The 144,179-nt window shown below is 43.9% G+C and overlaps 3 protein-coding genes and 1 long non-coding RNA gene across 6 annotated transcripts; 1 reads left to right on the forward strand and 3 right to left on the reverse strand.

The window, feature by feature from the left end:
- The first annotated feature begins 3,459 nt into the window (after positions 1-3,459).
- Positions 3,460-90,609, forward strand: LOC118402794 (mitogen-activated protein kinase kinase kinase 4-like). Its single transcript, XM_052477920.1, is given in 29 exon segments — positions 3,460-3,739; positions 44,214-44,422; positions 49,600-50,189; positions 50,302-50,961; positions 51,480-52,001; positions 55,286-55,549; positions 55,828-55,980; positions 59,308-59,465; positions 59,621-59,737; positions 61,322-61,421; positions 61,693-61,776; positions 62,005-62,289; positions 62,560-62,709; positions 63,366-63,527; positions 64,309-64,521; positions 64,617-64,695; positions 64,938-65,031; positions 69,874-69,913; positions 69,916-70,016; positions 71,840-71,940; positions 72,251-72,334; positions 72,581-72,772; positions 73,016-73,086; positions 73,296-73,412; positions 80,690-80,849; positions 82,246-82,365; positions 83,905-84,011; positions 87,336-87,515; positions 90,091-90,609. Coding segments are annotated over 29 exon segments (5,409 nt in total). The 5' UTR covers positions 3,460-3,464; the 3' UTR covers positions 90,112-90,609.
- LOC127911479 (dentin sialophosphoprotein-like) lies at positions 84,079-87,231 on the reverse strand (the record flags this gene model as incomplete). Its single annotated transcript, XM_052478443.1, has 2 exons — positions 87,219-87,231; positions 84,079-86,885 (listed from the first exon to the last, which is right to left on the reverse strand). Coding segments are annotated over exons 1-2 (2,820 nt in total), but the record flags the coding sequence as incomplete, so codon positions are not given.
- On the reverse strand, positions 87,587-90,084 carry LOC127911410 (uncharacterized). The gene is made up of 2 exons (XR_008078335.1): positions 89,413-90,084; positions 87,587-87,672 (listed from the first exon to the last, which is right to left on the reverse strand). It is a non-coding gene; the product is annotated as an uncharacterized LOC127911410 (long non-coding RNA).
- Positions 90,610-91,197: 588 nt separating the features above from the next.
- agpat4 (1-acylglycerol-3-phosphate O-acyltransferase 4 (lysophosphatidic acid acyltransferase, delta)) lies at positions 91,198-114,476 on the reverse strand. 3 transcript variants are annotated; one of them, XM_035801055.2, is made up of 9 exons: positions 114,352-114,476; positions 107,660-107,837; positions 97,712-97,881; positions 97,356-97,517; positions 96,861-97,014; positions 93,988-94,090; positions 93,695-93,770; positions 92,264-92,462; positions 91,198-91,745 (listed from the first exon to the last, which is right to left on the reverse strand). In XM_035801055.2, exons 1-9 carry the CDS (start codon positions 114,457-114,459, stop codon positions 91,663-91,665), a joined length of 1,233 nt encoding a protein of 410 aa, XP_035656948.1. In that variant the 5' UTR covers positions 114,460-114,476; the 3' UTR covers positions 91,198-91,662. The 3 variants fall into 3 exon arrangements, with proteins under 3 accessions (XP_035656948.1, XP_035656949.1, XP_035656950.1); XM_035801056.2 differs by having other exon boundaries at positions 114,357-114,437; XM_035801057.1 differs by having other exon boundaries at positions 107,660-107,892; positions 114,352-114,424.
- Positions 114,477-144,179: the final 29,703 nt, after the last annotated feature.

The raw sequence follows: 144,179 nt of genomic DNA on the forward strand, positions 1-144,179 counted from the left end.
AGCCTGCCTGCCATCTGGTGCCTTTGCCCCTACTCTGGATTACCGAACCCTGCCTGCCTTGGCCTATCGTTTGCCTGTCCCTGTTGTTGTAATTAACATTGTTACTTAAACAAAGTCTGCACTTGGGTCTTACCTGAAACATGATAGTCCTCTGCAGTCCTCAAAAGGAATTTTTAGCTCCTCTAATCTGAGAATCAGGGATGCCAAATATTGGCCCGTGGACTCCTCTGCTACCAAAACCCCCATAAAATGTTCCTTTATGTGGGGCTCCTCCTTCAGTAACACAATTCTAATCACAACTGACAACTGTACAGTGTGGCTGACATCTGAGGTGCAATCTAGAATGATTTTGCCAGCTTGATGTCACTCACCATTATTGAATTGACCTTGCTGCTCAACAAATCAATAAGTTCATTCTGTATTTGGTGGCCAAGGTAGCTGGTGGTATGACTCACGGTCCCTTTTGGACAAGGTTATGGTGCTCTTTCATGACTACATCAAATTGGGCCATCAGTTCAACCTCTTTTGAGGAAATTAAAATTTGATGGAGAGTACAGTGTTTCTGTGTGTCCCCTAACACGGAACCCAAACCGGCCATGCGCTATCGTGCATAAATATATTTCGTCCCCCTACACCAAACACGATCACGACACGCAGCTTAAAATATCAAAACAAACTCTGAACCAATGTCATTAATTTGGGAACAGGTTGAAAAGCATTAAACATGTATGGCAATTTAGCTAGTTAGCTTGCACTTGCTATCTAATTTGTCATATTTAGCTAGCTTGCTGATGCTAGCTAATTTGTCCTGGGATATAAACATTGAGTTGTTCTTCTACCTGATATCCTGACGCTCTGAGATAATTTCTGAAGAGGCCTGTGTGGCTGAGGAGGTGGATGGCTCCTCATCCTGGCCAGTGCCAGACGGTGCTCCAAAATATTTCAGAAGTGCCCCTGAATTTGCATTGAAATACAGTATGTTAGTCTGACACCCTAAATACATTTGTTGCACAATTAAATATACATGTCATTTTGTACAATTTATCAAACTTTCAGAATAGGAACCACATGAACCATACAACCTCCTTGGCTAATTCTAGGCATAAGACACCCCAAAATACTCGTTATATCACAAACGATACAAAATATTAGCATAATATAGACATCTTTTAAGTTAGCATACAGCATTGGAAATTCCCCTTACTGAGCTCAGGACCTAGTCAATACAATCACAGAAAACCTTTATGATGTCACCTCAATGAAAGTCAACCAAATCAAGAATGTGCTAGTTAGGTTGTAATCATTTTACTGCAGGCTACACACATTATCATGTTGAAACTGTGTGAAATTATATCCAATGTTATGTAAGCTCGTTGGACAGAAAACAGAATATTGTCGCCCTATGTGTAATAGCATAGCAAGCAACATAGCAACATAGACTAGCAAACATAAGTGTTATACTAGCCTATTTCATTACATGCATAATATTATACTCATAAAGAGATGACATAGCTGCATACCTTTATCTTTTGTGCATTTCTCCTCTTCTTCTCTCCTCTTTTTCCTAGACTGGACACCTGATGGCTTTGACCTCTTCTTATCACTAGCTTTAAGCACCAGCTGTCAGAGCAGCTAACAGATTACTGAACCTGTACATAGCCCATCTATAATTTAGCCCAAACAACTACCTCTCCCCCTACTGTATTTATTTATTTATTTTGCTCCTTTGCACCCCATTATTTCTACTTTGCACATTCTTCCACTGCAAATCAACCATTCCAGTGTTTTACTTGCTATATTGTATTTACTTCACCACCATGGCCTTTTTTTTGCCTTTCCCTCCCTTATTTCACCTCACTTGCTCACATTGTATATAGACTTTTTCCCCTACTGTATAATTGACTGTATGTTTGTTTTACTCCATGTGTAACTCTGTGTTGTTGTATGTGTCGAACTGCTTTGCTTTATCTTAGCCAGGTCGCAATTGTAAATGAGAACTTGTTCTCAACTTGCCTACCTGGTTAAATAAAGGTGAAATAAAATAAATAAAATGATCCATGTGTGTTGATTTGGCACTCGAGCATCAAGTGGTGTGCAGACTGCTTTTATATTATTCTTAACAATTTTGCACAAACCAGAAAAAATGCAACAATACGTCTGTGAAACTATATATTCACAGTATTATGAATGGATTGTGGTTTATTTGAAAGCATTTCGTAGTGTGGCTGATTTGACTAACTGCATTAGTACTGTACAAAGTTAGAGGTGCTCTATTTGAAAGATTTCACCGCTCCCCCTACCTCGGACTTCCAGTGGGGAGACCTGAGGTCAACCTACCCCCGCCATCTCGTACTCCTGAGAGGGAGACCTTCCTAGACAGTAGCCTGACAAGCTCACGAACTAGAATCGTGGCGCCCACTCCGACAAGGTTAATTGACCCACAGTCCCACACGGTGACATGATATCATTGACGTGACGTGCAAATGAGCGATAGCAAACCGATCGCGCAAATATCACTATTACAATTTTTTTTGTGCCGCCCCGGGCAAGATGCCACCCTGTGCCCATGTCGCCCATACCTAAATCTGCCACTGGACACCAGAGATTTTTATTCCCTCAACAGAGGGATCCTGACATGTTGCATGTTAAGAAGGTTATTGCTTTGGTTATCAACTGCACGGCGCAAACAGAGTGCGACTGAACGTTTTTTGGGACTCGGAGGCACTACAAGGAAACCCTGTCAATGAATGCTCTGCCCTCAAAGGCACCTGAGCTTGTGTTGTTGGGAAGGGCCTATAAGTAAGTATTTCAGTCAACACCTGTTGTTTCCTAAGCATGTGACAAATACAATTTGATTTGAACTATGAATACATTTTTTTTACTTTCCAGAAATTGAATTTTTGTTTTACTTCACTGTACAGTAGGTGGCGACAATGCACCAGTAGGGTGTATGTAGTCTGCCATTAAACCTCGAAGAAGAAGCATCGTCACCACTTTGTCAAAGATTTTTTATAAATAACCCAAGATAGACCAGAGCCTATCGTTTCCAATGGGAGCACATTAAGGATAGTGGGTAGAACAAGCAAGGAGATCACGAGCTATTGAGATCCTATTAGCGTGTTCTGGCATTTATTTGCATAATTCCGTTAGGGAACGACTGTTTTGTGATGTGCGCTTATGCGATAACAAATGTTTTTGTAAACTTTGGCAAAGGGTAAAGTCTACACAACACAGTTCACTCTGGTTGTTGCAGATTCTAGTTTTGTAAACAGAAAACTCTATGGAGATCAAATGTTTCATCAATCAGGACATTTGCAGAATATCGGTCAAAATCCATTTCCCTTGATAATCTTCTACCACTGCCTGCCACTGGGCTTCCTCTCATCACCATATTTGGTAGTAAGTGGAAACGCCAAACGATGCTTCCATTTACACATCCGGTGAAATATCTGTCTCGCTGTTCAATGTATGACTTGACTGCTGAACGGATGAACTGTACGAGTTGCCGTAGCACTCCTCCTGACTGCTGGAAAGATGGCGGCAGCGCACACCCGGGCGAGCCCCAATTCTGCAGGCGAAAAAAAATCTTAACAGAAAGACACCTTTCGCCCAGCTTTTGCAAAAGGAAAACGTGCAAACAACTATTAAACTTGCATGGTCATGGGTGGTCCCATGCACCACTAGAACCGAGCATTCCCCGACCTGCTATGGAGCCTCCGGATAATAGCGAACCTAGCAGGTAGGCGAATAATCAGTGCTTCTTCGTGAAAAGAAACTACACAGCCGGGGCTTCGTCTGCTGCCACTTTGTGAGCTGAATGTGACAACCCACGCGGGTCAATTGGCGCGCTTGTGCGTCTAAAGGCAACCTACTGTCACATAGTGGTTTGCGTGCAGTCGCAATGTATTTGCAGTGTTAAAAGTTGCAAAGTTTTTGGGAGATACATCTGTTCTCTGAAATATAACTTTGCACTGTGTTTCTATTTGTTGTGGAATTATTGGAGGGATGGGGGAAACGCTTACCTTTTGAAAGAGGTAACTAACTATCTTTGACTTGGCATTCGATTTGCAACATCGAAAGGCAGCTACCTAGCAACTTGCTAGGCTAGCTATGTGGCGAACGTTACTTTAACGGGTCGTTGAGTTAATTCGGTTTTGTCAGTTGCAAATTAACATTGCTCTTCTTTCTTGCAAAGTCTGGTAGCTATTAGCTTTCGTCAGGATTGTGGAAACATTTTCTATATGTACGGTATGCACGAACTTCAATGGAACTCTATTTGAAACATTAATTGAAATGTTTTAATAATTTTCATGAATTGTTAGCCAACGTTAGCTAGCTAGTTATAGTAGCTATCTTTAACCAGTTAACATTAGCTAGGCAGTTCGCTAATTTACTACGCTAGGCTCCACGTCATAACTAGTTATATTTGTTGGGGCATGTATTTTATGATAAAGTGTTGTACTTGCAGCCAAAAAAGTAAGAAATCAGTGGCTAGGCTGATATGCTGTTTTTTTTTGCTATGACTTGAACAGAGAAGATGGGGAAACTACTCATGTTTTGGAATGTATTATTTAGCTTTCCTAGAATTCAAGACTGTTCTCAGCACAGTAGGACAAGCACATAGCTATGGGCTGCCAACACTGGCACATTAACATGATCTCGTTCTAGCAACGCTTATGAAGGTTCAAAACCTTTTTGTGGAACATAGTCAGCTTACTAGCTACAATAGACCACCAATTGCTTAGATTGATTGAACATTTATATTATATGCTAAATTACACACCCATTAATTTCGTGCTTGCTGTTGTATGTGTGATCATTATGTAAACATTGCAAATCACCAGGGGGAAAAATATTAATTCCAAGCTTGAGCTAGTAGGTATTAGTATTGCAGGATATACAATGATGCCTGCTCTTTGTTCGGGAGATAGAATGTTGTTGTTAACTTGTTTCCTGCCTTAAGCTTTTCAGATGCCATTTGTTGTTAACCAGGGATTGATTGCATGTACAGTCAATGTGTATGCTCTGTATTCCACTAGAAAACGGCTTCTGAGTTATTGCTTCCAGCTGATTTTAGTGGAATGTTTTTGTTCTATGTGCTTCTCTTTTGACCCCACACGACGTCATCGGGTTTGTTTGCCCCTGACTCCCGGCGACAGATTCTCTGGAATCCAATGTTATGTCTCTCTCCCTTGAGGCATGCAAGAGTGCCTGGCCTACACTGCACGGGGGACTGAATTTAAATGGATAGAATGATGTTCAGAGTGCTAAAATGTGTTCAATGCTATAGTGTGGTTCTTGATTGGCTGTGTCATCACTTTGATCATACTGGTTGGCTGTGTTTTCAATCCAAGTCTCATGCAAGCACAAGCAGACTTAAATATCTAGTTACTGTACTGCTGCTGTCAGACGAGCCAGGTCCCACATCTCTTTGTGCTCTTTCCAACTCCATTGCACTCCTTGTCAAGCTCAACATGGCAATTAGGTTGTTTTCACACTTGGTCCCTTTCAGGCAAGTTTTGTGAACTCAGTGTGTTTTGTGAATGTTTTTTTTGTGTGAGGTGTGAACACTCAAATAATTCAGACCCTTCAAAAGAGCCCCAACATGAACCAAACTATCTCGAGAGGTGGTCTTTCTGTTCGCTTGAATTCCGTAGTCCTGTTCCCTTTTTTAGGACAACGTGAACACAAAGCTCCCCAGGTTCGCTTGTTGTTCCCCCACACTAGACTACTGCAACACTGTTCCCCCTACCATAAACCCCCACACTAGACTACTGCAACACTGTTCCCCCTACCATAAACCCCCACACTAGACTACTGCAACACCTTCCCCCCACCATAAACCCCCACACTAGACTACTGCAACACCTTTCCCCCACCATAAACCCTCACACTAGACTACTGCAACACCTTTCCCCTACCATAAACCCCCAAACTAGACTACTGCAACAACCACCATAAACTGCCCCACTGGACCATAAACCCCCACACTAGACTACTGCAACACCTTTCCCCTACCATAAACCCCACACTAGACTACTGCAACACTGTTCCCCTACCATAAACCCCCACACTAGACTACTGCAACACTGTTCCCCCTACCATAAACCCCCACACTAGACTACTGCAACACCGTTCCCCTACCATAAACCCCTACACTAGACTACTGCAACACCGTTCCCCTACCATAAACCCCTACACTAGACTACTGCAACACCGTTCCCCCTACCATAAACCCCTACACAAGACTACTGCAACACCTTTCCCCTACCATAAACCCCACACTAGACTACTGCAACACCGTTCCCCCTACCATAAACCCCTAAACTAGACTACTGCAACACCTTTCCCCTACCATAAACCCCTACACTAGACTACTGCAACACCTTTCCCCTACCATAAACCCCTACACAAGACTACTGCAACACCTTTCCCCTACCATAAACCCCTACACTAGACTACTGCAACACCTTTCCCCCACCATAAACCCCTACACTAGACTACTGCAACACCTTTCCCCCTACCATAAACCCCCACACTAGACTACTGCAACACCTTTCCCCCTACCATAAACCCCCACACTAGACTACTGCAACACCTTTCCCCCTACCATAAACCCCCACACTAGACTACTGCAACACCGTTAAACCCCCCTACCATAAACCCCCACACAAGACTACTGCAACATCTTCCCCCTACCATAAACCCCCACACTAGACTACTGCAACACTGTTACCCCTACCATAAACCCCCACACTAGACTACTGCAACACTGTTCCCCTACCATAAACCCCCACACTAGACTACTGCAACACTGTTCCCCCTACCATAAACCCCCACACTAGACTACTGCAACACCGTTCCCCCTACCATAAACCCCCACACTAGACTACTGCAACACCTTTCCCCTACCATAAACCCCCACACTAGACTACTGCAACACTGTTCCCCCTACACCTTTCCCCCTACCATAAACCCCCAAACTAGACTACTGCAACACTGTTCCCCTACCAACCCCCACACTAGACTACTGCAACACCTTTCCCCTACCATAAACCCACACTAGACTACTGCAACACCTTTTCCCCTACCATTACTAGACTACTGCAACACCTTTCCCCCTACCATAAACTGTTCCCCCATCACACTAGACTACTGCAACACTGTTCCCCTACCATAAACCCCCACACTAGACTACTGCAACACTGTTCCCCTACCATAAACCCTCACACTAGACTACTGCAACACTGTTCCCCCTACCATAAACCCCTACACTAGACTACTGCAACACTGTTCCCCCTACCATAAACCCCTACACTAGACTACTGCAACACCTTTCCCCCTACCATAAACCCCTACACTAGACTACTGCAACACCTTTCCCCCTACCATAAACCCCCACACTAGACTACTGCAACACTGTTCCCCCTACCATAAACCCCTACACTAGACTACTGCAACACTGTTCCCCTACCATAAACCCCTACACTAGACTACTGCAACACCTTTCCCCCTACCATAAACCCCCACACTAGACTACTGCAACACCTTTCCCCTACCATAAACCCCCACACAAGACTACTGCAACACCTTTCCCCTACCATAAACCCCCACACTAGACTACTGCAACACCTTTCCCCCACCATAAACCCCTAGACACTGCAGACTACCTGCAACACCTTTCCCCCTACCATAAACCCCCACACTAGACTACTGCAACACCTTTCCCCCTACCATAAACCCCCACACTAGACTACTGCAACACCTTTCCCCCTACCATAAACCCCCACACTAGACTACTGCAACACCGTTCCCCCTACCATAAACCCCCACACTAGACTACTGCAACACCGTTCCCCCTACCATAAACCCCCACACTAGACTACTGCAACACCTTTCCCCCTACCATAAACCCCCACACTAGACTACTGCAACACCGTTCCCCCTACCATAAACCCCCACACTAGACTACTGCAACACCGTTCCCCCTACCATAAACCCCCACACTAGACTACTGCAACACCTTTCCCCTACCATAAACCCCCACACTAGACTACTGCAACACCTTTAAACCCCCCCTACCATAAACCCCCACACTAGACTACTGCAACACCGTTCCCCCTACCATAAACCCCCACACTAGACTACTGCAACACCTTTCCCCCTACTATAAACCCCCACACTAGACTACTGCAACACTGTTCCCCCTACCATAACACCCCACACTAGACTACTGCAACACCTTTCCCCTACCATAAACCCTCACACTAGACTACTGCAACACCGTTCCCCTACCATAAACCCCCACACTAGACTACTGCAACACCTTTCCCCCTACCATAAACCCCACACTAGACTACTGCAACACCTTTCCCCCTACCATAAACCCCCACACTAGACTACTGCAACACCTTTCCCCTACCATAAACCCCTACACTAGACTACTGCAACACCTTTCCCCCTACCATAAACCCCCACACTAGACTACTGCAACACCTTTCCCCCTACCATAAACCCCCACACTAGACTACTGCAACACTGTTCCCCCTACCATAAACCCCCACACTAGACTACTGCAACACCTTTCCCCCTACCATAAACCCCTACACTAGACTACTGCAACACTGTTCCCCCTACCATAAACCCCCACACTAGACTACTGCAACACTGTTCCCCCTACCATAAACCCCTACACTAGACTACTGCAACACCTTTCCCCCTACCATAAACCCCCACACTAGACTACTGCAACACCGTTCCCCCTACCATAAACCCCCACACTAGACTACTGCAACACCTTTCCCCCTACCATAAACCCCCACACTAGACTACTGCAACACCTTTCCCCCTACCATAAACCCCCACACTAGACTACTGCAACACCTTTCCCCCTACCATAAACCCCCACACTAGACTACTGCAACACCGTTCCCCCTACTATAAACCCCCACACTAGACTACTGCAACACCGTTCCCCCTACCATAAACCCCCACACTAGACTACTGCAACACCGTTCCCCCTACCATAAACCCCCACACTAGACTACTGCAACACCGTTCCCCCTACCATAAACCCCCACACTAGACTACTGCAACACCTTTCCCCTACCATAAACCCCCACACTAGACTACTGCAACACCTTTCCCCCTACCATAAACCCTCACACTAGACTACTGCAACACCTTTCCCCCTACCATAAACCCCCACACTAGACTACTGCAACACCTTTCCCCCTACCATAAACCCTCACACTAGACTACTGCAACACCTTTCCCCCTACCATAAACCCCCACACTAGACTACTGCAACACCTTTCCCCCTACCATAAACCCTCATATTGGTGTCCCAAAAGGGAGAAGATAATGATGTGCAGATTAGCAGGGGGAAAAAAAGTGCTGTTTTTAGATATTGATTAGCAATTGTCAAGGATGCACAGAAATTCCCAAGTAAACTCAGCAAAAAAAGAAACATCCTCTCACTGTCAACTGTTCATTTTCAGCAAACTTAACATGTGTAAATATTTGTATGAACATAACAAGATTCAACATCTGAGACATAAACTGAAGAAGTTCTACAGACATGTGACTAACAGAAATTTAATGTGTCCCTGAACTTGTGGGGGGGGGGTCAAAATCAAAAGTAAGTCAGTATCTGATGTGGCCACCAGCTGCATTAAGTACTGCAGTGCATCCTCCTCATGGACTGCACCAGATTTGCCCGTTCTTGCAGTAAGATGTTACCCCACTCTTCCACCAAGGCAAGTTCCCGGACATTTCTGGGGAGAATGGCCCTCACCCTCCGATCCAACAGGTCCAAACTGTTGCATATACCTGGACTCTGCTTGCACTGAATGCAAGAGAAGTGACACAGTTTCACTAGTTAATATTGCCTGCTAACATGCATTTATTTTAACTAAAATATGCAGGTTTAACAAAATATACTACTGTGTATTGATTTAAGACATTGATGTTTATGGTTAGGTACATTTGTGCAGCCAATGTTCTTTTTTTGCGAATGCACTTTTGTTAATAAATCACCCTTTTGGGAAAGATGAAGTAGGCTGTGATTTGATGATAAATTAACAGGCACCGCATTGATTATATGCAACGCAGGACAAGCTAATTAACCTAGCCCTCAGTCCAGCCTATTGTGGACATTCTGAGCAGTGATGGAGGGATTGTGCGTTCCTGGTGTAACTCAGGCAGTTGTAGTTGCCATCCTGTACCTGTCCCACAGGTGTGATGTTCGGATGTACTGATCCTGTGCAGGTGTTACACGTGGTCTTCCACTGCGAGGATGATCAGCTGTCCGTCCTGTCTCCCTGTAGCGCTGTCTTATGCATCTCACATTACAGACAGTGCAATTTATTTCCCTGGCCACATCTGCAGTCCTCATGCCTCCTTGCAGCATGCCTAAGGCACATTCACGCAGATGAGCAGGGACCCTGGGCATCTTTCTTTTGGTGTTTTTCAGAGTCTGTAGAAAGGCCTCTTTAGTGTCCAAAGTTGTCATAACTGTGATCTTAATTGCCTCCTGTCTGTAAGCTGTTAGCGTCTTAACGACCGTTCCACAGGTGCATGTTCATTAATTGTTTATGGTTCATTGAACAAGCATGGGAAACGGTGTTTAAACCCCTTACAATGAGGATCTGTGAAGTTATTGGGATTTTTACAAATTATCTTTGAAAGACACGGTCCTGAAAAAGGCAGTAGTTAGTGTAGTTTCTGGTTCAGATTATTTGTTTGCAATATGTGACCCCACTTTATATACTCTTGTTATTTTACTGCTGCTCTTTAATTACTTGTTACTTTTTAAAAATCTGTATTTTATTGTTTAACTGCATTGTTGGTTAGGGGCTCGTAAGTAAGCATTTCACTAAGGTGTACCTGTTGTATTCGGCGCATGTGATGAACAGAAATTTGATTTGATCTTTCAGACTTTTGTTCGATTGTGGTTTTTGAATAGTGTGAGAAGACTATGTATTTGGTGAGAATCACAACATACTGTATGGTACAAAATCTGTTATAGCTCTTAAAGGGCAGTAACCGATATTGGGTTTACATTTGTCAATTATAACATTATTTAATCAGCAGTTATTCTTATGCTATTTATTATTTTACAATATTTACATGTTAATAGTATCTTCTGATTTACAATTGTCTCATATTTGAACTAAATGCAATCTATTAGCTTCCAAAATGTAAGTTGGCATATCTAGCTGTCCGATAATACGTTCTGATGAAATGGCTTGTCCTGCACTTTGACAAATCCCGGAGTGTGTTGATTGAATGTTGTAAAAATGTATTTTTTTCCTTTCTAAACATAGCAATGTGAATGCAAAGATGATTCGGACCACAAAACGGGTGAAGTGAACTGTCAAAAGAGCTGAGTCCTCATTCAAACCAATGGCAGTGTGAATACAAAGAAAATTGAGTTCTTTAGCTCTTTATTTAATTTTTTATTTTTTTTACCAGAGTTCACTTTAAAGAGGACTCCAATCGGTTCTTTTAAAGAGGACCATGTGTACTGCATTTGCGTAACAGGCAGTCTCCTTATGGAGTGCAACGAGAGAGAGGCAGGTCGTTATTGAGTTGGACTAGTTAACTTAAGGTTGCAAGATTTGATCCCCCGAGCTGACAAGTTGAAAATCTGTCTTTCTGCCCCTGAACAAGGCAGTTAAACCCACCGTTCCTAGGCTGTCATTGAAAATAAGAATGTGTTCTTAACTGACTTGCCTAGTTAAATAAAGATTAAATAAAGGTGTGGGGGGAAAAAATCGGCAAATCGCCGCCCAAAAATACAGATTTCCGATTGTTATGAAAACTTGAAATCGACCCTAATTAATCGGCCATTCAGATTAATCGGTCGACCTCTAATCTTTATACCCCAAACCATTGGTTTCAAATATTTTATGAGTAGACTTTGCTATTCTCTTCTTCAACAAATCACTGTTGCTCCAATTAAGGCCAGTATGCATTGAAACACAAGGATAGTTTGATATCCCTAATATTCAATCAACATGAGCATAAATTATTTTTGTTCAGATTTTAAGTTGATTTAAAACACACAAACTACCATTATGCATATGGGGCATCTACCCATGGTGCCTTTACCAAGATTCGAAACAATTAGCAATCATTGTGCTCAGAATGTTGATGCAGAATTATAGGTTTGAGAGATATCAGAGAAACAAAAACCAGGGGTGGTGGATAAAAATGCAAACAAATGAGAGCGAAGAAGACTATTGGGAGACTACTCCTGTCTTTCTTTCATTCATCCAGGTGAATCTGTTTTGTCCACCTGTACTTTATTTAATACACAGAGTGGGAGATTGAAACTGTCTTCAGATATGCCTTAGGAAGATGAGTTGTACTAATTAACAAGAATAGCAGTACTGCAAATGTGAATTAGCTTTCAGATAATTCCTAAAAAGTTGTGTCCTGGTCTTTGTTGCATGGCTTCTTATCCACAGAGGGCCAGTGTGGGTGCAGGTTTGTGTTCTAAGCAGTAACACACCTGATTCGACTAATGTCTTGATTGAAGTCTGATTATTTGAATCAGGCGTGTACTGGTCAGCAAGAACAAAAGCCCAAGTCCACTTTGTTCTATGTGGATACAATTGGACACCCCCCTGTTTTAAGTGCTACTTTCATGATGAATAGCAATGATCATTTTATTATAGGGGTGATTCATATAATGTAATTTTATATAAGAAGTGTCAGTTTGTAAGTTTTCAACATTGATTGTTTAAGAGGTGGGCTTATTTGGAACACCCATGGGTTTAAGGCGTACAGTCGGAACCCATTAAGCCCAGTCCGGACTTCTCACACATTTATTAAAACACGTAAGTAAAGTCATAACTTCAAGAGATTTAAATGTTTGTCTCATTAAAACATGAGATGAATCTTTATATTTTATATCCACTTTTCTAACATACTGCTCTCATTTTTGTAAGAAATGTCAACTCAGATTTTGGTGGGCTTAATAGGTATACTTACCCTGCTCATGGTTATGCAGCTGCAGCGTATGGGTGGGGACTGGGGAACTTGAAGTTCCTCTCTTCCAGGAATCAGTTTGTGCACTGCAGGCTCATTGTATTTTTGTCCTAACTCATTTGCTGCATCCTACATTGCTCCCTATTACCCTTATAGTGCACTACTCTGGTCAAAAGCAGTGCACTATATAGGGAATAGGGTGACATTTTGGACTAGGACATAAACATGCCCTGCATGCAAGGCACTTACTGGAGGGCCCTCTGGTTTTGACCAATGTTTTTCCGGAAAAGCGGGGAAAACCTCAAAGGCTGGAACTGGGATTGCTTTCGGCTTGAATATTATAGCAATGATGTCATATTGTCAATAGTAGAGTTCCAAGTTCCAACAAAGCTGCCCTCTCCTCCCCCCTCTAGAGTCCCTGGCTGCATCCCAAATGGGGAAATGTCACCCGATTCCCTTTAGGTCCTGTTCAAAAGTAGTGCACTATGTAGGGAATAGGGTGCCCTTTGGGACGCAACCCCTCTCTGTCCGGCATGTGCAGAACATAGAGGGAGAGCGACAAACAAACAACAAGGAACATGATTGTGCAACACTATCTGCCTGCTCGAGTTAAGGTCACCCCTGTCCCTGACTGTGTAAGACAAGATGATTTGCAAACATGTTTAAAAATGCATGCACAGCACTCACTAACTTCTCATGCCAACCATTGCAAGGAGGAACAGGACAGATCTTTTGTCAGAGCTTTCTTGCTATTTGGTCCTCTGGCTGGGCAAGTAACATTCAGGCACTCTCGCATGCATTCCAGGGATTTCAGGATGTGGTGTAGTCCTGCGTAGAGGAGAGGATAGTAGCCTCATGGCCCGACGCATGAGGAACCTGTGGCTAGAACTCATTAATGCAACACACTGGAACCCCCCCAGGCTAGCACTCATAAACTTTGGCTGACACTTGGTATTTTTTAAATTCTCTCACAGTCTCACTTTCGCTATTTCTTTTTTTCTTGTCTCTCTCTCTTTACCCCTATCTGTCTCTCTCTCTCATAAACAGTTGCTGCACCTGTTTGTGCATGCGTGAAAAAGACTGGTTGCGTGTCATGCCACCATGTGATTCAGGAAGGAAGGTTATTCAGGCCATCATCATTACATGATTGTCTGTTTACATTGTGCCTTGGCTAGCACAGGTCGGTGTTAGCGGGTAGGGCAAGCTTTTCATAGTTTTACTTTAATTATCGTATTGTCTGCCAAGGCTGTGGTTGTTGACTAGGCCTAGCTCTGGATGGACTTGGGTTGTAAGTGTACTACTGTTTTTGTGTTGTGAGTCCAGAGGATGCACCGTTTAGACCCTATGTTCTCCCATGGATCTAAAGCAGCGGCAAGGCATTCCACTCCAGGCCGTGCTGTTCTAGATTAAGCTGGTCTCTCAGGGGTTGCAGTGTTCTGTTTCAGTGTTGTCATAAGTATTGCGCAGCATGTAGCACACAAATGATGACTGTTCCTTTTTGCAAAATGATTTTGCCCAGGGTTCAAGCCCATTCTTCATGTTATCCAAACATGATGTAGTGTGTGTGTGTGTGTGTGTACTGCATGCATGCACAGGTGTGGGGCTGTGCTGTGCACTGTGTGTTTGGGGTCCAATGTGTCTGTCCGGGTGGCGTCAGTCACACTGTTTCCTGAGCAGGGTGGGGTCAGGTTTGTCCTGTTCTGTTTTCTTTTTGTATTATTCAGATTCTGCGGTCATTCTGCTGGTTTTATAGAGAATGATGTTGAGGAGCTACAGATGCATGCAGCAAAGGAATAGTAACATCATTGGTTAACTTGCATAGAGTAAAAAAATAAAAGCTCAATTGCACCCTTCAGTCTAGAGGTCGACCGATTTTAATCGGAATGGCCGATTTTTTTTTTTTAAATTAGGGCCAATTTTCAAGTTTTCATAAACGGTCATGTTGGATGCAGATTTTGCCTTTTTTAAAAACATATTTTAGAACGTCTTTATTTAACTAGACAAGTCAGTTAAGAACACATTCTTATTTTCAATGACTGCCTAGGAACGGTGGGTTAACTGCCTTGTTCAGGGGCAGAACGACAGATCTTTACCATGTCAGCTCAGAGATTCAATCTTGCAACCTTACGGTTAACTAGTCCAATGCTCTAACCACCTGCCTCACGAGGAGCCCGCCTGTTACGAGATTGCAGTAAGAGGTAAGGTAAGTTGTCAGCTAGCATTAAACATCTTATAGATTGTTTTTATCATAATCACTAGTTATAACTACACATGGTTGATATTACTAGTTTATCTAGCGTGTCCTGCGTCGCATATAATCCCTGTGGTGCGCATTCGCTGAAAAAGGACTGTCGTTGCTCCAACATGTACCTAACCATAAACACCAATGCCTTTCTTAAAATCAGTACACAGAAGTGTATATATATTTTTAAACCTGCATATTTAGCTAAAAGAAATCCAGGTTAGCAGGCAATATTAACCAGGTGAAATTGTCACTTCTCTGGCGTTCATTGCACGCAGAGTCAGGGTATATGCAACAGTTTGGGCAGCCGGGCTCATTGCGAACTAATTTGCCAGAATTTTACGTAATTATGACATAACATTTAAGGTTGTGCAATGCAACAGGAATATTTAGACTGATGGATGCCACCCGTTATATAAAATACGGAACAGTTCCGTATTTCACTGAAAGAATAAACGTCTTGTTTTCTAAATGATAGTTTCCGGATTTGACCACCTAAGGCTCGTATTTCTGTGTTATTATAATTCATTTGATAGCGCAGTCTGACTGAGCGGTGGCAGGCAGCAGCGGGCTCATAAGCATTCATTCTAACAGCACTTTCCTGTGTTTGCCAGCAGCTCTTCAATGCTCTAAGCATTTTTTGTTGCGTTGCCTACAGTCGGAAAGGAAAGGCAGCATGCACACCACATAGATGCATGAGTTGTGACTGTCTGAAAAGTAGAGGCCTTGCCAGGCATATCACAATATTTCAAAATTCAATCACGGGAATACATAGTTTGGAAAGCAAATGGCTATTGCTGTAAAGGGAAGACATTTACATTACATTTAAGTCATTTAGCAGACGCTCTTATCCAGAGCGACTTACAAATTGGTGACAATGAAAATACTCATCTGTCTTTTAATTATCAAAATTGTCATTTGAATTGAGCGAACAACACTAGGTCTATAGCCTACAGTATCTTACTGGCACCAGTGGAGAGCATCAGCTATGTCCCCGGTCAGTGCTATTAAGTTTGTTTTTTGACAATTTCCTCCTCCAGCTTTAGATGAATGTCATATTGTATTTGTCTCCCCTTTTTGTAGGCCAATTTTATATGGACATTTTTATTGATCTGTTTGTCAGTGTCTGCAGAGTAGGCAAAATCAACTAAAAATAGCTTGGTTAATAACTCTTGAATTAAATGTCAGATTAAATTATTAATGATTATTTCTATACATCTTCTACCTGGTTTAAGTTCAGACTGCGCTTTTTCTTTCATAAATATATTGTTTTACACCTGCAACCCATTCTAAACCTCCGGTCGTGACCTACAAGTTGAGACTGCTCTACGCTTTTTAAAATGTGCTCAGCCATATAAGTCTTTTTTTTATTTTTTTGTGAACAGTGATTGTTATATTATTTAGGCTAAACTATCACTATCCACTCTACTCGGCCTACTATTTGTAATGTGATATCTTACATACTCTTTAAGTCTGCAAATGTGGTGATAGTGCATTTTTATGGTGAAAATGTGATTTTCCCCAACTGGAAACTCATGCGCTGCCCTATGCATAAGCTAGTGATTTTGCTGTTTGTTAGTTGGCTGAGGAAAAGTAAATGTGAACAGTAAATCTTCAAAGTGCGCAGTAAGGGCGTACGTCATTTCATCTTCGACGCATGTTCTGTTAACATCTTACTCCTACCCGACACGCAGGCGTCCCATCTAGACATCTGGAAATGCAAATGCGTTACGCTAAATGCTAATAGCACTCGTTAAACCTCAAACGTTCATTAAAATACACATGCAGGGTACTGAATTAAAGCTACACTCGTTGTGAATCCAGCCAACAAGTCAGAATTTTAAAATGCTTTTTGGCGAAAGCATGAGAAGCTATTATCTGATAGCATGTAACACCCCAAAAGACCCTCAGGGGACATAAACAAAATAATTAGCATAGTCGAGGGCTACACAACGCACAAATAGAATGTCAAAGGTAATGAATGTTTTATAATCTTTGTTGGCACTCCTAGATGTCCCATAAACATCACTATTGGGTCTTTTTTTTGTTTAAATCGGTAAATATATAGCCTAGATATCGATCTATGTGATCAAGGGGGAAAAAAACGTTTTTTAACGCAACGTAATTTTTTTAAATTAAAAAAGTCGATGATAAACTTTCACAAAACACTTCGAAATACTTTTGTAACGCAACTTTAGGTATTAGTAAACATTAATAATCTATCAAATTGATCACGAGGCGATGTATATTCTATAGCTGTACGTCTGGAAATAATGTCCGGGTAAATCTCAACCAAAATATCCAGTCGGAGACCGGAAGAAATGCGCTTCCTTGTGTCCGTTTGACCAAGAAACAAATCATAGGCAAATGACAAGACTGTTGACATTGTGTGGAAGCTGTAGGTATTGCAACCTCGGCCCCATTTAATGTGGTTCCCATTCAACAACACGGTCAAGCGGCGCATGGATATATTTCCCCCATTTTCAGTGATCAGATTTTCCTGCGCTTTTCGATGAAACTCACGTTCTGTTATAGTCACAGCCGTGATTTAACCAGTTTTATAAACGTCTGAGTGTTTTCTATCCACACATACTAATCATATGCATATACTATATTCCTGGCCTGAGTAACAGGGCGCTGAAATGTTGCACGATTTTTAACAGAATGTTCGAAAAATTAGGGGGTAGGAGTAACAGGTTAATGAGTTACCGTAATCTAAATGTGATTTCTGTCCTTCTGAGCACTGTGGGTAGATGCCCTGTCTCAACGCAGCTTTGAAATGTGAGGAGAGGGTCCTGGCACCAAAATCATTTGGATGGACTCCATCATTCCTGTAGAGCAGTGGTTCCCAAATGTCTTATAGTCCCGTACCCCTTCAAACATTCAACTGCCAGCTACGTACCCCCTCTAGCACGAGGGTCAGCCACACACACACTATACGACACATTTTTTAAACATAAGAATGGGTGTGAATTTGTCACAACCCAGCTTGTGAGAAGTGACAAAGAGCTCTTATAGGACCAGGGCACAAATAAACATATAATTAATCATTTAGCTCTATTTAGTCATCTTGCATATAAAAGCTCATTTGTTCATCAAATTGTGAATAATGCACCACAGGTTAATGAGAAGGGTGTGCTTGAAAGGAGGCACATAACTCTGCAATGTTGGGTTGTATTGGAGAGAGTCTCAGTCATAAATCATTTTCCACACACAGTCTGTGCCTGTATTTAGTTTTCATGCTAGTGAGGGGGAAGAATACACTCTCACATTGGTACGTGGTTGCAAAGGGCGTCTGTCTTAACTTATTGATATACCCACCCTGTTAGCGGGATCTTTTTCGTCAACCACCGCTTAATTGCAGAGCGCCAAATTCTAATTAACCTCTAGCGTCGAGCAATCCCGTATCCGGGAGCGTAATCATAGCCTCAAGCTCATTACCATAACGCAACGTTTCCTATTCATGAAAATCGCAAATGATATAAATATATTGAAACAAGCTTAGCCTTTTGTTAACAACACTGTCATCTCAGATTTTCAAAATATGTTTTAACCAAAGCTACACAAGCATTTGTGTAAGAGTATTGATAGCCTAGCATAGCATTAAGCCTAGCATTCAGCAGGCAACATTTTCACAAAAACAAGAAAAGCATTCAAATAAAATCATTTACCTTTGAAGAACTTTGGATGTTTTCAATGACGAGACTCAGATGGCAAATGTTCATTTTTTCCCCAAAATATTATGTGTAAGAGAAATAGCTCAGTTGTTCATCACGTTTGGCTAAGAAAATAAGAAAAAAAAAAACGAAAATGCAGTCAACACAACGCCAAACTTTTTTCCAATTTAGCTCCATAATATCGACAAACATGGCAAACATTGTTTAGAATCAATCCTCAAAGGTGTTTTTCACAATTCTATTAGATGAAAAATCATTCCTGGCAGTCGGTTTCTCATCCGAGGCAAACGGAAAAATACTGCAGCTGGAGATTACGCAATAATTGCAACGGAGGACACCAAGCGACCACCTGGTAGATGTAGTCTCTTATGGTCAATCTTCCAATGATATGCCTACAAATAAGTCACAATTCTGCAGACACATTGGCGAACACGTGGAAAAGGTAAGCTGACTCCTAGCTCCTCCACAGCCATATAAGGAAGGAGTCATTGCCATGAGGCGGTTTCAAAAAATGCGGCACATCCTGATTGTAATTTATCTGGGTTTTTTTCATCAGTTCTGTGGCACTCGCAGACAATATCTTTGCAGTTTTGGAAACATCAGTGTTTTCTTTCCAAAGCTGTCAATTATATGCATAGTCAAGCATCTTTTCTTGACAAAATATCTGGTTTAAAACGGGAACGTTTGTCATCCAAAAATTAAAATCGCGCCCCCTATATCCAAGAAGTTAAATGACTAAATATTTAATTTTCATGAAATCACAAGTGCAATATAGCAAAACACAGCTTAGCTTGTTAATCCACCTGGTGTGTCAGGTTTCAATAAAGCTTTTTGGCGAAAGCATACCAACCGTTTATGTAAGCACATCTCTATCAGTAGACACAATATTGCAAACAGCTAGCAGCCAAGTAGATTGGTCAAGAATGTCAGAAAAGCAATAAATTAAATCGCTTACCTTTGATCTTCGGATGTTTGCACTCACGAGACTCCCAGTTACACAATACATGTTCCTTTTGTTCCATAAATATGTATTTTTATATCCAAAATAACACGTCAACCAAATGGAGGTATGTTCGTAGAAACACTTCAAACGTTTTTTCTAATCAATCCTCAGGTTGTTTTTACAATATAATGAATAATATATCAACTGGGAAAATAGCTTTTTCAATAGTAGAGAGAGAATGGTTGCACCAAGCTGTTGCACATTCAAAACGCTGCTGACACCCAGCCATACAATGACGCAATGTAATCTTTCTCGCTCATTTTTCAAAATAAAAGCCTGAAACTGTCTAAAGACTGTTCACGCCATGGGAAAAGGAATCTGGTTGATATCCCTTTTAAATGGAGCGAAGGCAGGCATGGAACATGGAGCTTTCAAAATAGAAGCCACGTCCTGGTTTGCTTTTTTCCCTCAGGTTTTCACCTGCAATATCAGTTCTGTTATACTCAGACAATATTTTGACAGCTTTGGAAACTTTTGTGTTTTCTATCCTAATCTGACAATTATATTCATATTCTAGATTCTGAGCCGGAGAAATAGGCAGTTTAATTTGGGTACGTTTTTCATCCAAACATCAAAATACTGCCCCCTACACTCAAGAGGTTTTAACAGCGTGATTTGCCACGGCAGGACACTGAGCACAGCCTTACCCAGATATCTGTCAGTGGCTTCTGATTAAATTACATTCTCACAGAACCGCTTGTTGCAATTTTGATGAGGCTCTCTTCAGATATCGGTAAGTGGACTGGAGGCAGGGCGTGACAGGGATAATGAATACAGTGTGTGTGTGTGTGTGTGTGTGTGTGTGTCGTCTGTTTCGGGAAAGTACAGTGGGGCAAAAAGGTATTTAGTCAGCCACCAATTGTGCAAGTTCTCCCACTTTTAAAAAGATGAGGCCTGTAATTTATCATAGGTACACTTCAACTATGACAGACAAAATGAGAGAGAAAAATCCAGATTCACATTGTAGGATTTTTAATGAATTTATTTGAAAATTATGGTAGAAAATAAGTATTTGGTCACCTACAAACAAGCAAGATTTCTGGCTCTCACAGACCTGTAACTTCTTCTTTAACCTCTAGTGACACCCCATCCCGTGAACAGGACTAATTAGCATAACGCAAGGACATAAATCTTCCTATTCATGAAAATCACAAGTGAAATATATTGGAACACAGCTTAGCCTTTTGTTAATCACCCTGTCATCTCAGATTTTCAAAATATGCTTTACAGCCAAAGCTAGATGAGCAATTGTGAGTATCGATAGCCTAGCATAGCATTATGCCTTGCTAGCGGCAGGCAACCTTGTCACAAATCAGAAAAGCAATCAAATTAAATCGTTTACCTTTGATGAACTTCGGATGTTTTCACTCACGAGACTCCCAGGTAGATAGCCAAAGTTCATTTTTTCCCCCCCAAATATTATTTTTGTAGGTGAAATAGCTCAGTTTGTTCTTCACGTTTGGCTGAGAAATCGACCGGAAATTGCGGTCACGACAACCCCGAAAAATATTCCAATTTAGCTCCATACAATCGACAGAAACATGGCAAACGTTGTTTAGAATATCTATACGATAATATATCCACCGGGACAATTGATTTCTCAGAAGCGATTGGAACAATGGCTACCTCTGTACTTTTCGCCAGATTTTCTCCGGGAGCATCATGTGACTACTTGCGCAATGTAGCCCCTACGGGTATTCTTCAACATAAATGCGTAAAACTACGTCACAATGCTCTAGATAACTTGGAATACGTAGAAAGCGTAAGCTGGTTCATAGCCCATTCACAGCTCAATGGGGACTCATTGGCACGCAGCGCTTTCAAAATATGGAGCACTTCCGGATTGGATTTTTCTCAGGCTTTCGCCTGCAAAATCAGTTCTGTTATACTCAGACAATATCTTTACAGTTTTGGAAACGATAGTGTGTTCTATCCAAAGCTGTCAATTATATGCATATTCTAGCATCTTGTCCTGACAAAATATCCCATTTTAAACGGGAACATTTTTTTCCCAAAAATGAAAATACTGCCCCTAGAGTCGCAACAGGTTAAGAGGCTCCTCTCCTCAGGTAACGACCTGTATTAGTGGCACCTGTTTGAACTTATCAGTATAAAAGACACCTGACCACAACCTCAAACAGTCACACTCCAAACTCCACTATGGCCAAGACCAAAGAGCTGTCAAAGGACACCAGAAACAAAATTGTAGACCTGCACCAGGCTGGGAAGACTGAATCTGCAATAGGTAAGCAGCTTGGTTTAAAGAAATCAACTGTGGGAGCAATTATTAGGAAATGGAAGACATACAAGACCACTGATCTCCCTCGATCTGGGGCTCCACGCAAGATCTCACCCCGTGGGGTCAAAATAATCACAAGAACGTTGAGCAAAAATCCCAGAACCACACGGGGGGACCTAGTGAATGACCTGCAGAGAGCTGGGACCAAAGTAACAAAGCCTACCATCAGTAACACACTATGCCGCCAGGGACTCAAATCCTGCAGTGCCAGACGTGTCCCCCTGCTTAAGCCAGTACATATCCAGGCCCGTCTGAAGTTTGCTAGAGAGCATTTGGATGATCCAGAAGAAGATTGTGAGAATGTCATATGGTCAGATGAAACCAAAATAAAACTTTATGGTAAAAACTCAACTCGTTGTGTTTGGAGGACAAAGAATGCTGAGTTGCATCCAAAGAACACCATACCTACTGTGAAGCATGGGGGTGGAAACATCATGCTTTGGGGCTGTTTTTCTGCAAAGGGACCAGGACGACTGATCCGTGTAAAGGAAAGAATGAATGGGGCCATGTATCGTGAGATTGAGTGAAAACCTCCTTCCATCAGCAAGGGCATTGAAGATGAAACGTGGCTGGGTCTTTCAGCATGACAATGATCCCAAACACACAGCCCGGGCAACGAAGGAGTGCCTTCGTAAGAAGCATTTCAAGGTCCTGGAGTGGCCTAGCCAGTCTCCAGATCTCAACCCCATAGAAAATCTTTGGAGGGAGTTGAAAGTCTGTGTTGCCCAGCAACAGCCCCAAAACATCACTGCTCTAGAGGAGATCTGCATGGAGGAATGGGCCAAAATACCAGCAACAGTGTGTGAAAACCTTGTGAAGACTTACAGAAAACGTTTGACCTCTGTCATTGCCAACAAAGGGTATATAAACAAAGTATTGAGAAACTTTTGTTATTGACCAAATACTTATTTTCCACCATAATTTGCAAATAAATTCATTAAAAATCCTACAATTTTTTTTTTCTCATTTTGTCTGTCATAGTTTAAGTGTACTACCTTTGATGAAAATTACAGGCCTGTTACGCACGCCTCTATGAAGAGGGAACGCAACACCCTGCTACAACTAAACTCTCCGTGAAGAGAAAAAGGTATGGACTGTAGGTGAGAGTAAGAATAACAACATGCAGAATGTGGTACCGTTTACAAGGACTTTATTCCTTTACACGGTAATATGGGGAAAAGGGGCTGGACGGAACCAAAGCAAAGAAAGTAAATCTCAAAGCCCCCCCTCTCCTATCTTACCTGCCTACCCACTACTTACCTAATTTAGCACCACCTGGTGCCCTAACCAAAATACAGGGGGTGGTCCGCCCAGGTCTTACCTAGTGTGCCTAGACAGCGAATATGCTACGGGTATATGTATGCCCGCGGGCCTCTTGCCTAAAAGCACTCCCTAGGTGCCTTCCTTCCCCTTCTCCTCTGGGAACAAATGAAACAGAATATTAAACAATTTCACAAACAAACTAAGAAACAAAGGACATCAAATAAGCTCTATCTGAGCAACAAACTCACAAAACATACCAACTTCCCAGCAATGAACTCCCATCAAAATCAACCCCTAGCAAAATCTCTCCAGCAAAATCTCTCTCTGCTGAACAGAACACTGGCTTTTATATAGCTTCTGAAGGAATGGGTAATTGGAGACAGCTGTGTCTTGACGAGGGGGCGGGGTCAGCTCTCCAATTGGTCGACTCCATGGCTAATCAGCTGCTTGAGGGATTTCAGGAAGCCATTTCCTGAAATAAACACATGCAAACATACAAACTACAACACATAAACTGGGGAACGTAACAAGGCCTCTCATATTTTTAAGTGGGAGAACTTGCACAATTGGTGGCTGACTAAATACTTTTTTGCCCCACTGTACCTGTGTAATTGCGCACCCAGCTCAGTCAGGTGCTTCGATGTATGAGATTTGACATTGTCCGTATGGCTCAAGTTCATTTGCACACAAATCATACAATGATGGAAAGACCTATGTGTTGTCCTGGTGAATGCAGACAGAAAAGAGTTTCTTTGCCTCAATTTTGTACCGCATATTGAATATAGTTGCAGAGTCCCTGTAATTCTAGATTCCGATCATTCGGGCGAGGATAAAACAGTTGTGTGAGAAATGCGTCATTATGCAAGCGGTCAGGAAAAAAATTGAGCTCATCTCTCAATTAAAAAAATCATAATACTTGATAACCAGCGCACTTCTGAATGTTAAAGCTTTACATGGTCGCTGCCCATATCATTGGAGCAGCGAGAGCATGCTGCAGAGAGAAGAGATGGAAGAGAAGAGTGGTGACTGCTCGGGAGCGGAATTTATGCGCTCTTGACAGTTGGGGCAGTTGAGTCTCATAGCAACCAAATAAACAAGTGACGTCACCGGTTCCTCGGTCTGTCATTCCTGAAGGTTTGAGTCATCAGTCTGGACTGCCTAGCACTGCTGCACCTTATTTAAACACACACGCCACATGTATGACATACACTGAGAAAAGTGTACACACCCTTGCAAGCTTAATTTGGCTACAACTGCTAGCATTAACTCCCAGACACATACTACACCTAGGTAGAGGGAGAATTTGCATGTAGTGGCGAATGTATCAGCAATCCAAGAATCAGTTTATGCCTAGTTGCACAGATATTTGGCAGTTGTCATAATTCACAATAATGAACTGTGATTTATTGCAATATTTCATATGGGGGTAGATTTCTATTCCAGAGAACAGTTTCTTCTAATGGTCTTTTGTAATAGAAAGTAATAAATGGAATCTAGTTAATGTCTACTGTTTCAAAAAGGCTTACGTGGGCCTACTCATGTCTACGTGGACTTGTTTAACATTCAATGAAAATAACACGAAGGTGTCCAGTCAAACGTGTATATATGAACCAATTGGTAAAATAATGGTTATTGTGTAGATACTATTAAGAAAGCAGATGTTCCAAACCTCATGTCTCAATAATAATCCATTAAGTCATTTCAGATTTGAGCCTTTTAGGATGGCTAAAATTATGGTGACTAAATCAGGGGGGGAAAAAGACCAGAAAGTGGTCATATCTAGAAAATACCCTTGCTTATCTTGGTTGGATGCTGTGCAAGAATTAACTGATAGGCTCACTGTTGAACTCATCATTTTTTTTCTTCTCTAATCCAATGGACATAAAACAATAGAGGTAAGATGGATATCGATTGAGACAGATATAGTATTTTCATAGTTTAGTATATGCGTTTCATATTAATGCAAAATTCCTGTTAAGATTTTTTCACAAAAACAAATCTGTGAAATGTCCACGGAGCACTGAGCGTACTTCAAGCTTTTTATTTTCTAAGCCTTTTACATTTAATTCAGCTCGTGCGACCCATGGTTTTGCAGACTACCACCACAACATGTAAAATCCTCAAGTTGTAGCCAGAAAGCGGCACCGCTCTGTCAATAGGGCTTGGAATTGCCGGGACCTTACGATACGATAACGGTACTTAGGTGCCAACACTATTGTTTTTGTTTTTTTAAGTATTGCCACTCGAGACGGTGACTTTTTCATTGCGTTTTGATGTTCCAAACATATTGCTCCCCTTCTGTCTGCAGGGGGACAAGAAAGCCATGAAAGAGTTCTGATCAGCCATTAAAAGTGATGAACCAATTGGCTCCCTAATTTTGAAAGATGGGGAGAATAACCTAATGAAGAAAAGATACTGACATTTTGGTGCAGTTACAGCCATCTAGCGCAAAAATAATATTGCTATTGTCAAAACTATGCGTCACGATATTGTATAAAAAATGTATATGCTCTACACTCTCCACAGATATCCTATGATATTACGTTCTGAGTTATAATGTGAAAATCTGACTGTCCTGTTTTAAATTACTGTTTAATACCATGAATATGCATCAAAGGTGTGATACAGATGAGAGCTGCATGATTTGGACAATATCTAATTGCTAATTATTAGTGATGCACCGATATGACATTTTGTCCGATATCCAATATTTTCCTTGACAAAAAAACGATGCCGATAACCGATATTTAAAAATGTTTTGCACCCTTTTAAGCATTCTAGTACAGTTAAATAGTTAACACACACATGGACAAAGCGGTCTAATGCACTGCATCTCACTGCAAGAGGTGTCACTACAGTCCCTGGTTCGAATCCAAGCTGTATCACATCCGTCCGTGAGTGGGAGTCCCATAGGGCGGCACACAATTGGCCCAGCGTCGTCCGGGCCGTTGATTGTAATAAGAATTTGGCTTGCCTAGTTAAATAAAGGTTACACACACACCACACTGACCAAAAAGTTATTTTGTTAGCATTTACGTATGTCCCCCTTACCAGTAAAACATAATCAAAACCTATTTCTTTCACTTACTTGCTGTGCTGTTTCGTTGTTCAGTCGTTTTGTTCTCAACCAGGATTTCTATGGAACGCCGTTTGGCTCTTTGTGTGTCAAAAGAGATGCACGTCAAATAACACTTTGACCAATCAGGACCTGAATATGATAATTTAACACGTTTATACATTAATGTAATTATTACACTGATTACACTCACTCGTATTTCATGTCACAATGATTAATCGATACATATGCTGGTCATGAAGAAAGAAAGCTAGCTAGCTCATGGATGCAAACAATGTTCTTCCCCAAAAACATAGCAAAATGACATCTGTTTCAGTATCTAGGTGTCATCTAAAATAACCCTAATTTATAAGACACTATTTACTTGATTGATGGTGGTTGGACCCATCTATGTGAAGCTAGCCACAATAAGGATTAGCCACAATAATGGGCTTTGCGGTTAGCCTTCAAAATAAAAGTATGGCATAATTCTATTTGTTTTCATTTGCATCACTGTCAATGTCATACTTTTATTTTGAAGGCAAACTGCAAAATCCACTATTGTGCCTAATCTTTATTGTGGCTAGCTTCACAACACATTACCCAGTCCGTTCGAGCCTCACTAGCCAGATGAAGCTAGCTTGCTGCTTATAACGTTAGCTTTGGGCAATAGGGTTAAGTAACTGGCTTGCTATTTATTTTCATGAATTTCAATTTCAGTAGGCGAACAACAAGTGGCAACCTAGCTAATACTTACTCACAAGGATTCCTAAATAATGAATAATAATGAAAATGATTGCAGTTTCTACTGGTCATTGTTTTCAGGTTGGTTGTATTGGTGCTAAGCCAAAGCTAGCTACCCCAGAAGTTGCGGTCGAACAAATTATGCATTAATTCCAACGCGGTATTGTAAACACATCGTTTGTGGCCGTTTTTTTTTATTTATTATTATTATTTTTTTAAACTTTGTACAGCTTTGACAGTACTATTGTGTCTTTTTTAGACAAACCCAAACGGTGTTCCATAGCATGTATGTCGTGACGCTAATAGCAGTGATGTTATTACTGTGTAACTCCGGGAGGGCGACATCTGAAAAATAGCACACTTGGTAGTGTGTACTGGTGCTTGACCAGTCAGCGAAAGCCAACATCATCCACGACAGATAACGGTTGATTCTCAAGGGCAATGAATTCCATTATCTTGGCTTTAAAGGATTTCAAAAGTTCCCGCTGAAATGTTCTTACTCTTTCAAATGACTGCTCGACTTGACTGCTTGATCCACACAGCAAACATTGTGGGCTAGGTTAGGAATGCTGTGTTGCACGTGTCGCACAATTTTCCGTGGCATCGTCATGTACCTACATATAGGTATGCATGGTAGTTTTGAAATCTGTTTTTAACATTGCCGTTAAACTAGACATCGGGCCGATACTGATGTTGGCATTTTCAGCTAATGTCGGGCAATTCCGATATGTTCACACACGGATATATCGTTCATCCCCACTCCTTTTTTTTGGGGGGGGGGGGGATATTGCAAATGTGATTATGAATTTCGATTCTCAAACACGTCAGTGAGAACTTGGTTATTTCATCAGACATGGTTAAAACACCTGTTATGGTAGAGAACACCACTTCTAAAAGAAGATCATATTAATGAACACATACAAAACCAAATGCAACATTATTTTCCAACATTGCTATACATATGATGCTAGGATTATTACACCTACATATGAACAAACATTATTTTTCCATTGAGTTATTAAATTACCCAAGTTAAATATTTATTCAGGCAGCCATAGGCTGCAGATGGAATCGGAAGATTATAATAGTGTAATTATAAGTGGAAGTGCCTTAACATGTAACACACAGCCTACTGATTTTTAAATCTAGTCCAGACATTCAATGCGATGACCTTTAACACATTTTGCACTTATCTTTACGTACAGTTTCTGCTCCCTATTCAGGTCCCAGGTTCGTTTAATTTATGAAAATAAATGCTAATTAATATTGTTCCATCGCATCTCCTAAAAACGTTTTCAATATAAGTCTAAGATGATAGTCTAGAAACTAAAGCTTTGGTTGTCTTCCTCTCAGGCTTCCATGTCTTCTCCCTGGACCTCCTCAATGTCCACCTCTTGACTGTCAGTCAGACTCTGAGGCCTCATCTTCACTGTCACAACCCAACCTGGTTGAGGATGGCCCGTTGTCATGCTCAAAAAGCCAAAAATTTGTCTGGACGGCCACCAATTTTTCAACCCTTGTTTTGGTCAGCCTGTTGCGTGCTTTGGTGTAAGTGTGTGTTCCCAAACAAGGACCAGTTGCGCTCTGAGGTGGCTGATGTTGGTTGGATTTGGAGGATGATTGTGGGGAAAGAGCCTCAGATCCACAAAGTCCCTTCCACCAGGTGGCTGATGAGAGGTTGGCACGACTGCCATATTGCATCTCCATCCCAAAGCCCTTGCTTGGAAGTGTACTTCGCTAGATTGCCAAGAACCTTGCCCTCATCCAGACCAAGGTGGCGAGACACAGTAGTGATGACAGCATATTCCTTGTTGATCTCTGCACCAGACAGGATGCTCTTGCCAGCATACTTGGGGTCCAACATGTACACTGCGGTGTGTATAGGCTTCAGGCAGAAGAATTCACGCTTTTTGATGCATTTCAGAACTGAAGTTTCCTCTGCTTGGAGAAACATTGAAGTGGGCAGGGTAGTATGGATTTCTTCTCTTACATCTGCAAGCAGTCTGAACATCAGACAGTATGGCATTGTCTCCCTCAATCCGTGCAATGGCTACTGCTGTAAGTTTCAGGCTGCTTACCACTCTCATCCAGGAGGATCCTCTTGATGGGGCTGTCCATATCGGCAGACTGTGATATGGCCATTTCTTGGAGAGACTCCTTCCCCCCCCAGCAGACAGTCAAAGATGATGACATAACCACCCTAAGAGTTGTTGCTGGGTGGTGCTCTTATTCTTCTCACTTTGCTTGGTCAGGTAGATTGCTGCTATAACTTGATGACCCTTCACATACTTAACCATTTCCTTGGCTCTCTTGTAGAGTGTCCATTGTTTTCAGTGCCATGATGTCTGTGAGGAGCAGATTCAATGCATGAGCAGCACAGCCAATGGGTGTGATGTGAGGGTAGGACTCCTCCACTTTAGACCAAGCAGCATCCATGTTTGCAGTATGGTTTGTTACCAGTGCAAATACCTTCTGTGGTCCAAGGTAATTGATAACTGCCTTCAGCTCATCTGCAATGTAGAGACCAGTGTGTCTGTTGTCCCTTGTGTCTGCGCTCTTGTAAAATGCTGGTTGAGGGGTGTTAATTATTCTTTGTCCAAGAACATTCGACCATCCATCAGATGATTGCAATAGTCTGCTTTCTCTATGATTTGCTTGACCTTCACTTGAACTCTGCATCCATAAATTATTAGATAAAGCATGTCTGGTTGGAGGGGTGTATGCTGGGTGAAGAACATTCAGAAATTTCTCCCAATACACATTGCCTGTGAGCATATATATATGCCATTTAGCAGACACTTTTATCCAAAGCGACTTACAGTCATGTGTGCATACATTCTACGTATGGGTGGTCCCGGGAATCGAACCCACTACCCTGGCGTTACAAGCGCCATGCTCTACCAACTGAGCTACAGAAGGACCAGCATCAGAGGCAAATCGGTTGCATACACAGCTCGAGCAAGACATTCATCAGCATTTCTCTGACTACGTTCCTCCATTGAGTCAAAGAAACTTCTGATTCCGGTAGGATCATGAGCTGTTGCTAACAATAAGGTGTCTGATTCATCATTTTCACCTCGAATAGAAGTAGAGGGAATTTTGTCAGGTTGCTTGTTGTGTGCGCTGAGGGAACTTTATGCACGTGGCCAGAGGATTCTGCATCTTTGTTGCATTCTTCACATATGATTTGGCACAGTACTTGCAAATGTACATAGCTTTTCCTTTCTCCACACATCAGATAGTGCCTGTGGCATTTTCCTGTAAAGACTACAAATAAATGAGAAAAAAACAACAAATACAATTCCATGTACAGATAAATAGTGTACAGTTGAAGTTGTAAGTTTACATACACCTTAGCCAAATACATTTAAACTCAGTTTTTCACAATTCCTGACATTTAATCCTAGTAAAAATTCCCTGTTTTAGGTCAGCTAGGATCACCACTATATTTTAAGTTTGGGAAATGTCAGAATAATAGTAGATAGAATGATTTCAGCTTCAATTTTTTTCATCACATTCACAGTGGGTCAGAAGTTTACGTACACGCAATTAGTATTTGGTATCATTGCCGTTAAATTGTTTAACCTGGGTCAAACGTTTCGGGTAGCTTCCCACAAGTTGGGTGAATTTTGTCCCATTCCTCCTGACAGAGCTGGTGTAACTGAGTCAGGTTTGTAGGCCTCCTTGCTCAAACACGCCTTTTCAGTGCTGCCCACACATTTTCAATGGGATTGAAGTCAGGGCTTTGTGATGGCCATTCCAATACCGTGGCTTTGTTGTCCGTAAGCCATTTTGCCACATCTTCAAAGCATTTTCCATTTGGAAGACCCATTTGCGACCAAGCTTTGTCTTCCTGAGTGGTGTCTTGATGTTGTTTCAATATATCCACGTAATTTTCCTTGTCATTATGCCATCTATTTTGTGAAGTGCACCAGTCCCTCCTGCAGCAAAGCACCCCCACAACATGATGCTGTCACCCCCGTGCTTCACGGTTGGTATGGTGTTCGACACGCAAGCATCCCCCTTTTTCCTCCAAACATAACGATGGTCATTATGGCCCAACAGTTCTATTTTTGTTTCATCAGACCAGAGGACATTTCTCCAGAAAGTATGGTATTTTTCCCCCATGTGCAGTTGCAATCCGTTGTGTGGCTTTTTATGGCGGTTTTGGAGCAATGGCTTCTTACTTGCTGATATAGGACTCGTTTCACTGTGGGTATTGATACTTTTGTACCCATTTCCTCCAGCATCTTCACAAGGTCCTTTGCTGTTCTGGGATTGATTTGCACTTTTCACACAAGTACGTTAATCTCTAGGAGACAGAACGCGTCTCCTTCCTGAGCGGTATGAAGGTTGCACGTCCCATGGTGTTTATACTTGTGTACTATTGTTTGTACAGATGAACGTGGTACCTTCAGACGCTTGGGAATTGCTCCCAAGGATGAACCAGACTTCTGGAGATCTTGGAGAAAAGAAAAAAAAATCTGAGGTCTTTGCTGAATTCTTTTGATTTTCCCATGATGTCAAGCAAAGAGGCACTGAGTTTAAAGGTAGGCCTTGAAATACGCCCACAGGTACACCTCCAATTGACTCAAATGGTGTCAATTAGCCTATCGGAAGCTTCTAAAGCATTACATATTTTTCTGGAATTTTCCTTTCTGTTTAAAGGCAGTCAAATTAGTGTATGTAAACTTCTGACCCACAGGAATTGTGATTAAATTGCAATAATCTGTCTGTGAAAAATTACTTGTCATTTACAAAGTAGATGTGCTGACTGACTTGCCAAAACTATAGTTTGTGGAGTGGTTGAAAAATAAGTTTGAATGACTCCAACCTAAGTGTATGTAAACTTCCAACTTCAACTGTACATGTTTTTAAAATGAAACATGTATGGTAACAGGTGATTTAACACTCCTCAGTTAGCATGCTCAAGCAAGCTAAAACCCACATGTTAGCAAAAACTAACTCGCAGAAATTGTTAACAAGTTAGAAATGATTTAATCACTTTGCTGTAGGCTACTATTTACTAGTTAACAAAAAATGTGTATCATATAAGATATATTCACCCCACCCAGTATTGTAATCAAAACTTACCAGAAAGCATGTAGTCCTTGGCTCAGACAGTGTAGTGGTGTGGGCTCAATAGCATCTCATTAGTGTGCAAGATCTTGAGAATCAGCTGTCCATATGATGGAAGAATGCACTGTGCATGCAGAGGGTTGCAATAAAATTGAATTGGGGAAAGTTTGACCAAAATATGCCACAAGACCTAGAATTGCCTTATGTATCCTGCAAAGGTTCACTGTTATAAGTTAACGTTTTTGGTGATTTTAGGCAAAATTCCCAGGCTTAACTTCCATTGAAAATTTCCAAAGATTTCCTGGAAAATTTCCAACCCTTTGCAACCCTTTTTCTGACACTCTGACGCTCTTTCTCTCCTCACCAGCATCTAACAGCTCACTCTAAGTGGGGATGCTTGTGATTGACCAGCATGTACATGCCATGCAGAGTGAGATCTCGCTTGTGATTTGTCAGCGTCCTTTGTATATTTAGAGTGAACGAGTGCAGTCTAGTGCATCTCATTGGAGTAGGTACCGTACTCAATTTTTTGTTGTGTTAACCTCGTCAAAAAAAGTTAATAGCAGTCTTGCGATATGCATGTTGAACGTCATTATCACAATTTTGTTTGGAATTAGATTAAGACTGATCTACTCTCCCACCACTTCTATTTTTAAACCCATATGCTAAGAGCATGCATCTGGACACATCTGACACACACACACACACTGTTCTGGCATATAGGAAGCCCAATGGCATGCAGCAGGTGTCGGTCTGGATGTCCTTGGTTTCTCCCTGGGAACAGAACGAAGTGTGTGTGTGTGTGTGTGTGTGTGTGTGTGTGTGTGTGTGTGTGTGTAGATGTATAGAAGGGTCAGTGTGTGTGGAGGGGGTGTCTCTTGGTGAGGAAAAGAGAGGCAGATGGGCAGTGGGTCCCTGTGGCTCTTTGTGTGTGCTTGCACACTCCCCCTCTCTCCATGCGTCTCTTTATCTCGCATTGAAAGGCTTTGCCCACTAATTGTCGGATTAGTGAAAGCGATCCACCAATGCCCCACTGCACCCATGCCCCACTGCACCCAATCAACACACACACACACACACACACACACACACACACACACACACACACACACACACACACACACACACATGTGGGGGAATGTCTTTTAATCAGTTGATCAATGGAGAGGCACATGGCGTTGCGGTCGACCAGACAGATGGACTGCAGTGCGGATGTTTAGGACCCATTTCCCCTCTATTGTTTTTACCTCCTCTTTCCCGTCCTATTAAAATCCCTTCCTAAAAGGTTTAGAGGGACAAAGCTGTGCTGGCAGGGTCATATTTGAAGACATGTGCACCCTCCTGCGTTGTTCATTTAGGTTTTTTTCTTTTAGTTTCTTTAACCAAAGAAGTGTGGAAGTGTTTAGAGAGCTTGGTTGGTTACACACACACACACACACACACACACACACACACACACACACACACCTACTGCAGTCAGTCAGTATGACCTCAATCAGCCTATCTCTGGCACAGACAAAACAGGCTACTGAGTGTTAGATTATATATGGCCTAGTAGTCTGTTCAGTTGCTTGATGTGTCCAGCATTTCAACCTTTTGACATCACTACATTGAATGAATTTGAATAACTTTTTGAGTTTACCTAATGGCAGAATTTGGTGATGTTTTTGAGGTGCAGAATTTTAGTCTGGAGACTGTTTCTGCTGTCACCCCATAACATTGTCAGCATCATTGCTTTTTACACACCAGAGGGCAAGTGAGCCAGCTGGTGGCTTTACGTGATCTTTAGGTTAACCTTTTTCAACTTTGACCTGGTGCCGTATGGCTGCACCCCCTCCCAATCCAGCAGATGGACTTTTACTAGCCTTTCTTCTGAAATGTGCACTTGTTCACGCCTCGTCATTGATTTAGGAGAGCAATCTGCAGTTAGTTGTGGCCAGTTTAACGGTAACGGAATTCCACTGAGACCCTTTCACTTTAACATGTATATCAAACAACATTGTTTTCAAAGTTTAACAAACCATAGAACTCTATGCACAATGACTACTTTTAATTTTCACTGAAAATATTACAAAAAAAAACGTTCACAGGAAGTACTCTGCAAATACAAAGTTTGGTAACGGAGTAAAGTTTTACGTTAATTCTGTTTCCATACTTTTCAGTAAATGTTTAAGCGCAGCTGAACACTGGTCGGAGTAAGCAAGTCTCGGTTTCAACTGTGACTTCATGCTGCAGGTAAGACAGGTCAAGTGGCATTAAAAACCTCTAGATATACTACCCATCCCGGGTCCGGGAGCGTTGTCATGAAATGACACAAATTAGCATAACGCAACGGACATAAATATTCCTATTCATGAAATCACAAGTGAAATATATTGAAACACAGCCTTTTGTTAATCACCCTGTCATCTCAGATTTTGAAAATATGCTTTACAGCCAAAGCAAGACAAGCATTTGTAAGTTTATTGATAGCCTAGCATAGCATTATGCCTAGCTAGCAGCAGGCAACCTGGTCACAAATCAGAAAAGCAATCAAATGAAATCGTTTACCTTTGAGCTTCGGATATTTTCACTCACGAGACTCCCAGTTAGATAGCAAATTATTATTTTTGTAGGCGAAATAGCTCCGTTTGTTCTTCACGTTTGGCTGAGAAATCGACCAGAAATTGCAGTTACAACAACCCCGAAAAATATTGCAAATTAGCTCCATAATATCGACAAACATGGCAAACGTTGTTTATAATCAATCCTCAATGTGTTTTTCAAATATCTATTTATCAACCGGGACTGGTGGCTTCTTAGTAGGAGAGAGGGAAACAATGGCCGTATTTGTCCTCTACGCACAAAACAGACTTCTCACGCAATGTTGACGTTCAGGCTAATTTTTCAAAATAAAAGCAGACATGCATACTCACCAGACATGCCACGCATTGAGCAAGTTTGGGATGCTCTGGATTGACGTGTACAACAGCATCTTCCAGCTTCTGCCAATATCCAGCAACTTCGCACGGCCATTGAAATGGAATTTTGTCCCACTACTCTCCACAATTAACAGCCTGATCAACTCTATGAGAATGAGATGTCACGCTGTGTAAGGCTAGTGGTGGTCACCAGATACTGTGTTCTGATGCACGCCCCTAGTTTAAAATTAAAATAAAGTTCTGTGACCTACCGATGCATATCTGTGTTCCCAAATCCATAGTTTATGGCCTAATGAAATGTATTTCAATTGACTAACTCAGTAAAATCTTATTGTGTGTTATTTTTTTGTGTAGTTTGACTCCTTTTTTAAAATGTATTTCTTTTTTATATATATATACTTTTGAGGAATTTATTTAGAACTTTTTTTTTGTTCTGGCAATGACAACAAAGGGCAGACAGTCATCTGAGGGATAATGTGAAGACTTGTGGTCATCCAGCAGAGACTTAGACCAGACAAGCGACTGGTCCAACAGAAGTCTTGTCTCTTGGTGCAGCTGGCTTTCCTGTCAGAAAGATGCTTGAGGTCACCAGACCAGGGTATGTGGCACGGGGCTAGTGCAGGCTGTGAGGCAGTTCTGGAAGAGGGGAGCCAAGAGGATAAGATGGTGGCGCTCCCCCTGCCCAGGAGCACCTCAGCAATGAGGGCCTGTAAGGTCCCTAGAGGAGCAGAAGGAGTCCTCTTGACCCCGGTACGGTGTCAACTGAGGACACCAGGACTGGAGACCTCAGCGCCGACACGGCAGAGCTCAACAAGGACCCTGGGACTGGCTACTTAGGTGGCTGGACCCACTGAGCAGCAATGGGTGGCCACTGGAAGGGATGGACCCAGGCAAAGGGACCAGGATCAGGAGGTTGGGCAGCCGAGCTTGACAAAGGTCTCAGCACGACAGACAGATGTTTGACTGCAGGTCTCGACCAAGGTCTCAGGGCTATTGACCGCAGGTCCCCAGAGCTCGAGGAGGGCCTCCGCAATGCAGATTGTGAGGCCGCCCCATCAGCAACAGGAGTTGAGGTTGGCTATATCTCCACAGCAGTGACGGACAGAGATAAATGCACACATGAGCGGTAGAAAAAAACAGAGCTAGTGACTTGGGGCCTTACTGGGCTGTAGATTGTGAGCTAGGGGAAGTTAGACCTATCTGGAAAAAGAGCTCTGATACTCATACAGGAAACTGTGGGCCTAGCATAGCAGGAAACTGTGAAACCACTAGGTGATAATGGAACTGAAGGCTAATATGATCTGGACCTACTGGGGCTAGTAGAGCAGAGGCTTTAGCGTCTCCTACGACAGGACACTGAACACCTTGGACAGGCGGGTCCCCCACTGGGATGTCAGGAGGACCCCCCCCCCCATGGGGGCGTCAGGACGGTCTGGACAGCGGACATGGACCGAGCCACTGCAGCAAAGGGGGCTCCCAGGGCAGTGGCTCCCAGGGAGGAGCTTGGAGACAACAGCAGGCTGGATGTCGAAGGTAGGGTTAGGCAGGTCCCACCAGACCGGGACCGAAGAGGTCTGAGTGGACTTGGCATGCACAGCAGCCGCAGGCAGGGCTCCCACATTATGGACCAACTGACATTTGGCGGTGTCTGCTGGAGTAGGAATAGGGTGCTCTCTCAGGGTGTCAGCTCCGCCGTTCCTGGAGAAGGCTCAGTAGGACCACAGTGGTATGACGCTCATCCAGGATGAGCTCGGAGCTCGTTTGTCCCTGAGGAAGGCTGTAGGTTTTACTGATCGCAACCGGGCAGGGAGGTGAGTATTGGTCTTGGGTCCAGAATGGGTCAGCAGAACCTCATGTCATTGGAGACAGTGATGGCATCACTATGGGAACCAGTTGAGAATGTGAGGCAGGAGCTTTTTGGAACACAGTGGGGTGCTCCCCCAGGTTGAGCTCAAGTCGCTCCTCTGTATCTGGAGTAGACCGTAGGACTGCTGTGGAGACCAGTTAAGACTCTGCAGCAGGAGCTGGTTTAAGCACAGTGGTGGGAGTGTATAGCTGAGGCTTCATGGTAGGAGCGGGTGTATTAGGCCCCACTACTAACTCAGCTGGAAGACGATGGGGTGCTCCCTCTGGGTGAGCTCTGGTAGCTCCTCTGGCCCTGGAGAAAGCTGCTAAGGTGCTAACTGACAGTGTCCATCAGGTAAGTACTAGCTAAAGTGGACTGTAGGAGCCATCAATCTTTCTGACTACTTTAGCTCATCAATCTCGTCACATTGGCTGTGTAGACGCAGTGTGTCCGCTCTGGTTGTCACCATAGTTCCATGCTCCCGGTGATCTCTGGGGCAGGTTCGACGCTGATCCTGATGATATCCGATAAGTTTGATGCTAATCTTGGCGATCTCTGGTTGAGGTTAGCCTGTGGTGGGAACTCTGGATTAGCAACCAATGAAAAGGCTGAGGCTCTGTTCTCTTCTGCTGGTCAGCCTGGTGGCGAGTTGGACTGGTGATGAGTCATTTGAAGGGGTAGGCGGCCACTTTGACTGGAGTATGTCACATCTCGATTTCTCAATAGAACCCTCTAGCAGCTCTCCCTCGTAGGAGTGGATGTGTGTGGTAGTCTGTGCCTCGACTCTATGCCGTAGTAGTTGTAATCAGTGAGATATTGTGGCGGGTGATCCAGTCGGCGCAAACTTACCACATCTTGTGGAGGCTCTTCTCTGTTAACTGGCATCCTTGGGCTCTAGTACTCACTGTTGTATCCAGCTCGTAAGGACCATGAACAATAAGGGTAGGGTTGTAGAGAATCAAAGGACCATGAATGTAATAAGAAACCTTTACGTGTTGGCTTAATACTGGTAGCAACCACTACAGCATTTCTGGTCAGAACAAGGATGAGGCGGCTGTCCAGCTTGAGGCGGGTTTAATGGAAGATGTCCACATTCACACACATCTGACCACTCATGGTTCAGATAACTGAGAATCCTATCCAGTGATAACTGACATTAATTATGGGTCTAAAAGGAAAGAGGAGAAAGAACTTAGGCAAGAGCACTGTCATAATAGGAATAAAGACTGTACAAGCTAGCGCAGCCAAAGTCCAACAGCGCATGCTATACACTACAGCATAAGGCCTAGTCACATGGCAATAACCTACAAAGGCTTGGGAACTTGTAAACATGCTGAACGTAGGTAAATGAACAGTACAAGAGTGTAGGTACATCTACATAACAAAGAGCATGAGGAATTTACTAGAATAGAAATAGCCTAGCACCACAAATAACTAATGCTAAAACCGCTAACATCGCTAATAAGCATGCTAAATACCAATTCATTCTGAATGAGAACCGCTAGCGGGAGTCCGAGCTAGCTAACAAGCTCAACATAAATGGTCATTATAAACAGCCATAGGCAATAGCTCTTTTTGCCTTGTTGTTTACAGAGCTACGGCAGTTGTAGATACACGCGCAATCAAATTAACGGCAAAGGAAATGTCCACGAAATAAAAGGTAGCAGGAGAGCAAAGGGGGTTTATCCGACTTCTGCCCTACCTTGCTAGGAGTCCTTCTGAACATCCCGTAATAGAGGCTGCTGACTGCCTAACATATATTGACTGGTGTGACCTTTACTTATAATAAACTAAATTAGTTAGAACCTTCTGAATGGTGGGGGCAAAGCTGCATGGCAAAAAACACCAGTAGAGCGTGCTAGAACAGCTGACTGAAGCTGTCCGTTCTAACACCCACAGTAACATAAATGAATGAAAATGCTATTGTTACAAAAAAATGTTTTGTGTTCTACTGTTACCTAAGACCTTCATAAATGCAACCAAATTATACATTTTGCAATGGCATACAGTGCTTTCGGAATTCGGACACCCTTTTTCCAAATGTTGTTATGTTACTGCCTTAATCTACAATGGATACAATATGTGTATGTTTGGAACCACCAAGGCTCCTAGAGCTGGCCACCCGGCCAAACTGAACAATCTGGGAGAAGGTCCTTGGTCAGGGAGGTGACCAAGAACACAATGATTGCTCTGACAGAGCTTGAGAGGATCTGCGGAGAAGAATGGGACAAACTACCCAAATACATGTGCCAAGCTTGTAGCGTTATACCCAAGAAGACTTGAAGCTGTAATTGCTGCTAAAGGTGATACTACAACAGTACTGTGTAATGGGTCTGAATACTTATGTAAAAGTAATATTTGAGTTTTATTTGAAATACATTTGCAAACATTTCTAAACCTGTTTTTACTTTGTCATTATGGGGGTATGGTGTAAATTGATGAGGGGAGAAAAAGCTATTTAATATATTTTTAGAATGAGCCTCTAACGTAACAAAATGTGGAAAAAGTGAAGGGTCTGAATTTCTGAATGCACTGTAAATGAAATGTATTAATTACACTGTTATAATTTTGGAGGCCGAATTACTGCTCATTAGCTTCAAGGGGGGTCCCTCGAGGTTCAGCGGTGCTAGTGTTAGTGAAAAATCAGTCTCAGCGTAATACCTTTCCGGGGGAATGCCCTACAGTAAATGTAAACAAACACTTTATAGCCTCAAAACATTGTGAAAACTTTCATATCATGGATGGTCAGTCCTTTCATCCATAGTTCTATGAAGTTGACTGGTTCCATTTCTCCAGCGCCATCCCACAGCCTTTTACTGAAACAGTGGTAGGGACTTTGCTTTGTTGTTTTAACTGTGGAGTGCCCTTTAACAGCATAGACTTATAAGTATTGGCTGGAGAGTTTATTTTCCCAGCATTGTTACATTTCACCATTGTTAAATCCATTTAGGAAAGTATCGAAGCAAAAGTGTGGAGAATTGGTATACATCCCTACTGGTGTATACAGGGCTACTATTTCCTCTGCTCGTGCTCAGCCAGAACAGTGATGTTCCTAGTAGTGAAATGTGAACCCCCATAAACAATTGTCCTGGGTCTGTCTGCCTGGCGGCCCTCTTGGGGAGGGTTACAAAGCCCCCAGAAATCTGGTTTTGTGCCCTATTACCTAATGTAGCAAATGTGGTGTCATTCCATTACCTATGTAGTGCAATAATCATGTTTACCTTATATTAGTGAGAGACTGGCTGGGGAGTGGGGATGTGAACACTGAAAGCTCACCACAGCCCATTCTCCTGTGTATGTCTGGCCCTCTGGTCATACACAGCACTGCTATTGATACAGCAGAACTTCTACTGTTGGAGCCAGTGGCTGCTGCCACCCGGAAGGCTCCAGACCAGATAGGCGTCCTAGTCAAACCACTCATCAGTAAGATGTGCTTTGAACAGACAGTCAGTCACCTCTGCAGTTAAAGGGATAGTTAGACATTATGGCAGTAAAAAATCTACTTACCCAGAGTAAGATGAACTCATGGATACCATTTGTAGGTCTCTGTGCAGTTTTTTCCCCCACCTTTTATTTAACCAGGTAAGCAAGTTGAGAACAAGTTTTCAACTGTGACCTGTCCAAGATAAAGCAAAACAGTTACACATGGAATAAACACGAGTACAGTCAACACAATTGAGGAAAAAAATAGTATATATAGTGTGTGCAAATGGCGTGAGAAGGTAAGGCGGGCTATTTACAGATGGACTATGTACAGCTGCAGCGATCGGTTAGTTGCTCAGATAGCTGATGTTTAAAGTTAGCGAGGGAAATCTAAGTCTCCAGCTTCAGCTATTTTGTTTTTTGCAATTTGTTCAAGTCACTGGAAGGAAAGGCGGCCAAAGGAGGTGTTGGCTTTGGGGATGACCAGTGAGATATACCTGCTGGAGCGCGTGCTACGGGTGGGTGTTACCGTGATCAGTGAGCTGAGATAAGGCGGCGGTTTACCTAGCATAGACCTATAGATGACCTGGATCCAGTGGGTCTGGCGATTTATATTATGTAGCGAGGGCCAGCCGACTAGAGCATACAGGTCGCAGTGGTGGTTGGTATAAGGCGCTTTGGGAACAAAACGGATGGCACTGTGATAGACAACATCCAATTTGCTGAGTAGAGTATTGGAAGCTATTTTGTAGATGACATCGCCGAAGTCGAGGATCGGTAGGATTGTCAGTTTTACTAGGGTAAGTTTGGCGCGGCGTGAGTGGAGGAGGCTTTGTTGAGAAATAGAAAGCCGATTTGTTTTTGGATTGGAGATGTTTAATATGAGTCTGGAAGGAGAGATTAGTCTAGCCAGACAACTATGTGTTTGTAGTTTCCACATATTCAAAGTCAGAACCGTCCAGAATAGTGATGCTAGTCGGGCGGGCGGGTGCAGGCAGCAAACGTTTGAAAAGCATGCATTTGGTTTTACTTGCATTTAAGAGCAATTAGAGGCCACGGAAGTAGAGTTGTATGAATTTGAAGCTTATCTGGAGGGTAGTTAAGGGCCAGAAGTATACAGAATGGTGTCGTCTGCGTAGAGGTGAATCAGAGAATCCCCAGCAGCAAGAGCGCCATTGATGTATACAGAGAAAAGAGTCGGCCCAAGAATTGAACCCTGTGGCACCCCCATAGACTACCAAAGGTCTGGACAACAGGCCCTCTGATTTGACACAGCTGGAAGGAAGTTGATGGTAGTTAAGTGAACCATTGCTAACTCTTAAAGCGTTAGCATGTTTCAGTTCGGCCAGCGCCTAGCCGAACCAAACAATTGTGTCGCATACTCCCTTGAATGACCTTTGCTTGAGAAATGAGGGGGAAAAAGCTGCACCTGTACTGTTTGTCCATTTTTGAGATGCCGTAGCCAGAATACAATGCCTCAATAGTCAGAATGTATCCACTATAACTCAAGAAATCTGTCACAATATATGCACACACTCTACCCAACTGTTTTGGCATGGAAGCATGCAGATGCCTTTAGGGGATGTGCTTGTCTCCTTTCATGAACGATTCGATACTTCTAGATTAGGGAGGCACCGAAATTTTTGGCTGATACCGATATCTGATATTTTGCTTGCCAAATCTTTTTTTTAAATGTAGCTGCCTTTTTAAACATTCTAGTAAAGTTAAATAGCGCACGCACACAAATTAACCACAAGGTTATTTTGTTGGCATTTACGTATGTCCCCATTACCAGTAAAACATAATCAAAACCTTTTTATTTCACTCACTTGCTGTTCTGTTTTGTTGTTAATTTGTTCAGTCTCATCCAGGATTTCATCATACATGTCAAGCAGCGAAGTTTCAGCTCGGTCTGTCCGTGGGCCTCTTCAACTCAGTGCCCACTGTCACTGTGTCAGTGTCCAGCTGTATCTGTAACATTTCACATAAGCACTGTTTCTTGTCTGCATCCAAGTCCTTTGTACCTAGCATCGAGCGTGGTGGCGACAGAGGCTCAGAATGCCACCAAATCACTTGTTTCACAGCCTGCAGTAGATTACTTTACCAAGTTAACCTGACGGTCTGTGTTGTTGAGCAGGTGTGCCATGAAAGTGTATCACGTCTGCTACAGACGCAGTTGAGCTTTTTTCTCGAGTCAGTTGTTTTGAATGGAGCGAGGAGTGTTCATATTTCAAACATGTTCTGAAATGGCAGCAGCAGTATGAGAACCAGCACATTCTTGAGCATGCAATACGGCTTTCCTCAGTACGAAATCCTCGTCAACCCACTGTGCTGTCAGATTCAATGCTCATGGGGCTGACGTCGCTGGTCTAAATGTCAGTCGTGAAGCTAATAGCAGTGACACCCATAGCAAAGTAGCTCATGGATGTGAGTTTCAAAATGACTGTGTTATTCAGGAAGGACAACATCTGAAAAATGGCGCCTACTTGGTAGTGTGTACTGGTACTCAACCAGTCCGCGAAAGCCAACATCATCCAAGACAGATAACGGTTGATTTGTCAAGGGCAATCAATTCCATTATCTTGGTGTTTTTAATGGATTTCACCTTTTTGAGTTGTCTTGAAATGTTCTTACTCGTTCAAATGGCTGCTCGATCCACACAGCAGACATTGTGGGCTGGGTTTGGAATGCTGTGTTGCAAGTGTAGCGCTGTATTTGTTTTTTGACATTACATCATGTACCTACGTTTTATATGTATGCACGTCAGCTTTGACATCAGTTTTGCACATCGGCATTAAACTAGACATTGGGCCAATGTTGGCATTTTTAGATCATTTCAGTCGATTCCGGTATGTTCACCGATATATCGTGCACCCCTAGTCTAGATGCATGGCATATGATACATTTTAGTTTTAAATGTTTTGCTGCGATTTGGTTTAACTAGGAGAACAAATTGATGCAATACAATATTGTTTTTTGCATGAACACATTTTAAATATCTGCTGCTGATTGGCGCTCATGAGCTGGACATCTGAGCTGGAGCTGTCTGAGATTACTTCTCTAAGTTGAGCCAGTTAATATATTGCAGTTTTGGATTTTACCCCTGTCTCGAAAGCAAATGGTTTAGACTGTTTGGAATTTTATGGAGAGATTCTCCCACGCCTACCAATGAATGCGAAATTAATGCTGTCCTTTATGAAATTACCCTGTTCATGTAAAAATGACCAAATACACTGACTGTTTAAAGCAGAACTAACAAAACTATTTCTTACGTTGACCCTGAACCCTTATCACTGGTTGGATCTGAGTTGTGTCTACTCTGGTAGGCCACTCTGTTTTTAAACCATTTTATAGAGCACATTTGGTAACAATGACCCAGGAAAATACATTCGTCACTCAACCAATAAAGCCTATTATTTGACATTGCAAAAGCCATTTTACAAGCATCTGAAGGCTGATGGTGCCAGATGTACGAATAGCCTATTAGAATAACAGGGAAAGGCCTACCGCTCGTTGGCGTGACCACCTTTTATCTCCCGCACTTTTTTTTCAGATTTTCTTTTCACTCACCACACCCCTCATCTCCACAGGAGGTTTTTCATTGCAGATACTAGATTAGTTTCCATAGAATCCACACTAAACATAACCCTACTCTTTTCCCACAGGCAGGTCAATCCCTCAAAAGATGGTTCGGCGCATCAGAGCTGCGAGGTGGAAGACTTTTGGTACGAGCCCAGCGAGGAAGAGGAAGCTCTGTACGGCACATCACCCCCCTACACCTCCCGGCAGATGAAACGCATGTCGGGAAAACACCAGAAGAACAGCCAGGCCAGGTCGGCTGGACGCTCCCCCGTTGGACACTCTCCTAACAAGAGTAAGTTGGGGGGATAAGATGGAGGCAGTTGTCAGAGTCCGATGTAGAGGGGACAGGGGTATCGTAGAGGGGACAGGGGTATCGTAGAGGGGACAGGGGTATCGTAGAGGGGACAGGGGTATCGTAGAGGGGACAGGGGTATCGTGTGATAAACATGTTAGGCAAACGCCTTGTTTGCAGATAAACGTGACAGATAAACATTAACCCAATCTACCTGTTTAGGACAATTTATACCCTACGTAGACGGACCCTGCAGAGTGCAGTGTTTTTGTTACAAAAGAAGTGGGTCCTTGTAGTGCGTTCCAACATTCGACATACTCCTGTGCCACATGAAAATTGTAATGCGCTGTATTATTCATTGAGTAGCTGTGGGGGCATTGTTTAGGCAATGAAGCTTGCTTGGTTCCTTGATCTATAGGCTATGCATCAAAGTAGCCTCTTGCATTGATAAGCAAATATAATCTCAGCTACTATTCAAATAACAATGTAACTTCATTAGAATAACTAGTGATTCTAGGCTATTTGTAAAAACCACTGCGAGATGTGCTTCTCCGCGACCAAAACATTACATTCTACTTTTAGCTGATATGGTAACTAATACATTAAAGCAGCATATTAAACTGGGATATAATGTTGTAGATTACACTGGCAAGTAAAGACTATATTTGCCAAGGCATATTATTTACAGTTGAAGTCGGAAGTTTACATACACCTTAACCAAATACATTTACCTCAGGTTTTCACAATTCCTGACATTTAATCCTAGTAAAAATGCCCCGTTTTAGGTCAGTTAGGATCACCACTTTTATTTTAAGAATTTGAAATTTCAGAATAATAGTAGTGATTGATTTCAGCAATGATTTCTTTCATCACATTCCCAGTGGGTCAGAAGTTTACATACACTCAATTAGTATTTGGTAACGTTGCCTTTAAATTGTTTAACTTGCGTCAAATGTTTCGGGTTACTTTCCACAAGCTTCCCACATTAAGTTTTGGCCCATTCCTCCTGACCGAGCTGGTGTAACTGAGTCAGGTTGATAGGCCTCCTTGCTCTCACATGCTTTTTCAGTTCTGCCTACACATTTTCTATAGGATTGAGGACTTTGTTGTTCTTAATTGATTTGGCCACAACTTTGGCAGTATGCTTGGGGTCATTGTCCATTTGGAAGACCCATTTGCGACTAAACTTTAACTTCCTGACTGATGTCTTGAGATGTTGCTTCAATATATCCACATAATTTTCCTGCCTCGTGATGCCATCTATTTTGTGAAGTGCACCAGTCCCTCCTGCAGCAAAGCACCCCCACAACATGATGCTGTCACCCCCGTGCTTCACAGTTGGGATGGTGTTCTTCGGGTTGCAAGCCTCCCCTTTCTCCTCCAAACATAACAATGGTCATTATGGCCAAACAGTTTGATTTTTGTTTCATCAGACCAGAGGACATTTTTCCAAAAAGTACCATCTTTGTCCCCATGTGCAGTTGCAACCCGAAGTCTGGATTATTTTTTTTTATGGTGGTTTTGGAGCAGTGTCTTCTTCCTTGCTTCGCAGATTTTCAGGTTATGTTGATATAGGACTCGTTTTTACTGTAGATAGAGATACTGTTCTGGGATAGATTTGCACTTTTCACACCAAAGTACGTTCATCTCTAGGAGACAGAACTCGTCTCCTTCCTGGGCGGTATGACGGCTGTGGTCCCATGGTGATTATACTTGTGTACTATTGTTTGTACAGCTGAACGTGGTACCTTCAGGCGTTTGGAAATTGCTCCCAAGGATGAACCACGCTTCTGGAGGTCTACAATTGTTTTTCTGAGGTCTTGGCTGATTTCTTTTGATTTTCCCATGTAAAGCAAAGAGTCACTGAGTTTGAAGGTAGGCCTTGAAATACATCCACAGGTATACCTCCAATTGACTCAAATTATGACAATTAGCAATCAGACAATCAGAAGCTTCTAAAGCCATGACATCATCTGACATTTTACAAGCTGTTTAAAGGCAGTCAATTTAGTGTATGTAAACTTCTGACCCACTGGAATTGTGATACTGTGAAATAATCTGTCTGTAAACATTTGTTGGAAAAATGTGTCATCCACTAAGTAATGTCCTAACCGACTTGCCAAAACTATAGTTTGTTAACAAGAAATTTGTGGAGTGGTTGAAACAAGTTTTAATGATTCCAACCTAAGTATATGTGAACTTCCGACTTCAACTGTGATTATATATCTGCTTATTTCACATGGAGAGATGTGGGAAGCTATTTTTAGTCCGACAGCTAGCTAGCAAGCCAACTGGCAGGCACAGAACCTGTAGCTATTATTCAAATATGCAATTGGTTTTCATTGAAATTAGCTAACAGTGGTGATGTTTTAAATGTGATTCTTCTTTGCTTTACCAAATGGAAAACAACAATAAGGAAATCACTGCATCGGCCCCTTGTGTATGTTGCTATTTGAGGGTCTAGAAACACATGGACCGGTGAGGGTATCATGTTACAAAATGTGCGCGTTGCTCAAAAAAATCTCACTCAACCCTAAAGCATGCACAAAGATCTAAATATGTTAATGTAACTGTAAATAATATTTTGTGTGTAATGAGGAGCAACCAGATGCTGCACTTGATACATTTATGAAATTGCTTATTCCACTTACTAATAAGAAAATGACCGTATAAACGGTTATATGAACATTATATAAAGAATGCTAGTAAAAAGCTTAAACGAAAATTTGAGCAAAAAGGCAAACTCAGTTCCATCATTCATTGAATCAGATGGCTCATTCATCACAAAACCCACTGATATTGCCAACTACTTTTAAAAAAATTAAATGACAGTACACATTGAAGTATATCTGACCAAATTATGAAAGACATCCACTGTAATTTTGTAGAGGTGTTTTTTAAAATATTTTTTGTTATCTACAATGACGACAAGTCACCGGTGTCTGACCACTTGGATGGAAAATTACAGAGGATAATAGCGGACAATATTGCCACTCCTATTTGCCTTACCTTCAGTCTAAGCCTACTAGAAGGTGTGTGTGCCCTCAGGCCTGGAAGGAAGCAAAAGTCATTCCCCTACCTAAGAATAGTCAAGCCCCCTTTACTGGTTCAAATAGCCAACCAATCAGCCTGCTACCAAGCCTTTTAGTAAATGTTTGAGGAAAATGTGTGGGTTGACCAGATACATTTGCTATTTTACTGTATACAAATTGACAAGACTTTCAGCATGCTTCTAGGGAAGGACATTCATCAAGCACAGCACTTACACAAATGACTGACTGAGAAATTGATGATAAAAAGATTGTAAGAGCTGTTTTGTTAGACTTCAGTGTGGCTTTTGACATCAATCATAGTCTGCTGCTGGAAGAATAAATATGGACAAATAAATAATGGAAGCATCCAATTAGAATCAGGATTTCCCCAGGGTAGCTGTCTAGGCCCTTTTTTAAAAACATATATTTTTTTAAATAATAATTACTAATGACACACCAATGGCCTTGAATAAAGCCAGTGTGTATGCTTAGGACTCAACACTATACACGTCAGCTAGTAAAATCACCAGAAAGTTAACAAAGAGCTGCTTTTTCAGAATGGGTGGCAAGATAGAAATATTTAGGACTAACCTCTAACTAAAAGCATTGGGCGGAAGTTAGCTTAGTGGTTAGTGCTGGGCCAGTAACCGGACGGTTACTCGATTGAATCCCCGAGCTGACAATCTGTTGTTCTGCCCCTCAGCAAGGCAGTTAACCCACTGTTCCCTGAGTGCAGAGGACGTGAATGTCGATTATGGCAGCTCCCCGCACCTCTGATTCAGAGGGGTTGGGTTAAATGCGGAAGACATTTCAGTTGAGGTATCGCCCTTTCCCTATTTGTATTTGGGACAAATCATTCACCAACTCTTGTAATAAATAATACTGAAATTGAGCAAGTTGTTGACCAAACTACTTGGAGCAACTCTGGATTGTAAACTGTCATGGTCAAAACACGTTGATATAACAGTAGCTAAGATGAGAAGTCTGTCAATAATAAAGCGCTGCCCTGACTTTTTAACAACTACCAACAAGCAGGGATGTGAACGAGTCACCTTTCGCCGTTTTGAATCCAAAATAGGTGACCTATGTGATTCGTGTAGATCCAATGAAGTTTGAGGGGGCGGGTGCGCTTTGATCACTACTGGCTGTAAGCAAACGAGTGACGCGTGTTTGGAGCAATACTGGCTGTATCCAAGGCTCAGCCAATCGTTCACATAACAGAATGCAGCACGCGTCTGAAGAGGGAAGAGACAACCAATTTGCTAGTTACATCATCAGGGGGCACTCTGGAAAGACAGTGGGAGAGTGGAAAGGCAGTTTGCCAGTTACAGCAGCGCATCTCCTGAACGATAACGAAGAGGTAGGTGAGAAGTCTGAGCATGGAGACAGGGTGAGAAGGTTATGAAGCGTACTTCATGAGCTGTAACCGAAAAACAAAGTGTGGTGGAACAAGTGTTGTTATCATTAAGTATCTTGCTAACTGGATCGAATTCTCAGTTAGCAAGCCAGAGAAATGTTGAGCAACATTAGCCAACTTAATTGATCAAATAATTGAGTTTATGGTTTGACAATTAGCTGGCTGATTAAATCAGACAGCTAACGTTACAACATCAGATGAGCTAACATTAGTAGCCAAACCAATTCTCTATAGTATTAACTGATATACAACTCCTTGCCATTCCTCAAGTTATGTGTTAAATGTACACTGAGAGCTAATGTAAATCTCATGGCTCAAAGTGGAGGAGAGTGACTTCATCACTACTTGTTTTTGTGAAAAGTGTTGACATGTTGAATGCGCAGAGGTGTCGGTTTTTTAAACAAGTAGCACACAGCTCGGACACCCATGCATACCCCATAAGACATGCCACCAGAGGTCTCTTCACAATCCCCAAGTCAAGAACGGACTTTGGGAAGCGCACAGTAATATGTAGAACCATGGCTACATGGAACTAACTCTATTCCTTGGCAGCAGCTAATGGGGATCCTTAATACATACAAATACAAACCAACACAGTGGCTGGTGTTTGGAATGAGCAAGTAGCAGTGAGTAAAGTAACCACAGCATGTATATTTTCTTGGGGGGTAAAGGTTCTGTTATTGTATTGGTTAGAATAAGTATAGCTTTTTCCTCTTTCTGTATCTCAGTAGACAATCAGCCAACCCCCTCCAGTCCATCCCAGCCCCAGAGAGAGAGTGAGCCTAACCCCTACAGGCCGATAGAGGGGGCTGAGCGAGACCGAGAGAAGGACCCCCCAGAGGCTGAGCAACATAACTACAAGTTGGGTAAGAAACAGACCGACCCTTCTGAGGGAATCCAAATAAACGTAAACAAAGCAACCGAGGAGCACCAACACAACTATAAGCAGGGTAAAAGACAACGCGCAACCCTGCGTTCCAGCGAGGGAGACCACAAGAAGACCTTTGAAGGTTCCTTCATGCTGGACCCGCTCTCCAAGACCTCCAGCCCCTTCGGTGGAGGCTCAGCCCTGAACATGGACCCCAGGAAACCCTACCTATCGCTGGGGTGCGGCAGCGGCAAGCTCCCTGTCACTATACCCCACCCCATGGCCCACCGCACCCACCGCCAGACCTCAAGGACAGACTGCCCTGCAGATAGACTCAAGTTCTTTGAGACGCTGAGGTTGTTATTGAAGCTGACTTCCATGTCGTCCAAGAAGAAGGAGAAGGAGCAGCGAGGTCTGGAGAACTCAGCCTTCATGGGCCAGAACAACGAGGTAGCTATGGATTGACTTATGAATTTATTATTAATGCTATCTTCTGGTGACGTATATCGTGTATTGCACTTTTGTTTCCTGACTCTCGCTCTCATCCCTTCCATCTCTTCAGGTGGTGTGGCTGGAGCTCCAGGCGTGGCACGCGAGACGCTCTGTCAACGACCAGGATCTGTTCCTGTTCACGGCTCGACAAGCAATCCCAGACATCATCAACAAGGTGCTCCACTTTAAGGTGAATTACCACAGCCTGAGCCCCAGCACCGTGGGCCTGGGACAACTGACCCTGGGGGTGTGTGTAGGACAACCAGGTATGGTTGGATCAGGGGCATCTCCTGGCCAGGGAGCCCAGAGGACACTAGTGTTAACAGAGCCTTGCTGTGGAGGCCCAGACCAGGGTCCCAAACAGAGGTCTCCAACCCAGGCCTCAGAGACTGTTTCTGGGGAGGGGAGGGATTTTAACCAGCCTGCTGCTGTTGGAGCCCCAGAGACGAACCAAAATCACTTTGCTTCAGTTGACCCATGGGGCTTCAGCGCCTGCCCTTCCTCGGCAGTAGACGCAGCAGCGCCCCTGGGCTTCGGGGCGGGGTGCAGGGAGCACCTCCAGCGCCAGCGGCTGGCCTTCGAACAGGTTAAGCGGGTGATGGAGCTGCTGGAGTCGGTGGAGGCTTTGTACCCGTCCCTGCAGACCCTCCAGAAGGACTATGAGAAGTACGCAGCCAGGGACTTCCAGGGCAGGGTGCAGGCACTCTGTCTCTGGCTCAACATCACACAGGTAGGGACCGGATTGATTGACTGAGGTTTTACACGCGTTCACAATAACAGGAGAGGGGCGGTAAAGTGATAGAATGCATAGAAAAGGGCAGTAAGCACTCACAGTAAACTTTATAAATATAGCACTTTGGGGTCAGCAAAGCCAACATTACCTTTTTTTTGTGACCAACTGCTGATGTAAAAAGAGCTTAAGAAGTACATTCAAAGAAATAACTAAAAATGTAATAACTTAAATAAATAATGTTGCACATTTTGGGAAATATTCAGAGGTGGAAACTTTTTCAATTTCCTGGAAAGTTTCCAGCCCTTTGCAACCCTAGTAGAGAGCCAATACATGGAGAAATTATGTCCTCTCACTAGAAAAACAATGAACTATTTTCTGTGTTCCTGGCTTGCTTAGTTGGTAGTACACTGCGTTTGCAACACTAGGATCCTGCTGGGCCAACCAATACAAAAATGTAAGTCGCTTTGTATGAAAGCATCTACAAAATGGCATATATTTATTATATTTTCACTTAGGATCTGAACCAGAAACTTTGTGTTATGGCGACTGTCCTCGGCCTCAGGGACCTTTCCCGTATCGGCTGGCCCGTCTTCGAGATCCCCTCGCCACGCTGTTCCCGTGGCAACGACGAGGAAGACGAGGATGAAGAAGACGAGGAGAATGACTCCACGGCAACCTTCACTGCCGGTGACAGCGACGGAGAGGACAGGGACTTAGTGGGGGAGGAGGGGGAAACTGGTGAGCCCAGAGGGGGTGAAACGACAACTGAGCCGGGAGAAGATGAACTCTCCCCCTGTTTGACTCCTAAATTTGCCCAGTTACTACTATCTGAGGATGGGACAGGGACTATGGAGGTGGTATCGGGGGGCACAGGGACAGGAGGGATGAACTGCCCTACAGCCATCTTCAGACCCTTTGTAGATAAGGCCTTGAAACAGATGGGGCTGAGGAAACTGATCCTGAGACTACACAAGCTGATGGACCCCTCCCTCCAGAGGTCCCGGGCAGCCCTGCTCAGCCACACGCCTGCACAGGAGGTAAGAGAGTGCTGTCATATGGTTTTATATAGGGGAAGGTTACATATGAACATCCAATGTCTTTGAGCAGGTGATGTATTTCAAATGATAAAAAGGAAATTAGAGGGAGTGACTCTGCGCATTGTCATATATGTTCCTATGTCTGTATTTCTCAAACTGTCCTGTTGTCCCCAATGGGTGCACGTTTTGCCCTAGCACTGCACAGCTGACTCAAATAACAGACTTTCAAAAAATCTTTCATCTGCATTTTACATTGAAAGTCTTGTTTTTTTGCTTCAATAGAACGATCAGGGATCTGCAATTGTAGTTTTCTTTCACAGAAAATACCTTGGTGCGTCACATTCAGCAGAAAACATCCGATGACAACAGAAATGCAACGCTATTCGGCTAGCAGCCACAAGTAAATGAGCTTAGAATGAAAAAGCAAGTATTTTTTTGCAGAAACGGCCATCCTATGTCTGTTTATCATAGAAAGAATGTAGCCAGCTACATTTCCTGATGTTTTGCTTGAAGTTAATATTTAATTTTACCAGAGAACTAGGCTGGCCACACTGAGAAGTACAGGGGAAACGTAGCTACACATCAGTCAGAGCTCTGTCTGCTGATAGAATGCCTGTTCGTGAATTCTCATCTGAGTGGAGAAGTGCAACTGAAGCACAGAATTAGTCTGATGCTGAGCAGAAATTACAATGAGAAGCATTTTAAATCTGTGTTTACAAAACGCAGCAAGATATTTCTTATGTGTTGTCTTTTTTTGTTGTGAAAAATGCAGAATTACTTTTTCACATGACAAACGCTGTCCTATGTGGTTAATTGTTGACATGACAACTTCCACTATGTTTTGAGATCCGATAAGGTGAATCACGTTAGCTAGTTAAAGGCTACAACAATATTGTGATATGTCTGGGGGTGCCCTTGCAGAGGTTTGAAAACCCCTTTCACATTCATGCCCAACCAAACCATACAGTGCAGGCTCAGAGATTTTGTTTTCACTGTCTTTTCCTTCCCGGTTCCAGTAACTATGGTGGATGCATAACTAGTCCACCTTGTTCAGCTTAGCTTGCCCTGGCTCTGTTTTTGGATATTGTGTTCGCAGAGCTGCACTGTGGCTATTGAGAGGGAAGTGCTTGTACTTGATACATGTTATGCACCTTGAAAATAATCATGGTTAATTGGATTGTACAGGCCTATATGCATTTTAATCATGAATCCCTGGTGGATTTTTAATTGGGCTTAATGGAGCTTGTTCATGTTTGCTTTCTGTCGAGTTGAAAGCTAGACACGTTTTGGCAAAGCAAATATGAATGCAAATCATTTATATATTTTTTTCACAAATGAACCTCATTCACATATAATTAGTTAAATTGATTTCCAACTAAGCAGCCACTGTACTGCAGGGTGCTTTGCCGATAATGTGCCATTTCAGAGCCCAACTGACTAGTCCATGTGTTAGACTATCTCAGTGCTCTCTCAGCTGTAGTCGTGTGTAGAGATCCAGTGTGCACACACAACCACCCATATACATACAGGATGGCTGAGTCACCATCCCTGGGGCCCCTCTTCCCCTCGCTGAGGTTGTCATTTATCTGTGAAACCAACAGCAGTGTGCTGGCTGAAAAAAAAACGTTCACCGCATACTCAACTTGTAAACAGAAAGATATTTAGCTAGGAATCTACACTGCTCTTTTCAGGAATATTTGGACTTTTTACCTCACAGATGACCAGTTGAATTGGCCAGTTAACCAGTTTAATACTGAAGCAGAGGTTTTGAAAACTCTGAATTACACTATCCTCACCTTGCTCAGCCCTCTGTAGTTTGCCGACATGCTAACCTGTCTGTGTTCTGTGTGTTAGTTTTTTTGTGTTGTATGTTTGTCTTCCCAGCTAGTTCACTGACTTCCCAGACCCCATGCTGTTCAGTGACTACCTACTGGAGCTGTCCCTCTCACGCTTTAGTTTAGATATGCTAACATGTCTGTGTCTCTAGTTCACTGACTTCCCAGACCCCATGCTGTTCAGTGACTACCTACTGGAGCTGTCCCTCTCACGCTTTAGTTTAGACATGCTAACATGTCTGTGTCTCTAGTTCACTGACTTCCCAGACCCCATGCTGTTCAGTGACTACCTACTGGAGCTGTCCCTCTCACGCTTTAGTTTAGACATGCTAACATGTCTGTTTCTCTAGTTCACTGACTTCCCAGACCCCATGCTGTTCAGTGACTACCTACTGGAGCTGTCCCTCTCACGCTTTAGTTTAGACATGCTAACATGTCTGTTTCTCTAGTTCACTGACTTCCCAGACCCCATGCTGTTCAGTGACTACCTACTGGAGCTGTCCCTCTCACGCTTTAGTTTAGACATGCTAACATGTCTGTTTCTCTAGTTCACTGACTTCCCAGACCCCATGCTGTACAGTGACTACCTACTGGAGCTGTCCCTCTCACGCTTTAGTTTAGACATGCTAACATGTCTGTTTCTCTAGTTCACTGACTTCCCAGACCACATGCTGTTCAGTGACTACCTACTGGAGCTGTCCCTCTCACGCTTTAGTTTAGATATGCTAACATGTCTGTGTCTCTCTAGTTCACTGACTTCCCAGACCACATGCTGTTCAGTGACTACCTACTGGAGCTGTCCCTCTCACGCTTTAGTTTAGACATGCTAACATGTCTGTTTCTCTAGTTCACTGACTTCCCAGACCACATGCTGTTCAGTGACTACCTACTGGAGCTGTCCCTCTCACGCTTTAGTTTAGATATGCTAACATGTCTGTGTCTCTCTAGTTCACTGACTTCCCAGACCCCATGCTGTTCAGTGACTACCTACTGGAGCTGTCCCTCTCACGCTTTAGTTTAGACATGCTAACATGTCTGTTTCTCTAGTTCACTGACTTCCCAGACCACATGCTGTTCAGTGACTACCTACTGGAGCTGTCCCTCTCACGCTTTAGTTTAGACCTGCTAACATGTCTGTTTCTCTAGTTCACTGACTTCCCAGACCCCATGCTGTTCAGTGACTACCTACTGGAGCTGTCCCTCTCACGCTTTAGTTTAGACATGCTAACATGTCTGTGTCTCTAGTTCACGGACTTCCCAGACCCCATGCTGTTCAGTGACTACCTACTGGAGCTGTCCCTCTCACGCTTTAGTTTAGACATGCTAACATGTCTGTGTCTCTAGTTCACGGACTTCCCAGACCCCATGCTGTTCAGTGACTACCTACTGGAGCTGTCCCTCTCACGCTTTAGTTTAGACATGCTAACATGTCTGTGTCTGTTTCTCTAGTTCACGGACTTCCCAGACCCCATGCTGTACAGTGACTACCTACCGGAGCTGTCCCGCCACCTGTCCTCCTGCAGCACTCCCGGGGGCCCGGAGCTGGGGGCGGACCAAGTTTCCTGGGAGGAGCTGTTGGACATGGACCTGCCCTCATTCCGACCTGCCTTCCTGGTCCTGTGCCGCGTCCTGCTGAACGTGATACACGAGTGCCTTAAGCTGAGACTGGAACAGAGGCCTGCAGGGGAGCCATCACTGCTCAGCATCAAACAGGTCAGCAGGCACACTTTCTCTGTTTCTCCCACTCTGCCTTGCTCATTCTGAATAGGAGAGGTGAATAGTGATGATCATCTGATTCACACTGTAGGGCTGACCTGAACCGCACTGCGCTGGCCCAGACATGTTCTTTTCACATTGTCCTTTAAAGCACAGTTCAGCATCTGTGGTGGCTGCATAACCAGTCCAGCCTAGTACAGCTTGGTTTGGCTCAGTAAGGTAGGCTACATGTCAGTTGATGCCCATGTTAACCTCTGTCTCCATCTGTCCTGTAGTTGGTGCGTGAATGTAAGGAGGTGTTGAAAGGTGGTCTCCTGATGAAGCAGTATTACCAGTACATGCTGAGGGGGGTGGTAACAGACCCCCAGGGACTCCAGACCAATGCCAACATAGACGAATTTGAGGAGGACCTCCACAAAATGCTGGTGGTAAGACAGACTTACTGAGTCAGGATTAGGGTTGCAAAATTCCTCTTTCCACAAAAATGATAAGTGAGTCATGCATGCTTATGAAAGGTCTCAAATGCATTATCACTGCTACATAACATAGACAAGTATGAAGAGGACCTCCCCAGATGCTGGTGGTAAAACAAACTAGGGAGTACTAATCTGTAGTAAATGTGTTGGAAAACTACCCTAAACCACTGAAATGTTTTGATTTAAGTGTGTCCATCGCGCAGAGACTCTTTTCTGCAACTTAGCTTCTTTGTCGGGTGTAGATTACCCCAGAGGTTACTGAGGTCACTATTGTCTGTCGGGTGTAGATTACCCCAGAGGTTACCGAGGTCACTTGTCTGTCGGGTGTAGATTACCCCAGAGGTTACCGAGGTCACTATTGTCTGTCGGGTGTAGATTTACCCAGAGGTTACCACGGTCACTTGTCTGTCGGGTGTAGATTTACCCAGAGGTTACCGCGGTCACTTGTCTGTCGGGTGTAGATTTACCCAGAGGTTACTAAAGTCTCAGAGCACAACTTTTACATCATCATCCTTTCACCAGGGTGAAGTTAGAGGCTGCGTCCTACTCAACCTGAGTGTGTGGGTCAAGACTAGAGAGGTGTACTGTAGGGAAGTGGCTTGTGTCTCTCTGGGTGCCTGGCCAGGACCCAGGCTTGGGGTTATACTAGCACCTGCTAAATCTGCTTGAGAACAGTGTGCGCTTATCTCTGGGGTGAGAGCGCTTTAACCAGCAACCACCAAGCTGAATCAGCACATGGCAGCCAGGGGTGTGGTAGTAATTGGCATCAATCAATCACTGATTACTTCTCAGGAGTTTAGGCTGCAGCATTTCCTTTCCTCGCGGTCTGTCTCCTTGGACAGACTGCCGGTAGTGGGTGATAAAAGCCGAAGAAAACACAATGTTCCTGAATTCTAAAAAGGGTCACCACCACAGCACTGTCAGGGTCAAAGTCTAGTCTACTACCTTCTGCCACCACTCAGCTGCTGCAGAAAAACAGGCTTTACTTTAGGAATATACCTGACATTTGACCAGCAGCATTTTAATTTACCTGACATTTGACCAGCAGCATTTTAATTTACCTGATATTTGACCAGCAGCATTTTAATTTACCTGACATTTGACCAGCAGCATTTTAATTTACCTGACATTTGACCAGCAGCATTTTAATTTACCTGACATTTGACCAGCAGCATTTTAATTTACCTGACATTTGACCAGCAGCATTTTAATTTACCTGATATTTGACCAGCAGCATTTTAATTTACCTGATAGTTGACCAGCAGCATTTTAATTCACCTGATATTTGACCAGCAGCATTTTAATTTACCTGATATTTGACCAGCAGCATTTTAATTTACCTGATATTTGACCAGCAGCATTTTAATTTACCTGATAGTTGACCAGCAGCATTTTAATTTACCTGATATTCGACCAGCAGCATTTTAATTTACCTGATATTTGACCAGCAGCATTTTAATTTACCTGATATTTGACCAGCAGCATTTTAATTTACCTGATATTTGACCAGCAGCATTTTAATTTACCTGATATTTGACCAGCAGCATTTTAATTTACCTGATAGTTGACCAGCAGCATTTTAATTTACCTGACAGTTGACCAGCAGCATTTTAATTTACCTGATATTTGACCAGCAGCATTTTAATTTACCTGATATTTGACCAGCAGCATTTTAATTTACCTGACAGTTGACCAGCAGCATTTTAATTTACCTGACAGTTGACCAGCAGCATTTTAATTTACCTGATATTTGACCAGCAGCATTTTAATTTACCTGATATTTGACAGCAGCATTTTAATTTACCTGACATTTGACCAGCAGCATTTTAATTTAGCTGATATTTGACCAGCAGCATTTTAATTTACATGATATTTGACCAGCAGCATTTTAATTTACCTGACATTTGACCAGCAGCATTTTAATTTACCGGACGTTTGAGAACTTTACCGACCCATATGCATAACCTTATTAGGGTGTCCAGCCACGGTGCTCAGAATGATAGAAATCACTTTTATGTTATGGTAATTCAACTTAACAGAACACATGCAACGTCCTTACCAAATTCTGATGCACACTTGAACGATGTTGGAAAACTGTCCAGTTACTTTTCTTCAGCAAACAAGACTAATAACGGACAGCAAAAATCACTAGTCTATTTCAATCTACTATCCCCATAGTAGGAATGTTTACCTATTCTATTGGTCAGCTTGTCATTTTGTGTGGAAAAATACATTGCCTATTCCGAACAGACTCTGGGACAGTTGTGGGGTGATGGATCCCAAATTCATTCAAGCAGTACATCCCAAAAAATGTTTTAAATCATTAAGGCTGATGCAACAGATCAGAATGTTAAGCTTAAATGTTGATCAACTATTTTATGTTAACACTATAAGCGCAGCAATGCACACACGACAGTAGGCTACACGCAAATGTTTGTTCCTTAATGCAATTAGTTGCAAAACACCGTTGTCAAAAGCGCAAAGCACATGCAAGCAGTTTCACGTGACGGAGATGAAAATATATTTTTGAAATTTAGAACGAGGGGTGATCTAAAGATGCAACAACTGGCATGTATTACTGATATGGCTAGTATTGTGGACTTTTGGCTACTGGACCGTGAAAGAAAGTTGATTTGAAAACAAAGCATGAGAGAGAGGCTACTGGTTTCAATGGCATACGTAAGTCTTTAGTTGTATTTTGGTTAGGCTACTTTGAAGAAAGGTGAAACATGCCTCATAATAGGAAGTTAAAAGTTTGGATTGCAAACAAACTGAAGCTTGCCTTCCGTTGCCTACGCACTTGAATAGTTAATGGGAAGTGTGCTTCAATTACCAGTTGAGAAATAAAAATAGTAGCTCTTTAATCGTGGACATCCCCAAAAAATGAACAGGTGCTTGTATTTAAAATGGTTGCGTAATGATTGTGCTTATAAAAGCATGATTCATGTAACTGTAGCAACAGCTCTCCTGCTGTCTGACAGATGTTCCGCTCATTCTTGGCTCCATATCTGTATGCTGTGCTCGTATGATAAATAAGACTCATAATAACTCATGAAAATACACTGGCCAATTTAATTCCACTAAATGTTGTAAATGAACCTATACACCGATAAGCATGACCGGACAAATGCATTTACATCGACTGGCTGGCGGAAATTTTATTTATTGGCTATTCATTTTTTTTATCAGCCAAAATCCTGCTGTTACCGGCTAATGAAAACCCTGCTGCACACCTACCTGTTTAATCAGTAGAGATGTCTCTCCTCTCTCTGTCTGCAGGTGTACTTTGACTACATGCACAGCTGGATCCAGATGCTGCAACAGCTTCCCCAGGCCTCACACAGCCTGAAGAACCTTCTAGAGGAGGAGTGGAACTTCTCTAAGGTCATCACTCCCTACATCAGACGAGGGGAGGCTCAGTCTGGGAAACTCTTCTGGTAAGTGTTTGATTTTTTTTGTTCATTGATTCATTGTTTCTCAATCTAATTTTAAGCGTCTATTCTCCTTGGGAGCATCTAACTCACTCCCTCTTCCACATTGTATTTAGTTAGCGCCACTTAGCTAAATATTCCCTTCCTCTTCTCTCGCACAGTGACATTGCTGGGATGCTGCTCAAGTCCACAGGGGACTTCCTGGACACGGGCCTGCAGAAGAGTGGTGATGAATTCTGGGAAAGTGCCGACGACAGTACAGTCTCAGATGAGATCCGGTATGTCTTGTTTTATGTTTCTCACATACAGTGCATTCGGAAAGTATTCAGACCCCTGGACTTTTTCCACATTTAGTTACGTTACACAATACCCTTTAATGACAAAGAAAAACAGGTTTTTAGATTTTTTTTTTGTGAATTTATTGAAAATAAATAACATACCTTATTTACTTAAGTATTCAGACCCTTTGCTATGATATTTGAAATTGAGCTCCGGTGCATCCTGTTTCCATTGATCATCCTTGACATTTCTACAACTTGATTGGAGGACCCTTGTTAAATTCAATTGATTGGACATGATTTGGAAAGGCACACACCTGTCTATATAACATCCCACAGTTGACAGTGCATTTCAGAGCAAAAACCAAGCCATGAGGTCAAAGGAAATGTCCGTGGGGCTCCGAGACAGGATTGTGTCGAGGCACAGATCTGGGAAAGGGTAACGAAAAAATGTCTGCAGCATTGAGGATCTCCAAGAACACAGTGGCCTCCATCATTCTTAAATAGAAGTTGTTTGGGACCACCAAGACTCTTCCTAGAACTGGCCGCCCAGGCAAACTGAGCAATTGGGAGAGACATGACCAAGAACCCAATGGTCACTCTGACAGAGTTCCTCTGTGGAGATGGGAGAACATTACAGAAAGACAACCATCTCTGCAGCACTCCACCAATCAGGCCTTTATGGTAGAGTGGCCAGACAGAAGCCACTCCTAGTAAAAGGCACTTGACAGCCCACTTGGTGTTTGCCAAAAGGCACCTAAAGACTCTCAGACCATGAGAAACAAGATGATCTGGTCTGACAAAACCAAGATTGAACTCTTTGGCTTGAATGCCAAGCGTCACGTCTGGAGGAAACCTGGCACGATCCATACGGTGAAGTGTGGTGGTAGCATCATGCTGTGGGAATGTTTTTCAGCGGCAGGGACTGGGAGACTAGGATTGAGGGAAAGATGAACGGAGAGAGGTACCGAGAGCTTTGATGAAAACCTGCTCCAGAGCACTCAGGACCTCAGACTGGGGAGTAGGTTCACCTTCCAACAGGACAATGACCCTAAGCACACAGCCAAGACAATGCAGGAGTGACTTCGGGACAAGTAGTCGCTGACTGTCTTTGAGTGGCCCAGCCAGAGCCTGGACGAACCCATCTCTGGAGAGACTTGAAAAAAGCTGTGCAGCGATGCTCCCCATCCAACCTGACAGAGCTTGAGAGGATCTGCAGAGAAGAATGGGAGAAACTGCCCAAATACAGGTGTGCCAAGCTTGTAGCGTCATACTCAAGAAGAGTCGAGGCTGTAATCACTACCAAAGGGTCTAAATGCTTAAATGTGATATTTCTGTTTTTATTTTTAATACATTTGCAAAAATGTCATTATGGGGTATTGTGTGAAGTTTGAGGATTTAACGTTTTTATTGAATTCATTTTAGAATAAAGCCGTAACGTGACAATGAGGAGAAAGTCTAGGGGTTTGAATACTTTCCGACTGCACCAGAATGTGTTTTTCAATTAAATTCCCGCTGTTGGGAAAATAAAGCAATCTTGCTGTAAGAGGCTCATGTTAAGCAGTTTTTTTTTTGTCGTTCTAGCCGGTCGGTAATTGAGACGAGCCGGTCACTTAAGGAGCTGTTCCACGAGGCTAGAGAGAGGGCATCCAAAGCTCTGGGATTTGCCAAAATGCTCCGTAAGGTGAGAGACGCTGCCCCCAGTTTGCCTCCTGTTCATTTTTATTTGGGAAATATTGTATTTTGTAAGTTACTAAATGTATGTAGCTTCTTGGTCAGGGCTCACTTGAAAAATAGATGTCCATCTCAATGTGACTTCCCAGGTTAAATATAGGAAGTATCAAAATAAAAGAATTGGGTGTTCAGAGTGCTCTGACCTCTTTCTCTCCTCTATCTGTGCCCCTCTCTCTCTTTGTCCCCCTCCCTTCTCTCCGGGCCCCTCTTTCTCTCTGCAGGACCTGGAGATTGCTGCTGATTTCAGCATTACCAGTGGGGTGCCATGCCTCCTGGAGGCCCTCAAGGAGAGAAATTATGTCAAGGTGCTTCAAATGACACATTTAGTTCCTTATCACTCTCAGTGCTATTTTTCTTCTCTTTCCTCCCCGTGTATTCAACCCATGGTCAATATCCATTCAGGAACTAAAGTGAAATTCCAACTCCAATGTTCTTCATTGCATTTTCAATTCAATTGGAATTTCAGTTTGCTACCTGAATTTTCCTTCCTCTTTGATGGATGAACAAGCTAACCGGTCTGTGTCTGTCGGCAGGTCCAGATCCCAGGGCTGGAGGAGCTGGAGGTGTTTGTCCCATGTGCCCTGATGCACCAGCGTGACCTCATCCTGCAGCTTCTAAACGCAGCAGCTGGTAAGGACTGCAGTAAGGAGCCCGACGAGATGATGGCAGAGGACGAGGCCTACCTGCTGATGAGCAAGCATGGAGCAGGGGACCCGCCTGGGGGGGCAGGCCAGGCCGGGGTTCAGTGGCACTGGGATGGGAAGCTGGTCAAACTGGTGCCTCAGATGGAGACTGTGGACACGCTACGGGCCATGAAGGTGGGTGGGATATGTTAATCCAAGTGATACTCTTCCTTTGTGTATTTTGAAGAGCTAGATATTGCAGTGAATGTGGAGGGTAGCCGGACCAGGACTCAAACCCTGGTCCCGCCAACTGTCATCTCAACACCTTAACCAAGATGCTTACCACCAAGTGCCTCAGCCTCTTGATAAGGTTGCTAGATGCTGTACTATGTTTTTACGAGGAGCACACATGATGCTAATGACAGAATTAGCATGTCTTTCCGTCCTGACTCTCTTTCTCCTCAGGTGGAGAACCTGCTCCTGATAGTGATGCAGTCAGCCCACCTTGTGGCCCAGCGTAAGGCCTTCCAGCAAAGTATGGACGAGCTGCTCACCCTAAGCAAGGAGCAAACCTCCAGCCAGCCCCTCATCGCCCGCTCCCTGGAGCAACTCAAGGTACCATCCACTATATTTATTGACACTGATCATTTACTGTAAATGCTCTAAGTTTCCCTGAATTACAATGAATTTACTGTAGAAGATCCACTATTAAGCCCAAGTTTATTAAGCTGCTATTGGGGCCCAAGTGCAGAGGGTGCAGTGCACAAGATGACTTCAAATGTCACGTTTTTAATGTCACAAGTACAGTGAAATGCATTTCATGCATGCTCTAAACCAACAATGCAGTGATCATTAACAGTGTAGCATTACAAGTAATTCAAGGTAGAATTAAAACACGAGAAATAGAAATAAGAGCACAAGGAAGTAAGAAGCAAAATACAGGGTCAGTTCCAATACCACATTTACTTTGCACAAATGTCATGTTTATACTGCTGTGAAACCAAAAGTCATGCCCATGACTGATGTTGTCTCCTATACTTCCTCACATTGGAGGCCTGGTTTCAAAAGCTGTTAGCTTCCTCTCTTCTCAATAATGCTTTTCCTGTGTGGCAAGGCTGTGGTTGAAGCAGCCCTCAAAGGGTTTCTTTCTTCTTTACTTGGAGAGGGAGTCGAGACCCCCACACGCACACACACTCACTATCTCTGTCTTTATCTCTTCCTCTTGCTCTCTCATTCCCTCTTCTTCACTCGCTCGTCTACCCCCCCCACAGAACGAAGCCTTACAGCTCTGTAGAAAGATCAACACGGCCATTGACCGGGTGGAGTTCATGTTCACGTCAGAGTTTGAGGCCGAGGTGGAGGAATCTGAATCAGCCACGCTGCAGCAGTACTACAGAGAGGCCATGATCCAGGGATACAACTTCGCCTTCGAGGTTAGAGCTCAAGGGTTCTGGGTCGTTGGGGGTGGGCAGTATGATGAGGATGTTACCTAGCGATATCAATGTCGGCCAGGTTGCAGCAGTACTAGAGAAAAGCCAGGATCAAGGGATATAACTTCGCATTCGAGGTCTGCAGGGGTTAGGTGTCAATGGTGGCTGTAGGGGGGTGGAGGGGAGCAGTGGGCTAACTAGCGATATTGGTTATATTAGTCGGCCATGATGCAACTATAGGTGACTGGTGGCCACATGGGGGTGGGGGGTTACTTTAGGTCGGCCTTTGGAGTCTTGCTTTAGGCCTGCAATATAAATATTTCCTCAGTAACCCTAGTGTTGTAAAAAGTATGGAAAAATAATTAAACTGTTTATGGGAATGATTGTAAAGCTGTCTGTCTTTCTACACAGTGTTGCAACTGATAAATGTTCTGTCTTAGAGGGTTGTGTTAGTACAGTGGGAAGCTGTAAACTGGGGTTAACTGTCAGCAGATATCTGGTTAGACTAATGTCAACTTTACTGAGGAAGGCAGACAACGAAATACAATCCATTCTATTGAGCATGCCACCAAAATCGCAAGAGTGGCTTGGTCCTCCTTGTGTTTTTGTCTGACCAGTCTAACACCGAAACCAGTTTAACCCCTAAACCAGAGAGTCCAACAGACTGCCATATTGTTCCTCACAGTAGCACCACGAGGAAGAGTGTCGTGGTTCTTCTTTTCTGATGTAGATGTTATACTGGTCAAGTGAAGAGCACCTTTAAATATACTTTTGTTCTCCGTAGTACCATAAGGAGGTGGTGCGTCTGATGTCGGGGGAGTTCCGTCAGCGGATTGGGGAATGCTATATCGCCTTCGCCAGGAAGTGGATGAATTACGTCCTCACCAAGTGTGAAAGTGGCCGGGGAACCAGACCCCGCTGGGCCACTCAAGGCTTTGATTTCCTCCAAGCCATTGAACCTGCCTTCATCTCTGCTTTACCAGAGGACGACTTCCTGGTAAAACCATACTACTTATTTGATTGATTACTTTATTGATTGATTTTGTATTTTGTGGAATGGTATTGTGATGATGGAAATCATTCCCTCTGCAGAATTTGCAAGCTCTGATGAATGAGTGCATTGGTCATGTGATCGGGAAGCCTCACAGCCCAGTCAGTGGCTTGTACCTAGGTAAGACCCTGGCTCATCTGAGCAAATATGTGGTCCTGTGTGGCTCAGTTGGTAAGAGTGTGAAACTAGCAATGCCAAGGTTGCACATAACAAAAAATGTGTACTCACTGTTCTGTAAGTGGCTTTAGATTTAAGCTTCTGTTGAGTCTAAGTGGTAAACATGTCTGTGTAGAAATAGAACTGAAGTATGGATTTAGCCGGATAGCTTGGCCTTATTGACCTTTTCTCTGTTCTCCACTCAGCCCCCAGGAACAGTCCTCGACCAGTGAAGGTCCCTCGTTGCCATAGCGACCCCCCCAACCCCCACCTGTTCATCCCCAATGCAGAGGGCTTCAGGTCGGTGGAAGTTCGTGGTTACAGTAAAGCACTAAGAACCATTTACAGTGGGGCAAAAAAGTATTTAGTCAGCCATCAATTGTGCAAGTTCTCCCACTTAAAAAGATGAGGCCTGTAATTTTCATCATAGGTACACTTCAACTATGACAGACAAAACGAGAGAAAAAAATCCAGAAAATCACATTGTAGGATTTTTAATGAATTTATTTGCAAATTATGGTGGAAAATAAGTATTTGGTCAATAACAGTTTCTCAATACTTTGTTATATACCCGTTGTTGGCAATGACAGAGGTCAAACGTTTTCTGTAAGTCTTCACAAGGTTTTCACACACTGTTGCTGGTATTTTGGCCCATTCCTCCATGCAGACCTCCTCTAGAGCAGTGATGTTTTGGGGCTGTTGCTGGGCAACACGGACTTTCAACTCCCTCCAAAGATGTTCTATGGGGTTGAGCTCTGGAGACTGTCTAGGCCACTCCAGGACCTTAAAATGCTTCTTACGAAGCCACTCCTTCGTTGCCCGGGCGGTGTGTTTGGGATCATCGTCATGCTGAAAGACCCAGCAATGTTTCATCTTCAATGCCCTTGCTGATGGAAGGAGGTTTTCACTCAATCTCACGATACATGGCCCCATTCATTCTTTCCTTTACACGGATCAGTCGTCCTGGTCCCTTTGCAGAAAAACAGCCCCAAAGCATGATGTTTCCACCCCCATGCTTCACAGTAGGTATGGTGTTCTTTGGATGCAACTCAGCATTCTTTGTCCTCCAAACACAACGAGTTGAGTTTTTACCAAAAAGTTATATTTTGGTTTCATCTGACCATATGACATTCTCATAATCTTCTTCTGGATCATCCAAATGCTCTCTAGGAAACTTCAGACGGGCCTGGACATGTACTGGCTTAAGCAGGGGGACACGTCTGGCACGTCTGCTACTGATGGTAGGCTTTGTTACTTTGGTCCCAGCTCTCTGCAGGTCATTCACTAGGTCCCCCCGTGTGGTTCTGGGATTTTTGCTCACTGTTCTTGTGATCATTTTGACCCCACGGGGTGAGATCTTGCGTGGAGCCCCAGATCGAGGGAGATTATCAGTGATCTTGTATGTCTTCCATTTCCTAATAAATGCTCCCACAGTTGATTTCTTCAAACCAAGCTGCTTACTATTGCAGATTCGGTCTTCCGAGCCTGGTGCAGGTCTACAATTTTGTTTCTGGTGTCCTTTGACAGCTCTTTGGTCTTGGCCATAGTGGAGTTTGGAGTGTGACTGTTTGAAAATTACAGGCCTCATCTTTTTAAGTGGGAGAACTTGCACAATTGGCTGACTAAATACTTTTTTTGCCCCACTGTACCACTTATTATGTTTTTAGAATGTGTGTAATGTATGTACAGTATGTTTTCCTGCATGTTCTAATATTCCTCATGTTCTCTGCTCTTGTACAGTAATTGATGGCTTTTAAATGTGTGTGTTATGTGTAACTTGTAACACATTTGGCTAGTAGGGATGGACATGAGTAATTGAGGACTCAAGTGCTTGAACAGACGTCAAAGCTTGATCTCCAAACAGAGATGTCATTTTTGTCAAATACTGAAACAATTTGGTGGAACCTGCTTTGTGGCTGCTTGAAAGGGCAAGTGAAGTGAAACACCCCCTACAAAATAGATTTTGTCTTGAAGACCACGTTAATTTGCGTAAATGTGCATTTGAAGGGGCACAACAAAAAATAAACCAAGCCAAGCATCGTACTGTTCTTCTCCCTATAGTCTATTTTCTCCCTCTTTCTTTCACTCAATTGCGTTCTGTCCACTCTCTATACACATGCATGCTGAGTGCACACACACGCTCCCGTTAGGCCTACAGAAATAAATGTCTATAAAAACATATCTAAATGATGGGATGCACAAGCTCCCGTTAGGCCTACAGAAATAAATGTCTATAAATGATGGGATACACAAGCTCCCGTTAGGCCTACAGAAATAAATGTCTATAAAAACATATCTAAATGATGGGATACACAAGCTCCCGTTAGGCCTACAGAAATAAATGTCTATAAAAACATATCTAAATGATGGGATGCACAAGCTCCCGTTAGGCCTACAGAAATAAATGTCTATAAATGATGGGATACACAAGCTCCCGTTAGGCCTACAGAAATAAATGTCTATAAAAACATATCTAAATGATGGGATACACAAGCTCCCGTTAGGCCTACAGAAATAAATGTCTATAAATGATGGGATACACAAGCTCCCATTAGGCCTACAGAAGTAAATGTCTATAAATGATGGGATACACAAGCTCCCGTTAGGCCTACAGAAGTAAATGTCTATAAATGATGGGATACACAAGCTCCCATTAGGCCTACAGAAGTAAATGTCTGTAAATGATGGGATACACAAGCTCCCATTAGGCCTACAGAAGTAAATGTCTATAAATGATGGGATACACAAGCTCCCATTAGGCCTACAGAAGTAAATGTCTATAAATGATGGGATACACAAGCTCCCATTAGGCCTACAGAAGAATGTCTATTAAAAACGTATCTAAATGATGGGATACACAAGCTACTTTCCGTGCCAAATGACAACAGTTTTATCAACAAATGCTAAATGGACTGGTTGATTGAAGTAGGAAATATGTTCCATCAACGAGCTGCAGTTCTGGAGTAATTGTCCCTTTGTACCGCTTAAGGCTACTTTGTGAATTGCTGGTGCCATTTAGAGTTGGCTAGCCTAGCTATAACCCCCTAAATCTACACAGGTTCCACAGTGAAAAGACACAAAAACATTTGTTTGATAAAGACGGAGCATATATTCATCAGAATCGGTAAGCCCAGGCCTGCTCGTAATTCACAATGTCGTTGCCGTAATTCATCATAAAAAAATGATTCTCGCCATTTGAGAACCGTTTCAAATGATCACTCCTTTGAGTATAACTGTTCCAGACGCAAGATGCACATCACTTCAAAGCAGCAAACGTTTTTCACAATTTATTTTATTACATGTTTTTTTACTGTAAATTGGACGTCTTGCCTGATAAGGGCTCGGGAAATAAGAGCTAAATTAACAAAAAGGTTCATACGTTTATGCAGATTGTGTTCCATGATACAACCAGTTGATATTCGTTTCAATAATTGAATCTTAAATGGCACTTGCTTGACTGAATTAGTCACCCCCAGACTTTTTCCACATTTTGTGCCTCTATTCTACACACAATACCACACAGTGAAATTTTGTTTAAAAAAAATTGTACCAAATAATACATTTTAATGCTGAAATGTTGAGTCAGTAAGTATTCAAACCCTTTGTTATTACAAGCTTAAATATGTTCAGGAGTAAAAATTTGCTTAAGACATAAGTTGCATGAACTCTGTATGCAATTAGTGGTTAACCAGATTTGAATGATTACCCTGTCTCTGTACCCCTCACATACAATTATATGTATAGTTCCATAGTCGAGTAGTGAATTTCAAGCACATACTCAACCACAAAGACCAATGCCTCACAAAGAAGGGCACCTATTGGTAGATGGGTAAAAATAAAAGCAGTCACTGAATATCCCTTTTGAGCATGGAGAATTTATTAATTACACTTTGGCTGCTGTATCAATACACCCAATCACTATACAGGCGTCCTTCCAAACTCTGTTTAATCATTGTGATAGGAGTAAACTGAAGATGGATGACTGTTGTAGTTACTCCACAATACTAACCTAGAGCGAGAAGGAACAAGGCACAGAGTGCGCTAAAGTAATACTGCAAAAAATGTGGCAAATTGCACTTTTTGTCCCGAATAGTGTTATGTTTGGGGAAAATCTACCATCACTGAGTACCACTTCATATTTTCAAGAATGGTGGTGGCTGCATCATGTTATGGATATGCTCTTCATCAGCAAGGACTAGGGAGGTATTTGGGCTGACAAAAAGCAATGGAATGGAGCTAAGCACAAAGTCCTAGAGGAAAACCTGTTTGTCTGCTTTCCAGCAGACACTGGGAGACACATTCACCTTTCAGCAGGACAATAACCTAAAACTCAAGGCCAAATATACACTGGAGTTGCTTACCAAGACAACATTGAATGTTCCCGAGTGGCCAGGTTAGTTTTGACTTAAATCAGCTTGAACATCCATGGAAAGATTTTGAAATGGCTGTCTAGCAGTAATAAGACTATCAACTTGACAGAGCTTGAAGAGTTTAAAAAAATAATAATGGGTAAATATGCAGTGCTAGAAGCATCACTGCAGACTCTGGTTCGTTCCCAGGCTGTGCCACAACCGGTAGTCCCATAAGGCGGCGCACAATCGGCCGTCATTGTAAATAAGGATTTGTTCCTAACTGACTTGCCTAGTTAAATAAAATGTTTTGTGGATTGTAAAGAAGAATTAAATCAATATTTATCCCAATTTGTAACACAACAAAATGTGCAAAAAGTTAAGGGGTGTGAATACTTTCTGAAGGCACTGTATATGGTGCAATTTAGCAATTAGTTATCTGTAATGGTTATGCTAAATTAGGCATTGTCTTGCACTGTTGGCATAGGAAGCACATTTCTTTCCAGTGCGGGCCTTGTGTTCTAAAAATATATATTTATTTTTAGTATTTGAGAACTTGAAGAAAAAAAATCCTGCGACTATTCGTACAGTTCAAAAAATGTCAAATGCTCATTCCTATTCGCTAGAAAAGGTATTACACTGAGTGAGTGACTGAGTGACTGAGTGACTGAGTGACTGAGTGACTGAGTGAGTGAGCATTTGTGTTGAGAATGAGTGCCCCTGTATCTGAGACAAACCCTCATCTCCAAGGCGCTTCCCAGAGATCCTCAGTGTGTTTTTGTCACCACCACAGCTCTAGGAGTCTCCCCTGCGACCTACGGACCCAGCTGTGTCTACCTACCGGCCCCCGCCCAGTCCCCGCCCCTCAGGCCCCAGGCCCTGCCCCGGGGAACACTGCCCATCCAAAGCACCTGGGTCCACCCCCAATGATGTCAGGTAGCCCCCCCCAAGTTTCAGTACTTACCAAGTACTACCAGGGTTTTGCGAATGTGCCCAGGTTTTCCCAGAAATCCTGTTTGTAGGATCCCGGAATCATGAGGGAATAAGCAAGCGGGGAATCCTCCAACCGGGTTCTCTGTAAGGACCACCCACTGTCAACCCAGGGCACCCCAGCAGCAGGCTGATATCCCATATCCCACTTCCAAAATATTCCACCGGAGGTTCAGGTGGTCATGCTCCCTGTGGTTTACCCTGCACCCCTGTCATGCCGTCTCTGTTTGGAGCGAACCTTGAGTAGCATGTTCTGCATGCTCATCCAGATGTATTGGCTTTGGCCATTTTGTTTTGCCTATGACAGAAATCTGCATTGATTTGAAAAGACTGCTATTTAACACAATGAAAACTACACTTCTTTATAAGGGCCATCCTTTAAAGGGATACTTCACTCAAATGTGTTACCTAACTCTGAATGCAGTCTACGGATGTGGAGAGACCTTAATCTACACTTTTGTTTTGTCCACCTAGCCAGTGTCACACAATACACATTTTCTCCAACTCTCTCATAGTGTGAGAGATGGAAACACAACAGCATGCTAGCTACCTCCTCATGGAGAGGAGAAAATAGGGAGAGATCAGGTTAGTGTTTTTTTTATCATGAATCTTGTTCTGGAGGCAGCTCTGCAGTGGTCACTAGCTGGCACAGCACAAAAGTCATCCAATCAGTTTTTAACCCTACTCCTAACAACACTGCTAACCTTAAATTAAGACAAAGCACTTTTTTTTTGTTAATGGATTTTTACAATGTAGACAATTTTGACTTTGCAGCTGGCCTAAGGGGAAATTGCTCAGTTCTGCCTCTAGGATGACACTCATGACAATAAACATCAACCTGCAGTGTGAGAGTTACTCTGCTATTAATCCATATTAAGTGTGGCCTTGCTCTAAGCATCTGATGGCTCGCTCTTCATAATATTTGTCTCGTTTGGTGTTAGTCCTATTGGGATGAAGGCATGCGTTCTGACATCTGACCTGTCTGTGTTTGATCTTTTAAACCTTTAGTATGAAGGTCAGCTTTGATGGGCACATAGACATATCATCTAGGGTTCTATTTCTATGGTGGTGGGGTTGAGAGGTTTAGATGTAGAACACAGCAGGATGGTGGCACCTTAGTTGGGGAGGATGGCCTTGTGGTAATGTCTGGAGAGGAATCTCTGGAATGGTATCAAATACATGGTTTCCATGTGTTTCATGCCATTTCATTCACTGTTCTGGACATTATTATGAGCTGTATGTATGTCATGTTCCGCCAGCTCAATAATCACAAACCTCCCTCTGAAAGCGAGAGGACTATCTTCATTAAGAAGACTTTACATTTTTGGGGGGACTGATATTGGTTGACCACTGGTCCCAGATCTGGATGAGCGGTCTCTCCACTATCATGGCATCACAATAACCATAGGAGGCACTAACTGATCTGGAACCAGCATAGTCTGGGACCGGAGGGCTGTACTTCAAACCAGGATCAAGGAGTTGGGGGTTCAACTTGCCTAAATATTCTCATACACCTTTTACTGTTTTAGTAAGATAAGCTTGAAATGGGCATGGTTTAATGTTTAATTGATTCAACAAACACATCTAAGCTTTTCTTTATTTATGAACCAGAAAATCAAGTTATTTCTGGTTGCTTATCAAAGTTAGCTTGCTAACTTAATTGATTCTGCTTTGTAGTATACCCCTCTGATGCCTGACAACTCGGGTATATTGATTTCTTTGTAGTTGACCCTAGTTAAATTGTACTGCGCTTGCCTCTCCCTGTGCAGAGGGGCCAACCTCCACGAGAACGACAGGCTGTCGTCTGTAGCGGCCGAGCTGCAGTTCAAGTCTCTGAGCCGACACTCCAGTCCCACTGATGACAGGGAAGGTATTGAGTTGTTTAAAATATTGTCTTAATGTAACTGCATTCTGCATAATTGATGTGGTTCCGTCCTTGAGCTGTTCTTGTCTATTAATGTTCTGTATCATGTCATGTTTCATGCTAATGGGGATCCTAATAAAATACCAAATAGCATAATTCAGTCTATACGACTGAACAAGGATGAAATAAAATGTATCTGGATTGGAAAGTAGGAGTAGTCACTTGACCTGTGTATGGTTTTTCTAACATGACATGGCTCCCATCTTACTGCTTGTCTTGTGTGATCTCCTCGCTCTCACTCACTCTCACACATCAGAACCCTCCTATCCTAAGGGAGGAGACCCTAGCAGCACGGCCAGGAGAAGCTGGGAGCTCCGCACCTTCATCAGTCAATCAAAAGGTGAGAATGATGAGGGGGGTAGAGAGGGGTTGCAAGTTCAAACCAAAAGTCTTGTCGGGATGACTGCTAGGTGCAATCTCCTGCAATTGTGCCCTTGATCAAGGCACTTAACCTCTAAACTGCTCCAGAATAGAGTGGGTCTGTTCTATGCAATTCCCATTCCCCACCTTTACCCTAAGACAATTGAGAAAGTGTCCTGGTCTGTTTCTGTCTCTCCATTCCGAACACGGTATTCATATCCCTCAGACACGGCAGCCAGGCAGAGCCCCATGGAAGCTGTACGTCGCTCCATATGCTCCTTCGAGGACAACCGATACGCGGTCATGAAGCAGAGGAACATCATTGGCCAGGTGTGCCACACCCCCAAGTCTTACGACAACGTCATAAACGTCGGCCTCCGCAAGGTCACCTTCAAGTGGCAGAGGGGCAACAAGATAGGTATGTACTGTACACCCCATTGGCTCCCTATTCCCTTTATAGTGCACTACTTTTAGCCAGAGCCTCAACTGAACCCGTCTCCCCCGAATGAAACCCTATCCTCTGTATTGCCTATGAGGCCCTAGCCAACAGTTATGCACAATAAAGGGAATATGTTGCCATTTCCGATTTTTCCCTGGAGGAGGCCCTCGTTTATGTCACGCCCATGGTATTTGATCGCCTGTGACTTGTCTCCCTCTACAGGCGAGGGCCAGTATGGCAAGGTGTACACCTGCATCAATGTGGATACTGGAGAACTGATGGCTATGAAGGAGGTAGGTGGCCATGACCTCAAAGGCTTTTGTAGTGTTATGAATGTTGGTGCAAGAGTCTAGCAGCATGTAACATGTGCGGGCTTACCTTTATTTATTATTAAAGGAGAAGGCCCTGAATTGAAGGTAATGTTTATTTTACTTCGCCGCCAATTAACATCCATTAAAAGCCTATCAACATTTTACTATATTTTGTTTATTTTCCTGATCAGATCCGGTTCCAGCCGAATGACCATAAGACAATAAAGGAGACGGCAGATGAGTTGAAGATATTTGAGGGCATCAAACACCCCAACCTGGTCCGCTACTTTGGTGTTGAGCTGCATCGGGTAAGAGCAGGGTTGAAATTAACACTTCTGTTTGGCGAGTAAATCTCAGAAGGCTATCTGCCACACTGGCGGGTAAATGTTTGTACCAAAATAGTCATGTAATAATATCTGGCATGATGGCTCGGAGGAAATGATGTTTGCCAGCCACAGACCGTCTCTAGTGCTCCTAGTTTCGCGGCACTGTTTACCGCACGGTACATCAGCTACTCGACATCGCTCACTTGCCACGGGTCTGCTGCTAGCTACTGTTCATTAAATAGCTGTTATGTGGCGACCTTTACCTGAAGTAAGCCAACCTTTGAATCGAAAACACGCAGACGAAAAGGACAAATCACATTAAAAAAGAACGTTTTGTGAAAAATGGAGGATTGGGGATCGTGGTTTCAAGAGGCTGGCTACAGTATGATGCTGAGGCGTTCTGTGTGTCACCAGTATGCTAAAGATAAAAGCAGAAACAACTCATTTGTCATCAAGAAATAAAACAATGAAGCTGGAGAACATTCGTGACCATGAACACAGCAAGTGTCACGTTGCCTACGTGTCTGTGTCCCGGACTAAATCGTGTCCCGGAGCCTCTCCTCTTGACACCCTCTGTGACGGTGCTAATGGGAATGTCAGAGCAGACCAGCACGAAGATGAAGATACTGTTTAGGACTGTACATGCCATTGGCAAGAAGACAAGACCACTTTCTGACTTCAAGTGGCTGTGTGAGTAAGTGAAAATGTTGTTACTCTTGTAGCTTGACTAATACTTCTGTAGCTAGTTTTCTCAAGTCTATTTAGCAGATGTGGTCCAGTATTGTAGGTTATTTCTCAGCTCTTGATAAGCTTTGGTTCACATCCAAATAGTGTATAAATATCATAACATTATAGGCCTACTGATGCTGACGTGGATCTCCATGCTGTCCTATGGCTCTGTTATATTCTATTTTAATGTTTGTCTCCAGATGCTGTTTACATTTTAAAGCATTGACACAATTGACTTTACCAGCCTTTATAGTGTTGATCCTGAAGTAAACAAAGGGTAGAAGGCTAATTTAGCACAATCATCTGCCAACTATATTGGATAATATGGTTGTATATTTAATTATCAAATTAATTTGATGTTTAGATGAAAGAACAAGGAATCGCCGTGGGCTCAACATATAGAAACGAGAAGCAGGCCAAAGAGTTTATGCACCATATTGCAGAGGTGGAGAGAAACAACATCAGAGAGAATATGAAAAACACCACATTTCTCTCCATGTCAGATGGCTCCACAGACAGTTCTGTGAAAAAGGAGTTTGTCACATTCTGTCATAAGGGCAAGATCGAGTCGAAGTTTGTTGGCATGAAGTCGGTGAAGGCAAACGTGGCACACATAAGCAATGCCATCGTGGAGGGAGTGTGTGATGAGTGGGGCCGTCAGTGCCATCGTGGAGGGAGTGTGAGTGGGGCCGTCAGTGCCATCGTGGAGGGAGTGTGATGAGTGGGGCCGTCAGTGCCATCGTGGAGTGAGTGTGATGAGTGGGGCCGTCAGTGCCATCGTGGAGGGAGTGTGATGAGTGGGGCCGTCAGTGCCATCGTGGAGGGAGTGTGTGAGTGGGGCCGTCAGTGCCATCGTGGAGGGAGTGTGATGAGTGGGGCCGTCAGTGCCATCGTGGAGGGAGTGTGATGAGTGGGGCCGTCAGTGCCATCGTGGAGGGAGTGTGATGAGTGGGGCCGTCAGTGCCATCGTGGAGGGAGTGTGTGATGAGTGGGGCCGTCAGTGCCATCGTGGAGGGAGTGTGATGAGTGGGGCCGTCAGTGCCATCGTGGAGGGAGTGTGATGAGTGGGGCCGTCAGTGCCATCGTGGAGGGAGTGTGATGAGTGGGGCCATCAGTCATCGTGGAGGGAGTGTGATGAGTGGGGCCATCAGTGCCATCGTGGAGGGAGTGTGTGAGTGGGGCCATCAGTCATCGTGGAGGGAGTGTGTGAGTGGGGCCGTCAGTGCCATCGTGGAGGGAGTGTGTGAGTGGGGCCATCAGTCATCGTGGAGGGAGTGTGTGAGTGGGGCCGTCAGTGCCATCGTGGAGGGAGTGTGTGAGTGGGGCCGTCAGTGCCATCGTGGAGGGAGTGTGATGAGTGGGGCCATCAGTCATCGTGGAGGGAGTGTGTGAGTGGGGCCGTCAGTGCCATCGTGGAGGGAGTGTGATAAGTGAGGGAGTGTGATGAGTGGGGCCGTCAGTGCCATCGTGGAGGGAGTGTGTGAGTGGGGCCGTCAGTGCCATCGTGGAGGGAGTGTGTGAGTGGGGCCGTCAGTGCCATCGTGGAGGGAGTGTGTGAGTGGGGCCGTCAGTGCCATCGTGGAGGGAGTGTGTGAGTGGGGCCGTCAGTGCCATCGTGGAGGGAGTGTGTGAGTGGGGCCGTCAGTGCCATCGTGGAGGGAGTGTGATGAGTGGGGCCATCAGTCATCGTGGAGGGAGTGTGTGAGTGGGGCCGTCAGTGCCATCGTGGAGGGAGTGTGATGGGTGGGGCCGTCAGTGCCATCGTGGAGGGAGTGTGATGGGTGGGGCCGTCAGTGCCATCGTGGAGGGAGTGTGATGGGTGGGGCCGTCAGTGCCATCGTGGAGGGAGTGTGATGAGTGGGGCCGTCAGTGCCATCGTGGAGGGAGTGTGATGAGTGGGGCCGTCAGTGTCATCGTGGAGGGAGTGTGATGAGTGGGGCCATCAGTCATCGTGGAGGGAGTGTGATGAGTGGGGCCGTCAGTGCCATCGTGGAGGGAGTGTGATGAGTGGGGCCATCAGTCATCGTGGAGGGAGTGTGATGAGTGGGGCCATCAGTGCCATCGTGGAGGGAGTGTGATGAGTGGGGCCATCAGTCATTGTGGAGGGAGTGTGATGAGTGGGGCCATCAGTCATCGTGGAGGGAGTGTGATGAGTGGGGAGTGTGATGAGTGGGGCCATCAGTCATTGTGGAGGGAGTGTGATGAGTGGGGAGTGTGATGAGTGGGGCCATCAGTCATCGTGGAGGGAGTGTGATGAGTGGGGAGTGTGATGAGTGGGGCCATCAGTCATCGTGGAGGGAGTGTGATGAGTGGGGAGTGTGATGAGTGGGGAGTGTGATGAGTGGGGCCATCAGTCATTGTGGAGGGAGTGTGTGAGTGGGGCCGTCAGTCATCGTGGAGGGAGTGTGATGAGTGGGGAGTGTGATGAGTGGGGCCATCAGTCATCGTGGAGGGAGTGTGTGATGAGTGGGGCCATCAGTCATTGTGGAGGGAGTGTGTGATGAGTGGGGGAGCAAGTTATTTGCTCTGGGAACAGAAGGAGCTGCTGTGATGACCGGAGCCAAGGATGGTGTGGTCATCCGGCTGAAGGGGGACAGGGCCATCATTGGCATCCTGTATGGCACACCACCTTCAACTGACCTTTTCTGATGCCATCCGGTCCAACGTGATGTTTCAGAAAGTAGAAGACCTCCCCAATGGGCTCTTGGGGGCACACCACTGGTGCCCACCAGAATTGGCGGGACCCGATGGGTAGGACACCTATTGCGTGCACTGGACCACTTCCTGCGAGGTTACCAGGGGCGTGTCCAGCACCTGGAACTGGTAGTGGCTCTAGATTGCGATGTTAAGTACTCCAAAAGTCATCAATATGTAATGTCCAGTAAATAACAACAAACACGGTTACAATTGGTAACATCGTGTTTCAATGCGTTATGCACTGATAAAATGTCATGTCTAATTTAGTTGGTTTTTTTGACAGCAATTGTCTATTTGTGTGTCTTTGAATCTGAAATGCATAAAGAACAATCTGCTGATGCCCAAAATGTCTGAGGTGTCCAGCAGTCCAAGGCCAGGAAATACTACAGTCCTACGAGGGAGGCTGTTGTCTGCTTCTGTGGCTTCCTGCATGACACACTAACACACCATAGCAACCTGTCTGCCTGTCTGCAGAGGTTCACCATCACCATAGCAACCTGTCTGCCTGTCTGCAGAGGTTCACCATCACCATAGCAACCTGTCTGCCTGTCTGCAGAGGTTCACCATCACCATAGCAACCTGTCTGCCTGTCTGCAGAGGTTCACCACAGCAGAGGCCCACAGCTCCTTGTGCTCAACGCAGGCATTACTTAAGAAGTACACCAAGCTGGTCAGCTTCACCAGTGTAGGGGTCCTGTGTGCCACCAAGCTGGTCAGCTTCACCAGTGTAGGGGTCCTGTGTGCCACCAAGCTGGTCAGCTTCACCAGTGTAGGGGTCCTGTGTGCCACCAAGCTGGTCAGCTTCACCAGTGTAGGGGTCCTGTGTGCCACCAAGCTGGTCAGCTTCACCAGTGTAGGGGTCCTGTGTGCCACCAAGCTGGTCAGCTTCACCAACTGCCCAGAGTCGGGAGATTAAGCAGCAGGTTACTTTGTTTTGTATTCCAGGGTGGTTGGGTTCAGGTTCAAATTTTTAAAGTTTGAGAATTAAAACTGCATTGTGCTTGTTGTAATGTATACAATTACTCTAGATTTTGGAGACACTGGACACCCTGGTGAACCACTTCTTGTCCTGGAGACCTCTGGCATCCATGTTGAAAGGATCCCTGACCAGTGTACTGTCCTGAAAGTGCTGATGTACCAAGAGCCCCAGTCCCCTGCAGAAGATGTCCTGGTTTGGGGTCAACAGTAGCCATCAGCAGTCCTGCCCTGATTGGCTGGCATTGGTTGTCCTGGTCCCGTCCTTCCCTGCCTCCACAGCTGAATGTGAAAGAGGTTTTAATACCATGAAACAGGTGAAAACCGATTGGCGGTCCAACCTAAAGTCTGATACAATGTCAGATCTTATGGTCCAGCTGTCCTTTCTAGAGATCAGGGAGTATGATCCGATAAAAGCTGTGATGCTGTGGCACCAGGACTCTGTCGGGAGTAGGAGGCCAGACTTCATGGATCGTGCAAAAGAGGGTGATTGTAGTAGAGTGAGGATCTGAGGAGGTTTAAGTTTATTTAAATGAGTAAGCATCTGATAGGTTTACAAAACCTTCAAATGTACTGTTATGTTTGATCCTTAAGTACATTTAATAGCAAATACTTCAGTAGAATTTTGAGTTCAAGACTTAAGTTGTATTCAGGCTGGGAAATGAAATGTAGCCACAGCCAAAATTAACCAGCGTCTGATAAGTCTCTATTTTACCAGGGTATTTCTACTCAAAGTAAAGGATTTGTAGACCTGTTTCCCCTTTGTATCAGTTCCAATGCACTTCTCATAATTGTATCTTGCCATTGTTGTTGCCCTGTTTTGACTTCTATGTGCTCTTATTCATTGTATCTGATATGTTTTGTTTATTTCATTTTGTGCCCACTGTTTGGTGTTTATATCATTGTGTGCCCACTGTTTGGTGTTTATATCATTGTGTGCCCACTGTTTGGTGTTTATATCATTGTGTGCCCACTGTTTGGTGTTTATATCATTGTGTGCCCACTGTTTGGTGTTTATATCATTGTGTGCCCACTGTTTGGTGTTTATATCATTGTGTGCCCACTGTTTGGTGTTTATATCATTGTGTGCCCACTGTTTGGTGTTTATTTCATTGTGTGCCCACTGTTTGGTGTTTATTTCATTGTGTGCCCACTGTTTGGTGTTTATCATTGTGTGCCCACTGGTGTTTATTTCATTGTGTGCCCACTGTTTGGTGTTTATTTCATTTTGTGCCCACTGTTTGGTGTTTATCATTGTGTGCCCACTGTTTGGTGTTTATCATTGTGTGCCCACTGTTTGGTGTTTATCATTGTGTGCCCACTGTTTGGTGTTTATCATTGTGTGCCCACTGTTTGGTGTTTATCATTGTGTGCCCACTGTTTGGTGTTTATCATTGTGTGCCCACTGTTTGGTGTTTATTTCATTGTGTGCCCACTGTTTGGTGTTTATCATTGTGTGCCCACTGTTTGGTGTTTATTTCATTGTGTGCCCACTGTTTGGTGTTTATTTCATTTTGTGCCCACTGTTTGGTGTTTATCATTGTGTGCCCACTGTTTGGTGTTTATTTCATTGTGTGCCCACTGTTTGGTGTTTATCATTGTGTGCCCACTATTTGGTGTTTATTTCATTGTGTGCCCACTGTTTGGTGTTTATCATTGTGTGCCCACTGTTTGGTGTTTATCATTGTGTGCCCACTGTTTGGTGTTTATTTCATTGTGTGCCCAATGTTTGGTGTTTATCATTGTGTGCCCACTGTTTGGTGTTTATTTCATTGTGTGCCCACTGTTTGGTGTTTATCATTGTGTGCCCACTGTTTGGTGTTTATCATTGTGTGCCCACTGTTTGGTGTTTATCATTGTGTGCCCACTGTTTGGTGTTTATTTCATTGTGTGCCCACTGTTTGGTGTTTATCATTGTGTGCCCACTGTTTGGTGTTTATCATTGTGTGCCCACTGTTTGGTGTTTATTTCATTGTGTGCCCACTGTTTGGTGTTTATTTCATTGTGTGCCCACTGTTTGGTGTTTATCATTGTGTGCCCACTGTTTGGTGTTTATTTCATTGTGTGCCCACTGTTTGGTGTTTATTTCATTGTGTGCCCACTGTTTGGTGTTTATATCATTGTGTGCCCACTGTTTGGTGTTTATTTCATTGTGTGCCCACTGTTTGGTGTTTATTTCATTGTGTGCCCACTGTTTGGTGTTTTTTCACTCTGTACATCATGTTTGGTCAACTACAGTTGTATTTAAATGTGCTCTACAAATAAACTTGACTTGATTAACCGTTGATCAATATATTAAAATAATTTTGTTTCAAATTTTGCTCCGGTCTCTTAAGTTTGTATTCAACATAACTTATTATCTAAGTGAAATGTACATGTGACACACAAAGGCAATTAATTATTTTGGCCGGTAAATCAAATCAAATCAAATCAAATTTATTTATATAGCCCTTCGTACATCAGCTGATATCTCAAAGTGCTGTACAGAAACCCAGCCTAAAACCCCAAACAGCAAACAATGCAGGTGTAAAAGCACGGTGGCTAGTAAAAACATATGCTTGGCAGGTGAGCCAAAAGGTTATTTTCTTGAGACTGGGTAAGAGCATGCATGTATGGGTTACAAAATTCTAGTTCAAGGTTCCCTGATTTAAGAGGGAATCCTACAACCAGAATTTCTTAAAAGCCAGCGAACTTTGGGAACATTTCAAAGTTCGGTTCAATTTCAGTTAGTCTGTGTAAGAATGAGATGAAACCATGTATGAATTGGCTTTATCATCAGTTTGGATGTATGCATTAACTGTCTACGTGCTACATAAATTGTATTTGTCTGATTGTGTGTCCACTCCCTCCCCCCACCAGGAGGAGATGTACATCTTCATGGAGTACTGTGATGAAGGGACCCTGGAGGAGGTGTCCAGGCTTGGTCTACAGGAACACGTCATCAGGCTGTACAGCAAACAGACCACCACGGCCATCAACGTGCTCCACGAACACGGCATTGTGCACCGAGACATCAAGGGTCAGTGAGCAGTCAGAACCTCTGTCTGGAGGAGACGTCTCTTTCTCTCTAGCATACTGTTGGTCTAGTCAAATCAAATTTAGTTTCACATGCTTTGTAAACAACAGGTGTAGACTAACAGTGAAATGCTTACGGTCCCTTCCCAACAATGCAGAGGGAAATAATAGTAGCAGTAATGAACAGCTGCAGCATATGTGATGAGTCAGTTGGTGCAGAAAGGGCCAATGCAGAAGATCTGAAGGTAACTATTTAGTAGTCTCATGGCTTGGTAGTAGAAGCTGTTCAGGGTCCTGATGGTTCCAGACTTGTTGCATCAGTACCACTTGCTGTGCGGTAGCAGAGAGAACAGTCTAACTTCGGAGGTTAGAGATTTTTAGGGCCTTCCTCTGACACCGCGTAGTATAGAGGTCCTAGATGGCAGGGAGCTCGGCCGAGTGATGTACTGGGCCATACGCACTACCCTCGTTAGTGCCATGCAGTCGGATGCCAAGCAGTTGCCATGCCAAGCGGTGATGCAGCCGGTCAAGAGACCTTTGATCTGAGGGCCCATGCCAAATCTTTTCAGCCTCCTGGGATCCTTAATGATGTGCACACCAATAAACTTGAAGTTCTCGACCCAATCCACTACAGCCCGTCTGGATTGTGGTGTTCTCGCCACTCCGTTTCCTGTAGTCCACAATCTGCTCCTTTGTCTTGCTGACCTTGAGGGAGAGGATTTGTCCTGGCATCGCACTGCCAGGTCACCTACTTCCCTATAGAGACCGTCTCATCTGTGATCAGGCCAACCAGCGTCATATAGTCGGCAAATTTAATGAGGGTGTTGGAGTCATGCGTGGCCACGCAGTCTTGGGTGAACAGAGAATACAGGAGGGGACTGAGCATGCACCCCAGAGGCCCCGGTGTTGAGGGTCAGCATGGCGGATGTGTTGCTTACTTTCACTACCTGGGGGCGGCCCTTCAGGAAGTCCAGGATTCAGTTGCAGAGGGAGGTGTTTAGTACCAGGGTTCTTAGCTTAGTGATGAGCTTTGAGGGCACTATGGTGTTGAATGCTGAGCTGTAGTCAATGAACAGCATTTGCACGTAGGTGTTTCTTTTGTCCATGTGGAAAAGGAAGTGTGGAGTGCAATAGAGATTGCATCATCTGTGGATCTGTTGGGGCGGTATGCAAATTGGAGTCCAGGGTGTCTGGGATGGCGGTGTTGATGTGTGCCATGACCAGCCTTTCAAAGCATTTCATGGCTACAGATGTGAGTGTTATGGTCTCTGTCTCTCAAGTCAATGTCAGGGCTATGCAGGCACCTTATTAATCAGGTCATGGATTTTAGCATCAGTGAAATTGGCTAGGGGTTTAAAGCTATCATAATTCTTTGTTACCGTTCCCCCGCTCTACCATAGGAGCCAACATCTTCCTGACGTCGTCCGGCCTGATCAAGCTGGGGGACTTTGGCTGCTCTGTGAAGCTGAACAACGCACAGACCATGCCCGGAGAGGTTAACAGCACCATGGGCACGGCAGGTGAGGGAGCCACATAAATCAAATAGTACTTCAGTTTTAAATGTCCATCTTCCTGATAACGTCTGACAACCTACCTCTTCAAAAAAAAAAGTATATTTTTCGGGGCCAGAGGGGGTGTGGTATAAGGCCAATATACCACGGCTATGGGCTGTTCTTAGACAAAACCAACATGCCGTATTGCTATTTTAAACTGGTTACCAATGTAATTAGAGCAGTAAAAATAAATGTGTTAAACCCGTGGTATATGTTCTGATATACCACAGCTGTCAGCCAATAAACATTCAATGCTCAAACCACACAGTTTATAATGATTAATATACAAACACCCTTGCCTTCCTTGCACTAACACCTGCACTTTGCTGACAGCAGCTTTGACTTACTATGACTGATAAGTAATATGGTCGGTCCATGCTATCCAGGGTCCTTGGGACCTCACTAACCCATTTTTGAAATTGGCATTTAAAATATTTAGTGTTCGGGGAAAGCTGGGAGTTGGTGTTTAGGTCAGAGACGTCTTGAGGATCCTGGATAGCATTGACCGTGTTAATGTGCTTGTTCTCACCTAGCTAACTGTAATTAACTAACTGTAATTCGCTCTGGAAAAGAGCTTAAATCGGGTTCTCAAGGCCAGATCTCCAAATATATATTTGTTTTAATTACTACCTTGAACATGAGCCTGGAAGTCTCACAGGGATATTGGTATCCACCAGGTAAACATTTTTCAACTCAATACTTCTTGTTCCCCAAAAATTACATAAATGCACTGTACTTTAAATGCACTGTACTTTAAATGCACTGTACTTTAAATGCACTGTACTTTAAATGCACTGTACTTTAAGCTTAAACTTAAGTTTGTTCTCTGCCTCATTTATTTTTTAGAATTGTAGGATACTAGCTTCATCTGCAACAACAACAACAAACTCTGCCCATGACAAAATATGTAGAATTACAGGAAATTAGCTTGAAATGTTCTCTCCAATGCCAAGAGGCGGGCCTTTAAAATGTTTTTTTCTCAGGGCTCGAGACCTGTGCTTGAGACTTGATTCGTCCAGCCATGCACTGCCGAAATAAAACTCCTTGTATGCTATTTTTATTTTACTCAAGTTGTGTTCTGATTATAAGGGGGTCCCTGAAGCCCTGTGCTAAATTACTCAAATTTAAATGTGATGTCACCACCCGTTGGCACCAGCAGGGTCACTATTTCTCTTCTGATGAAAGTAGTCACAAGAGGCAATGTGAGTTTACAAAAGCCTGGGTCATTTGTTATCATAGTGAGTCTGTGGCCATCCCTGTGAGTCTGTGGCCATCCCTGTGAGTCTGTGGCCATCCCTGTGAGTCTGTGGCCATCCCTGTGAGTCTGTGGCCATCCCTGTGAGTCTGTGGCCATCCCTGTGCTCCTTTGTCATTGTTGTATCTCCCTGCAGTTGTCAATGTCTACTCAAGAATGGAGAATGTCGTGTTTTCTGTGCATTGGTAAGTTCAAAAGATCATTGCTTGCCTAGTTGAGTTAACCTGCTGTTTTCCTACTCTCTTCATCAGCATATATGGCACCTGAGGTCATTACCAGGGCAAAGGGCGAAGGCCACGGACGAGCAGCTGACATCTGGAGTCTGGGATGTGTCCTCATAGAGATGGTGACTGGAAAAGTAAGAATGCACACACACTCTCTCTTCTGCACTCAAGGGGAACTTTGAGCTGATATTTAACCACAATGGTCCTCATACCATCCATCTTGTTTCCCCCCTTGGTTCTAGCATATCTACTACTACTACGACCACTACTACTACTACTACTACGACGATCACCACTACGACTACTGCTGCTATCGCTGCTGCTATCGCTGCTGCTATCGCTGCTATCGCTGCTGCTGCTATCGCTGCTGCTGCTATCGCTGCTGCTGCTATCGCTGCTGCTGCTATCGCTGCTGCTGCTATCGCTGCTGCTGCTATCGCTGCTGCTGCTGCTATCGCTGCTGCTGCTGCTATCGCTGCTGCTGCTGCTATCGCTGCTGCTGCTGCTATCGCTGCTGCTGCTGCTATCGCTGCTGCTGCTGCTATCGCTGCTGCTGCTGCTGCTATCGCTACTACTGCTACTGCTATTGCTACTACTACTACTGCTATTGCTACTACTACTACTGCTACTGCTACTACTACTACTGCTATTGCTACTACTACTACTGCTATCGCTACTACTACTACTGCTGCTATCGCTACTACTACTGCTGCTGCTGCTACTACTACTGCTGCTGCTACTACTACTGCTGCTGCTGCTATTGCTGCTGCTGCCGCTATCACTACTACTGCTGCTGCCGCTATCACTACTGCTGCTACTATCACTACTGCTGCTGCTATCACTACTACTGCTGCTGCCGCTATCACTATCACTACTACTGCTGCCGCTATCACTATCACTACTACTGCTGCTGCTATCACTACTGCTGCCGCTATCACTATCACTACTACTGCTGCTGCTATCACTACTGCTGCTGCTGCCGCTATTACTACTGCTGCTGCTGCCGCTATTACTACTGCTGCAGCTATCGCTATCACTACTGCTGCAGCTATCACTATCGCTGCTGCTGCCGCTGCTATCACTACTGCTGCCGCTGCTATCACTACTGCTGCCGCTGCTATCACTACTGCTGCCGCTGCTATCACTACTGCTGCCGCTGCTATCACTACTGCTGCCGCTGCTATCACTACTGCTGCCGCTGCTATCACTACTGCTGCCGCTGCTATCACTACTGCTGCCGCTGCTATCACTACTGCTGCCGCTGCTATCACTATCGCTGCCGCTGCTATCACTATCGCTGCCGCTGCTATCACTATCGCTGCTGCTGCCGCTGCTATCACTACTGCTGCCGCTGCTATCACTACTGCTGCCGCTGCTATCACTACTGCTGCCGCTGCTATCACTACTGCTGCCGCTGCTATCACTACCGCTGCCGCTGCTATCACTACCGCTGCCGCTGCTATCACTACCGCTGCCGCTGCTATCACTACCGCTGCCGCTGCTATCACTACCGCTGCCGCTGCTATCACTACCGCTGCCGCTGCTATCACTACTGCTGCCGCTGCTATCACTACTGCTGCCGCTGCTATCACTACTGCTGCCGCTGCTATCACTACTGCTGCCGCTATCACTACTGCTGCTGCCGCCGCTATCACTGCTGTTGCTGCCGCCGCTATTACTACTGCCGCCGCTATCACTACTGCTGCTGCCGCCGCTATCACTACTGCTGCTGCCGCCGCTATCACTACTGCTGCTGCCGCCGCTATCACTACTGCTGCTGCCGCCGCTATCACTGCTGTTGCTGCCGCCGCTATCACTACTGCTGCCGCCGCTATCACTACTGCTGCCGCTGCTATCACTACTGCTGCTGCTGCCGCTATCACTACTGCTGCTGCTGCCGCTATCACTACTGCTGCTGCCGCCGCTATCACTACTGCTGCTGCCGCCGCTATCACTGCTGTTGCTGCCGCCGCTATCACTACTGCCGCCGCTATCACTACTGCCGCCGCTATCACTACTGCTGCCGCTGCTATCACTACTGCTGCCGCTGCTATCACTACTGCTGCCGCTGCTGCCGCTATCACTACTGCTGCTGCTGCCGCTATCACTACTGCTGCTGCCGCCGCTATCACTGCTGTTGCTGCCGCCGCTATCACTACTGCCGCCGCTATCACTACTGCCGCCGCTATCACTACTGCTGCCGCTGCTATCACTACTGCTGCCGCTGCTATCACTACTGCTGCCGCTGCCGCTGCTATCACTACTGCTGCCGCTGCCGCTATCACTACTGCTGCTGCTGCTATCACTACTGCTGCTGCTGCTATCACTACTGCTGCCGCTGCTATCACTACTGCTGCCGCTGCCGCTGCTATCACTACTGCTGCCGCTGCCGCTGCTATCACTACTGCTGCCGCTGCCGCTGCTATCACTACTGCTGCCGCTGCTGCCGCTATCACTACTGCTGCTGCTGCCGCTATCACTACTGCTGCTGCCGCCGCTATCACTGCTGTTGCTGCCGCTGCTATCACTACTGCTGCCGCTGCTATCACTACTGCTGCCGCTGCTATCACTACTGCTGCCGCTGCTATCACTACTGCTGCTGCTGCCGCTATCACTACTGCTGCTGCTGCCGCTATCACTACTGCTGCTGCCGCCGCTATCGCTGTTGCTGCCGCCGCTATCACTACTGCCGCCGCTATCACTACTGCTGCTGCTATCATCACTACTGCTGCCGCCGCTATCGCTGCTGCTGCCGCCGCTATCGCTACTGCTGCCGCCGCTATCGCTACTGCTGCCGCTACTACTGCTGCTGCTGCCGCTGCTGCCGCTATCACTACTGCTGCTGCTGCCGCTATCACTGCCGCTATCACTACTGCTGCTGCTGCCGCTATCACTGCCGCTATCACTACTGCTGCTGCTGCCGCTATCACTACTGCTGCTGCTGCCGCTATCACTGCCGCTATCACTGCCGCTATCACTACTGCTGCTGCCGCTATCACTACTGCTGCTGCCGCTATCACTACTGCTGCTGCCGCTATCTACTGCTGCTATCACTGCTGCTGCTATCACTATTACTGCTGCTGTCATCACTACTGCTGCTGCTGTTGCTGTCATCACTACTGCTGCTGCTATCACTATTACTACTACTGCTAGCACTACTACTTAACTCGGCAAAAAAATAAATGTCCACATTTCAAGACCCTGTCTTTCAAAGATGATTCGTAAAAAATCAGAATAACTTCAGACCTTCATTATTGTAAAGGTTTAAACACTGTTTCCCATGCTTGTTCATTGAACCACCATTCCACAGGTGCATGTTCATTAAGACACTAACAGCTTACAGGCGGTAGGCATTTAAGGTCACAGTTTTGAAAACTAGCAGCAGCTAGTTTGAAAAGAAATGTCTGTGTTTTGAATAATCTTGAGACTGATGTCTCCTCCCCTCTCCCACCATGCAGAGGCCGTGGCACGAGTACGAGCACAACTTTCAGATCATGTACAAGGTGGGTATGGGCCACAAGCCCCCCATCCCAGAGAAGCTGTCCACAGAGGGGAAGGATTTCCTGGGTCACTGTCTGGAGAGCGAGCCCAAACAACGCTGGACTGCCAGTACACTGCTAGACCACCCATTCGTCAAGGTCAGAAACATTACATATTTCTGTAACGTCGTTCTTCGTTTGTAGAAAGAGAGTCGGACCGAAATGCAGCGTGGTTGTTACTCATCACTTTAATGAATGAAGAGCGAAACATGAAATAACTTATACATATACAAAAACAACAAACGGAACGTAAAACCTATTACAGCCTATCTGGTGAAACTACACAGAGACAGGAACAATCACCCACGAAATACAAAGCGAAACCAGGCTAAATAAATACGGTTCCCAATCAGAGACAAAGAGAATCACCTGACTCTGATTGAGAACCGCCTCAGGCAGCCAAGCCTATACAACACCCCTAATCAGCCGCGATCCCAAATACTACAAACCCCAATACGAAAATACAATAACATAAACCCATGTCACACCCTGGCCTGACCAAATATATAACGAAAATACAATGACCAGGGCGTGACAGAACCCCCCACGGTGCGGACTCCCGGACGGGAGGGTCCGGGTGGGCGTCTGTCCATGGTGGCGGTTCCGGCTCGGGACGTGGACCCCACTCCATAAATGTTCTCGTTCCTCCCCTTCGCGTCCTGGGATAATCCACCCTCGCTGCCGACCATGGCCTGATAGTCATCACCCAGAACCCCACAGAACTGAGGGGCAGGCTCCGGTAGATCTGGAAGAGACTGGTTGACTGGCAGATCTGGAAGAGACTGGTTGACTGACAGCTCTGGCTGCTTCATGCAGACTGACAGCTCCATGCAGACTGACAGCTCAGGCTGCTCCGAACAGGCAGGATGCTCCGGCAGCGCTGTAGAGGAGGAAGGCTCTGATAGCGCTGAACAGGCGGGAGACTCCGACAGCGCAGGAGGGAAGGAAGGCTCTGGCTGTGCTGAACAGGCGAGGCGCACAGAAGGCCTGGTGCGTGGTGCTGGAACTGGTGCTACAGGATTGAGGACACGCACAGGAAGCCTGGTGCGGGGAGCTGCTACCGGAGGACTGGTGTGTGGAGGTGGCTCTGGATAGACCGGACCGTGCAGGCGCACTGGAGCTCTTGAGCACCAAGCCTGCCCAAGCTTACCTGGCTCGATGCCCACTCTAGCCCGGCCAATACGAAGGGCTGGTATGAACCGCACCGGGCTATGCACCCGCACTGGAAACACTGTGCGCTCCATAGCATAACACGGTGCCCGGTCTCTCTAGCCCCCTGGTAAGCACAGGGAGTTTGCGCAGGTCTCCTACCTGGCATAGCCATACTCCCATTAAGCCCCCCCCCAATAATTTTTTGGGGCTGCTTTTCGGGCTTCCATCCGCGTCGCCGTGCTGCCTCCTCATACCAGCGCCTCTCCGCATTAGCCGCCTCTAGTTCTTTCTTGGGACGGCGATATTCTCTCGGCTGCACCCAGGGTCCTTTTCCGTCTAATATCATCTCCCAAGACTAGAAATCCTTATATTGCTGCTCCTCACAATTAACAGGGAGAGTAGGCTCAGGTCTGACTCCTGACTCGGCCACTCTCTCTCTGCGCCCTCCTCCAATAAATATTTGGGGTGACTTTCGGTTTTAGCTCTGCGCCGTCGTGTCTTTCTCTTCGACTCCATTCGCCTATAGCCCTCTTCGCACTGCTCTAGCGAATCCCAGGCGTGCTCCGGTACTCTCTCTGGGTCGACCGCCCACCTGTCTATTTCTTCCCACGTCGTATACTCCTTGCCATTGCTGTCCATAACGTCCTCCTTTTTTCTGCTCCTGATGTCGCTGCCTGTAACCACGCCACTCGGTCCGTGTGTGGTGGGTGATTCTGTAACGTCATTCTTCGTTTGTAGAAAGAGAGTCGGACCGAAATGCAGCGTGGTTGTTACTCATCACTTTAATGAATGAAGAGCGAAACATGAAATAACTTATACAAAAACAACAAACGGAACGTAAAACCACACAAACTACAATAACATAAACCCATGTCACACCCTGGCATGACCAAGGTGTGACAATTTCATTACAAAAAAATATTAATAGAACACATTGGACGTTGAGGTACTATTCGAGCTGGGCATACGGACAAAAATACATATTGTGATAAATTGCCTGAATTGATGCGATAACGATAAATAAGCTTAACGTGAATTTGCACCACAGTTTTTGTTCAATTATCCTTTAAACTACTATTTCTAGTTTGATGGTTGTAGCCACCGATTGTTCCATGAACAATCACCCATATTAGCAATAGTATTACATTTAAAACCTCACTGTTCTCTAGTATAGGCTACTTATCGTAATGAACAATGTCAGCAAAATGCCTGTGAATGGTTGGTGTTGATCATTTTTGGTTTTTAGTTCCACCTCTGGGTACTTTCATGTTATCTTTATTCAACTTTGTGCTTATTACCTACAAAATCTTTTTGAGATGCATGGTGTTAATATTTTAACTCTGAAATCAGCTTTTTCCCCTGTGTACCAGATTGGCAAAACATGCATAAACACACGCACACATACAGTTCAGTGCAAGGGAAGAGTGCATGTATGCAGACAGTCACATGGTAGTCTAGATTAAAGGGGAAATTGGAGATCACATGTGAAGACTAACCTACAGCTCATGTCTTTCATTCCTAGGTTTGCACAGATGAAGAGTGAGGGGGAACGGAACCTGTGGCTGTCACGTTTACAAACTAGCACTACTGTACATGATGTTGGCCAGAGACTGGACACATAGAGGGGCTTTGGACACAAGAAGAGGGGCTTGTGAACATAGGAAATGAAAACTGCAGTGCAGGCACATGGAGCTAAACTGAGGAACTCTTATGACCTCATTTCACCTGGGTCGTGTTTTAGTTGTCTTTGAAATTGTTTTGGCCTAATGAACATGACCCTGTAGTCGGGTGACAGGTCTTGCATTTTCTGGAAGGGGATAGCGGGGAATGCATTGCATTGTACATACTATAATAATAGGATTGGATCCTTCCTTGTATAAACAATATTGTAAAGCTTGAATAATAAATATAGCCACATCTTGTTGTTCTCTCACTGGTGAAGACATTTTAAAGAAATGGGGGGAAATAAAGCTGTCACTTTTTTTTCTGTTCCCCTTTCAGTGAGTATGAGTAGGGGACAAATTCAGATATTTGGGTCTCGTTCAGTAGACATGTTGTGGAACATTGCAGCTAGGCATGTATGTTGTGCCCGTCTGAATTTGCCCCAGGTTTGGTCGAGGCAGATATTGTCTTGCCTTTCCTTGTTTGATGAGGTGAGCTTCATTGCACAGAAGCAGGGGATGCTGCAACTAAGAAACTATTTCCATGCAAAGGCTGTTGAGAGCCCAGGAAGGAAAGAAACATTTTATTTGTAAGGAGAGGATTCCAATGGTAACGTGGGGCTTAAGCCTGTAGTGCATCCCAAATGGCACCCTGTGCACTATTATGGTCCTGGTAAATAGTAGTGCACTATATAGGGAATAGTGTGCCATTTGGGTGCAGGGATGTGGGCAGGATTCTATAGGCATGGATTGATTGGACAGCTGGCGCATATCCAACCAATGAGAGAAGACAGTTGTGCGCTCACTCCCTGCTGCTGAGAACACATACATTCTGGTCCTCTGCTGCTCTGTACAAACGATATTAATAAATATTTTTTAATAAATGGTGTGTCATGACCTAAGGTTAGATTAATCAAACATGGCAATGATAACAGGAGCTTTATAATAGAATGGATTGCGCATCAATCTAAAGTGGTCTCTGGTGCGTTTTACAGCTTTCATTCTTTGGTCTTTATTTTATTGCAAATAAACATTGTCAATTGAGTCCATATCAAATCACAACTAATAAAAGTGCATTTAACAAAGTCACAACAGTGCCAATTTTAGTCATACATCTTGAACATCTTGGATGCATGCCCTGAACGTATCTGTGCTTTGTATAGGTTCAGTACATTCCCATGTATCGACAAGATAAAGACGGCCACATGAGACTGCCATTAGCAGACAGGTGTGCCCTCAAAAGACTTCAGCACCAGTCAACCATCCTGCTTGAATTGACTTCAATGCTTTCCCTGACGAGTTACCAAGTATTTCTTGGGATGAATTCTCAACTGTTTGAGGTGAACTGTGCTGTAGTTCTCAGATTAGTAATGTGAGTGACACTCTGGTGCTGGCAAGAAATCTTGCAATTGTAAATTGAAAAGGTCATCCCCTCATTTGTTGTTCAGTGGGACCCCATAGCTGGAGCTTCTCTTAATCTCCGTCTGTCCAATCATCCAGCGCACACCAAATGACACTGAGAATAGAGAAGAAAGTGACTTGAACATAGGGCCATATGACATCTGTGGTTACAGCATCCAGTGTAGATGTTTGTCAATGGAATTATTTGTGAGATAAGGGCTAGTACCAATGCATTTACAGACATGCTCATGACAAAGCATGCAATATTATAATTTACTACTTTCCAAGAGTAAGGAACAAGCTCTTGATCAGTATCAGACACAGATTAGATGGTTAATAGCTAAGTTTAGGGAGAAGGTACAAATAAGTACACCTTGGGATCAATTCAATCTGTAACACGGAACATCTATTGTAGTGCAATTTAAAGGCAATGTGACTGCTGCATTCAAGGTAAAAACTACATATGATGGTCCAACCGTAAATTACCTTTTAAAATATCACACTACAACGCAGATCTTTCATGGCACGGATTGAATCGAGACCCTTATCGCCAAATTTATCCTGGTTGGTGACTTTTGCAACACATTTGTCTCGGGGAGCCACTAGTTGATCAAATATTCCAATAACACCCACCTGCAGCACAGAAAGCCACTGTGGCCATGATGGTGAGAATAGACCCAGAGTTGACCAGCTGGACCAGGAGGAGGCAGAGGGGATATAGGAGAAGGCAGGTCCAGCCCAGCCAGTTGATCAGGGCCCAGGGCCTGCATGGTGGGGTAACTTTGGGGCCTGGGAAACACCCTGTCTGGCTGTAGTCCTCCTGGAACTTGTCCTGGAACAATACATGACCACATCGATTATCTTACAAACAGGAGCATAGACAAGTGGGTTTTATGAACTGTAGGTCTCTGTTCTTGTGTGTGTATATATATATATATATCATGTATTTTTGTAGTGGATCTCTAACAGTGCAATTAAGTATTATGAAGTACTATCTAATCTCATCTAACCAGGGCAATTTTACATCAGTTACTGTACAAACGGGTCAGATTGTGCAAGTGATTGATGAAAGTGTTTGGTGCAATGTTTGTGAATTAAACATTGGGGACAGAACAACAATGTAAGGGTGAAGAGTAGGTACTGACATTAAGATATTGTAAAGTGAGAGTTTCAGCTTTGTCCTTGGTGCTTGCTGTCCTCCAAAGAGCAGGCTGCTCAAAAATAAAGCAACCCTTTCATTCCACTTCACCTCTCTCTCCCTCCTTCCTAGATGAATAGAAGTCTGAGGTCTACAAAGGAACGACTACTGATCCAAAAGGAGGCCTGTCACCACTATCCATAAAGGTTGACTACCTACTCACACTAGAACCAGGACATAAACTGTCTTAGTTCCAATAGTCTTAATAGTTTAATAGGAACTTCTTATAGAATGACCACAATCATTCAATGCAGACACCTGCAGTGGCAGCCTGTTCAAAGCATGAGTACTGTGAATATGACTATAGCTGCGTTTACAAAGTCAGCCCAATTCTGATCTTTTGACAAGTCAGATCATTTGCCCATAATTGGGTTGCCTGTGTAAAAGGGTGACAATTCCCTGTACAATGTACTGTAGTATTGGAAACTCACTCAGTTCCACCTGCTAACTGCTCAACAGGAGTAGGAATGTGTACGTAGTACACATCTGTGACTAACAGACAAAGCACCATCTAATCTTATCCATTTGGGCTGGGCATCGTTAAAGACGCATGACACTATAATAATCAAATATATCCAATCAAAATGAATCTAAAGGGCCATTTTTCATCAGTTAATGTGCATACGGGTCGGATTATGCAAATGATCGAAGAAAGTGCTTGGTGTAATGTTTGAATTAAACATTGGCAACAGAACAAAGTTATAATTTAAGGTTGAAGAGTAGGTACTGACATGAAGATAAAGTATAAATTAAGAGAGTTTAACTTGGTCCTTTGTGTTGTATCCCTTAATGAACAAATAGATGCAAACTGCACCTTGTACCAATAGTTAGTGAATTGTAATCCCTCTCCCCAATAAGAACACCACCTTCTCCTGGTAGAGTTTATGAAGCCAGGCAGAACACTCAGCCTCATCCTCTGGTATGGACTCCAGTGGGATTCTCCTTGAGACAGAAAGGTAGAAGGAAACATTTATTTTAGCTGTCCAATTCAAAATAACTTTATGGTCCAGTAAAAACAAACAGTCCAATAAGACAATATGTGGGCTTTGAGATCAGTGAGTTATGCCTCTAACCATTGGCCCTTCCAGGTCCCACTCATAGCACTTGCCCAACTTGCGATAGAAATTGCAGGTTTAAAAGGAATTCATATTATCCATACCTTACATATAAATCTGGATGATACTTTTCCCCATTGAGAACCCCCCACAAGGTTGGAGTTTCGTTGTTTCTGAAATTTAATGTACAACAGTACACAGCAGCAACTAAAGGGGTAACAGAGAAAAAATATATTTTTTAATATATTTAAAAAATATAAACAAATAATACTTAGATATTCACTCATGAGCAGGGTTGTACGGAAGTATTGACCGAGTCAGTTGCACAACTGAATGCATTCAACAGAAATGTGTTTCTGAATCAGAGAGGTGCGGGGGGCTGCCATAATCAATGTCCACATTATCGGCACCCAGGGGTCAGTTGTTGCTGCAGGTTAACTGCCTTGTTCAAGGGCAGAACATCAGATGTTCACACCTTTCTGGCTCTGGGATTCAAACCAGCAACCTTTCGGTTACTGGTCCAACTCTCTTAACCAGTAGACTACCTGCCGCCCCCATATTAGGGCCAAGTGAAGATACTTTTTTTGCTTGTGGTGGTAATTGCACGGATAGTACTTAAGTAGCAATATTTCGAGAATAAAGCGGCGATCATTTGAGAATAAATTGGCAATATTTAAAGAATAATTTTTTAAAATAAAGTTAATAATATTACAGTTATATTTCCAGATATAAGATATAATATTGCAGTTATATTTCAAGATTATAGTAGTAGATTATAGTAGTACAGTCGTGGCCAAAAGTTGAGTGACACAAATATTAATTTCCACAAAGTTTGCTGCTTCAGTGTCTTTAGATATGTTTGTCCGATGTTACTGTGGAATACTGAAGTATAATTACAAGCATTTCATAAGTGTCAAAGGCTTTCATTGACAATTACATGAAGTTGATGCAAAGAGTCTATTTGCAGTGTTGACCCTTCTTTTTCAAGACCTCTGCATTCCACCCTGGCATGCTGGGATTAAGGTCTGGGGAGTTTCCTGGCTATGGACCCAAAATATCGATGTTTTTTTCCCCGAGCCACTTAGTTATCACTTTTGCCTTATGGCAATGTGCTCCATCATGCTGGAGAAGGCATTGTTCGTCGCCAAAATGTTCCTGGATGGTTGGGAGAAGTTGCTCTCGGAGGATGTGTTGGTACCATTCTGTATTCATGGCTGTGTTCTTAGGCAAAATTGTGAGTGAGCCCACTCCCTTGGCTGAGAAGCAACCCCACACATGAATGGTCTCAGGATGCTTTACTGTTGGCATGACACAGGACTGATGGTAGTGCTCACCTTGTCTTCCCCGGACAAGCTCTTTTCCGGATGCCCCAAAAAAATCGGAAAGGGGATTCATCAGAAAAAATTATTTTACCCCAGTCCTCAGCAGTCCAATCCCTGTACCTTTTGCAGAATATCAGTCTGCCCCTGAAGTTTTTCCTGGAGAGAAGTGGCTTCTTTGCTGCCCTTCTTGGCACCAGGTCATCCTCCAAAAGTCTTTGCCTCTGTGTGTGCAGATTCACTCACACCTGCCTGCTGCCATTCCTGAGCAAGCTCTGTACTGGTGGTGCCCCGATCCCGCAGCCGAATCAACTTGGAGGACACGGTCCTGGAGCTTGCTCGACTTTCTTGGGCGCCCTGAAGCCTACTGGCAGCAATATCCTTGCCTGTGAAGCCGAACTCAAATCAACATGACAGAGTGATCTCCAGCCTTGTACTCAACACTCACACCTGTGTTAACGAGAAAATCACTGACATGTCAGCTTGTCTTTTTGTGGCAGGGCTGAAATGCAGTGGAAATGTTTTTGGGGGATTCAGTTAATTTGCATGGCAAAGAGGGACTTTGCAATTCATCTGATCACTCTTCATAACATTCTGGAGTATATGCAAATTGCCATCATACAAACTGAGGCAGCAGACTTTGTGAAAATTAATATTTGTGTCATTCTCAAAACCTTTGGCCACGACTGTATATTGTAGTAGGGGATTATAGTAGGGGATCATAGTTGTAGATTATAGTAGGGGATTTGGTTAACTGCATGTCTGCCTTGCTCCCTGTTGCTGTGCACGCCACCATGGAACAACCTCTTCCAGGTTCTAATACTTATAATGTGGTTATTATGTTCTAAAAAAGCAAGGATTTCCTTGTTACTAAAGCCAATTTTAAAGTGTAGTTTCACCAGTCATCTCAGGCATTTCAACAGTGGTGCGCACAGCAACAGGGAGCCAGGAAGGCATGCAATTAATAACCATATACAACTGCGACTATTCTCTAAATATGGCCCCTTATTCTCAAAATATTGCTACTTTCTAATTAAAATATTGACAAAATTGTATTTTGAATATTCCCGAAAATGTATTTAAACATTGTGAAAGTATTTCAAGTTTTTAAAGTACTATCTGTGCAAACCAGTACCACCACCCATCACTTATTTATTTTTTCTCTTCACTTGGCCCTAATACTCCGCTGTAGTGTTACTTTCTAAATTTAGTCTGTGACAGATAGTAGTTACCTGTCCAAAATTGCAATCAGTAACTATCCGATTACTTTCAGTTACTTTTGGATTACTTTCCATTCGAAGAAGACAAAAAGGATCCACCAAACACATTTGGTGTCGTCATAGTGGTCTCTGACTGGTGGTCAGACTCACCCAGGTGGAACAAACTTAAACTTGCACCTTTTTTAAATGCTGAATTGAATATCATTGAGAAAACAGAAAGTTGTCAATTCATTTTTTCACGAACATCCTTGCGGATTTTAACAGTAATCCAAGAAGTAATCCAGTTTTTTTTAAGTATCTGATTACAATATTTTTGTTGGAACCCTAACTGATTACAGTTAATGTAATCAGATTACATTTAATTAGTCACTCCCCAACTCTGCTCATGAGTTTGACGTGTAGCGTTTGGTCATTCTGGAGCTCTACAGGGTTCCGCACCTGTCCCCCTGAGGTTCTGGACGGCTACCCAGAAACCCTTGGTCCTGGGCAGGAGGTGGTGTTTGAGTTTGGGCAGGCCTTTCTTCTCTGCCACCTCCATACTGACCTGATGCTTCTCCTCTGTGAAGCGTGTTCCCTCACAGTGGAGCAGGAACTGGCACACAATTAGAGATTCACTGTAGCATCAAAACTGTGTTTAGATTTACCAACGAACCTGCATGCTCATGTTTACAAGGTGAGTATCATATTCTCACATTATTATCCTTCCTAGACTCGTGACATACTATTGATTGTGTCAATCAATGCAATCTTTTAGAACAACCAAACTGCATTCTCATGGTAGTTGTGAAAAAAGCTGGAATAAGGAATTTAAAAAGACATCACATCCTCTCATGAACTATACATGTCTCAATCAACTTTGGACTATTAAGTGTCATTACTGATTGACTGATTGATTAATTACTTTACTAGTTGGTTGGTTGATTGATGGCTCACCCAGAAGTTCTCAGGGTAATCCCGTAGGTTCTGAAGACTCTGGACAAAGTTGCTCTTATCTTCCTCCCACTTCCTCTTAATAAACACCATCTCCAGGAAGTACCACATCCAGCCAATCACAGGCAGGTACGACAACTCTTTCTTGGCTAAACATTTGGAGGCCTGGAAAGGGAAAGATTGATTCCCTCTGTACTCAAACACATTAACAAAGAACTTCAGAAAATCAGGGTCCTTTCTCAAGCAATTCCTTGCTTCCTACCTTCCTCATCTTCAACAGTATTGGATGAGAAGGTCCAAGGAGAGAGAATGCAAGGAATCTGAGATTAATCAATCGAGAAAGCGCCCTGTTCTCTTACCCCAAGGACCCCGAATCGTTCACAGAAGGTCCAGCCACACAGAAAGTCTATTTCAAAGTTGTGGTTGAGGACGACGATGGCATTCTCTTTACCGTAGAGTTGGTAGTTCTCTGGGTCTGTGTAGAGTGTGACTTCAGTGCCAGACCACCACTCTAAGAGAGCCACAGATTCTGAGGAATACACATAGCATAACAGAGAAAAGTGTAAATAATAATAATATATATATAGACCACTGTCAGCAGGTACAGTGACTTTGCATTGCAGTTATTGCACAATGTTAGAGCATAGCCCTCCTGCAGCATCAGTGCACTTAAAGGGGCAATCTGCAATTGGTACATTTTTTTACAACTTTTAAATGGGTGATACATACCCATTGATTATTGAAGAATATAATATAAATACCTCAAGCTTAGTTCAACTGTCGATCCCCACCAAAATATACACTTTTTTTTAAACTGTAAACAATGCAATTGGAAACAAACAGTATATCCTCAAAAGATGGTTGAAACTATCATTTTGATTTCATGGATGGTCATGAACTGCCATCCCTCAGCTTTTTACCAAAACAATGGCGGGGTGTCCACTTTGTTTTTGTTTGAACTGCAGATGAAATCCAATTTTATTGGTGGCGTACACATATTTTGCAGGTGTAAAAATTGTTTTATAGCTCCAAGCTATAAAAAAATAAATAGAGTTGCACACACTATATATAAACTCCCTGTAATTGATTAGGTAAATCACCAATGTTTCTGCATCACTGTGCCTTCAGGGTAATGTCAAGAATGCTTGAACCAGATTGTGTAGACAAATAGTGACAATAGTGAGGGGTGTGTCATAATTAAGGGAATTAGAATTAATTGAGTGAAACTTTTAAAAAAAAAGTTAAGCCTTTCAACCTTCGTCTCTCCCGAGCCCGTATGGGAGTTGTAGCGATGAGACAAGATAGTAGCTACTAAAAAACCACGAAATTAGGGAGAAAAAGGGGTAAAAAAAAATGATCCATTTACAGAAATTAAATTATGTGTGATATCGTATACATATACACAATTGAATTTCTGCAAATATTAGCATCAACATAGATTCTTTTTTTACCCCTTTTTCCCCCTAATTTCGTGGTATCCAATTGTTTTTTAGTAGCTACTATCTTGTTTCATCGCTACAACTCCCGTACGGGCTCGGGAGAGACGAAGGTTGAAAGGCATGCGTCCTCCGATACACAACCCAACCAAGCCGCACTGCTTCTTAACACAGCACGCATTAAACCCGGAAGCCAGCCGCACCAATGTGTCGGAGGCAACCTTGGTTAGCGTGCACTGTGCCCAGCCCGCCACAGGGGGTCGCTGGTGCGCGGTGAGACAAGGATATCACTACCGGCCAAACCCTCCCTAACCCAGACGACGCTAGGCCAATTGTGCATCGCCCCACGGACCACCCGGTCGCGGCCGGTTACGACAGAGCCTGGGCACGAACCCAGAGTCTCTGGTGGCACAGCTGGCGCTGCAGTACAGCGCCCTTAACCACTGCGCCACCCGGGAAGCCCTATACATTATTGTTTAATACAGTTCCACATTTTATATTTAAGTTTCCTATTTCATTAAACAACAATTGTTAGATGTGATCCTTTGGTTCAACCATAATGCACAATAAGCATCATCAACTGGGGGAACATTTTGGGAGTATGCTGATAAACTGTAGAAAGAATATAACCATTTATAAGACCTATTCAAAGAGATAATTGTGGCCTGAGATCAGTGAATATTCTACCAATAGGCGGCAATGTTTTTAGACAAGATATTCAGTAAGCCTCCCTTTGTAGTAGCAGGATCTCAGTGTCAGATGCTTGTTCTAGGTCCCAAGAAACAAAGAGATCTTCTGTTGAACCGGACAATTAATCTTGATGGTTGTACAGTAGTCTCAACTTTCTGTCCGAAAATGATGCAGAAAAATGAATCCGTGCTTTTGTCACTTCTAGGTTAGACTACTGCAATGCTCTACTTTCCGGATACCCGGATAAAGCACTAAATAAACTTCAGTTAGTGCAAAATACGGCTGCTAGAATCCTGACTAGAACCAAAGAATTTGATCATATTACTCCAGTGCTAGCCTCTCTACACTGGCTTCCTGTCAAAGCAAGGGCTGATTTCAAGGTTTTACTGCTAACCTACAAAGCATTACATGGGCTTGCTCCTACCTACCTCTCTGATTTGGTCCTGCCGTACATGCCTACACGTACGCTACGGTCACAAGACGCAGGCCTCCTAATTGTCCCTATAATTTCTAAGCAAACAGCTGGAGGCAGGGCTTTCTCCTATAGAGCTCCATTTTTGGAATGGTCTGCCTACCCATGTCAGAGACGCAAACTCGGTCTCAACCTTTAAGTCTTTACTGAAGACTCATCTCTTCAGTGGGTCATATGATTGAGTGTAGTCTGGCCCAGGAGCGGGAAGGCTCTGGAGCAACGAACCGCCCTTGCTGTCTCTGCCTGGCCGGTTCCCCTCTTTCCACTGAGATTCTCTGCCTCTAACCCTATTACAGGGGCTGAGTCATTGGCTTACTGGTGCTCTTCCATGTTATCCCTAGGAGGGCTGCGTCACTTGAGTGGGTTGAGTCACTGACGTGATCTTCCTGTCTGGGTTGGCGCACCCCCTTGGGTTGTGCCGTGGCGGAGATCTTTGTGGGCTATACTCATCCTTGTCTCAGGATGGTAAGTTGGTGGTTGAAGAGATCCCTCTAGTGGTGTGGGGGCTGTGCTTTGGCAAAGTGGGTGGGGTTATATCCTGCCTGTTTGGCCCATTCCGGGGGAATCATCGGATGGGGCCACAGTGTCTCCTGACCCCTTCTGTCTCAGCCTCCAGTATTTATGCTGCAGTAGTTTATGTGTCAGGGGGCTAGGGTCAGTCTTATATTTGGAGTACTTCTCCTGTCTTATCCGGTGTCCTGTGTGAATTTAAGTATGCTCTCTCTAATTCTCTCTTGGAGGACCTTAGCCCTAGGACCATGCCTCAGGACTACCTTGCATAATGACTCCTTGCTGTCCCCAGTCCACCTGGCCGTGCTGCTGCTCCAGTTTCAACTGTTCTGCCTGTGGCTATGAAACCCTGACCTGTTCACCGGATGTTCTACCTGTCACAGACCTGCTGTTTTCAACTCTCTAGATACAGCAGGGGCGGTAGAGATACTCTTTAATGATCTAGACCACCTTTACTCCACACACACAGAGACGCACACAAAGCTCTCCCCTGCAGAGATGGGCAAATCTGACCATAATTATGTCCTCCTGATTCCTGCTTACAAGCCAAAACTAAAGCAGGAAGTACCAGTGACTCGCTCAATACTGAAGTGTTCAGATGGCGCGAATGCTGCGTTACAGGACTGTTTTGCTAGCACAGACTGGAATATGTTCCGGGATTCATCCAATGGCATTAAGGAGTACATCACCTCAGTCATCGGCTTCATCAATAAGTGCATCGACGACATCATCCCTACTGTGACCATACGTACATATCCCAACGAGAAGCCATGGATTACAGTCAACATCCGCATCGAGCTAAAGGCTAGAGCTGCTGCTTTCAAGGAGCGGGACACTAATCCGGACGCCTATAAGAAATCCTGCTATGACCTCAGATGAACCATCAAACAAGCAAAGCATCAATACAGGATTAAGTTTGAAACCTACTACACCGGCTCGGACGCTCGTCGGATGTGGCAGGGCTTGAAAACTATTACGAACTACAAAGGGAAAGCCAGTTGCGAGCTGCCCAGAGACGCGAGCCTACCAGACTAGCTAAATGTCTTTTATGCTCACTTTGAGCCAAGCAAAACTGAAGCATGCACGAGAGCACCAGCTGTTCTGGAAGACTGTGTGATAATGCTCTCGGTAGCCAATGTGAGCAAGACTTTTAAACTCATGACGGTAGCCATGAAGTGCTTCGAAAGGCTGGTCATGGCTCACATCAACAGCATCCTCCCAGATACCCTAGACCCACTCCAATTCGCATACCGCCCCAACAGATCCACAGATGATGCAATCGCACTCCACACTACCCTTTCCCACCTGGACAAAAGGAACACCTATGTGAGAATGCGGTTCATTGACTACAGCTCAGCATTCAATACTATAGTGCCCACAAAGCTCATCACTAAGCTAAGGACCATGGGACTGAACACCTCCCTCTGCAACTGGATCCTGGACTTCATGATGGACCGCCCTCAGGTGGTAAGGATAGGCAACAACTCATCTACCACGCTGATCCTCAACACTGGGGCCCCTCAGGGGTGTGTACGTAATCCGCTCCTGTATTCCCTGTTCACCCACGACTGCGTGGCTAAACACGACTCCAACACCATCATTAAGTTTGCTTAATGATGTTTGCTTAACAGTGGTAGGCATAATCACCGACAATGATGAGACAGCCTATAAGGAGGAGGTCAGAGCACTGACAGTTTGGTGCCAGGACAACAACCTCTCCCTCAACATGAGCAAGACAAAGGAGCTGATTGGGGACTACAGGAAACATCAACAAGGCTGTAGTGGAGCAGGTCGAAAGTTTCATGTTCCGTGGTGTCCACGTCACCAACGATCTATCATGGTCCATACACACCAAGACAGTCGTGAAGAGGGCACAATTAAAACTTTTCCCCCTCAGGAGACTGAAAAGATTCGGCATGGGTCTCCAGATCCTCCAAAAGTTCTATAGCTGCACCATCCAGAGCATCCTGACCGGTAGCATCACCACCTGGTATGGCAACTGCTCTGCATCTGACCGTAAGGCACTATAGAGGGTAGTACATACGGCCCAGTATATCACTGGGGCCAAGCTTCCTGCAATCCAGGACCTCTATAATAGGCGGTGTCAGAGGAAAGCCCATAAAATTGTCAGCGACTCTAGTCACCCAAGACATAGAACGTTTTCTCTGCTATGGCACGGAAAGCGGTGTCACGAACCGGCTCAAAGCCCGTAACAAAGGGAGACAACGTGGAGATAAGGAGTAGCAAAATACATATTTATTAACTAAAGCAACTAAGTATAATATACAATGGTGTGTGTAATCAGTAATCAGTAGTGTAAGTGAGTGTTTTGCATTCATGAATGTGATAATGCAGGGTGATGAAAGGTGCCAAAGCAAACAAACAAAAGGCCACCAAGAACCACAACAGAATCTACAAAAGGTGCCTGCATGGAGAGAGTCTCTTCCATGAATGTGGAAGAGGTCTATTTATCCTGGGAGACACCTGGCCCAGGTGTTTCCCATGTAGCTGACGACCCTCCCAACTCCGCCCACCGGCATCCTAATAAGAAAACAAGAACAAAGAGAGAATAGGGCAGACAGAGTGGGAGGGTCGTCTCATTCCCCCCCATAAAACCGGGGACCAACAAGGACCCCGGAACAACATACCAGCCTCTGCGTCCCAAATTGACACAGCCTCTGCGTCCCAAATTGACACAGCCTCTGCGTCCCAAATTGACACAGCCTCTGCGTCCCAAATTGACACAGCCTCTGCGTCCCAAATTGACACAGCCTCTGCGTCCCAAATTGACACAGCCTCTGCGTCCCAAATTGACACAGCCTCTGCGTCCCAAATTGACACAGCCTCTGCGTCCCAAATTGACACAGCCTCTGCGTCCCAAATTGACACAGCCTCTGCGTCCCAAATTGACACAGCCTCTGCGTCCCAAATTGACACAGCCTCTGCGTCCCAAATTGACACAGCCTCTGCGTCCCAAATTGACACAGCCTCTGCGTCCCAAATTGACACAGCCTCTGCGTCCCAAATTGGTGAGGGGTTGTGTTCACACCTCCACCTGCCCCATCCAACCTCCTCCTCCCCAGACCTCAGCAACCTTTGCGCATAGGAAGCAATATTTAAGAGGAAAGAAGAACACAAGACCAGGGGGGAACAGACAGGAAAGATAGAACATGACAACCCAAAACAATGGTCAGTCACATAACCATTCAGGAACATGGCACAAAAGACCACAACAGCTACAAACTTCAACAAAAAGAACATCAGGGTCCTTCTTCATTTTTACAACTTCCAACGATTCATAGTCACTTCCAACGATTCATAGTCACTTCCAACGATTCATAGTCACTTCCAACGATTCATAGTCACTTCCAACGATTCATAGTCACTTCCAACGATTCATAGTCACTTCCAACGATTCATAGTCACTTCCAACGATTCATAGTCACTTCCAACGATTCATAGTCACTTCGCACGAAACAGAATTTCCATCATTTCAATCATTTAACCTTGTAGTGTTCAGCGATCTTCAACAGCTGTTCTTTAGTACATAATACTAACAGTTCCTCTGATGGAAAGCGAATGAACTTGTGTACGAGACACCATAGTCATAAGTAAATATTCTTGCTCAACCCCTATGCTGAGCAAATCAGACCACAACCAGAGAAATGACAATCACCCTGAGAACCACAGGAGATGAGATACAGAGCTTCCCCAAACCCTACAATAACTCAACCCTAGTCTTCGTGCAGATTTGCGGTGGGTATTTACGCACTGTAGCCCGCTGGCAAGGAAATAGAACTCCCCAGCATGCTGGCAAATTCCACCAAGCCACTGATGTGCCCCCGAGACAACTGCTCAATCCACAGACACCACACAAAAATAACAAACATTTAACCATGCCCAACATGTCCAAAATTGAAACCCGTCGCTAAGCCTATCAGGGGAAAAAGGCTACAGCTCCGGGTAGCAAGTTCCACTACCCTACACAAATCTCCTACCGAGGTACACAGCCGATTTACTCACCTCCTCAGACTGACTTCCCAACAGAGCATAGAACAAGTTCAGGCTAGGCAAGGCCTGGAAACAATCCATTATACTCTCTCCAACGCAGCACACAAACCAAACAACAAAGGCAACCAATACTGGGCCGATCACACTCAAACACAATATTCAAACCAAACACGTACCTCCATGGTCTCCCAAACCAATAGTTCAAAGATCCCGGACGAGCACCCACTTGTCACGAACCGGCTCAAAGCCCGTAACAAAGGGAGACAACGTGGAGATAAGGAGTAGCAAAATATATATTTATTAACTAAAGCAACTAAGTATAATATACAATGGTGTGTGTAATCAGTAATCAGTAGTGTAAGTGAGTGTTTTGCATTCATGAATGTGATAATGCAGGGTGATGAAAGGTGCCAAAGCAAACAAACAAAAGGCCACCAAGAATCACAACAGAATCTACAAAAGGTGCCTGCATGGAGAGAGTCTCTTCCATGAATGTGGAAGAGGTCTATTAATCCTGGGAGACACCTGGCCCAGGTGTTTCCCATGTAGCTGACGACCCTCCCAACTCCGCCCACCGGCATCCTAATAAGGAAACAAGAACAAAGAGAGAATACAGCAGACAGAGTGGGAGGGTCGTCACAGCGGTAACGGAGCGCCAAGTCGACGACTAAAAGGCTCCATAACAAATTCTACCCCCAAGCCATAATACTGCAAATAATAAAATCGCCACCGGACTATTACATTGACCCCTGCTACTCGCTGTTTATTATCTATGCATAGTCACTTCACCCCGACCTACATGTACAAATTATCTCTAACCTGTACCCCCGCACACTGACTCGGTATATAACAGAGTTATTGTTATGTTATTGTGTTACTTTAGTTTATTTGGTAACTATTTTCTTAACTCTTCTTGAACTGCACTTTTGGTTAAGGGCTTGTAAGTAAGCATTTCACAGTAAGTATGTGACAAATAAAGTTTGATTTGATTTGAGTGTCTGAGTCGGCTCAGGGGGCAGGTCAGATCTCACCAAGCGATCTCCAATATAGCAACCACACCTATAGACCACCAGTGGGTATCCTTGAAGAGGTGTGCAATTTTTTTGTCTCATTGTAGAATATGCCAGTGCTTTTTCAGGATTGCGTTTATTTTCTCTGAACTCTTGGTGTACTTGGTGCAAAAGACGGTTGTGTGGTTTCTCTTCTTTGGTTGAGTTTAGTAATTCCTCTTGGTTTTTGAGTTATTTTCATCATTGCAGCATCAAGAGTTTTGTCCTTGTAGCCTCTCATTTTCAATTTCTGTCATTTTTTTTAGCATTGCTGTCAAAAGCTGTCTGGTGGCCACAGGTTCGTTTAACCCTGCATAACTGGCTATATGGTAGACCATTCTTGAGGGGAAGAGGATGCATACTATCCGCACATAGCAGGGTATTGCGATCTGTGGGATTTGTGTATAAGTCTGTGTGTAATGCATCAGTCCAGGTAATTTATTTCTCTCATCAGTCTGCAATAATAGTGAAGACATCAAAACAGGAACTGGTTACCAACATAATTAGAGCAGCAAAACTAAACATTTTGTCATACCTGTGGTATCAGAATTTATGGCTCATACCACCCCGTTATTAAATCAGTGTTCAATGACTACATAGGGCAGCAGTCTCTAAGGTGCAGGGTATTGTAATGGGTGGTAGCCAGCTAGGAACAGTGACTAAGTTGAGGGCAGGGTACTGGGCGGAGGTCGGCTATAGATGAGTATTTTACAGTCTGACGGCCTGGAGATAGAAGCTGACTTTTCAGACTCTCTGTCCCAGCTTTGATATACATATATGGTCTCTGCCTTCTAGATGGTAGCGGGGTGAACAGTCTGTGGCTTGGGGGCTAAGCCAAATTTCTTCACCCTGCTGAGGTTGAAGAGGCGCTGTTGCGCCTTCTCACCACACTGTGTGGATGGACCATTTCAGGTTGTCAGTGATGTGCACACAGAGGAACTTTAAGCATTTCACCCTCTTCCCGTCAATGTGGATGGTGGCGTGCTCCCTCTTCTGCCTCCTGAAGTCAACGATCACCTTCTTTGTTTTGTTGGCGTTGAGGGAGAGGTTGTTTTCCTGGCACCACTCCGCCAGGGCCCTCACCTCTTCCCTGTCGGCGGTCTTGTTGGTAATCAGACCTACCACTTTTGTTTTGTCAGCAAACTTGATGATGGAGTTGGGGATGTGCATGGCCATGCAGTCATGGATGAACAGGGTGTACAGAAGGGGGCTGAGCACATACCCTTGTGGGGCCCATGTGTTGAGGATCAGTGTGTTTTTGCCAAACTTCATCACCTGGGGTAGGTCGGTCAGGAAGTCCAGGACCCAGTTGCACAAGGTGGGGTTCAGATCCAGGGCCTCAAGCTTATTGATGAGCTTGAAGGGCACTGTGGTGTTGAAGGCTGAGCTGAAGTCAATGAACAGCATTCTTACATACGTAGGTATTCCTCTTGTCCAGAAGGGATAGGACAGTGCACATCCATGGATCGGTTGGGGCAGTATGCAAATTGTAGTGTAGTCTAGGGTGCCGGATAAGGTGGAGGTGATATGATCCTTAACTAGCCTGTCAAAACACTGCATGATGACAGAAGTGAGTGCTACTGAGCGATAGTCATTTAGTTCAGTTACTTTTGCTCTCTTGAGTAAAGGAACAATGGTGGACATGTTGAAGCAAGCGGGGACGACAGACTGGGATAGGAAGATATTGAATATATCCGTAAACAACCCAGCCAGCTGGTCTACACATGCTCTGAGAACGCGACTTGGGATGCCGTCTGGGCCAGCAGCCTTGCAATGGTTAACACGCATAAATGTCTTACTAACGTCGGCTACGGAGAACGAGAGCTCACTGTCCTCGTTAGAGCTGGTGGCCCACTTCCGCGGCTCCGTTTTTTCCTCAAAGAGGGCAAAGGTGTTTAGTTTGTCCGGAAGTGAGTGGTCCGTGTCTGCAACGTGGCTGGCTTTCCCTTTATAATCTGTGATTGTCTGGGGTTTCTGCCACATACCTCGTGTCTGAGCCTGAGATTGCCCCTTTAAATCAGTGAAGTGAAACAATAGGGAAAGAGAGCGATATTCAGTTTGTATTTCAGGCCAAGAGAAGGCCTGCAGTAGAAGTAAAGAACAGTGGAAGTAAAGAACAGTAGAATAGATCCTACTCACGGCTGGTGAGGGAGTATCCCAGTTTACAGTTGATCCTCCTGGCCAGCTGCTTGTTGATTGGCCAGAGGGGCAGAGTGCAGATCTGTAATAGGTTGATCAGGAGACCACTGACAAAGAACCCATAGCAGATGACCAGATGACACAAGAACTGGCCCTTCAACCACTGTACCAGACCCATCTAGAGGAGAGAAGTGGGGAGGAAGGGAAAGGGGGATGCCTAGTCAGTTGTACAACTGAATGCATTCAGGGGAGGGGAACGGAGGTTTTTGGTATTATATTAGGATCCCCATTAACTGTTGCATTAACTGGGTTCCACACAAAACATTACATAACATAGAACATTAATAGACAAGAACAGCTAAAGGAAATAACTCCATCAAATATATATATTTTTTAAAGGCACCACATAGCCTTCATATCAATACATACACACAAACTATCTAGGTCAAATAGGGGAGAGGCCTTGTGCCTTGAGGTATTGCTTTATTTGTTTTTTGAAACCTGGTTTGCAGTTCACTTGAGCAATATGAGATGGAACCAAGTTCCAAGCAATATTGTCTCTATATTATACTGTACGCTTTCTTGAATTTGTTCTGGATTTGGGGACTGTGAACAGACACCTGGTGGCATGTCTGGTGGGGTAAGTGTGTGTGTCAGAGCTGTGTGTATGTTGACTATGAAAACAAGGACATTTTCCACACATTAAGGTTTCTTATAAAGAAGAAGTGATGCAGTCAGTCTCTCTGTTTTGGGCCAGCTGCAGCTTAACTAGGTATTTCCTTGCAGCACTCGACCACAAGACTGGACAATAATCAAGATAACACAAAACTAGAACCTGCGGGACTTGCTTTGTGGAGTGGGGTGTCAAAAAAGCAGAGCATCTCTTTCTTACAGCCAGACCTCTCCCCATCTTTACAACCATTGAATCTATATGTTTTGACCATGACAGTTTACAATCTAAGGTAACACCAAGTCCTTTAGTCCCCTCAACTTGTTCAGCCACACCATTCATTACCAGATTCAGATGAGGTCTTGAACTTTGGGATTGATTTGTACCAAATACAATGAATGCTCTTAGTTTTAGAGATGTTCAGGACCAGTTTATTACTGGCCACCCATTCCAAAACAGACTGCAACTCTTTGTAAAGGGTTTCAGTGACTTCATTAGCAGTAGTTGCTGATGCATGCTCTCATCACTGGGAGCTCAGCCCCAGTGATGTAGTGGGCCGTACGCACTACTACCCTTTGTAGTACCTTGTGGCCGGATGCCGAGCAGTTGCCATACCAAGCGATGGTGCAGACAGTCAAGATGCTCTCAATGGTGCAGCTGTAGAACATTGAGGATCTGAGGGCCCATGCCAAATCTTTTTGTTTCAGCCTCCTGAGGGAGAAGAGGCGTTGTTGTGCCCTCTTCACGACTGTTGGTGTGTTTGGACCATGATGGGTCTTTAGTGGCCTCCTGAGTGGTGCAACGGTCTAAGGCACTTCATTTCAGTGCTTTGTTTAAATTGGTGCGTAATTCCCAGTGGCAACCATTGTACCTTACGTTACAGAAGGAGACTCATACTTCCAGGAACGATAAATCATTGAAGAGATATGTGAAAAACACCTTGAAGATTGGTTCTAAACAACGTTTGCCATGTTTCAGTCGATATTATGGAGTTAATTTGGAAAAAAGTTCGGCGTTTGGATAACTGAATTTTCGTTTTTTTTTGGTAGCCAAACGTGACGCACCAAACGGACCGATTTCTCCTGCACAAAAAATCTTTCAGGAAAAACGGAACATTTGCTATCTAACTGAGAGTCTCCTCATTGAAAACATCCGAAGTTCTTCAAAGGTAAATGAATTATTGAATGTTTTTGCTGGTTTTTGTGAAAATGTGGCCTGCTAAATGCTAACGCTAAATGCTAACGCTAAATGCTAACGCTAAATGCTAACTGCTACTTTGCTATGGTAGAGACGCATATTTTTGAAAATCTGAGCTGACAGTGTTGTTAACAAAAGGCTAAGCTTGAGAGCAAATAGATTAATTTCATTTCATTTGCGATTTTCATGAATAGTTAACGTTGCGTTATGGTAATTTTTTTATATTTTTATTTTATTTCACCTTTATTTAACCAGGTAGGCTAGTTGAGAACAAGTTCTCATTTGCAACTGCGACCTGGCCAAGATAAAGCATAGCAGTGTGAACAGACAACACAGAGTTACACATGGAGTAAACAATTAACAAGTCAATTACACAGTAGAAAAAAAGGGGCAGTTTATATACAATGTGTGCAAAAGACATGAGGAGGTAGGCGAATAATTACAATTTTGCAGATTAACACTGGAGTGATAAATGATCAGATGGTCATGTACATATTGGTGATGAGCTTGAGGCTGTAGTCACGATACCGGATCCGGGATGGCTCGACGCAAGAAGTTAATTAAAGGGTAAATACAAATAAATTAATGAATTAAGTGATGTAGACACCCTGGAACTTCAATCTCTCAACCATCTCAACTATGTGAATGGGGGCATACTCAGCCCTCTGTTTCCTGTAGTCCCCGATCAGCTCCTTTGTCAAGCTGACGTTAACATTTAACCTAACTCCTAAACTTAACCCGAACCCCCTAACAAACTAAATTGGTGATGGACATCCACAACTAAATACATACCCCACAAAACGTAACATATCATACTAAATGGAGTGTTTTGGATTTACGTACAGAATAATACTAAATGCTCCGAGACCAGGTTGTACAGACAAGTCTCAAGGATAAACATTAATGAGATACTGATGACTGGAAGTTACACTATAGATCACACTTGCTCAACTACTATGCATGCATAGCTCGCATTTCAGCTGACAGCAATCTGAATGCACTACCAGAGTTTTGAAAAGTCTGTTTAATAATACTTAGGCCTACCTGTGGATATGTGGTCTCTAATTCCCCAGAGGTAGGAGAACCAACCACCCAGACAACCAGTTGATTAAGTTCAAATGTTATTTTATTCACAGTATTTCGTCTCACTGGCCACTTCAAATAGTTGAAGTTCAATATTTCAGAAGGTGAATTACAAAAGCTCGTCACTGGATGGTTAATGGGGCAAAGGTCACCCCATCCTCGCTCCACTACAGTTGGCAGAGTTGTGTTATCCTGACCCTGACTGACACAGTGAAGCGCTCACTGCCCACCAAAGAGCTGGCTGTTGAAAAATAAAGCTCCTTTTATTCCACTTCTTGATCGCTCTCCCTTCCTCCCATCTTGGCTGAATAGAAGTCATTGAGGTCTACGAAAGAAAGACTGTACTGATCCAAAAGGAGACATGTAGGCCTGTCACCACAATCCATAAAGGTCCAGTGGCAGATTTGCCATCTGGCAAATGCCTTGATGGGCTGGACCATTTTTTGGGGGGTGGGCTGCTTGAAATTGACACAAAAATATAATTTTATCTAAAAGTAAAAGAATGAAAAAAGGTGACATGGCCGGAAGCCCATTATTTATTTTTTGTGTTACCTTACTTGTGCAATTTCTCTGTTATATAAATGTCTCTGTTACAGTGGGCAACGACCAGCCACCCATCAAGATGGGCCGGCCTGGTTTTCTGATGAGCAGAGGTCACGCAAACTCACATTCAAAGTCAAACGCGACATCAGCAAAGAGACCTGCTCCACGTCTGTCATCAGTTAGACAGCTAAAATCATGTATATTAAAAAATAGAAATGGTGCCTATAAATGTGACAATTAAAAATATGCTCTTTCTACCTCACTTAAAACTTCCTATTGATCCGAAAACCATGATTTGGTCAAAGAGTAAAGTGCATTATCCTCCTGATTCCTGTAATCAAAGTGTCTGCCCAGCCCCTGTGCCCTTACTGGAGCCTGCTGCTGGATTAAGTGAGCCACTCTCCTCTCCCCCCATGAACTCAAGAGAAAAATGTGTTCTGATTGTAGGCTATAACATTTCAAAATGCAAATGTGCGAAAAACACAGCTTTGGAACTGATATTGGCACAAGATGGAGGGTGTGTTAGAACATAACGCACAAAATTACAGTTAAAGAAAATGTATGCTTAATCCAGTATAAACTAATGTATAGAATGTATTATACAAGAGACAATCACAAAGTCTACAGCAAAACAGCAATGTCATGTCTTAAGTCAAACTCTAAAGCAATGGCAGAATCATATCTTAAGTGGAAAACTAACAATGACTCAATAATTCATGTCTTCTGGGAGTGTTAGAAAACTGTCAGTCAGAAGTTTTACAATGTAAATGCACTTTTAATCCGTCTATCCACATATTTCAAGACATGGCTAATGGGGGTGCATTGAGATACACAAAGGGTTGGACAATATTCTTTTCAACACATATTGAAGAAGCTATTACTTAAATACTGGAAGCCAAATGATACTCCAAACTTAAGAGAATAGAATAATCATATTCTTTATTATTTAAATATTGAATCTAATAATAATCTTTCTACAGACAAAAACATCATAACACAATTTGAAATCATATGGGGAAGAATCTTACAAGTATTAGAAAGAATGGGTGTGGATACAGTGGGAACATGTGGGTCTGAACAAGTGTGATAACATTACATACATTTCCACAAACATGAATGACAAGTTGTTAATGTTTTTTGTCCATGTATCTTTTTTGTTTGTTGTAAAAACATTAAAAAAGAAGCAAGTTAGAGGTAGTTTATTGAGCCAATGCTAGCTAGCATTAGCACAATGACTGGAAGTCTATTGTCTGCTAGCATTCTAAGTCTGCTAGCATGCTATGTTAAGTGGTTTATTGTTTTTGTCTATATACTGTATGGTTCGTTTTTTTATTTAAACGAGTCTTAGAGAGGAGGATCTCAGCTTTCTATTAGATATCATTTGGATTTCTCAACTCTCAATATTCAACTCAATAGCAACTATTTTACAACCAAGATATTTGATATGGCTTGGAGATATGGAGTTTTGCGTGCGCAAAATGCGCATTGGCCATTGCGAGGGCATAGGCCTATAGGTATCATGGGTAGTAGTCTACTGTCAAAGTCTGTTTTAGGACATTACATTTACTGTTGGATGTGTGGACATGGCTACTAGCAGTGGGTATTGTATTTAAAGTTAGCAATCTAATGTGTTATGTGTGTCCACTTCCTCAGGTGTTGAACCTCCTATTAACTGAACAGCTTTCATAAAGGACTGGCTTGAATTGTGACCAAACAATTTATTTTCATAATGAGCCATATCTATTGGTTTTCAACCCAAAGTTAAAGGAAAATGTGATCCATTTAATAAATACAAGACAACAGCAAAATGGATAAAAGAGTGTGGTGGTATTGCAGGAACAGCTGCATAAACATTTTCTTACTTAAAAAAAAAAATACTGCATTGTTGGTTAAGGTCGTGTAAGTAACCATGTTGTATTCGGCGCATGTGACAAATAGAATTTGATTTGACTTGTTCTAGTGGTCAAAACCCGGTACTTTCACACAACTCTATGGTAAATAATGCAAGCGACTTCAATTAGTAATTCCTCTGAAGAGGAGAGAGAAAGAAACACCACCAGATACACAGTGAACACATTTCATAGTATGGAGAAGCAACAGCTTCATTCTACTTGTTAAACATAGAGAACTGATACTGTGTACTGGTTGTTGGCGTGGGATTGGCATGGGGTGTGGGTGGTCCGTGGGTGGCTTTTGACCATTTTTTATTTATTCCTCATGTCTTACTCATTGGTAGGAAGAAGTTTGGTTCAAATGGGATGTTGAGTACTATATTTATTGAATATTATCTGAATCCGATAAATTAAAAATGGCCAATTTGGGTGCAATCAAATATCTTAATTTCTCAGAGATCAAATTATATTTCAACAAAATAAAGTTTCAGAAATGCTAATCGTATCTGTTAGTAACGACAGAAACAACGTCAGAACTATCTGAGATAGTGGGTGTTGAAATCCTATTTCTTGTGCTCTTTGAGGTGGAACAACTCTAATCTAATCAAACTGTCTTCCACCAGCCAACTTCCCAACAGGACTGGGCACAACTGTGCTGGCAGGTAAACATTGTCTGACTGGCTATCTGATAATTATACTATGCTGATGACACACCCTGCTAGGTTACTCCATGGGAACGACTACAATGTACCAAGAGCTGACTGCCCTGGCTGGCCCTACCTGACTGCACCACAATACAATACAATACAATATAGTATGGAGGAATTTACCTCAGGGGAGTGCTGGTGTACAGTAGCCTGTCAAATCTCAACCATGCTTTTGAGGAAATGTCAGGACAGGAGAGGGAAATTGTTTCTCATTCTCATTCTAAGCAAATGCATCCCATGACATCTTCTGATTCCAAATAGCACTTGGTTTCTATCTGAAGTGCTCAATGAATAGCATTCCATAAGAGCAAAATTATTTAGAAAAAATATAATTTAAAACGACAGCCAACATATTTGAGTCTCCCCAACAGGTTATTTTTGGTTATGATAACACTAAGTTAATAGTTCAAAAATCACAAAGCTTTTTTCATTGATTGAAATCTAACAAACTAGGTTTTCATTTATAATCAATATTCTGACCAAGGAACTATATGTATACTATTTGTAGTATACGAAAAACAAGAACATTCAGGAGTAACCTAATAATAAGACGGTGTGAAAAAAACAGACGTTTAGATTACATGAATAAAAGTGTGTTACCTTACTTGTCCCAGACTTTGGTTCTTTTGTGGCGATAACGCGGCCCAGATTACTACCGGTGTGGTGAGATAACTCGATCAGTTGGAATACGGCGTTGCGAGCGCTCATTTCAAAGAGTGCTCGGTAAGCCACGCCCCAGTGGGCAGAGCTAGGCATGTTGCACTGGGATACAAAAAAGACTCTCAATTTACAATGGGTCCGCTTTCGTTCTGTGTAGCCTAGTTATGCTAATATATTTCAGACCAGAGTATTGCAGTTAATTTCGTTTTAGACTTATTAAGACAAATATATTTGAGTAGTAAACAGGAAACGACTCCCAGACAGTTCCCAATAGAACATACCAAAGGGGCGCGTCATTTACTAGGCTACCTAAATTATTGGGTTCATCTGGTTTCCATGGTTCTTGGTTATTTACCAGGTAACAATAAGTAAAAACGAAACAAGGACTGAATCAATAGATGCCTACATTTTCTCAGCTAGACACTGAAATAAATTGTGTTTCTTTGAAAATATGGGCCTGGCTGACATGACAAATGCATTAAAGGGGAAAGGATCCACAGACACTGAACATCTCTTGATTTACAAAGCTGGCTGACATGGTTAACACAAACACAGGACATTTTGAATGCGCCCTGAATTGACTCAGAAAAGTAACATAAGTAAGTCTACAGTATCACAGCGAGGTTAAACAGGTGTGTGTTAGATTATCCAGTGTCCACAGCAACACTATTGATTATCCAATACCCCCATTGCATGTGGTGTACTATGATCTTAGCCATGCTCTAACTAACCCTTCTGGAGGGTCTGAAGCACTTAGACTGCAACTGAGGACACCCTGGCCTGACACCTGGTTGGGCCTGGCCCACCTGGCTCCCCTCTACCTGCCTGTTGCTGCCTCCACTGGCACTTTCTCTACTTCTCCATCTGACCATAGGTTCTTGAACGCATGCTTTTATACACTCTGTGTCTCCATTTTACAGCAAGTCAAATAATGATTAGCGCAAACAGGAACTGTGACTTCTTTCATCAATGATTTGCTATGGCTGAGGTATTTTGTCAGTTATAAGTTATTCGATACCAAGGCTAGATGATACCAAGGCTAGATGATACCAAGGCTAGATGATGCTGAATGGCAACAACACCACACACAACTGCAATGCAACTAATTCATCTCATTGGTACATGACTCTTCAGTCTGTTGAATATTAAATCAATGAAAATATGGATTTATTGGCTGAATTAAGGTTTTATTAAACCTTCAAAAGGGACACATAAACAATAAAGGAAGTTTATAAAGTCATTGACAAGGAAATTAATTTACTACATCAATTATAGTCACAGCATCTCATCTTCGTTTGATTAACTGGAATGAGATGGAGAAATTATTTCCAATAGGCAGGGTGTGGCTCAACAGGCAGAATACATTTCAAAGGGCACTTTATTCCCCACAACTAATGCACTACATTTGACCAGAGCCTTATGGACAAATAATTGACACAAGTTGTTGCAGTAGTAAGTAAGACAATGGATCCAGAGCCGCATAGGTTAATTATGGACTTTAAAGTAACAGATGGGAGCCAGGTGAGATTGGGCCAGGCAAGTCCAGGTGTCATGCCAGGGTGTCCTCAGTCAAGTTCCAAGAGCATCAGGCCCGTTCCAAGAGCCTCAGGCCCTCCGGGAAGGAAAGGTTAGTGAGAGCATGACTAAGACCATAGTACACCACATGTGGACACTGAATAATCTGACTAACACACACACACACACCTGTCTGACCCGCTGTGAAACTGTGGGACTACTTACATGGACAAATTTATGTGGACACCTGCTCGTCGAACATCTCATTACAAAATCATGGGCGTTAATATGGAGTTGGTTCCCCATTTGCTGCTATAACAACCTCCACTCTTCTGGGAAGGCTTTCCACTAGATGTTGGAACAACACCTGCTTAACCTCACTGTGATACTGTAGACCTACTTATGTTCCTTTTCTCAGTTAATTCAGGTAGCATTCAATTTCCTGCATTTTTGTTAACCATGGCAACCAGCATTGTAAATAAAGAGATGTGCAGAAAGATAATCAGCATCTGTGTCTGTGGATCCTTTCCTCTTAATCTATTTTTCATGTCAGACAGGCCCATCTTTTCAAAGAAAACACAATTGAAATCTATCTCTATTTGAGCAAAATAAGTCGTTTTGTTGTGATTACAAGAACAATTCAGTTAAAGAGCCACAGTCAGGCAGAAACGATGTGAGTGTTCTATTATAAAGTGAGAGGAATTGGTTTCCCTGGATGATATAACTTCTACTTAGAAATACTTTGACAGTAAATGAATAGATGTCATTCACTGCTATAACGCTGTATCCACTACAATCCCACAATTTTACACAGACCAGCCGCGGACCTTTGACAAATACATCTCTGTGTGAAAATGCATCCCGTGGTCTGTTTTGTCAACAAACTCAATGTATTCCAAATACTGGTGGTAACCAAATGATCCCAGGTATTGCAAATATGTATTAAAACCTGTCCCAGTGCAACATGCCTAGATCTGCCCACTGGGGCGTGGTTTATGGAGGGCTCTTTGAAATAAGCTCTCTTATCGCCATATTCCAAAGAATCGAGTTATCTCACTACACCAGAAAATCAGACTCCAAACTGTGTGTAGGTTTGTTCAGATTGGGGAACGGAACAAACGCGTTTGACAAATTGCCTGATTCCCCTGCCTAAACTAACTAATTAAAATTACACTTTGACCCAGATATGAAGTCAGTCGTGTGGGTCGCCTACTTGTGGTAAGGCTTTCACACAGCTGATGTGATAACATTTACCCATCTTGCACAAATATGCATGTTCTTGTTGCGGTTGTGTGGGAAGTCACGTGTCGAAACTCCCACGTGGGAAAACAATGTCTTGTCACCGCTCAACTTTCTATTTCATTATTTGGCCTGTACCTCCTTCTGCTGGTGGCTTAACTGCGTCGCACTAACGAAGAGTTTCCAACAGAGCTGTTTGTGCACTCAGGCTTCTAATAGACAGTATATCTGCCTATGATATTTAGTAATAGGATGTTAGGTGGGTGCTTCTCTATGTAACATTCACATGTTATATTACTTTTGAACCTCATTTAGAAAACCTTCTAGAACATGGGCTGACAGCAGAGCGATAATATAGCCTCATCCTCCTTAGATATTTCTTAGAACTAAATTAGTGATCCTAGGTTATATATCTCATTGTTCCAAAAGTAAATTTATTGGCAGTTCATATTTTTTTCCTTCTTCTGGTTTAGATCATCCAAGAAACCAAAGCCTCTTACATGTCAGCTAAAAGTGGCATCTGCATGGGCAGAGAGGAAGAGAGAGACCAAGAGAGAGAGACCGAGTGATGAGAGAGACAAGGAGAGGTCATGAGCTCATGGGCTAATGAGTTTTTCTGCAAAAAATTGAATGTAGATAAACTTGGATTTTTTTTCTGCAAGGACTTATACAGGATACTACCCCCTACATCAAAATCTTCAAATCAAAATTCTATAACTTAAATCTTGATGTTGGACAAAATTACCTAAATGGATACTTACTATCAAGAAAAAAACTTCTAACAAACCAAAACCTGCTGAAGAAACAGCAGAAACCTAAAATTAGCATCCAACACAAAACTCAGTGAGCAATGTTCAGTCTGAATCTACTTCTGAAGCCAAAAAGTAAAAGGCAATAATCTCTAGGTGATTTAGTTATATAAATCTTAGTAAATAAGGATACTAAGCTACAGTGGTTGCTCCACTAAAAGTTATTTTTTTGTGGTTTAGTACGGTACCCTGCGTCACTACTACATTGCTTCTGACCAGCGGAAGGGGGAATTAGAGCACTGATTATGCGTTTGGGTCCCAAGGTGCTACTGTGTCTCTGTAGTAGTGTACACTACTCCCGACTGGTTACAGTGTACAGCGCCGTCCTCGACTAGGAGATCCATGAGATGACTGTAGGTTTTTGGTTTCTCCCCTTCTAAAAACAGAAATACATAATTCTAAATAACAAATTGGCTTTATTTACAAATTAGTAACAACGTCTCACCCCATGTTCAATAATGGGCTTTTTCTTGTTCATTTGACATTATTTGAAAACTAAATCACCAACAAAATATTGTTATTTAAAAAAAAGCAATTATTATTAACTTAGAATTATATGAAACCCCTTGGAAATTCTCACAAATAAATTATTAACCCTGTTATTGGCAGGACAATATATATTGGTCACATTGGTCATGGCTCCCGAGTGGCGCACAATGGGATTGCCTTGCAGTTCTCCAGCTGTATCCACTGAAATAGCGGTGGGCGCGCGAGGTTCAAGGCACGAGGGCAGGGGGCATGGGATGGGCCAGCTAACAGCACTGAAGAAGGAAGTGAGAAAGCTGAGGTGTTACAGAAAGCAGGACACTCACTGAAAGAAGACAGCATAACAGCCCACCTCAAACCTGGACCATAACGCCACAATGGGACAGACAACACAGGACCCACCAACCCAACAGACCCAACCCCTCCTAAGTGGGCGCGCGAGGTTCAAGGCACGAGGGCAGGGGGCATGGGATGGGCCAGCTAACAGCACTGAAGAAGGAAGTGAGAAAGCTGAGGTGTTACAGAAAGCAGGACACTCACTGAAAGAAGACAGCATAACAGCCCACCTCAAACCTGGACCATAACGCCACAATGGGACAGACAACACAGGACCCACCAACCCAACAGACCCAACCCCTCCTAACAGCCCCCTTGTCAGCTCCCCCGGTAGCCCTCCTGACAACCCCCATCCATCCACTAAGGACACACAAAGCCAGAAAGTGTGCTCCTCATTGACTCAAATGGCAAGTACATTGAAGAGAATAAGCTTTTTCCCAAACACAAAGTGGCTAAACTCTGGTGCCCAAACACTAGGCATGCTCTGGAGCTGTTGCCAGAGGACAGACTAGGGTCCCCCAGACACATTATAATTCACACGGGCACAAACTACCTGAAGGCCCAGCAGGAAAGGGAGTGATTGAAAAAGTTTCTTCCACTTTCCCCAGCACACAAGTGGTTATCTCCACCCTGCCACCACAACAATAAATTCACCTGTCACCATACAGCAGAAATGCAAGCATTTCCCGGGACTGTGCCTCAAAACCTAATGTCTACCTGGCCCACCACTCTACCCTGGACTTGAACAGCCTTCATGACCAGGTCCACCTCTGCAAGGCAGCAATCCCAACGTTTCCAGGACCCTGAAGGACATCACTCTCAACCGCAGCTCCAGCACCTCACACAGGACCAACAGAGCAACAGACACCCCGCCCAGACCCGCGAGACACCCTCCCAGACCTGCAAGACCCCGTCCCGAAGGACCTGCACTGAGAGAACCCACACCAAGAGGACCTACACCCAGACCACAGCTTCACCAGACACACCCCAACCAGCTGAGACCACCCCAAACAAACCTTGGCCACACCCTATATAGGCCCCCCAGATAAGACCTATGCCCCCTCTGCCCCCCCATGCCCCCCCGCCGCTGCAGCAAGAACCTCAACATGACAGCCACACATATGCCCAGGCAGTGAGCAGAGCGACAGGCCCAACCCCTACTAAATGCACCCCCCCAAACTACTCTACTAAATTAGTCAAACCACAAACATTTGACATCTGCCTGGAAATTAATAAGGAAATGATCTCAACAGAGAAAATGTCCTCATGTGTCTACTTTAATGATGACAGCTTCTCCATCCTAGAGAGGGAGATCAACCATTTCCAGGCCCAGGGACATGTACTAACCTGACACTGTCAGCACACAGGGGGACAAACACCTACCTGTAGGTGATAGTATTCCCTCCCAAATATCCCCCCCTAGACACAACTATGACAAAACAAACAACAAAAATGGGTCACAAATTAACTCCTGCAGCTCTGTTACACGCTGGGTCTGTATATAGTCAATGGTAGGCTTCGAGTAGACACCTATGGTAGGTACACCTACAGCTCATTCCTTGGCAGTATTACTGTAGATTACTTCATCACTGACCTCAACCCAGAGTCTCTCAGAGCGTTCACAGTCAGCCCACTAACACCCATATCAGATCACAGCAAAATCACTGTCTACCTGAACAGAGCAATACTCAATCATGAGACATCAAAGCCAAAGGAACTGAATAATATTAAGAAATGCTATAGATAGAAGGAAAGTAGTGTAGAAACCTACCAAAAAAACACTTAAGCAACAACAAATTCAATCCCTTTTAGACAACTTCCTGGACAAAACTTGGCAGAAGAAAGCCTAAACAGTATATTTGACCTTTCAGCTTCTCTATCAAATCAAAAAAATCAAGCAGACAACCAAAGAACATTAACAACAATGACAAATGGTTTGATGAAGAATGCAAAAACCCAAGAAAGAAATTGAGAAACCTATCCAACAAAAAACATAGAGACTCATAAAACCTCAATCTACGCCTACACTATGGTGAATCACTAAAACAATACAGAAATACACTACGGAAGAAGAAGGAACAGCACATCAGAAATCATCTCAATGTAATTGAAGAATCCATGGAGTCTAATCACTTCTGGGAGAATTGGAACACACTAAATAAACAACAACAACATGAGGAGTTATCTATCCAAAACCACTTCTCCAATCTTTTTGTCTCTATAACAAAGAACAAACAGCAAAAACATATACATCAATTACAAATCTTAGATTCAGCAATTAAAGACTACCAGAACGCACTGGATTCTCCAATTACATTGAATGAACTACAGGACAAGATACAAACCCTCCAACCCAAAAAGCTCTGTGGTGTCGTTGGTTTCCGGTTCCGGGTTGGAGCGAGCGGTCGCATTCGCACTTCGCTCTGCAGGTTGTATAACTTTTTCATTACATTTCATTATAGTACAACGGTTGATTTGTCTAATCTTAGCAATTCTTCTTAGCTAGCTACATAGCCGTCCTTGTATCAGAGATAATTGCATAATTATCGTATGTCGTCGCCCAAACGTAGCCTTCACTGCTATTCGCCCAGGAGCTAGCAAGCGCTAGCTAACGCACACAGATTAGCATCACTGTAGTGCTATTCACTCAACTGTACGACTTGATTAGTCTAGTGTTAGCTAGCTACATAGCTGTCTTTGTTTCCAAGATAATTGTGTAGTTTAGTGTGTGTAGCCTTGGAGTGATTATCTTAATTCACTGAGGTTCGCTAGCCAGCTATTTGTCGTCCTTAACGTAGGAGACTCTGCTAGCTAGCCAACAGCTAACAGCTAACAGCTAGCCAACAACAACCCGGTCGCATTCCGCTTCGCTCCACAGTTAGTATCACATTTTCATTTCATTTCATTACAGTACAACGGTTTGATTTGTTTGATCGTAGCTAGCTACATAGCCGTCTTTGTTTCAAAGATAATTGTGTAGTCTAGAGCGATTTCCTAGGTTAGCTAGCCAGCTATTGTCGTTCTTTAACGCAACGTAACGTAAACAACACTGCTAGCTAGCCAGCTAGCCCCCGATTAGCAGCACTGTAGAAACTATTACACTCAACGGAACGACTTGATTAGTGTAGTGTCAACAACGCAGCCACTGCCAGCTAGCCTACTTTAGCAGTACTGTATCATTTTAATCATTTTAGTCAATAAGACTCTTGCTACGTAAGCTTAACTTTCTGAACATTCGAGACGTATAGTCCACTTGTCATTCCAATCTCCTTGCATTAGCGTAGCCTTTTCTGTAGCCTGTCAACTATGTGTCTGTCTATCCCTGTTCTCTCCTCTCTGCACAGACCATACAAACGCTCCACACCGCGTGGCCGCGACCACCCTAATCTGGTGGTCCCAGCGTACGACCCACGTGGAGTTCCAGGTCTCCGGTAGCCTCTGGAACTGCCGATCTGCGGCCAACAAGGCAGAGTTCATCTCAGCCTATGCCTCCCTCCAGTCCCTTGACTTCTTGGCACTGACGGAAACATGGATCACCACAGATAACACTGCTACTCCTACTGCTCTCTCCTCGTCCGCCCACGTGTTCTCGCACACCCCGAGAGCTTCTGGTCAGCGGGGTGGTGGCACCGGGATCCTCATCTCTCCCAAGTGGTCTTTCTCTCTTTCTCCCTTACCCATCTGTCTATCGCCTCCTTTGAATTCCATGCTGTCACAGTTACCAGCCCTTTCAAGCTTAACATCCTTATCATTTATCGCCCTCCAGGTTCCCTCGGAGAGTTCATCAATGAGCTTGATGCCTTGATAAGCTCCTTTCCTGAGGACGGCTCACCTCTCACAGTTCTGGGCGACTTTAACCTCCCCACGTCTACCTTTGACTCATTCCTCTCTGCCTCCTTCTTTCCACTCCTCTCCTCTTTTGACCTCACCCTCTCACCTTCCCCCTACTCACAAGGCAGGCAATACGCTTGACCTCATCTTTACTAGATGCTGTTCTTCCACTAACCTCATTGCAACTCCCCTCCAAGTCTCCGACCACTACCTTGTATCCTTTTCCCTCTCGCTCTCATCCAACACTTCCCACACTGCCCCTACTCGGATGGTATCGCGCCGTCCCAACCTTCGCTCTCTCTCCCCCGCTACTCTCTCCTCTTCCATCCTATCATCTCTTCCCTCTGCTCAAACTTTCTCCAACCTATCTCCTGATTCTGCCTCCTCAACCCTCCTCTCCTCCCTTACTGCATCCTTTGACTCCCTATGTCCCCTATCCTCCAGGCCGGCTCGGTCCTCCCCTCCCGCTCCGTGGCTCGACGACTCCTTGCGAGCTCACAGAACAGGGCTCCGGGCAGCCGAGCGGAAATGGAGGAAAACTCGCCTCCCTGCGGACCTGGCATCCTTTCACTCCCTCCTCTCTACATTTTCCTCCTCCGTCTCTGCTGCTAAAGCCACTTTCTACCATTCTAAATTCCAAGCATCTGCCTCTAACCCTAGGAAGCTCTTTGCCACCTTCTCCTCCCTCCTGAATCCCCCCTCCTCCCCTCTCTGCAGATGACTTCGTCAACCATTTTGAAAAGAAGGTCGACGACATCCGATCCTCGTTTGCTAAGTCAAACGACACCGCTGGTTCTGCTCACACTGCCCTACCCTATGCTCTGACCTCTTTCTCCCCTCTCTCTCCAGATGAAATCTCGCGTCTTGTGACGGCCGGCCGCCCAACAACCTGCCCGCTTGACCCTATCCCCTCCTCTCTTCTCCAGACCATTTCCGGAGACCTTCTCCCTTACCTCACCTCGCTCATCAACTCATCCCTGACCGCTGGCTACGTCCCTCCCGTCTTCAAGAGAGCGAGAGTTGCACCCCTTCTGAAAAAACCTACACTCGATCCCTCCGATGTCAACAACTACAGACCAGTATCCCTTCTCTCTTTTCTCTCCAAAACTCTTGAGCGTGCCGTCCTTGGCCAGCTCTACCGCTATCTCTCTCAGAATAACCTTCTTGATCCAAATCAGTCAGGTTTCAAGACTAGTCATTCAACTGAGACTGCTCTTCTCTGTATCACGGAGGCGCTCCGCACTGCTAAAGCTAACTCTCTCTCCTCTGCTCTCATCCTTCTAGACCTATCGGCTGCCTTCGATACTGTGAACCATCAGATCCTCCTCTCCACCCTCTCCGAGTTGGGCATCTCCGGCGCGGCCCACGCTTGGATTGCGTCCTACCTGACAGGTCGCTCCTACCAGGTGGCGTGGCGAGAATCTGTCTCCTCACCACGCGCTCTCACCACTGGTGTCCCCCAGGGCTCTGTTCTAGGCCCTCTCTTATTCTCGCTATACACCAAGTCACTTGGCTCTGTCATAACCTCACATGGTCTCTCCTATCATTGCTATGCAGACGACACACAATTAATCTTCTCCTTTCCCCCTTCTGATGACCAGGTGGCGAATCGCATCTCTGCATGTCTGGCAGACATATCAGTGTGGATGACGGATCACCACCTCAAGCTGAACCTCAGCAAGACGGAGCTCCTCTTCCTCCCGGGGAAGGACTGCCCGTTCCATGATCTCGCCATCACGGTTGACAACTCCATTGTGTCCTCCTCCCAGAGTGCTAAGAACCTTGGCGTGATCCTGGACAACACCCTGACGTTCTCAACTAACATCAAGGCGGTGTCCCGTTCCTGTAGGTTCATGCTCTACAACATCCGCAGAGTACGACCCTGCCTCACACAGGAAGCGGCGCAGGTCCTAATCCAGGCACTTGTCATCTCCCGTCTTGATTACTGCAACTCGCTGTAGGCTGGGCTCCCTGCCTGTGCCATTAAACCCCTACAACTCATCCAGAACGCCGCAGCCCGTCTGGTGTTCAACCTTCCCAAGTTCTCTCACGTCACCCCGCTCCTCCGCTCTCTCCACTGGCTTCCAGTTGAAGCTCGCATCCGCTACAAGACCATGGTGCTTGCCTACGGAGCTGTGAGGGGAACGGCACCTCAGTACCTCCAGGCTCTGATCAGGCCCTACACCCAAACAAGGGCACTGCGTTCATCCACCTCTGGCCTGCTCGCCTCCCTACCACTGAGGAAGTACAGTTCCCGCTCAGCCCAGTCAAAACTGTTCGCTGCTCTGGCCCCCAATGGTGGAACAAACTCCCTCACGACGCCAGGACAGCGGAGTCAATCACCACCTTCCGGAGACACCTGAAACCCCACCTCTTCAAGGAATACCTAGGATAGGGTAAGTAAGGGTAAGTAATCCTTCTCACCCCCCAAAAAAGATTTAGATGCAAGTGGCTGTTCCACTGGATGTCATAAGGTGTATGCACCAATTTGTAAGTCGCTCTGGATAAGAGCGTCTGCTAAATGACTTAAATGTAAATGTAAATGTATCCATGATGAAATGATAAAACATATTCATATACGTGAAATTATAAAACATATAGAACACAAATTCCAATTGGCTATACTTAAAGTCTTTAAAATCATCCTCAGCTCTGGCATCTTCCACAGTATTTGGAACCAAGTACTGATAACACCAATCCACAAAAGTGGAGACACATTTGACCCCAATAACTACCGTGGGATATGCGTCAACAGCAACCTTGGGAAAATCCTCTGCATTATCATTAACAGCATACTTGTACATTTCCTCAGTAAAAACAATGTACTGAGCAAATGTCAAATTTACTTTTTTACCAAGTTACCGTATGACAGACCACATATTTACCTGGCACACCCTAATTGACAAACAAACAAACCAAAACAAAGGCAAACTCTTCTCATGCTTTGTTGACTTCAAAAAAACTTTTGACTCGATTTGGCATGATTGATACAAATTTATGGAAAGCGGTGTTGGTGAAAAAACAAAGACATTATAAAATCTATGTACATAAACAACAAGTGTGTGGCTAAAATTGGCCAAAAAACACACATTTCTTTCCACAGGGCTGTGGGGTGAGACATGGATGCAGCCTAAGCCCCACCATCTTCAACATATATACCAACGAATTGGCGAGGGCACTAGAACACTCTGCCTCATACTACTAGAATCTGAAGTTAAATGTCTACTGTTTGCTGATGAACTGGTGCTTCTGTCCCCAACCAAGGAGAGCCTACAGCAGCACCTAGATCATCTGCACAGATTCTGTCAGACCTGGGCCCTGACAGTAAATCTCAGTAAGACAAAAATAATGGCGTTCCAAAAAAGGACCAGTTGCCAGGACCACAAATACAAATTCCATCTTGACACCGTTGCCCTACAGCACACGAAAAACTATACATACCTCGCCCTAAATATCAGCGCCACATGTAACTTTCACAAAGCTGTGAATGATCTGACAGACAAGGCAAGAAGGGCATTCTATGCCATCAAAAGGAACATAAAATACTTGAATAGTTATAGAACCCATTGCCCTTTGTGGTTGTGAGGTCTGGGGTTTGCTCAACAACCAATAATTCACAAAATGGGACAAACACCAAATTGAAACTTTGCATGCAGAATTCTGCAAAAATATCCTCAGAGTACCAAGTAAAGTACCAAATAATGCATGAATTAGGCCAATACCCGCTAATGATCAAAACCTAAAAGAAAGCGATTCCCAAACCTTCCATAACAAAGCCATCACATACAGAGAGATGAAACTGGAGAAGAGTCCCCTAAGCAAGCTGGTCCTGGGGCTCTGTTCACAAACACAAACAGACCCCTCAGAACCTCAAGACAGCAACACAATTAGACCCAACCAAATCACAAGAAAACAAAAATAATTACTTGACATATTGGAAAGAATTAACAAAAAAATTGAACAAACTAGAATGCTATTTGGCCCTAAACAGAGAGTACACAGTGGCAGAATAACTTGTGACTGACCCAAAATTAAGGAACGCTTTGACTATGTACAGACTCAGTGAGCATAGCCTTGCTATTCAGAAAGGTCGCTGTAGGCAGACCGGGCTCTCAAGAGAAGACAGGCTATATCTATTGGGTGAAACACCATAGTGTGCCATCACAGCAGCAATATGTGTGCCCTGTTGCCACAAGAAAAGGGCAACCAGTGAAGAATACAACCCATATTTATGTTAATTTATTATCTATTTTTTTTTACTTTAACTATTTGCACATCGTTACAGCACTGTATATACAGTTGAAGTCGGTAGTTTACATACACCTTAGCCAAATACATTTAAACTCAGTGCTTCACAATTCCTGACACTTCATCCTAGAAAAAATTCCCTGTCTTAGGTCAGTTAGGATCACCACTTTATTTTAAGAATGTGAAATGTCAGAATAATAGTTCAGAGAATTATTTATTTCAGCTTTTATTTCTTTCATCACATTCCCAGTGGGTCAGAAGTTTACATACACTCAATTAGTATTTGGTAGCATTGCCTTTAAATTGTTTAACTTGGGTCAAACGTTTCAGGTAGCCTTCCACAAGCGTCCCACAGTAAGTTGGGTGAATTTTGGCCCATTCCTCCTGACAGAGCTGGTGTAACTGAGTCACGTTGATAGGCCTCCTCTCAAACGCTTTTTCAGTTCTGCCCTCACATTTTCTGTAGGGTTGAGGTCAGGGCTTGTGATGGCTACTCGAATACCTTATATAGGACTCGTTTTACTGTAGATATAGAAACTTTTGTACCTGTTTCCTCCAGCATCTTCACAAGGTCCTTTGCTGTTGTTCTGGGATTGATATACACTTTTCACACCAAAGTACGTTCTTCTCTAGGAGACAGAACGAGCCACCTTCCTGAGCGGTATGACGGCTGCATGGTCCCATGGTGTTTATACTTGCGTACTATTGTTTGTACAGATGAACGTGGTACCTTCAGGCGTTTGGAAATTGCTCCCAAGGATGAACCAGACTTTTGGAGGTCTACAATTTCTTTTCTGACGTTTTGGCTGATTTCTTTGGATTTTCCCATGATGTCAAGCAAAGAAGCACTGATATAAGTGAAATAATCTGTCTGTAAACAATTGTTGTAAAAATTATTTGTGTCATGCACAAAGTAGATGTCCTAACCGACTTGCCAAAACTATAGTTTGTTAACAAGACATTTGTGGAGTGGTTGAAAAACTAGTTTAATGACTCCAACCTAAATGTATGTAAACTTCCATCTTCAACTGGAGACATAATATGACATTTGATACGTCTTTATTATTTTGGAACTTTTGTAACTGTAATTACTGTTCACTTATTTTTGTTGGTACTTTTTACCCTTTTTTACCCCCAATTTTGTTATATCCAATTGGTAGTTACAGTCTTGTCTCATCGCTGCAACTCCTGTGAGGACTCAGGAGAGGCGAAGGTTGAGAGCCATACGTCCTCCAAAACATGACCCCGCCAAGCCACACTGCTTCTTGACACACTGCTTGCTTAACCCGGAAGCCAGCCGCACCAATGTGTCAGAGGAAACACTGTACAGTTAGCAACCAAACGACTCTGGGCAAATTGTGACCCACCTCATGGGCCTCCCGGTCACGGCCAGCTGCAACATTTTGTGAGAGACAGTAGATGGAACCAGAGATGCATTACACAGAGGTTCCTGTAGGTATCCTCAGCCCCAGGCTATTGTGCACGGTTTGGGGAGCAAGTCTGGTGAGTGAGACTACTATCAAAGAGATTTGAACTAGATTGAGATAAAGACGGTATGCTTTGCATTGTATCGTGTCTGATATGATATCAAATAGAGGTCAACCATTTTTGGGGGGCTTCGTTCTAATTTTTTTAAAGTGCATCCCTCCCTCAAATCAAATCAAGTAAAATGTTATTTGTCAGCGCAGAATACAACAGGTGTAGACTTTACTGTGAAATTCTTACTTACGAGCCCTTTCCAAACGATGTAGAGTTAAAGAGTAAGAAAATTAGCAACATCATTTAAAAAAAAATAGTAACACAATAAAATAACAATTAAGAGGGTATATACAAGGAGTACCGGTACCAAGTCAATGTGCAGGGGTACGAGGTGTTGAGGTTATTGAGGTCATATGTACATGTACAGTAGGTAGGGGTGAAAGTGACAATGCAATCTGGATAGATAATAAACAGAGTAGCAGCAGCGTGTGTGAAGAGTGTGAAAGTGTCTCTATGTGTGATAGTGTGTGTATGTGGCATCAATATGGATGTGTGTGTGTGTGTTTTGTGTGTGTGAGCATGTGTATGTGTGTGTGTTTTGGAGTGTCAGTGTAGTATGTGTGAGTGTGTGGGTAGAGTCCAGTGAGTGTGCATAGTGCAAGAGAGTCAGTGCATAAAAAAGGGCGTCAACATAAATTGTCCGGGTAGCCATTTGATTAACTGTCCAGCAGTCTTATGGCTTAGGGGTAGAAGCTGTTCAGGAGCCTTTTGGTCCCAGAGCTGGAACTCCGGTACCGCTTCTCGTGAGGTAGCAAATATAACAGCTTATGACTTTGGTGGCTGGAATATTTGACAATTTTAAGGCCTTCCTCTGACACTGCCTGGTATAGAGGTCCTGGATGGCAGGGAATTTGGCCCCAGTGATATTTTTTTCGTTCCTTCACCTGTCCAATCATGATTACTTCATTGAAGGGAGAAAGCAATGATGCACAGGGCCACCGTGTAAACACAGGCAAAGAGTCTCAAAGTAGGAATGCTGATCTAGGATCAGCTCAGCATTTTAGAACATAGTGCATTTATAATTATATGGAAGGGGAATCTGGGCTGTATTCACAAATTGTTTCAGAGTAGGGGTGCTGATCTAAGATCAATTATGCCATTTAAACCATAATTAATAACCAGATCCTGGATCAGCATTCCTATTCTAGAGCGCTTTATGCGTCTGTGTGTGTTATTTTGACTCAGGCCTATCTAATTTTACTGCAGTGGACTAGAACCCCGGGTCAAAAGTACTGCTGTATAGTGCACTACTTTTAACTAGAGCCCAAATGTAGTGCACTATAATGGTAATAAGGTGCCATTTGGGATGCACATATATACAGTGAGTATACCAAACACTAGGAACACCTTCCTAATATTGAGTTGCACCCTCCCACCACCCTTTCGCCCTCAGAACAGATTCAATTCGTTAGGGCATGGACTCTATAAGGTGTCGAAAGAGTTTCACAGGGATGCTGGCCCATGTTGACTCAAATGCTTCCCACAGTTGTGTCATGTTGGCTGGATGTCCTTTGGGTGATGGACCAGTCTTGATACAAACGGGAAACTGTTGAGCGTGAAAAACCCAGCAGCGTTGCAATTCTTAACACAAACCAGTGTGCCTGGCACCAGTCACCCTATGAATGGATCATATACACAATCCACGTCTCAATTTTCTCAAGGCTTGAAAATCCTAATTTAACCTTTCTCCCCCCTTCATATACATGGATTGAAGTGGATTTAAGAATGGACATCATGAAGGGATCATAGCTTTCACCTGGATTCACCTGGCCAGTCTATGTCATGGAAATTTTTGTATACTCAGTGTTTGCTGTAGTATGGACACTGAATCGAAATCATAGCAGGTGTGTGTGATGTCATATGGAGTTTCATGACATCTACAAAGTGTGTGCTGTCCGTAGGAGACAGGGAACATGTGCGGATTGAGGAGAAGTGTCATAGCTTTTGGCACACATGAACACCCTCACACAGTCCAGACACCATATCCACCAGGCAGGCACCAGATGTTGCACAGTACCTGCACCTGAAACAACAGTGGGTAAAGAGCGACGCTGGGTGTATGGTGATGAAAGGATTACATGATAGACTAAAAGAGTAGTGCAGGGAGGGGGAGGGAGAGAGAGAAGTATAGTGCATTTGGTAAGTATTCAGACCCCTTGACTTTTTCCACATTTTGTTACATTACAGCCTTATTCTAAAATCTGACTGTGCAATCCACTGTCTCATCAGCCCAGCCACACAATTTATAAACTTGATCTCCACTATAAAAAGCATCTAGACATTATCACACATTTCTTTTAGACTAACATTTAGTTTTCAGCTGTGTAGATTTAGACTATATACAAAGAATACTGGTACCGAGTCAACGTGCAGCGGGATGAAGTAGTTGAGGTGATTGAGGTAATATGTACACTACCGGACAAAAGTTTTAGAACACCTACTCATTCAAAGGTTTTTCTTTATTTTTTACTGTTTTCTACATTGTAGAATAATGGTGAAGACATCAGAAATATGAAATAACACATATGGAATCATGTAGTATCCAAAAAAGTGTCAAACAAACCTGAGATTCTTCAAATAGCCACCATTTGCGTTGATGACAGCTTTGCACACGCTTGGCATTCTCTCAACCAGCTTCACCTGGAATGATTTTCCAACAGTCTTGAAGGAGTTCCCACATATGCTGAGCACTTGTTGGCTGCTTTCCCTTCGCTATGCGGTCTGACTCATCCCAAACCATCTCAATTTGGTTGAGGTCAGGTGATTGTGGAGGCCAGGTCATCTGATGCATCACTCCATCACTCTCCTTGGTAAAATAGCCCTTACACAGCCTGGAGGTGTGTTGGGTCACTGTCCTATTGAAAAACAAATGATAGTCCCACTAAGCCCAAACCAGTTGGGATGGCTTATCGCTGCAGAATGCTGTGGTAGCCATGCTGGTTAAGTGTGCCTTAAATTCTAAATAAATCACAGACAGTCTCACCAGCAAAGCACCCCCACACCATAACATCTCCTCCCCCATGCTTTATTGTGGGAAATACACATGCGGAGATCATCCGTTCACCCACACTGCGTCTCACAAAGACACGGCGGTTAGAACCAAAAATCTCCAATTTGGGACTCTAGACAAATGACAAATTTCAACCAGTCTAATGTTCATTGCACTTTTCGAAATTTTCTGTATGATTGATGAGAAACTCATTATTGCAAATGTACGGTCCCTTACTAGACATCCTCGAATGTTTGTAAAATTTGCTGACGGTGGCGGGCCGTGCACCGGGGCCAGATCTTCCGGGAAGTCATCGAACGAAGTCTCTCAGACATTCACGGATGTAATTTTCAAATGTTGGTAATTTCCCGGTAAATTCCACCAGATGGCGAATGCAATCTTATTGCAAATGTACAAAACATCACCAATCACGACATGTCCATTTCTCCTAAATGGAAAAGACTTTAAAAATGAAACTTGGTGAGCATAGGTTTGGACTACTGGGCAGTTAGCCCCGAAACAAGATGGCGTCAAGGCCTCAACGCTTTTTTAGTTAAGGCCATTTTTCTGTGATTAAAGATCAAAAACAAAAATAGAGCACTAATTTGACCACTTCACGTCAAACTACATGAACCTACGGTGTAAGGAAAAAAAGAACCAGCCATTTATTTATCGTAATTTAAGAGAAGTTGTACAATTGGTGACGTTCAAAGAAATGTGTTTTTTTTCCCCAAAAAAGTTAAATATCCAGTTGCGGCATGTTCAGACGAATCTATTAAGGTGAGTTTCGGAACTCTACGTGATTTCTGTGATTTTCTAAAATAACACTCAATCATTCAACCCTCTGTAAATAAGTCAGTTCTTAACGTAAAGACTTAAATATCAAAATTCGGTAAGAGCCTTCCCCAATGAGGATATGTGTTCACTTTCAGCTTCCTGTGTCAACCGGAAGTCCCTCAAATTGGGGTCATAGATGGCTGTTTCGAATGGTTAAAGACACACACGCACACACACACACACACACACACACACACACACACACACACACACACACACACACACACACACACACACACACACACACACACACACACACACACACACACACACACACACACACAAGGATGGAGTGACACAGTACGGGGCTTAAAGACTCACAGAGCCTGCAAAGGCATTACCATAATCTCTAGGCTGTGCCAAATTCAACGAGATGCCCCGCTGGACCGTGGAAATATATAGGCCCATAATGAAGCCTGGACCTACATTTAAAGTGCTTTTGGGTGACAGTGAGAGAACCGTTAGGGTTAGAAGCACAATTCAACCTCAGGAATCTTCCTGAGGTCCTCCCGATCTGTGCAAGGTCATCCCGATCTAACCTTGACCGTGTGGTGTTAACCTTTAACAGTGAAAAGAAGGTGTTTACATCAAACAGTTTGCAATGACTTCTCTCCCCATAGGAATACATTGACTGCCACCATAAATTCAACCTGAAGTCTATGTGGGTTATGAATGTCTTATGAACCTATCTTCAATGATAATTCATTAGGTCACTATGAGGTTGATTCTAAGCTTCCTGGAGCAACTGGAAATGGTTCAAATCACCATAAAGGTGTTTTGATGTACCAAACCTGCAGTTTGTGTAACTCACTGCATTCAACCCTGTGTAAATCAGTCAATTCTTAACGTAAAGACTTTAAACACAGGATTCTGTAAAAGCCTACCCCAATGAGGATATGTGTTTACTCTCAGCTTCCTGTGCCAACCGGATGTGCCTTGAATTGGGGTCATAGGGGCTGTTTCGAAGGGTTAAAAAAGTCACATCTTTCCAAAACTTCATATGTATGATTAGGCAACCCTCATGAACTGTAAATCAGTCATGTCTCCCATCAGATTTCCAAGAAAAACTCACACTCACACACAGCAATAATGAAGTGACACAGTGTGGGGCTTACAGACACACAGAGCCTGCAATAGTTACCTTCGTTCGAACTATCAAAGAACCGTCAGACCTAGAGCTCTGAAACTTTATAATCCTGTTCTAGAGCTCAAATACATAGTCCGTGGTGAGTTATGTGGCTCTAGAAGGTTCTCAGACCAAGAAACAGCCTCGTACATTTGTAATAACTTCAATTCATTTTGACCATCACGAAAATGATGACATTTAGAAAAGTCCCAGAGTCACAAGATTAGGTGCATTGAAACCGCCTCGGGCCCATAGAGACGGACCCCAAAGTTTCTGTCCGATAGCTCATTCAAGGACCCCGTAGCAACGCCCAGAAAAAGTATATTTTCAGCACCAATTAAGGTCATTGCTCGGGCACCGGTGGTCCTTCTGTGGCTCAGTTGGTAGAGCATGGCGCTTGTAACGCCAGGGTAGTGGGTTCGATTCCCGGGACCACCCATACGTAGAATGTATGCACACATGACTGTAAGTCGCTTTGGATAAAAGCGTCAGCTAAATGGCATATATTATTATTATTATTATATTACCTATTGAGCCGAAACTCGGGATTTGGGTTCGCCTCACATAGGCCTACACATAATGTCAGAACTGGACCCGCAGCTAGAACGTAACTATGTGTTTTATGGTTTTATTATGGTTTAAACAGAAGGCGCTGTGATTTTGGGAACGGCTCTGAAATATGTGATAGTTGGCTTCTACACGAGTTGGAAAAAGTGGGTGTGGTGTCAATTTCTATCAGTTTGGTGTCAGAATGATATCTAATTGACTGATAGACGGTGACTTGCTGGCTGACTTTTGTCCATTTGCAATATGTTTAACCTCTTGCTCATACCTGGCACGCAGGCGTCCCATCTAGAGCTCTGGAAATGCAAATGCGCTACGCTAAATGCTAATAGTATTAGTTAAAACTCAAACGTTCATTAAAATACACATGCAGGGTATTGAATTAAAGCTACACTCGTTGTGAATCCAGGCAACAAGTCAGATTTTTAAAATGCTTTTCGGCGAAAGCATGAGAAGCTATTATCTGATAGCATGTAACACCCCAAAAGAACCGCAGGGGACGTAAACAAAATAATTAGCACAGTCGTCGCTACACAAACCACACAAATAAAATATAAAACATTCATTACCTTTGACCATCTTCTTTGTTGGCACTCCTAGATGTCCCATAATCACTATTGGGTCTTTTTTTCGATTAAATCGGTCCATATATAGCCTAGATATCGATCTATGAAGACTGTGTGATAAACGGAAAAAAATAGCGTTTCATAACGTAACATCATTTTTTAAAATTCAAAAAGTCGACGATAAACTTTCACAAAACACTTTGAAATACTTTTGTAATGCAGCTTTACATTTACATACATTTAAGTCATTTAGCAGACGCTCTTATCCAGAGCGACTTACAAATTGGTGCATTCACCTTATGACATCCAGTAGAATAGTCACTTTACAATAGTGCATCTAAATCTTAAAGGGGGGGGGGGGTGAGAAGGATTACTTATCCTATCCTAGGTATTCCTTAAAGAGGTGGGGTTTCAGGTGTATTAGTACACGTTAAGCGATAAAATTCATTAGGAGGCGATGTCAATTCTATAGGTGTCCGTCTCGAAAAAATGTCTGGAGAGAGCTCGACCAAAACATCCGGTCGGAGACCGGAGGGAATCGGTTCCCTTGATTCGGTTTGACCAAGAATCAAAGCTGAATCAAATAACAAGACTCTAGACATCGTGTGGAAGCTGTAGGCACTGCAACCTCGGCCTCATTTAATTCGGTTCACTTTGAACACCTCCTGGAAGTAGCGCAAGGATATTTATTTCCATTTTCAGTGATCAGATTTTCCTGCACTTTTCGATGAAACACACGTTCTGTTATAGTCACAGCCGTGATTTAACCAGTTTTATAAACGTCTGAGTGTTTTCTATCCACACATACTAATCATATGCATATACTACATTCCTGGCCTGAGTAGCAGGGCGCTGAAATGTTGCGCGTTAAGGTTAAACAGTGATAGACCATCCCAAATTGACATTCTGAAATAAACACCAAAGAGCGATGGAGAGGAACCAGAATCACTCCCCGGCCATCTCGAGTTCATCGGGCCAGTCAATTTTGCATTTCTGCAGTTTCTTTGAGCATGTCAAATTCATTATGGTAAATGCCCATTGAAACATATTGCAAATGGACAGCAGGGCGCCTGGTGATTGGAACGGGTTACCAGGAGCACATTTAAAAAATGTTTTTTTAATGACTTCAGGGGGGTGCAAGGGGTCCATGGTTGGGTAGGGAGCACCCCCCCCCCCACCCGTGCCCATCCAATAGGGGTTGCCCCTGGTCATTTTGGACGTTTTTCAAAAAATCTTTAAAAAGCGACAGAGTCCCACTCCTCTCATGTCACCATCGAGCGATGGAGAGGAACCACTATCACTGCCCGGCCATCCCGAGTTCATCGGGCCAGTCAATTTAGCATTTCTGCAGTATTTTTGAGCATGTCAAATTCGTAATGGTGTATGCCCATTGAAACATTTTTCAATTGGGCAGTACATTTGCAATAAGATTCAACAGTGAAAAAACATCACCAAATGGACATGATGAAATCAACACAATGAGCGATGGAGAGGAACCACTATCACTGCCCGGCCATCCCGAGTTCATCGGGCCAGTCAATTTTGCATTTCTGCAGTATTTTTGAGCATATCAAATTTGTGATGGTAAATGCCCATTGAAACATATTGCAAATGGACAGCCGTGCGCCTGGTGATTGGAATGGGTTACCAGGAGCACATTTTAACAATTGTTTTTAATGGCTTTAGGGGGGTGCAAGGGGTCTGCGGTTGGGAAGGGAGCACCCCCCCACCCGTGCCCGACCAATAGGGTCATTTTGGACATTTTATGTTAAAAAACAACAGAGTCCCACTTCTCCCTCATCATACATGACAAATATACCATCTAGGTTGATTCATGGCTTAACATAGTGCTATATATCATTTGGGCAGTATAAATGCCATTTGGACATGGTTCACTGACTTTTGGGTTTGGAAACCGACTTCCTATGATCGTACATGGAAATGGACATAACATCCTGATTTGGCACTTTCAATACTTTCATATTGCATTTGGACATTTCTTATGGCATTTTGCAATGGTTCACTGACTTTTGACTTTGACTTTTGACTTCCTATGAAATCATATTGCAAATGGACAAAACATATGCCTTATGGACAAGTTTAAAAAATACGACAATCAAATATGACAAAAGTATGTTCATACAGTTCTTATACATGTATAATTGACAAAGAAATTGAAAGAATTTCGAAAAACAGTCCAGAGAGCACTTTTGTAAGGGGGTGATACGTTTTCAATTTTTCTTTCAAATTTTCAAAATGTTACTCTTGAGTCTTGACTTGATGTGCATTTGCAATATGAACATTTACAGTGGAGCGCACTTGCCATCTATTGGATTTTTGCTGTGTGACACTTGGCATTTGCCAAGTTGGTATTGTACATTGTGTATATGTTTCGTACGGTGCCAATAAGTTCCCATTCATTTTTGTCCATTTCAGGGGGGGTATTCCCTTACTCGTGTTTCTTGGCCCAAGCAAGTCTCTTCTTATTATTGGTGTCCTTTAGTAGTGATTTCTTTGCAGAAATTCGACCATGAAGGCTTGATTAACACTGTCTCCTCTGAACAGTTGGTGTTGAGATGTGTCTGTTACTTGAACTCTGTGAAGCATTTATTTGGCCTGCTATTTCTGAGGCTGATAACTTGAATGAAGTTATCCTCTGCAGCAGAGGTAACTCTGAGTCTTCCATTCTTGTGGCAGTCCTTGTGACAGCCAGTTTCATCATAGCGCTTGAATGTTTTTGTGACTGCACCTGAAGAAACGTTCAAAGTTCTTGAAATTTTCTGGATTGACTGACCTTCATGTCTTAAAGTAATGATGTTGTGTGTCTTTGCTTATTTGAGCTATTCTTGCCATAATATGGACTTGGTCTTTTACCAAATTGGGCTATCTTCTGTATACCCCCCCTACCTTGTCACAACACAACTGATTGGGTCAAGCGCATTAAGAAGGAAATAAATTCCACAAATTAACTTTTAAGAAAGCACACCAGTTATTTGAAATGCATTCCAGTTGAATACCTCATGAAGCTGGTTGAGAAAATGCTAAGAGTGTGTAAAGCTGTCATCAAGGCAAAGGGTGGCTGTATTTCTGTGTGTGTGTGTATGTCTGTGTTGGGAGTGTCAGTGTAGTATGTGTGAGTGTGTGTTTAGAGTCCAGTGATTGTGCATAGAGCTGATGCAAGAGAGTCATTGCAAATAAAAAAGGGGTCAATACAAATAGTCAGGTTGGCCATTTGATTAATTAGAGTAAGTGCATTAAAAAAGGGTGTCAATGTAAATAGTCCGGGTAGCCATTTTATTAACTGTTCAGCAGTCTTTTGCCTTGGGGTAGAAGCTGTTCAGGAGCCTTTTGGTCCCAGACTAAGTGCTCTGGTACTGCTTGCCGTGCGGTAGCAGATAGAGCAGTCTATGACTTGGGTGGCTAGGGTCTTTGACAATTTTTAGGGACACCTGGTAGAGAGGTCCTGGATGGCAGGGAGCTTGGCACCAGTGGGCTGGGCTGTATACACTACCCTCTGTAGCACCTTGAGGTTGGATGCCAAGCAGTTGCCATACCAAGTGGTGATGCAGCCAGTCAAGATACTCTCACCTGTGCAGCTGTATAACTATTTGAGTATCACAACTGTGTTGGTGTGTTTGGATCATGATAGGTCCTTAGTGATGTGGACACCGAGGAACTTGAAGCTTTCAACTCGCTCCACGACAGCCCTGTCGATGTAAATGGGGGCGTACTCTCCCCTCCGTTTACTGGTGTCCATGATCAGCTCCTTTGTCTTGATGACGTTGAAAGAGTCAAATCAAATCAAATCAAATTGTATTTGTCACATACACATGGTTAGCAGATGTTAATGCGAGTATAGCGAAATGCTTGTGCTTCTAGTTCCGACAATGCAGTGATAACCAACAAGTAATCTAACTAACAATTCCAAAACTACTGTCTTATACACAGTCACAGGGGATAAAGAATATGTACATAAGGATATATGAATGAGTGATGGTACAGGGCAGCATACAGTAGATGGTATCGAGTACAGTATATACATATGAGATGAGTATGTAGACAAAGTAAACAAAGTGGCATAGTTAAAGTGGCTAGTGATACATGTATTACATAAGGATGCAGTCGATGATATAGAGTACAGTATATACGTATGCATATGAGATGAATAATGTAGGGTAAGTAACATTATATAAGGTAGCATTGTTTAAAGTGGCTAGTGATATATTTACATCATTCCCCATCAATTCCCATTATTAAAGTGGCTGGAGTTGGGTCAGTGTCAATGACAGTGTGTTGGCAGCAGCCACTCAATGTTAGTGCTGGCTGTTTAACAGTCTGATGGCCTTGAGATAGAAGCTGATTTTCAGTCTCTCGGTCCCAGCTTTGATGCACCTGTACTGACCTCGCCTTCTGGATGATAGCGGGGTGAACAGGCAGTGGCTCGGGTGGTTGATGTCCTTGATGATCTTTATGGCCTTCCTGTAACATCGGGTGGTGTAGGTGTCCTGGAGGGCAGGTAGTTTGCCCCCGGTGATGCGTTGTGCAGACCTCACTACCCTCTGGAGAGCCTTACGGTTGAGGGCGGAGCAGTTGCCGTACCAGGCGGTGATACAGCCCGCCAGGATGCTCTCGATTGTGCATCTGAAGAAGTTTGTGAGTGCTTTTGCTGACAAGCCGAATTTCTTCAGCCTCCTGAGGTTGAAGAGGCGCTGCTGCGCCTTCTTCACGACGCTGTCAGTGTGAGTGGACCAATTCAGTTTGTCTGTGATGTGTATGCCGAGGAACTTAAAACTTGCTACCCTCTCCACTACTGTTCCATCGATGTCAAGACCCAGGGTCTCGAGCTTGATGACGAGCTTGGAGGGTACTATGGTGTTGAATGCCGAGCTGTAGTCGATGAACAGCATTCTGACATAGGTATTCCTCTTGTCCAGGTGGGTTAGGGCAGTGTGCAGTGTGGTTGAGATTGCGTCGTCTGTGGACCTATTAGGGCGGTAAGCAAATTGGAGTGGGTCTAGGGTGTCAGGTAGGGTGGAGGTGATATGGTCCTTGACTAGTCTCTCAAAGCACTTCATGATGACGGAAGTGAGTGCTACGGGGCGGTAGTCGTTTAGCTCAGTTACCTTAGCTTTCTTGGGAACAGGAACAATGGTGGCCCTCTTGAAGCATGTGGGAACAGCAGACTGGTATAGGGATTGATTGAATATGTCCGCTGGTCTGCGCATGCTCTGAGGGCGCGGCTGGGGATGCCGTCTGGGCCTGCAGCCTTGCGAGGGTTAACACGTTTAAATATCTTACTCACCTCGGCTGCAGTGAAGGAGAGACCGCATGTTTTCGTTGCAAGCCATGTCAGTGGCACTGTATTGTCCTCAAAGCGGGCAAAAAAGTTATTTAGTCTGCCTGGGAGCAAGACATCCTGGTCCATGACTGGGCTGGGTTTCTTCTTGTAGTCCGTGATTGACTGTAGACCCTACCACATGCCTCTTGTGTCTGAGCCGTTGAATTGAGATTCTACTTTGTCTCTGTACTGACGCTTAGCTTGTTTAATAGCCTTGCGGAGGGAATAGCTGCATTGTTTATATTCGGTCATGTTACCAGACACCTTGCCCTGATTAAAAGCAGTGGTTTGCGCTTTCAGTTTCACGCGAATGCTGCCATCAATCCACGGTTTCTGGTTACGGAATGTTTTTATCGTTGCTATGGGAACGACATATTCAATGCACGTTCTAATGAACTCGCACACCGAATCAGCGTATTCGTCAATATTTTTATCTGACGCAATACGAAACATGTCCCAGTCCACGTGATGGAAGCAGTCTTGGAGTGTGGCGTCAGCTTGGTCGGACCAGCGTTGGACAGACCTCAGCGTGGGAGCCTCTTTTTTCTGTCTGTAGGCAGGGATCAACAAAATGGAGTCGTGGTCAGCTTTTCCGAAAGGGGGGCGGGGCAAGGCCTTATATGCGTCGCGGAAGTTAGAGTAACAATGATTCAAGGTTTTACCACCCCTGGTTGCACAATCGATATGCTGATAAAATTTAGGGAGTCTTGTTTTCAGATTAGCTTTGTTAAAATCCCCAGCTACAATAAATGCAGCCTCCGGATAAATGGTTTCCAGTTTGCAAAGAGTTAAATAAAGTTTGTTCAGAGCCATCGATGTGTCTGCTTGGGGGGTTGGGGGGGGATATATACGGCTGTGATTATAATCGAAGAGAATTCTCTTGGTAGATAATGCGGTCTACATTTGATTGTGAGGAATTCTAAATCAGGTGAACAGAAGGATTTGAGTTCCTGTATGTTTCTTTCATCACACCATGTCTCATTAGTCATGAGGCATACGCCCCCGTCACTCTTCTTACCAGAAAGATGTTTGTTTCTGTCGGCGCGAAGCGTGGAGAAACCCATTGGCTGCACCGCCCCGGATAGCGTCTTCCCAGTGAGCCATGTTTCGGTGAAGCAGAGGACGTTACAGTCTCTGATGTCCCTCTGGAATGCTACCCTTGCTCGGATTTCATAAACCTTGTTGTCAAGAGACTGGACATTGGCAAGTAGAATGCTAGGTAGTGGTGCGCGATGTGCCCGTGTCCTGAGTCTGACCAGAAGACCTGATCTTATATTCAGTAATTCTTCTCGACTGTATGTAATGAAACCTAAGATGACCTGGGGTACTAATGTAAGAAATAACACGTAAAAAAAAAAAAAAAAAAAAAAAAAACTGTTTCCTAGGAACGCGAAGCGAGGCGGCCATCTCTGTCGGCGCCGGAAGTTACCCTACAGTATTTATAGGACTGAGTGGCTGTTGTCCTAGCACCACACTGCCAGGTTCCTGACCTCCTCCCTGTAGGCTGTCTCATTGTCGTCGGTGATCAGGCCTACCACCCTTGTGTTGTTGTCTAACTTAATGATGGTGTTGGAGTCATGCATGGCCACACAGTCGTGGGTGAACAGGGAGTACAGGAGGGACTAAGCACGCACCCCTGAGGGGGTCTGACCCCTGTTGAGGGTCAGAGTTTCTGATATGTTGTTGCCTACTCTCACCACCTAAGGGCGACCATTAGGAAGTCCAGGTTTCAGTTGCAGAGAGAGGTGTACAGTTCCAGGGTCCTTAGCATGGTGATGAGCTTGGAGGGCACTATGGTGTTGAATGCTGAGCTATAGTCATTGAATAGCATTCTCACGTAGGTGTTCTTTTGGTCCAGGTGGGAAAGGGCATTGTGGAGTGCAATAGAGATTGCATCATCTGTGGAACTTTTGGGGCGGTATGCGAATGGAGTGGGTCCAGGGTGTCTGGGATGATGGTGTTGATGTGAGCCATGGCAAGTCTTTCAAAGTATTTCATGGCTACAGATGTGAGTGTTACGTGGCAATAGTCATTTAGACAGGTTACCTTGGCGTTCTTGGGTACAGGGAGAGGTTGAAAAGACACATGTGAAGACTCTTGCCAGCTTTTCAGCGGATGCTCTGAGTATGTGTGCTGGTAATCCATCTGGCCCTGCGGCTTTGAGAATGTTAACCTCTTTAAAGGTCTTACTCACATTGGCTACGGAGAGCTTGATCACATAGTCGTCCGAAACAGCTGGTGCTCTCATGCATGGTTCAGTGTAGCTGGCCTCGAAGTGGGTATAGAAGGCATTTACCTCTTCTGGTAGGCTCGCGTCACTGATATTTGATCTAGCCCTGACACATTCGACGAGCGTCAGAGCCGGTGTAGTAAGATTCGATCTTAGTCCTGTATTGATGCTTTGCCTGTTTGATGGTTTGGAGGGTGCAGTGGGATTTCTTATAAGCGTCCGGATTAGAGTCCCGGCAGCTCTAGCCATTAGCGCAGTGCGGATGTTGCCTGTAATCCATCGCTTCTGGTTGGGATATGTACGTACGGTCACTGTGGGGACGATGTTATTGATGCACTTATTAATGAAGCCAGTGACTGTTGTGGTAAACTCCTCAACGTCATCGGATGAACCTCGCACCATATTCCAGTCTGTGCTAGCGAAACAGTCCTGTATCTTAGTATCCGCTTCATCGGACCACTTCCATATTGAGCTGGTCACTGGTACTTCCTGTTTGAGTTTTTGCTTTACACAGGAATAGAGAAGATAGATTTGTGGTCAGACTTGCCAAATGGAAGGTGAGGGAAATCTTTGGATGCCAGGTACGGAGGCCCATACAGTGAATTTATAAAATATACACTACATGACCAACTCGACTGCTCGTCGAATTTCTCATTCCAAAATATGGAGCTGGTCCCCCCTTTGCTGCCTAAACAGCCTCCACTCTTCTGAGAAGGCTTTCCACTAGATGTTGGAACATTGATGTGGGGACTTGCTGCGGGGACAAGAGCATTAGAGAGATCAGGCACTGATGTTGGGCGATTAGGCCTGTCTTGCAGTCAGTGTTCCAATTCATCCCATAGGTGTTTGATGGGGTTGAGGTCAGGGCTCTGTGCAGGCCAGTCAAGTTCTTCCACACTGATCTCAGCAAACCTTTCTGTATGGACCTTGCTTTGTGCACAGGGGCATTGTCATGCTAGAAAAGGAAACCGCCTTCCTCAAACTATTGCCACAAAGTTGGAAGCACAGAATCGTTTAGAGCGTCATTGTATGCTGTAGCATTAAGATTTCAATTCACTGGAACTAAGGGCCTAGCCTGAACCATGAAAAACGGCCCCATACCAATTTTTCTCCTTCTTTAACGTGTGCACTATGCATTCGGGCAGGAAGCGTTCTCCTGGCATCCATCAAACTCAGATTCGTCCGTTAGACTGCCAGATGGTGGGTTAGGGTTAGGGTTAGGGTTAGAGAACGTGTTTCCACTGCTCCAGAGTCCAATGGCGGTGAGCTTTATACCACTCCAGCCGACACTTGGCATTGCACATGGTGATCTTAGGCTTGTGTGCAGCCGCTCGGCCATGGAAACCTATTTCATAAAGCTCCTGACAAACAATTCTTGTGCTGACGTTGCTTCCAGAGTTTGAAAATCGGTACTGAGTGTTGCAAACGAGAACAGACAATTTCTTCCTAGAACTGTCTATGAATGGTTCCACCAGCCTTATCAGCATTTAGAATTTAATTATTTCTGGCAATAATTACATATATTGTAAGGCTTTTCTTTGAGGGCCTAGTTATACCCTACACAATGGTGTCAGGAAACTTCTGGTTTACAGGCCTCATCAGGCCTGCAAGTCACATTTGGCTGGCGTGCAAAGTGATGTGTAATTCCTATTAGAATCCAGACAGAGTTAGGATATCCAACAGGTGGAATTTTTTAGCACCAGCAACCTGCATTCAGAATGAGTGTCAGAGTAGGGAAGATTGAATACTGAGACTACCTCAATAATTTTAACAGGAACAACTATCCCAGTAACGGGATAACTAAGTTGTATAACCACTAACAGATTGGATTAGTTTAGAAAAATGTTATTTATCTTAGTGTAGCATACAAGTAATCAGCAATTAAATGTACATGCAAAAACACAGATATCCTGTACATGTATATACATTTTTTTTTAAATCTGAAGATCACTCTGCAATAGAGCATGCTGGGAATATGGCTCTATGTAGAACCCTTCTTTCCTTCCAAAGAACCCTTCTTGTCTTCTAAAGAATCATCAAAGGATGTTAAAGGTTCTAGGTAAAACCCTTTGCCTTTGTTAGTGCATTGTGGGGGGGTTGCTCTGTATGTCGCGC

Source organism: Oncorhynchus keta, chromosome 24 (assembly GCF_023373465.1).
Source record: "Oncorhynchus keta strain PuntledgeMale-10-30-2019 chromosome 24, Oket_V2, whole genome shotgun sequence".
Taxonomy (NCBI): Eukaryota; Metazoa; Chordata; class Actinopteri; order Salmoniformes; family Salmonidae; genus Oncorhynchus; species Oncorhynchus keta.

Excerpts from the sequence above, each read along its gene's own strand:
- agpat4 (XM_035801055.2), bottom strand. The coding sequence starts at position 114,459 with ATGAGCGCTCGCAACGCCGTATTCCAACTGATCGAGTTATCTCACCAC. Across the intron at positions 107,838-114,351 it reads CAAAGTCTGGGACAAGTAAG|ATGGGTCTGGTACAGTGGTT; the intron begins GTAACACACTTT and ends TCTCTCCTCTAG. Across the intron at positions 93,771-93,987 it reads CATCCAGATTTATATGTAAG|GAGAATCCCACTGGAGTCCA; the intron begins GTATGGATAATA and ends TTCTGTCTCAAG.